Source organism: Silurus aristotelis, assembly GCF_946808225.1.
Source record: "Silurus aristotelis genome assembly, chromosome: 4".
Taxonomy (NCBI): Eukaryota; Metazoa; Chordata; class Actinopteri; order Siluriformes; family Siluridae; genus Silurus; species Silurus aristotelis.
In genome coordinates this window covers 596,289-740,467 of record NC_139577.1, presented here as the reverse complement: position 1 = coordinate 740,467, position 144,179 = coordinate 596,289, and the positions used below count along the sequence as shown (strand labels likewise).

The following is a 144,179-nucleotide window of genomic DNA, read 5'->3' as shown; positions in this document are numbered from 1 at the left end:
GGCATGGATGCTCCAGGACCTTTTCAGGAGAAGGCTGGGAGGAGACCATAAGCCCTTCTCAGCTTTACTCACAGTTCTCACCCTCTGGTCTCGATGAATAATTAACACATGGTTTAACATAATCAGCACAGAAAGCCATTTTATATCTAAACCACTTTGTAATGAATGTAGATGTTCTAAAACCAGAGAATTCTATTGATTAACTTAATATTAAACAAACATAAAACATCTACAGGTCACATTTTCTTTCTCCTCCAGTTCTCCATAACTGAGACTTCGACCAGTCTTCTGTCAGGTCATTAAAAACCTATAGAAATCGATTGGCCACAGCTGCAGACTCGTCCTTAATGATGATTAACTGGCGGATTGATAGACTTTATAAAACTAAGTTTAAGACTGGATGTTTTTTTTTTTTTTTTCTGGACTGGTAAGACTGATTTATTCGTTTTTGCTGTAGAGAAATGAGGCGATAGATCTGAACTTCAGTATTCATTTCCAGATTTTAATTTTTTTAAATAATTTTTTATTTCATTTTCATCTTTGTGTTAAACAACCTCATAGACAGCTTCTTCTATGGCACGTCATACAAATATCAAAAACAGAAATAATTCATCAAGTTGGATTTCTGATCAAAAGTTCAGATCCCAGCACCACTTAGCTGCCATTCCTGGGCCCCTAAGCAAAGCCATTAACCTTCAGCTGCTCTGTAAACTTCTTTTGTTCCAACTTTGTACTGCAGCTTCTTTTATTATCTTTGTTTGTAGTATTGTTTGTTTTGAACAGAGGGTCTACTCCTCAGGCTCCTCTATTAGGAGCAGAAATGTGTGTTAGGATCTAGAAATTGACTTGAACAATCTAAAACTTTTCTATTTGTTCTCCCTGATAAAGTATTTTTTTGAGTTGGCAGTTTGGGGTCTTTATCTTACCGTATGATGAAGTTCCTTTTGTTCCTGCTGCTATCACAAATTACTTCATTAAGGGTTAGTGAACCGTTTCCACACAGAACCATGCAGGCCAAGCAAGCATTAATGTCACTGTGCCTGACTGATGAGCTTGTGTTTTGGATCATGAACATATCCTTTCCCTCTCCACACTTTGGACTTTCTTTACCTTGGACTTTGGACCTTTACTTCATATTGTTTTGTTGTTGTTGTTGTTGTTTTTTTTGCTTTTTTTGTGAATTATGAGAAAAATCTGGCCATTTGATTCTTACTGCAATGAGTAATTTTCATCTCATGGTATAGTCTCTATTTTTCTGCTACTGAAGTGATATTTTTCCCTCTGCTCTGTGGAGGTCGTGGTGATTTTAGTCTGTGATCAACTGCTATTGGTTTTTTTTGGCCAGTTTGTTACATGCCTGATTATTAGTACACCATTGGTTTCTTTCTTTTAATAATGTAAAACATTATTACAAAATAAAAAGCAGTACTGATAAATAAATATGACTATATTCATAAATATTAAGGAAAATAAGACATGTTCAAACTACAACAAAATGTAACACTTCAAATTATTAAAACCATCCAAAATGAATAAAAACATTTTCAAATAAACAGCACGGGGCATCAGTGAGTCGCCTCTAGAGGCCGCTCTATATGTATAGCGCGACCCGGAAAAAGTATCTGTATAGATTTGCTATGATATGATATGATATGATATGATATGAAATGGTCCATCAATATGGTATGAAGTATCGGTGCTGCTATAATCTGCAAAACCAATTAATCGTTCCACCTCTTTGTATAAGGATTACCAGGAGATAAAATCTATGGTCTTCTGTTCATGTTTTGGTTCTCAAACCCAAATCAGACTTCGGCATATATAAAAAGGATCGGCCTTACCCTAATATAGAACATTTTTTATCTCAATAAAACACTCAGGCTTCTTCAACTAATCCTGATAATTAACATATCGTAGTGCTGTTCCATGTGACTTAATCCACAGCAATCTTCATATTAAAAAAAAATCTATCAAACGCGCTGTAGGCTGTTAGTCTTTTAACAGAAAAACTCACCGGGTGGGAAATAAACATCATGAATATGGAGCCACACATTAACAAAATCCCTCCTCAGTGACTTGAACATTAATATTTAGCATTAACACCGAGATTTATTTTATAAAGAGTTATGATGTTGTATTTTCACTTTGAGCAACAGTTTCCTACGTGACTCACAATGCTGCTCCAAACCCGCTGATAGTGGGGCTGCTGGGATGTAGTGGGATGAAGGGTTGAAGCTCATGCTTTATCTCTGCCTGAAGAGAGGATTTAGCAGCATTTGAGTCATTTAGTCTGTACATCAACCTCCGAAGCTTCAGCTTTCATGCTGTTAATGGCATCAATGCCATCTGCTGACTACCTGAGGCGAGTTTCTAGCGTAACTCTGTCCAACCACGACGTATGATTCCACAGCATTCTCCTGCGCAGCTTTTGCTTCTATTTAATTTTTAGTTAGTATGAAATTGTGTCTCTGCTAAATGGAATGAACAAATGTGATGGTTGGAGTTCTAGAACAAGCTTCTTCTCAGATACTGATGGCTTACGAATTGGGACTTTTGGGTTTCAGTACGAACTGCAGGAACCAGAACTCATTCTTTCAGTTCAGATGTGAGTCTAACTGGTTCAATAAGAAGAAAAATGGGGCGGAGCTATGCAACGAAGAGAATGTAGCACTTTGGAGAGGTTTTATATTCGTTCCGGAAACATAATCCTAATTAATTAGTATGTAATAATTGATGTTGACCTTCTGTAATAAACCTAATGACTGCAATCTCAGCATTTGATTAAATAGAATATAGCAGAAAACGTAATATCAGCTGTTTGAGGTGGACATAATTATGCTCCTGTGCACAAAGCCAGCTTCATGAAGATCTGCTACACATGGGAAAGTTGAAGTGGAAGATCTCCTGCAGTGTGAATGCTGACTGCACCCCAGACCTCCAGGATCAGAATAATCAATATAATAGAGTAATAATTATAATAGTTGTTTTAATACGTTATAGAGCTCAAAAATGAAAGACGACCTGAATCTTAAATCCTTCCCTTTCTCTCTCTCTCTCTCTCTCTCTCTCTCTCTCTCTCTCTCTCTCTCTCTCCCTCCCTCTCCCTCTCTCAGGCAGGTGCTTTGCATTCCGGGGCGAGCGTGGCAATGATGAGCCAGCCATCGAAATGATTAAAGTGTCGCATCTAAAGTGAGCAGGACCCACAAACACACTTTTCTCATCTCTTCTCTCCTTCTTCTCCTCCTCAATCCCTCCTGGATGATTGGGAGATTTGGGTGCCGAAGCCTTCCTCCTCAGAGTTGGCTTGTGATTAATGTCTCTCATTTCACTCTTGACATACACACGGGAGTATTTCAGAAAGCAGGGCGCCCCAGACATGAGTTTAATCAAGTCACAACTGACACCAGGGATGGATTCTTCAACCTACACTCACTGTTTGACATATTTCAATTTGTCACAGAAGGTTTTCCCGCTTCGTTCTGCCTTCAAATAAAACATTCCTGGTCCTTAGTGTTTTCCAGGAATGAAGTGTTTATCCCGTGGGAACTATATCCTACTAGATCCCACTTGATCAATTTCTGCAATAAAGGAGTTCAGACCCGGTTCTTTTGGACCACGCACGGGTACTAATCTAGAGCTGGTGTGGATCTTTAGCTGCTTTGTTAGATTAGATGCCGCCTCAGGATCGGTGCACAATAAACATGGTAGGACGGCGTTTCTGCGCAAGCTTCAGAGTGTTTGTCTTTCCTGAATGTCCTTACTTTATTCAGGAACTTCATCTGGGAAACTTTACAGCTTTGATAGTCTGACTCTGTACACCTGATCTCCATATAGCTCAGACTTAAAAAGAAAAGTTAAATTGTGCTTAAATAAAAAAGAAAATACTGCGAGAGGAGTTTAATCTGTAAATAAAATCAAAACCTCTCGATTGTCTGCTCACGTTGCTTTTATTCATTTTGAAATTGACAAACAAAAAGAGTCCAAAAAAAACTCAAAAAGATCTCAAGAACAATTGAAATATGTGATATTTTGAAAGTTATTTTATTATTTGCTTTTGATTTTCAGATTTTCAGAAAATAACAAATGAATGCAAAAGACCTTAAAGTCTACAACATTGTATTTATTATTCTGCTTTTAGCTTATTTGATATTACAGCTTTTTATAAATACAAGCGATCTTGTTTGACCCGAGTCCCCAGAAGGATAGGGAAATCTGACATTTTGACTGTCAACAATGAGTTGAACAAATAAATTAATCGATTAAATAGAGCTGAAAATGTTGCTTATGGTGAGATTAGGGGAAATACATGGTCTTGTCATTAGGTCCCCATAAACATTGCATATAGTGTTTATATAAATGTCCTCACAAAGCAGTGTGTGATTTGTTTTTACATTTAATCATATGTTAAATGCATGAAACTGTATGTGTGTGGTGTGTGTGTGTGTGTGTGTGTGTGTGTGTGTGTGTAGGCAGTATCTGGTGGTTGTGTTTAGAGACAAACCCCTGGAACTCTGGGACGTGCGAACCGGAACCTTGCTGCGCGAGATGGCCAAGAACTTCCCCGTAGTTACTGCTCTGGTAATGTGTGTGTGTGTGTGTGTGTGTGTGTGTGTGTGTGTGTGTGTGTGTGTGTGTGTGTGTGTGTGTGTGTGTGCACCCTCTTCTTATTATCAGTTGAGGAATCTGTCTGGAAACCTGGCTTCGCTCAGCAAAGACTCAGACTTCATTATCTGGCAGGAAAACTCATAAAGAGCATTTTTTTTTTTGGTGTATTTGTGATGAGCTCATGGTGCAGAAGCCAGTAAACAGTGTAAGCTCTCGAGTGAATTCCAGTAAATAAGCAGCACAATGAGGTTAATAATTAATGCTTCTCTCCAGATTACAGCCTGCTGTTTATTAGCATTTCGATCGCACCCTCTGGGTAGATATCTGCACCCCTTTCCTTTAATGATCAGGACCTGAGTTATAACCTACTGCTGCTCACAGGTTCTGTGTGTGTGTGTGTGTGTGTGTGTGTGTGTGTGTGTGTGTGTGTGTGTGTGTGTGTGTGTGTGTGTGTAATGCACACCATTAATGCACAACAGAAGGTCCTCACAAGTCGAGCCTATGTGTGTGTTTGTGTTTAGGAGTGGTCTCCATCGCACAACCTCAAAAGTCTGAAGAAGAAGCAGATGGCGGCGCGAGAGGCCATGGCCAGACAGACCACGCTGTCGGATGCCGAGCAGACCAGTGTGGAGTCCTCTGCCATCAGGTCAGAGGTCAAAGATCATCCTGTGACCCGACGATAACCCAAACACGCGATCTTGTCACATCTCTTCTTCACTGCCTGCGAGCAGAACCCTCGATAAACTCCAGCCATGTGCTCGATTAAACAAAAAGACCCAGAATGCTTTGGGACTTTAGAATTGATTCTGTTTTTTGGGACATCTTCACTGTTGTGTTCTAGATTTTACATATAAGACTTGGAGAAACACTGTTTCTTAATCTTCTCTAGAGCAAGTTGTTCTCCAGTCAATTTGCAGGTGCACGAGAACTGTTCGGTTTAAGCCACGCCTACTTTTTGTCATTTGGAAAACTTTAAAGAAATTCTTTGCGTTTTTATGTCATTGCTGCATTTTATGTCGTTGTACATTAATGAGCAGTTAATTGGTATACATGACTAATTCCGTCATGCTAATCAGTATTTTTGATTCTTTCTGGAAGTCTAACGGTCGGATCTTTTGCAGTCTGTTGCAGGATGCCGAGAGCAAGGCTGAGACCAGTCAGGGCATCTCGGCCCGCGAGCACTTCGTGTTCACAGACGTAGACGGCCAGGTCTTCCACATCACTGTAGAGGGGAACACTGTGAAGGAAGGAGCGCGCATCCCTCCTGATGTAAGTGACGCCAATTTACCGAGCTGAACTCGAGTTACTCAAGTGTTACAGCTGGAATAAGTAAAAATTACGAAACATGACATAAAATCCTAATACCTAATATACATTTGTGTTTATTGCTTTAGTTTTTAATGAAATTTAAAAACTGTCTTTCTCAAAATGTTAATGAATTTGAAACTCTGCCTCATGTAGAGTTGGTTGGGTTTGTGTTGTCGTGGCAAATTGAACACAAAATGAAGTTCAACACCAAAGTTAGACAATCGGGGAGAATCCGAGGTTGTTATGTGAAAGATTCGAGCTTTAATTCAGCAGAAAACAAATTCTGATAATATGATACAAACTAAAGCAACAAAATCAAAGATCAAAGTGAATCTAGTAGAAGGTGGGCTCAGGGTGGGCAGTGTGGACTGGGTGGGCCGGGTGTGCAGTGTGGACTGGGTGGGCAGTGTGGACCGGGTGGGCAGTGTGGACCGGGTGTGCAGTGTGGGCCGGGTGGGCAGTGTGGGCCGGGTGGGCAGTGTGGGCCGGGTGTGCAGTGTGGGCCGGGTGTGCAGTGTGGACTGGGTGTGCAGTGTGGGCTGGGTGGGCAGTGTGGGCTGGGTGGGCAGTGTGGACTGGGTGGGCAGTGTGGGCTGGGTGGGCAGTGTGGGCTGGGTGTGCAGTGTGGGCTGGGTGTGCAGTGTGGGCTGGGTGGGCAGTGTGGGCTGGGTGGGCAGTGTGGGCTGGGTGTGCAGTGTGGGCTGGGTGTGCAGTGTGGGCTGGGTGTGCAGTGTGGGCTGGGTGGGGCTGGGTGGGCAGTGTGGGCTGGGTGGGCAGTGTGGGCTGGGTGTGCAGTGTGGGCTGGGTGTGCAGTGTGGGCTGGGTGGGCAGTGTGGGCTGGGTGGGCAGTGTGGGCTGGGTGTGCAGTGTGGGCTGGGTGTGCAGTGTGGGCTGGGTGGGCAGTGTGGGCTGGGTGGGGTTGTTCTACAAAAAGCTCTCTTGAAGAATCTGGATATAAAATTGCTGATGAACCTTCAGCATAGAATAAATCAATGGCTTCACTCAAAAGTTCATACGGGCGTTTGTGTTTTTCAAAAGCAAGCAGAGAGCAAAAGGAAATAGGAGTCAGACACACGTTTTCTTCTTCTTTTATACCGTGTACAAAATCTCCAGACACTCATTAGAGAATCTCCACATGCTAATAAGTTGGAGAGAAATTCTTGACTCTTGAGTAAAAAAGTCTCTCGAGTGAATCTTTTTTAATTCACTTTAATAGTTTTTATCTCACAAACACTGAACAGGCTGCTGGATCTCACCAGCATTTCTGCACATACGGTTTACTGTAAAGCGCAGCAGCTTTAGTGCTCTTAGTGTGTTCTCCATCTCATCAGCAGCCCGTGGCTTTAGATTAAACACCTCTTCCATCATACGGCGCCATTCATCAGTGTGTGATTTTTTTTATTTTCAGGTGCAACAGATCAGTTGTTTTCCGAGGTGTTGCTGATTTATAAGGTGGTGTTCCCTGAACATGTCTGAGAAACCGAGAAACGAGTTCTCACCAGAGTATCGTTTTCTGATCTTCACTTTTTTTTTCTAATTCTGAACACGAACACAGGCGATCGACCTCTCGGACCTCAGACTTACCAAGACTGACTGCGATCTTTACTCCAGCAGTTTCACACAAATTCACACCTTAAGCGGTGTAGTGATCGTAAATTAGTGCACCCTGTACAGACAGATTATATGGAGATTTTTTATTCTGTATTTTGTAAATATTACAGTGTGGAGCTGCAGCTATCCTTATTTTAGTAATCACATATTCTACAGATTATTTTGTCGATTAATACATTTTCATATAATGTACTTTTTTTTTTTTACTGAAATTGCAATCTGTAAAAACTAAACCCATTTCAGCGCATTTCAATGCCGTATTACATCAAAATACAAATAGAAATCAAAAATCATAAATGAAAATACAAAAATATATGGGACTATCGCCCCATTTTTTATTCTGCAGCATTTCTGTGTCCAGAGCGCTCTAGAGTTTAGCGTGTGGCGCGTCATTTATAATGGTCCGTGGGGAAACACAGTGCTCGGTGTGGAGTTACATGGTCTAAACGAAGCATTTTTGTATTAAAATTACTCGAGTTACACGAGCAATCGTTTCAGCCCTACGACAGTCACCAGACAAACAGCTTTACTAGCTGCTCAGAGAATAGAAATCGTATCTGTTCAATCCTTATCCATTGTCTACACTCTAAATTCGAATGAAGTGACTAGAAAAAAATAATCGCAGTTGATTTTCATGCCTTATAGATGTTGCGTGATTAATAAGTGGTCAACATTTTGATCACCCACCAAAGACTGAACGAATAGCGTGAATGGTTGCCAGATAAATCAATAATCCACAGCCACCAAGATCTTATTTCTAGCAAGTAATCAGAATGGAAATGATTGAAGGTTTGCACATAAGGCGAGTGTGAGGACAGTGTCTATGATGCACAGGGACATGTTTATTGAAAGACATATTTGAGAAGGAAAAGGGAAAAATATCAAATATGGTTTGCACATTAGAAATACAAGGCACAAGGACAAAAGTTTTGATTCTTCCCCAAAAATGTGTTTAGATGCAGGAGCATGAAGTTTTCCCTTCACATGAACTAGGAGACCTAAACCTGTTTCAGCATGACAAGGCACCTGTGCACAAAGCCATCTCCATGAAGATCTCCTGCTAACCCTAACCCCAGGTCTCCTTACCTCACCTACAATCAGTACCTGACTTTACTAAAACCCTTGTGGCTGAAATCTCTACAAACACACACAGGAGTGCAGTACACACTGCAGTCAGCGTTCACATTCATCATAGGGTTGAACATGGTTCATTACTGTGCAATATATTAAAAAAACAGTGCACATCTCCATCGTTTCATCGGTTTATAAAGAAGAGTAAAAACAGTCCCGGCAGCAGATGTGACTGCGGCGTTTAACGACACTTGGCGCACGATGATGAGCACATCAGAGGCAGTGGAGGAAAATTGTGTTGCTCTTTTCATCTTAAGGAAAAAAAACTAAGGCAATAAACAAAGAAACGGAAGCCCACCTCTGTGCACCTTGGGATTTTTTTGCCTTCTGAAAGAATTAATGATGTACCAAGTGTCACATCAGACCTCCTACTTAGACGCCTTTTCCATGCTTTAGTTCTTGGCTTTAAACATCACAGGTTGCAGTTTATGGATGGATGTGAATAGAAACGATACACATGACATCCAGGTGTAGATTATACACTCGAGATCAGCCGCAATATTAAAACCACCTGCCGAATCCAAAAGAGAGAAGGTGCGCTGTGGAATCTGACGTTTGGCAGCAGATCCTTTAAATCGTGTAACTTGTGAGGTTGGGTCTCCATGGTCTCCATAATTCGGATTTGTTTGTCCAAAACGTCACACAAACATTTGTTCGGATTGACAGCTACAAAATTTTGGAGGCTGAGTCTTCAAACCATTCAGGAACCATTTCGTTTTTTGTTTTGTCCTACAGAAAGAGGCCACTGGTCCTATGGATTAATGTTACCATGAAGGGGTGTAACATCAACCTTTAGTCCTTTTTTTTCCAGCCGTAATTTGGTCCTTTTCAAAGTCTCCTGAACTTTTGTTGATTGACCTGATTGACTTCACCTTCAGTAGTTCTGGCTGATGGCTTTATATTTTTCTGACGCCTCTCTGCTGTATGCTGTAGGGGAGTATGGGCAGCATCGCCTGCATCGCGTGGAAGGGAGACACGCTGGTGTTGGGAGATGTGGACGGAAACCTGAATTTCTGGGATCTGAAAGCTCGTCTGTCTCGGTAGGAGAGTTTTTACCTTTATTGGGTTTATTTTTTTTTGTCCATATTATGCACTATAGCATCATGGTCTAGTTATAGATAAAGGACATGATGGACATGCAAAATCTTTATTAATGTTTTAAATCTCTTAGGGGTATTCCCACACACCGTGGATGGGTCAAGAAGATCCGTTTTGCTCCTGGAAAGGGCAACCAAAAGCTCCTGGTGATGTACACTGATGGAGCTGAGGTGTGGGACACCAAAGAGGTGAGCTTCAGTTCTCTTTCCTTCCTGCGGAACCCGACAGCAAGTATTATTTTTTTATTTTCTGACAATATTTTTTAATGATTTTTCTTCGGATGTTCAGGACGTTGAGCAACACGACAAAAATATTACACAAACTTTTGCCTATTTGGGAGGGTGAGGGAGCCTAAGATGGCTGGAGGGTGAGGGTTCAAACTGTTAAATATGAAGAAAGTTCCTATGAGCAAACAATAAACTGCTGTTTGTTTTATTCCCTCTTCGTGTTCTGGATCCCCTGAAAGCTTTTCAGAAGATATTTGTACATTTTTTCGTCTATTTCAGCTTGTTAGAGTTTGGCTGTTGTTAGTGCCTGAAGAGCCTGAAGGTCCAAGTGTTGCTAATGAATGGTAAAGCAGCCTCTTTTAGTATTATATAAACTTCCTGTTAAGTCTGAGAGCCTGCAGGTGGAAAAGAACTTAAATCGTGTGAGTTTAGCAGATTGTTGGTTTGTACAGGAAATGAACCCCCATTTTAACTGATTCGGTGAAAACTGCATCCAATCTGCGTTTGCCGTATCTGTAAAGATCTCTAGCCTTCAAAAAGCCTTCAGCAAACTGAACTTCAGGTCACTTATATTACATTTCAGGTCAATTTCACAAATGAATCACTAAAGTGCAAATCAGTGGTGATGGTGGTGAGGAAAAACCTCACCCTCCTGTGTGCCACATGAGGTTCTTCCCCAAACTGTTACCACAAAGTTGAAGACACACAATTGTAAATGACTTCTTTAGATGTCTTGGAAACCCAGACCAGTTCCAAGACAAGGTGCACAAATCCAGCTGCATGAAGATCTGATTTCCTTGGGCTGGAAGATGTGGAAGATCCCATTCTTTAAACCCTATTGAACACTTTTGGGATAATTGTGGATGCTGACTGCACTCCAGGAACCTCCTCACTTTCTCACCCACATCACTACCTGAGTTTACGAACACACATGTATCTCAATGAGCACAAAGCTCCAGAAATATTTAGTGGAACATCTTACCAGAAGAGTGGAGCTTATTATAACAGCAAATAGAGACTCTGTGTGAATGTGATGTGCACAAAACACAATCATATATTTAGGTGTCGAAACATTTTTTGTCCTTGTAGTGTCTGTGCTGAACATGGTTACAATCAAAACTAAAACCAGCAGTGAAAACTTTTATAAAAAAGAGTAAATAAAGTGTTTTTTTTTTTAATCTTTTAAAACTGTATTTTTTTTTGGCTGCGACTGTGGAGTTACTCTCTAGAGGACAGTGGCAGGCTGTCAGTGTCCACACACACACACACACACACACACACACACACACACACACACACACACACACACACACACACACACACACACACACACATCTCCAGGTAGACAGTGGAAACACATCACTGCTCTCTTGACAATGTGGCTTCATGGAAACAACACACACACACACACACACACACACACACACACACACACCAGCCTTTGCACTGAATTTTTCAGCAGGATGTCACAGTGTACTCATATTTACCAGCTAATATTTCAGTTAAAAACTATTCATTTGGTTGCACATTTTTTTGATTGATTTTTAATGGGAAATATTTTAATGTATTAAATATTAAACATATTAATGTTTTTTTTTAACCTTAATAATGATGTAATAATGATTTTATCCACATTAAATTACAGCTTGTTTGCCTCTGATGATGTTTGATTAAATCACCAGAAATAAACCAAACTCAACTCTGTAGCATTCGGGTCAATATCGGTCAGGACCTGAATTTCGCTTTTGGTTTCCTGCAGGTGCAGATGGTGAGCAGTATCAGAGCGGGACGCAACGTCAGCTACCGTATCCTAGACATCGATTGGTGTACATCAGATAAGGTGGTTCTGGCCTCAGATGATGGTTGCGTCCGAGTTTTGGAGATGGCCATGAAGTCTGCAAGCTATAGGATGGATGAGCAAGACCTAACAGGTGTGTGTGTGTGTGTGTGTGTGTGTGTTTCTAAGGTTTTCAGAAGAATAAACTTCTGCTTTTCCAATGAACCAGCAACGTCTTTCTTTATGCCGTTTAATTTATGCCACTTCAGGTCAAATCAGCCGATCATGCAGCATCTACACGATGTATAACTCCTATTTGGAGTTATTTAGAAAGATGTTAAAGTCTTCCAGGTGTGCTTTCAGGTTCCTGATGTGGTTCCCTGCTTTTGAGGTTTAACCACCCCAGGGTTTTGTGCATTCTGAGATGCTTTTCAGCTCACCACAGTTCTCACAATGGATATACGAGTTACCGCAGTTTAACCCTGTCAATCTGGTCTTTCTCTATCCGTTCTTCATGGACAGGACGTGTCTGATCTCTATCCGTTCTTCATGGACAGGACGTGTCTGATCTCTATCCGTTCTTCATGGACAGGACGTGTCTGATCTCTATCCGTTCTTCATGAACAGGACGTGTCTGATCTCTATCCGTTCTTCATGGACAGGACGTGTCTGATCTCTATCCGTTCTTCATGAACAAGTCGTGTCTGATCTCTATCCGTTCTTCATGAACAGGACGTGTCTGATCTCTATCCGTTCTTCATGAACAGGACGTGTCTGATCTCTATCCGTTCTTCATGAACAGGACGTGTCTGATCTCTATCCGTTCTTCATGAACAAGACGTGTCTAATCTCTATCCGTTCTTCGTGAACACGACGTGTCTGATCTAAATCTGTTCTTCATGGACAGGACGTGTCTGATCTCTATCCGTTCTTCATGAACAAGACGTGTCTGATCTCTATCCGTTCTTCATGAACAAGACGTGTCTAATCTCTATCCGTTCTTCGTGAACACGACGTGTCTGATCTCTATCCGTTCTTCATGGACAGGACGTGTCTGATCTCTATCCTTCTTCATGAACAAGACGTGTCTGATCTCTATCCGTTCTTCATAAACAAGACGTGTCTGATCTCTATCCGTTCTTCATGAACAAGTCGTGTCTGATCTCTATCCGTTCTTCATGAACAGGACGTGTCTGATCTCTATCCGTTCTTCATGGACAGGACGTGTCTGATCTCTATCCGTTCTTCATGGACAGGACGTGTCTGATCTCTATCCGTTCTTCATGAACAAGACGAGTCTGATCTCTATCCGTTCTTCATGAACAAGACGTGTCTAATCTCTATCCGTTCTTCGTGAACACGACGTGTCTGATCTCAATCTGTTCTTCATGAACAAGACGTGTCTGATCTCTATCTGTTCTTCGTGAACACGACGTGTCTGATCTCAATCTGTTCTTCATGGACAGGATGTGTCTGATCTCTATCCGTTCTTCGTGAACAAGACGTGTCTGATCTCTATCCGTTCTTCATGAAGAAGACGTGTCTGATCTTAATCTGTTCTTCATGGACAGGACGTGTCTGATCTCTATCCGTTCTTCATGAACAGGATGTGTCTGATCTCCTGAGGTGGATAGTAATGAATGACATTTACTCATGTTACTGTCACTTTTTTATGTACTTTTAGTTTTTTAAATGTCATTTTACTTTTACTTAAGTATGTTTTGTTTGAAGTGTTGTACTTTACTATATAAAAAAGTAAATAAATAAATAAATAAAAATTAATCGAAATTTGAGCCATTTGAACTAAAACTAAAAATTTTTGCGGAAGTGCAGAACTGACGTTAGACTCAAGTCCAGGGACTGTAGTGTTTTTTTTTAATTGCACTTATATTTGGAAAGGTGTTCCTTCAATTAAAAACAACTCATTTGAGATTTATATCTGCTTCTTCTTTTTGAACTTCACTTGTACTTCAGTAAAAATTCATTGCAGTAACAGTAATTTTACTTGAGGTGAATATTTTATTACTCTTTCCACACTATTACACTGAGTGAGTGTGTGTCAGATTTGGAGTAAAACATGTAGAAGCGATTATGACTTTTGCTTAGTTCTATTTTATCTGCGTCGTTTTCGTCTGGTGCTTATTTACTTTCCGTCTCTCTGCGTCGATCCTGTAGAAGGTCGTGCACAGGAGACGGCGCCGCCGTGTGACAGATCTGGAACGAAGAGTGGGAGAATATTTCAGTCAGGATGTGCCATGATCATAGACTTTGATCCAAACACACTGTAATAAAATCAAATGGAGCTTCAAGCAAGTGTTAGTGGCGTGCGCACTCACGTGTTTTGAGATTTATTTCATTATATTTGTAAAAGCACAAACGTGTTATACACTCTGTTTAATGGCAGCGAATGGCAGCGTCCACGCCATTACACCTCGCTACAATCTCAAAACAGTTTCATGGCACTTGACGCATAATAATAATAATAATAATAATAATAATAATAATAATAATGTGATTTTTTTTTCCCCCAATCGATCAGATCCAGTGTGGTGTCCGTACCTGCTGCTCCCGCGTGCCGCTCTCACCCTAAAGGCGTTCCTCCTGCTGCAGCCCTGGTCTGGAACCTTCACCATGGACATCACTCAAGTGTGCGTGTTTCAACCTGATTAAACTGCACTTCATTACGCGAAGAGAAGTTGAATCTCAGGAAGTATTTTTAGACTGGTGATGTAAAAGCATCTCCACAGCTGCTGTTCCACAGAGTTGTGTGCAGTGTAATCATGGAGGTCACACAAAGTCCTGCAGATGTAGGTTGAGTCCATGTTGTTATTTCAGTTTGTAAAGTGGTGTGTGTGTGTGTGTGTGTGTGTGTGTGTGTGTGTGTGTGTGTGTGTGTGTGTGTGTGTGTGTGTGTGTAGGAAGGATGGAGGTAGTAGACACCTCAGGATCAGAGGGTATTGTATTGTATTGTACTCATGTACGCCTCCGGGTATCTCCTGTGCTGCAGATGAGGTCAGAAGTTTGTAATCGCTTTGCAGAATTCCACAAAACACAATAATGAATAAACACAATGCAGCAGTTTAAATCATTTACATGCGCCATATTCTTCTATAGTACATCTGCTGATACCTGAAAGATCAACAGCTGCTTTTATATTTTTGTGACAGTCCTGAATACAAACTGCCCATTTATCTTCTGAGTAGTTCTTCAGGAACTGGTTATTTTTCGCTTTCTCCAAATCTGATCTCTTTATAATGTAGAGTCTTCAGGACCAACTGAGAGACTCGTACACAACTATTACACACTATTTATTCATTGTTTTTCCTTTTGATGTTGATTTTCCCTTCAGAAGCTCTATGAAATATTTACATCATTTCCAGAAGGCAAAATAAAAACAGCTCACACTGACCATTTTGTTCAAAAGTTTACACCCCCTTAATGAATCCACAGTGTAATCATATAGTGACTATGGGAAAGGAGAATTGAATAGAAATGCAGAATATGAAATAGAAAACCAATTAATGGTCCATTTCTGGAGAATGTATTATTTTTTCAAGAAGAAAATGATCAGTTTATCTGCACACAACACACGAGAGATTTTTGAGCATCTACAGATAACGCTATCAGCTACAAGAGCTCATACACCTCCAGGTCTGGATAATGTTTCTGAAAATAAACATGATTTAGAGAAAGAGAGAAAAGAATTAAAGAAAGAAATAAAAGGAAGAAAGAAACTAGGAAAGAACAAAGAAAAAAAGAAAGAGCGTAGCCAATTTTGCTTCTTTGGTTCCCATCAATTGAACTCAAACATAAATATAACAATGGATGATGGTGGGCTGTGGATTCATCACTGTAGCAAAATAAAATCATGGACCACCTGCGTTTGCTTCACGGAACCCAATTTGAGGCAAAGAGCTCAAAAGGAACCCTGAATGTTTTGGTCCACATGGGAGGTTGAACTTGAAAAGAAACTACGAACTCACAGTGTGTGTCTGAACTTTTTATTTTTATTTCAGTGACTACCAAGAGAAGGATGAAATCAAAGGCTTGGTGCAAGAACAGCTGAACTCCTTGTCCAAGTGAGTAATGAGTTATAAGCAGCCATGGGGGAAAAAACAGGAGCTATTAACAAATCAGAGCTCGTTGGGGTTTTTTTCTTTGCTTCAGCACCTCTGCAATTTCAAATCATCCCTTTTTCCTTCTGCCTTCACACTCGCTCCTGTACTGAAGCAGGGAAATAATATAGACTTCAAAGGGAGATATGACAGCTGAGCAAACGCCTGTTTTTTCCTTTTCTGGGCAGGTTTAGTACCAGGCAGGTGTGTGTGTGTGTGTGTGTGTGTGTGTGTGTGTGTGTGTGTGTGTGTGTGTGTGTGTGTGTGTGTGTGTGTGTGTGTGTGTGTGTGTGTGTGTGTGTGTGTGTGTGTGTGTGTGTGTGTGTGTGTGTGTGTGTGTGTGTGTTTAATTACTGTTTCTAAACCTGCTAAAATTCACTGTATTCTACTTTCCTGGCAGTGACACCAAAAACGTTCTCCAGGACCCAGAGCTCAATCTGCTCCAACGCTGCCTCCTAGTGTCCCGGTGAGTGTGTGTGTGTGTGTGTGTGTGTGTGTGTGTGTGTGTGTGTGTGTGTGTGTGTGTGTGTGTGTGTGTGTGTGTGTGTGTGTGTATTGTTCCTCATCCATATTGGCAAATGGTATATAAAAGCCAAATTTTGTCAATCCTTCCAGCTCAGGTTAGATTTTTATTACCAAATGCATGTATGTGAATATAACAAGCACAGCGAGGATGAGACCGGATCGCGTCCCTTCTCAGTGCAGATGAGCGTAATCGCTCTGCCGTCCAAAGATTTTCTATAGAGGTTAGAGGGAGTTTCTCAATCCATTCTCTCACCTTATCTCTATTCATGATGCTCAGTTAGTGCTTTGGAGATGCACAGTGGTGCAGGAAGTATTGCCACTAATCCACCATATAGTTCCACATGGTCCCAGGTTCAACTGTAAAAGCTTGTACTTGAGATGAGGATTAATATCCAGAAATAGGTTCAGTGATCTTCTATTTGGTGAACTGTATTCTATAAAAAAGGAGACTGGATAAATTTGACTCCGTTTAAGATATTTTCACTTTGTTTTACGGTCCTGTGGTCACCTTTTCACCATCTAGAGTCTTTTCTGGTGAAGAAATGTGGTGGTCCAGGTAGAGACTCTCATTCCTCCTATTCATCCTCTAAAACACCCCAGAGGAGACCTTGAGCCTTCACTGCTCACCCTACTGATGTTACACGTGCAGTATCTCAGTGGGTAAGATGTAAGACTTCAAGTTAGAAGGTTATGAGTTCAAATCCCATCACCAACAAACTGCTCAGTTGTATTAAGAAGGTAATTGTAAGTAGTTCAGGATACGGGCATCTGCCAAAAGCCAGAAAAGTAAATGTTTGTGTGTTTTCTGGAATTGAGAGATGTTCCACAAGATTTGTGGAGATTCCTTCATCCACAAGGGTGTTAGTAAAGTCAGGTACTGATGTAGGTGAGGGTGCAGTCAGCATTTACATCCCAAAGGTGTTCAGTAGATCTTCATGGAGCTGGCTTAGTGCACAGGAGCAGTGTCATTCTGGAACAGGTTTGTGCATCTCCAGCATGGTGTCCCACAGTGGGACACAATTTAGGTGTCCCACTAGTTTAGTGCACAGAGAGTATTTTTATATATATATATTATATATGGACAAAAGTATTGGGACACCTGACTTTCCTAAATGCGGTGAAACTCAAGGAAAAGCATCTTTAGGCTGATTTTATGTAAAAAAAAAAAAAAACAAAAGAAAAGAAAAACAAAAGAAAACACAGTTTAAAAGATCCTCTATTGACAACTCAACCCCGTTCCATCAGGCTGTTTGGTGATGAGTCAGACCTGCAGTTTTGGAACGTAGCGGCGCATTACATCAAGTCTTTCGCCCAGGCACGACAGCTGAGCGTGCCCACACCTGACGGGCAAACACAGCCAGAAAGCTCCCTGAGTACCAACCAGTGCCATCTGGACATCTGCCATGATATCCTGTGTGAAAGCTCCTTCTTTCAGGTACAACACACACATACACACACACACACACACACACACACAGTAAGAAGAACCTATCGGAGGAAGACTGTATTTCATGCTATTTATAAATAAATGGCAGAAGAAATTATGTGATTAGATACCGATAGTGGTAGAGGTTTCCTCCATCACTGTTGCTTCTGGATTCTCTGGACCCTTATCTTAGCTCCTTTTCTTTACGTATTTTTTTATTTTTTTTTAATTCCCAAATGTTAAAAAATAGCAGCAGTTTCAACTTATTAATATTCCACAGAGGCAAGTGGAAGAAAAGCTGCATATTCTTTGCTGACTTGCTTCATTTAGCTTGTAGACAGCGAATGATTTATTCTTCTCAATCTTGTCCCAGGTCCTGTTCATTCACCTGAAAAACACACCATTTGTTTTGTGCTGGCTTTGTGCTCTTTTTTTTTTTTCTCCCCTGTCGTTTACAGTATAACTGCTTAACTGACAAACGATGGCACTTCCGCCTGATTCATTTCCACCCTAATTACCACGGCACAGGCATCCCCATATTGATCAGTTCTTCCTTCCGTTGTCTTCACCATCGATCCAGGTCTGATGTAACGGCCAAAAAACTGCCATCCCGTCTATACGATTGGCAAAACAGTGTCATTATTATAATAGAAAGCAGCTTCTGGGAGCCATTTGTTTGGATGTTATTGTTAAATGTGTATATGCTCTGCTACTTGATTCTAACACTTCTATCAGGTGCCTGCTTAATGACTGACCAGATCTCAGTGTGGAAAAAGTTCAGGATCAAATGCATCATTTCTAAATAGATCTTGGAAAGAGTTAGTATGCTAAAGAAATCAATCATATAACAGCGTTGTCAAAATATTGCATTATGTGAAAAGTTAATTAAATTGGAAAGACTTGCTGAGGAATTAGATTACTGATCTTTGACATGATAAATTCCTGAGCCTGCAAAACTCATAATGAGACTCTTTATTGCTCAGAAGTTTTCACCATACTATATTGTAGTATCCAGATTACAGTGAACTAAACACATGTAAACATATACATTATATAATCATTATTTTCATCTATTTTATGAACATCTGACCACAAGAGTGTGATGTACTTTTTTTTTTTTTCCCAATCCGTAATACACTTCTATTAGATGTGCTTTTTGAACATCCTCTTCCACATTTAGTCCCATTTGCTGTTATAATGAGCTCCATTCTTCTGGGAAGATTTTGTGGAGATTTCGTTCAGCTACATGGGTGCCAGTAAAGTCAGGTACTGATGTAGGTGAGAAGGTTCCTGGGGTGTAGTCAGTGTGAAAAATTCATCCTAAAGGTGTTCAATAGGGTTTAGAGCTTGAGATATCTTTCACTCCATTCCATGAAAACCTTCTCTCCATGCAGCTGTATTTGTGGCACAATTGCATGCCTCCATCATCGTGGGAACAGATTGAGAAAGAAGGTCAGGTGTCTCAATACTTTTCTCAACTAATATAAACTTATTGCCTGTAAAAATGAAATTGTAAATGAGGTGGCCAATGGGGCTTCAGTACATGGTTGCCATGGCCACTCCCCAGCTCCTCCCCCGAAGCCAAACCATAATAAAGTTCTCAAACTTTGATAGAACTTAAGAGAAAGGCCGAAGGGGTGGTTATTTTTGGGTCTCTTACAGTTAACGGCTTTTTTAAATACGCCGCCGTTTCGTTTGTCAGAATTAAATATCGAATTTTATGTCTTCATTCGTGGCCTTCTTTATTTTTTAGGCTTTAATTCCAGTAATATAATCATCTTGGTTTCACAACACGTCCTCCCACATTCCCTACATCTTATACAAGTCGATCAATTCAGGGTTTAATTTAGTGTGTTTTCTTGTGCATAAATTTACACACCCTTTGGGCTACATATTGGATTTGTTAGAAATATAATCGTGATATTGTAATACTTATGTATATGTAATTATATGTCAAATATTAGAAGACACTTCGATCTTATTGGTTTATGTGATTCGTATTCAGAGGAAAAACCAGGAGAGAAATCATGTTTATATGATGAGACACAGTTTGTAGAGGATAAGGTCGAACGCCAGCGATGCATTTGCTCATGGACTGAATGTGAGCACTTATCTCTAAAATAAATCATAACTTCTCCAATCGTGCTTTCAAGCTAAATCCTTTTCCCGCTAACCCGAGTCTCAAAAGGATTCATTATAGTAATGGTCTGATGTTCCATCCAGTCTGTCAGGTTTATCGTTTCCTTTTCATTTGCACATTTTTAGTGTAGTGCAGTTGTGGTCAGTCCAGGAGCAGGACAGTTTACCACATTTCAACCTGCTTTAAAGCCAAAAAAAAACGGAAGATATTATAGCGAGTATCATGAAGTCGCCTTGAAAAATATTTAATTTAAAGGAAATATAAATTGCAGGATTGTTATTTTATTTATCAAAACTTTTAAGCGCACTATAAATTACTCCACTGCTACTCTACTTCAGTACACACACTATTTATACCAGCACTAATAAGGTGCTTTTGTGTGCTTTAAAATATTCTCCCTGTCTTTCTGTGAACTTTTTGTCCCTTTATTGCTTCCCCCCCCCCGTTCTGTTCATTACACCTTAATTGGCTGTAGGGCTACCGGGTAGCGGATTGGGGTTTTTTGGTTTTTGTTTCAGTAGCAGGAATAGAAATGTACCTCCAGAGATGTGCATCAGCACTGAGGTCATGTATACTAATGACTGATCTTTATTTTAAACAGATTCTTTCCTTTTTAACAAGGAGAACTCCATGGCCAGTGTTAAACAGGGCTGAACTTTTCAACGATTTCTGCTACTTTTTTCACTTGTGCCACTGGTTTTATGGTAAAAGCTCTACAGCAGTGCCGTACCACATTATATTATTAAACCACTGAATTGGAATCACAAGTTTTCCCAGATGTTTCTCGGAGTTTATCAGTTGAAGCTGATGCTCGAGTCTTTAATATATAATTTTTTTTCTTTTATTACAGAGATTCCAGTTAGAAAGAGTTCATCTGCAGGAGGTGAAGAGGTCCAGCTATGAACACACCAAAAAATGTGCAGATCAGCTACTTCTTCTGGGACAGGTTTCTTCATACTACATCACACCATCAGATCACTACAGCAGTGTGGAGTTACATTTATGCCAGGAGAATTATGTAACTGTTCATGAAAACTGTATACAAGAAAATGAAAGCATAAAGTATACTTTATACTACAAAGTGTACTGTTTACGCTTCAAAACCTTTTCATGAATGTGCTACACGTTTATGTTCACCATTCTGGAACGAAGCTCTGGGTAAAGATATATAAACGAATCAATAAATCAATTAGTTTATTAATAAAGGAATAAATAAAGTGATGAGTAAATTGATTAATGCAGGAATTAATGAGTGGAATTAATAATCTTATCATTTATTAATTTTTTTTTAGTTTATGGAAATAATAAATAAACTCGTTAAGGAACGAATTTGTGATTTTAAATAATCAATCAATTAAATAATTAATTAGTTTATTGAGTGAGAATTAATTAATAAATGAGTGAATTTCCACTGCAAACACTTTGAACACCATCCAACATTCGCTGAAGTCTTTACTTCCAGAGACTGTTGTTCCACTAATTAATAGCCAATGAGAATAAAACATTATTAAGCCCCGCCCACCACAACACGTTTTTGTGCTATAATGACTGAAAACCTTTTATAACACGTTTATAATCCACGTTGCCAATTAAACAGCTTCACGACTTCGTGACTTGGTATATGTCTGATGCTTGGTGTAATTGAGAAAAAACAAAACCATGGTCCATCAGAAGCCTTGCATCCTGCTGCCTCGTGGATTCTGACAGTATATTTGACGTTTATCCGAGTTGTTCCTTCTGCCCGAGCAGCTGAGGAGAAGGAATAACGTCCTGTACTGCTTTTCATTTGACAGACCTGTTCATCTGCGTACCTCATTCTCTCCCTCATTATCCCCCTCACACACACTCACACACTCTCTCTCACACACACACACACACACACACACACACACACTCACACACCTTGCAGACGATCTCATTTACAATCCCTCCACAACATGGTGTCTAAAGATGAAAGGACACGTTAGTAATTAAAGTCTTTTGCGCACGGATGAACTAAAAATGTGTTTTCTCATACGTTTCTTTGACATTATAATCGAGTGTCAGGAAGCGGAACATGGAAGTGATTCGTATTTTCATTGATAGTGTTTGAATTGTTTATTGTGCAGTTTGTGAAGTAGCGAAAAAAGTTGCTAAACAACAAATCTCTTGTTTTTGCTACAAACCAAATGATTTTCCGTTGCCTTGCTTTCTTCAGACGGACCGCGCGGTGCAGCTGCTGCTGGAGACGAGTGCCGAGAACCCGAGCTACTACTGCGACTCGCTTAAAGCCTGCTTAGTGACAACTATTCCTTCCTCTGGACCTTCTCAGAGCACCATTAAACTGGTAGCCACCAATATGATCGCCAGCGGAAAGCTAGCAGGTACACTGTCTGCTTTTTCATCGGATTGGAGGCTGAAGGTGATTGGACAGCGAGGAGTGATGATGTGTGGTTCAGAAGAAAACATTTGCCTATTAAATCGGATAAATGTTTTATTGTTAAAGGATTTAATGGCGTTACATTACCATAGGCTTCTTGGATTGAAGAAAAGGGTTAGAGGTTGCAACCAAATATGTGGATATGATCATTTTTTATACATTATTCATCTAAAAAGTTAGAAACGAGGTTCATAACTACAATGTGCTCAGGACCACAGGTCACACCTCAACAATGATGGAACTGTAATGAATGGATTTCAGTGTTGAGGATGAGGATCTCTTTTCCAGTCCTTCCTCATTACATCTCAGAGAGTTTTTTCTTCACCACAGTCGCCACTCATACATTTGGGACTTATACATTCTTTTAAAATTAATAAATACGGATTGAATCGAATCGAATTTGAAAGAAGGCTCGGTCTTTACATGGTACGACTCTGCGAGGAGCAGTAACACACAGAATTAATCAAGAACTAACACAGGATAGGTGAACACAATCACACAATGAACCAGTGACAGGAACTAAACTGGAACAGGTATCCGATCCAACACAGCCACCAGGTGTCCCTTGATATGGGACAGAAGGTGCGAGTATGGAAAATGCCCGAGGAACCCCTCTCGCATTTTGATTAATTTCACAGTGTACAGAATTCCTGTAAACGAAAGTGGGTGTGGCCACAGGAATTTAATTCATTAGTGTAATTCTTCTCCTGAACTCGTTAAGTAATTACCAATTCGTCCACACGAATGTGTCTGTATGATAGATATCTGAGCAGGTTCAGGTCTTTATTTGCTTCTTTACATCACAACTAAAAACCAACATGTGGTGAATATAAAGTGTAAGACATGTTCATTTCATTCATTCACACATTTCCCTGACAATCTGTGCACTCTGGAAATGAGCTGCCTTTCATAGTGTGTGTGTTTAGCATCATTCCAGACCTGACATTGCTCACACACACACACACACACACACACACATATATATTTTTGTCAAGAAGAGTTGTTATTGGTAATTGATTATGCTATTGTACTATTTCCCTCTGTCTCTCTCGCTCTGTCTCTGTTCAGAGGGCGTGCAGTTGCTGTGTTTGATTGACAAGGCAGCAGACGCCTGTCGTTATCTGCAGACATACGGAAAGTGGAACCGCGCCGCCTGGCTGGCAAAGGTATTCCCTACGGGCCGTACCAAATAAAGTCTTTTTGTAGCAGAAACGTGCAAAAAGGAGGCAAGTCGAATGGGTTTGTTGATAATTGTATACTGTGGTATAAATAGAACACATACAGACTGTCAGAATGCATTCGGATCTCTGGCACACACAAACACAGTGCCAGCCTTCGAGCCAGAAAACACACACTGCATACCAATGCACTGTTAATTTTATCATCACGCGTGCCTCGGGCTCTGACCTGCTGCTACCCATCACGCTGCCAAAGTGTTGCGAAGTTCCTGGCTGCAGAATTCTTGCTGATAATCAGTAGTTTTACCGTCTAATGGGATTAATTTTTTTACCAAAAGTATGTGGACACCCATTCATAAGATGTGCTTTTTTTGAGAATCCCATTCCACAGTAATTCTCCTTTTGCTCTTATAATAATCTGCTGCACTCTTTTGGGAAGATGTTCTACTAGATATTGTGGAGATTTGTGCTCATTTAGCCATACGTGTGTTCACATTCATCCTAGTGGTTTGTAATGGGGTTCAGAGCCTCTCTACGAGGAGATAAATAAATAATGTTTCCTGCAGTGCATCAAATGATTTGATTATTTTATCTAATTTAAATCCATACATTGAGAATTGAATGGATATTTTAAAGCATAAATAAATCCTGGAGTAGCACTGATTCCTCGCTATCACCAGACCACAAACCCCTTAATCTCTCACTCTCTTCTCTCTGTTCATCAGGTGCGTCTGAACCCGACCGAAGCCTCAGACGTGCTGAAACGCTGGGCCGAGTACCTCTGCTCTCCTCAGGTCAATCAGAAGTCCAAAGCGATCCTGGTGCTTCTCTCACTGGGCTGCTTCCAGAAAGTGGGCGAGATGCTCCACAGGTCCGCAGTACATTTGTATTTACGTTAGACGCGTGTAGCTACACTCGAGACCTACGTGTCCATACCTCCAGAAGTGCAGGAGTCGACAAGAGACGAATCGAGTGCAGTCAAGCTGATAAAAACATGTTTATAAGTGCAGGAAATAAGAGTAGGTGTTGTAATAACCTGCAACAGTGTCAAGCTGTGTCAGGTAACAGCAAACCACTACCAACCATAGACAGCAGAGACGGAGACAGCAGAGACTGAGACAGCAGAGACGGAGACAGAAGAGATTGCGGAGACCAGAAACCTATACTAATGATATTCACAATGACCTTGACAGTTTGTTTTGGCCTTAACTATAAAGAAGGTTTAGTTTGACGTTTATGTTGCTGATGCTTTTGTCCAAAGCAGCTTCTCTTTACAATGCAGTTGAGAGTTGAAGATTTTGCTCTTAAACAGCAGCTACATTGGAGATGCTGAGATTCACCGTAACCACTAACACTCACTGTTTATTCAGCAGTTCAGTGCTGTATGTTTATATACTCTGCATGCTTCTGTATATATTGTACATTTTTTATTTACAGTTTAAAATTAAGCTCAGCAGTTACACATTAATGCTTATTTATTGTGTAGGAATATTATAGTAATTAAATATTTACAATTCTTATTTAGTATATAGTTATGTATAAATGGGATTTTGTGGGTTTCGGGTTTTTTCCCCCCAAAAGTTGAACATAGCAATTTTATTAAACCTACAATATGTATACAATTACTTTACATTATATATATATATTTTGTTTGTTTGTTTGTTTGTTTTTTCTTTTTTATAAAAACTTTTTTTTTTTTTTTTATAGTTTAACCGAGCAATTACGCTTTTTTATTTATTTGTTTGTTTATTGTACAAATTGTATTTATTTATTTATTTTGGGGGGTTTCACATCATTTTATTTATTAATTAATTTTTTATTTAGATTCTAAATTCTAACTATGCGTCTGTCTCCCTTCCTCATGTTCCCCTGGTCAGTATGAGGTATATGGACCGAGCGGCGCTCTTCATCGAAGCCTGTCTGAAATACGAAGTGATGGAAGCAAACGACACGACTAATATCCTTCTACACAAACGCCACTGATACAAACATCAACTCTAAGTGTCGTGTAATAACAGTTCCAGCTGCAGACTGTAATCATGAAACCCATAAGAAAACCTTAACACAGAACTCATGAACCATTTTTTTTTTCCTTTTTCCACATCAGTCTGTCATTAAAATCCCGTCTATTGTGTGCGAGCGACAACATGCAGTTAAACCTTTGTGTTTGTTTGCTTTTGCGTTGCGGTTATTCTCCTCCTGAATCACTGCTTGTTAATGAAAGAGTTAATTATAGAATCATTTTAAAAGCTTTATGTTCTGCAGCTCGGTGATTATGAAGTGTTTAAGGTGTTTGTTAAATTGCTCAATTGAGTGTTTCTTTCATTTTTTTTTCTTTTTTTTTGAAAAAAAGAGAAGAATGAAGATGTTCGTGTCCCATCATATTCACACCCTGATGTTTCCTTAACACATTGCCTGTTTACATAAACTTATAGGGGCGGCGTTTTCCTCCTACGCCAGCCTTCTCCACTCGGTGGGACTGCGAGAGGGAGCTGCTCTGTGGGCCTCGAAGGCTGGAGGAGCCGGAGAGGAGCTTTTGGAGGAGCTGTTCAAGAACAAAGGATCCGGCTCTGATCTCACAGCCGGCATTGAGGAGAAGAAGATCAGCCCAGGCGTCACTGAATCACTTTAAAGTAGAGAGAGGGAGAAAAGGAGTTCGGGTTTAGTGTATAAATGTGTGTGTGTGTGTGTGTGTGTGTGTGTGTGTGTGTGTGTGTGTGTGCGTGCGCGTGTGAGAAAGCTTGCACTTTGGTGTTCTTTGTTCTCTTTCCATTAAGTGCTCATGTTGCTCTCAACCTCGTCTCTGAAAAAAAGCATCGTAATCAGTAACTTGCACTTTTTATTTTTTGACCAAACAATTCACTTGAATGGAACAATAAATAAATGGGGTATAAATGATATAAATAAAGTTTGATTTATGTTTGTGGGAATAAAGTTAATTGATGAACTGGTTGATGATGTAAAATAAAAGATAAAACAACTTTAAAAAAAAAAAAAAAAGGGGTGCATTATTCAGTGTTTCCATCAAAAGCAAATGTTTCCATTTATCACTTAGTTTCTAGCAGTTATTAAGACTGAAAATGTACAAATGATTCGCAGTGTTTAGTGTTTTTTTTGTAGGACCACTGACACTACATTAGTTTAGTTTTGTTTATATGTGTTTGTGTATTGAGGAAGAGCAGCTGAGCTTCTTTTAGCATGTAACAAAACGCTTTCATTCCACAGACAAAACCATAAAGATGCGAGAGCACAGAGCGACTCCACAGCACTGAATACAACTTCAACTCTCGTGGTTTTTTTTTTGTTTAATTGCAGCAGGTTGTCTGTCTAATCATGAGCACAATAAGAAACTGTTCATCAATCATTAATGCTGCTCCCAGAGCCACACTGTTCCAGAAAAAAAAAATCACTTCCTGATTTGGGAATTCCGCCGCCTCGTGGTGTTTAGAAGACGCTTCCCTAAAGAGAGATGAATGAAGAAATGTTGGGTTTTATTTGTATTTTTTTATATATAAGAAGAGATGTATGGAATACAGAACGAAAGATTTAAGCATTTAGAATCAGTTCTAGAGCTACTGAATATAGAAAAGTCGAGGATTAAATGGCGGAAAAAGTAAAGAAAGAATAAAATAAAAAAATAATTGAAAAAGGAAACTCGACATGAACATGAGAACTGTGTGATTTGGGATTTTGTCAATGCTGTATCTGTGTTTTATCTGTGTAATATCTGTATTTGTGCGATTTTTTTCCCCCAAATAGTTTTTCTGGGTTGTTCTGTGAATAAACACATCCCTGTGCTGTTCTTCATACGTGATCCAGAAACATTCATTCCTGCCTGCTTTTTAATTTGTTTTTTTCAAAGCAAATATAACGACTGATTATTGTAATATTTGATGTAGAATAATCCTGAATTTGTGGTGTTTCCTGGTAAACAGTGGCATGTGGTTTCACTATGATTTTGTGTACATGTCTGTATAGGAAATGCAATAAAAGTCTATAAGGTTTAATTGTGTCTGCTTTATTTCATCCCGGACATGTTCCGTTTATTCTGTGATATCGTTATACTGCATCTCTATGTGATGTTCTTCTTTTTTTGAGTCTCCTACCTCTTTATTAAACTCTGTGCACCGTCACGAACCTGTATTATTCTTAATATGATGATGTGGTCATCAGAGGTGGCAAAAGTACACACATCCTTTACTTCAGTAGAAGTACAGATCCTCATGGTTTAAAATACTCGGGTAAAAGTTGAAGTACTGATTATACTTTTTTACTCAAGTGAAAGTAAAGAAGTTTTGGCTCAGACATGTACTTAAGTAAAAAGTAGTTATTACTTCTACCTGTTTTAGCTGTTAACTGGACCTCACATCATGATAGATAGATAGATAGATAGATAGATAGATAGATAGATAGATAGATAGATAGATAGATAGATAGATAGATAGATAGATAGATAGATCAATGGATGGATGGATGGATGGATGGATGGATGGAGATATATAGATGGATGGATAGATGGATGGATGGATGGATGGATGGATGGATATAGATAGATAGATGGATGGATGGATGTGATAGCATAGTGGGTTAATGTCAGGGTCACCATGAGGAGTTTGAGAGTTTGATTCCTGCTCGAGCTGGTGGTTGCTGTGTTGGTAAATAAAACTTCTGGACCTTGTCCACTCTGAAAACATTTCAATTCTGTGTTGGATTGATTTCCTGGTCTTTAATAAAAGATAACCCCACAAAAAAAAAAGCACTTCTGTGGTCGCTCAGTGGATTAAGGCTTGTGCCTGAACATGGTCCTTAATATAGTCCACGCTGGTGATAAGGTTTCAAAGCCGGTCCTACATGCCTTCTTTCTTACTGCGCTGCCATGAAACAAAGTATGAACCCTCCAAAAAGCACACATGCTGTTCAGCAGCGGTCGCTCAGTGGTTTAGGCTTGTGCCTCATCTAAACATGCATCCATACAGTCTGATCTCTTCCATGGTTCAGTGGGTTAAGGCTGGTACCTCGCTGATGGTGAGGATCAGGGTTTGAATCCTGCTAGTTACGATGTCGGTTATGTTCCTGCTTCCTAAATCTTTCTTTAGCTTTATATTCTTGTGTTGATGGTTTAAAGGTAGATAGACCTGCTCTAAACAAGCTTCCTGGCCTGTCTTCTCTGATGGGTTAGTGGGTTAAATCACGTGTCGTGCTTTTGGTGGGGTTCAGGGTTCGAATCCTGCTTTCTGCCTGCGAGTCACGATCAGGATTCACTTCCTACATTTTCCTTTAGCGATATATTTTAGTTTTTAATGGGTTGAAAAGAAAGATAGACCTGCTCTAAACAAGCTTCCCAGCCTGTCCTCAGCGATGGTTCAGTGGGTTAATGTTGGTGTCTCTGGTGGTGGGGATCAGGGTTCGAATCCTGCTATTTTCCTGCTATTTACAATGTGGGTTCAACTTGTGCTACTTACATCTGTATTCGCTTCCTACATCTTTCTTTAGCGTTAAATTCTTGTGTTGATGGTTTGAAAAGAAAGATAGACCTGCTCTAATCAAGCTTCCCATCCTGTTTTTTCCTGATGGCTTAGTGGGTTAAGGCTGGTACTTTGCTAATGTTGGTGGTCAGGGTTCAAACCTGGCTTTCTGTCTGCTAGTCATGAGGTAGGTTCAATTCCTGATTCCTACGTCTTCATATTCTTGTTTTGATGGGTTAAAAAGAAAAATAGATCTGCTCTAAACAAGCTTCACAGCTTGTCCTTCCTGACGATTCAGTGGGTTAATGCTGGTGCCTCGCCAATGGTGTGAATCAGGGTTCGATTTCTGCATTGTCCCTGCTAGTCACGATATGGGTTTGCTTCCTAAGTCTGTCTTTAGCTTTATATTATTGTGTTGATGGTTAAAAAGAAAAGATAGACCTGCTCTAAACAATCGACACAGCTTGTTCTTCCAGACAGTTCAGTGGGTTAAGACTGGTAGTTTGCTGTTGGTGGGGTTCAGGGTTCGAATCCTGCTTTCTGTGTTTCTTTCTGGTCTGAATTTCTTGCTTTGACGCATGAAACGAAGGATAAACCCCCCAAAAAAAGAAGGTGAGTTGTGGGACTTGATGGCTTTGTGGTAAAAGCCTTGCCTCTGGGCTCAGAGGCTGCTGGTTCAAATCTGGCTTGTCCCCACACTGGCTAAATTGTGTGGAAATTAGTGTGTGGTGAGCAATGGAGTGGGTGACTGTGCACAAAGGCTGTGAAGACCTGCTGGGTTCAGCCTCAGAAAAATTGAGAGTAATAGTTTTGCATTTAGGGGGAGGAGAAAAAGGTTTTAATAAATTTTTCCCCAGGAGCCTATGTTCATACTTTTTTGGATGTTTTTGCTTCATAACCCCCTGTTTTCAGCTTCTCAGATGCCAGGGGGGCACACGCCTGAATATTGCCCCCCTGGTTTAGGATACGCCCTCTGAAACCGTCCACAACCGACCTTCCACGCAGCCATTTCTGACACCTTCATCACTATGGTCACTGGAACCTTCCACACTCTTAACTTTGAGTCCTGGCTGGGGTTTGAACCAGCAACCTCTCAACCCAGAGGTAAAGCTCTTCCAATTGAGCCACAGGATCTCCTGCAAAAACCTGATTTTTAGGACCTTTTTTGGTTCTTTTATAAAACTTTTTAAACAATTTAAAGGAAAGCTAAGGGGTAGGAATTGAACCGGGTGAGTCAGATAGCAGAGACCACATCACTAACCACTACACTACCAGAGGGGTGACAAACAAGGCTTTGCTTATTGGACTCTTGGTTTTTCTATAGTTAAGAGACCACTGTTTATTTCTTAGATCATGATAGTAGAGGGTCAAAACTTCTCCTTCCTGTACAGTCTCTCAGTTACTCGAAGTCTATGAAAAGTGACTCAGGTACAAGAACCACATCTCCAACACCTGCACCACTGATATACCATGATTTACCAGCAACCAATTTTAATGACCTTTTATTGTTCTGTTTTTAAAAACTTCTTATAATGTTCAATATGAAACTAGAGGTAAGAATCGAACCAGGAAAGTCTTTCATCATAGATCACTAATGGCATTACTTCAAAACTCAAAACTTTGTTAGACATGTAAAGAAGCAGGAAAGACAGAGACAAAGACAAAGAGACACAGACACGGCTTTAGAAAGTGAGAAACAAATAGAGAGACAGCAAGAGAGAGACATATACAGTGAGACAGAGACATTTACTAAAAGAGACACAGAGACAATTAGATAGAGAAAATTGAGAGACAAAGATAGCGAGTTATAGCCACTTCCTGTTGGAAGTGTTTATCCCGAGCGACTCTTAATGATCTCATTTACTAAATGAGCAGTAGTGAGTTAAGTGCTTGCTCAGGTGCCCAAAACTGGCAGCTTGGAGGTGTTAAACATGTATCATATTTACAGCATGTGATATGTATGTAAGCATATGTACAGTGATTAAATAGAAAGGCTGTATCAGTGCAGAGACGTGTGGACATCACTAAGAGCCTTTGCTATGTTTCCACACGGACAGTTAATGAGGTGATACCGGAGAAACTGCACCTCTTCAAGTCAAGTCAGGAAGCTTTTATATATAAAATTATAGACATTTTACAGATTTGAATGATGAATTGTTTTTATCTGTACGATCAATAAAGACAGTAATTTAAGTTTGTGTTGCCATTATGAGGGAAAAACCCACAAAACGCCACCCAGAGGGTAAATTGTGTAAAACATGGCGGATTTGGTGTTTGAACTAAACTAAAACTTGAACTAAAACTAAAATTTAGTGCCGTTAAAAATAATTTTAATTTTGACAGCCAAATATACATATACATACATACATATATATATATATATATATATATATATATATATATATATATATATATATATATATATATATATATATATATATATATATATAAAAATACAAAACTAATTAAAAATGTTGTTACCTAATGAATGTATCCAGGCTGAAGATCCACATATATCCAATATATCATGTTCTCATCACTGACTCCCTCTGTCTCATCCACATTAACCCCAAACTTCTTACTGCCTTCTGCCTGCTGATTCTTATCTCCATAAACTAGTCTACATCTGTGGTGAGTGAGGGTCAGGACTTTATACACCAGCGGAGTGAAAAAGACGCGCAGTAACAGGAAATCAGTTGTTCGGCTGAAATCAGCGCGCAGTGAAAATAAAAAATATATTTCACCAAATCAATGAATTAAAACTAAAGTAAGAGCCGGTTTTGAAAATGTAAGAAGTAAAAAGTGCAGATATTTGTGTAAAAATGTAATGAGTAAAAATAAATAGTGGAGTAAAAAACTGATACCAGAAAAATCTACTGAAGTACAATAACGAAGGATTTGTACTCCGCTAATTCCCTCCTCTGGTGATCATGCAGAATTAATAATCAATAAATTCTACACACAAGAGAAACACGAAGAGAAAATCCAATTACAAATCAGATCCATGTCTCTAAGACTCCAGGAGACTTTCCTGATGTCTTACATCACTGTAATCCCTGGATACTAATATGCTTTTTTTTTTTTTTTTTTGCAGTTACAGTTTTCTTACATTATCAACGTTTTATCTACACTACATGGAAAAACTATTGGCACACGATACTTTTCCAGTCACGTGGTACAAACCACAACGTTGGAGGCACACAATGGTATATGTCTTTTCCCTTTATTGAACCACGAGACACAAAACTGGGAACAACCTCTAAGTAGAGTACAGGATATTATTAAAAGCACATACTGATCTTATGCTAAAGTGTCCGCAGACTTTTGACCACATTGAGTGTATATAATCACACAGGTTACTGTCCTTAACATGTTGAGGATTTCTAATATGATAAAAAAAAAATCATACATAAAACGCCTTCATTTTAGCTAAACTGAAGAATTGACAATGTTCCAACTCTGGAGTTTTATTTTGGTGTAATTTTCCTCATCAGTCACAATTACAGCTTTCAGATTGTGTGAAACACGAAGGTTGATGAGTCTGTAAGTGTAGTTGTTGCTCTGACCACTAGAGGTCAGTAGCATTAAACTGTCCTGACTTGAAAAACATGAACCTGCTGTCTGATTTTGTGTAGCTGTTCTTATGTTTATTCAATAATAATTATTATGATTATTGTTATTATTATTGTTGTTGTTTTATTATTAATAATAAAAAAATATATATATTAATAATAACAATAATAATAATTATTATTGTTATTGTTGTTGTTTTAATATCATTATTGTTATTGTTGTTTTTATTATTATTATGATTGTTGTTGCTGCTGCCATCAATTTTATTGCCACTGTTGAAGTTATTATGTGCATTTTTTCCCACTTGCTCTTTTTTGGATCTCTGAAAAAATAAATAAATGCAAAGTTGAAAACCAGCCATTGTTGCATGACTTATTCCAACTAATAAAATCATTTAAAGGAAAACCAAGTAAAAAAAAAAAAAGACAATTTAATAACATAAATATTACCATAAGATAAATATTGCATAAATATCTTTACAGATAAAGGAAAACTCCAGCACAGGCTGTGGTGCGTCTCGAAGTATAAAACTGGTCATTTTGTTCAAATCTTTCAATAATCAGTTTCTCTACTCATTAAAACACAATATAACTAAAAAAAACTGTATGAAAACAAGAATCTATATTTAAAATAATGAGTAAAAGCATCATGAAAAGCTTTAGTTTAGTTCTATAAAGTGCTTCATGTTGATTGTCAGTATGACACTTTTCATGTCCTTCAAACTCAATGACTTCCTAAGAAGATGTTTTATTAGACACTCTGTATTCCCAAGAACAACAAACAAGGCATTTACCATGTGTGTGTGTGTGTGTGTGTGTGTGTGTGTGTGTGTGTGTGTGTGTGTGTGTGTGTGTGTGTGTGTGTGTGTGTGTGTGTGTGTGTGTGTGTGTGTGCAGGTTCTGTCTGGTGCTCTGTATATCTCTATCAACAGAGAAATAATAAAAGAATCCTCCTGCTCCACAGTCCAGCTGCTCGAGAGTGTTTGCTGATTATACGGCATGTCATGGTATTTGCCCTTCACCATGTGAACAGCGAGGGCAACAGGTTTCCTCCCATCTGTAACATGTTCATTTCTCAAAAACAACCACCTCATGACAGACACGCTAAATATCACGTGATAAAAGCCTGAAGGCCACGGCAGAAGGTTGAGATGCTGGATCAGAAAAGTATTCCAGGAACAAGTTCTACACCCTCAATAGTCACATTCACACACTTTCAGACTGAAGGGACAGTGAGGGTGTAGAACTTGTTCCATGTGTGTGATTGTGGTTAGTAAAGCCAAGAGACTCACATGCATGTTTCTGATGTGAAAGGAAACCAGAGAATCCTGAGGGAGAAAGGTGATTTCTCAGAATTTAAGGTGATTGTAAACATAGCTGTGAAGCTTGAGTACCCTCTGGTGGCCAGAGACGGGAATGACAAATACACAACTTGTGCGCTATGTATAAAATTTTATTGTATAAAATAACATTAAAATGTATGCTGTAAAGCAATTTTTAAGGAAAAATACAGAGAAAATAAACGTATAAATAAACATTGCCTTTTCTTTTTAATCTACGGTGGCCGAGAAGTGCAAAACACATTAACAAATCCGAAAACAAATTAACAAATCCGAAAACAAATCAACAAATCCGAAAACACGACAGAATTCAGACAAACCGGAATGGGTAGGTAGTTTGTGAATGGAAACTTACAGATCATTGGACGAGACACCTGTCACTCACCTGTATATCTTGACTGACTGGTGTCTTGTCCGATGATCTGTAAGTTTATTTGATGATACAAAATGATACAAAAGTTCATTTGTTTTCGGACTTGTTAATGTGTTTTGCACTTCTCGGCCACCGTATTAATCTGATGAAAATGAAGTTATATTATGTACGCGAAGGCTTGAGTCTGGATCCTACCAAGGTTTCCTCCTCATATCGTCTCAGGAAGTTTTTTTCACTCACCACCATCATCTCTGACTCTTTTATTACCGATAAACTTCTGGGAACTAATTTATTAATTTTACATTATTATTGTGATTTTTTTTTATTCTATTTATTTCTGTAAAGCTGCTTTGTGATGAGGAAAGTTTTACAAACATCCAGTTTCTGTTTCTACCTCTTTAGAAACAGTCAAGATGTTCACCAGTGATAAAACTACAGGTGTACAAATGTTATAAACATCACGAACAGGATGCGTGTTTATGCTCTGTACATATTTACAGAGTAGATCTGCACTCTGAACCTGTCATGTGGATAAAAGACAAATGCCACCAGACACCTAACATGCTTTTATTGATAATGCCACTGCTCCACTCCATCCCTCCATCTTCTCCCGCTGCTCCACTCCATCCCTCCATCTTCTCCCGCTGCTCCACTGATCCCTCCATCATCTACCACCGCTCCACTGATCCTTCCATCCTCTACCACTGCTCCCTCCATCATCTACCACCGCTCTACTGATCCCTCCATCCTCTACCACTGCTCCCCTTATCCTCTACCACTGCTCCACTCATCTCTCCATCCACTACCACTGCTCCACTGATCCCTCCATCCTCTACCACCGCTCTACTGATCCCTCCATCCTCTACCACTGCTCCACTCATCTCTCCATCCACTACCACTGCTCCACTGATCCCTCCATCCTCTACCACTGCTCCACTGATCCCTCTATCCTCTACCACTGCTCCACTGATCCCTCCATCCTCTACCACTGCTCCACTGATCCCTCCATCCTCTACCACTGATCCACTGATCCCTCCATCCTCTACCACTGCTCCACTGATCCCTCCATCCTCTACCACTGCTCCACTAATCCCTCCATCCACTACCACTGCTCCACTGATCCCTCCATCCACTACCACTGCTCCACTGATCCCTCCATCCTCTACCACTGCTCCACTGATCCCTCCATCCTCTACCACTGCTCCACTAATCCCTCCATCCTCTACCACTGCTCCACTGATCCCTCCATCCTCTACCACTGATCCACTGATCCCTCCATCCTCTACCACTGCTCCACTGATCCCTCCATCCTCTACCACTGCTCCACAGATCTCTCCATCCTCTACCACTGCTCCACTGATCTCTCCATCCTCTACCACTGCTCCACAGATCTCTCCATCCTCTACCACTGCTCCACTGATCTCTCCATCCTCTACCACTGCTCCACTGATCCCTCAATGTACAAGACATGTTTTTTTAGACTGATTGTATTATTAAAGCTTGTGTCCTAATGAACTGATATCAGAACATATTTATTGATCGATATTCTAAAATTAGCTTAAGCACATAGTTCAGTATATGGAAGCATATCATTTTTTTCTATGAAGCGCGTTTATTCCCACTTCGTTATCTTAACCAAATAGTTACTGTAAGTATTGTAGCCGGAAAGGGCATTTTGTGAAGGAGTTTCAGTGTTCAGTGTGTGATGCAGCCACTGTTCCTGCTGACTGTAAAAGAGAGATCAGCTATTGGGTGGTGGTGGTGGTGGTGGTGGTGGTGGGGGGGGGATATGTGTGTGGGAGTCAATATTTGCTATTCTCAGGTGTGCCACTGCTGGGAACATGTGTATCAAGAGAAGAAAACATTGTTTGACATTAAGAGCAGCCAAGCCTCAGCATTTATTAACAAAATACATCAAATAAAGCGATGCAGGTCACAGTGTTTTACTGTAAACATGCTGTTTGGCAGAGACTTTGTTATTAAAAACCTAAAACTGTCTCTGATTGTGTTTTTAGCTGCTGCAGGTTTTCAAATCCTCATCCTTTATCTTGCATCACTCTGTAATCGATGATTGATTAATTCTTCTTTTCTATTTATCTATATTTTTGCTGCTGTTGTTGTTTCATATCCAGAAGAAATGTTCCTGGTCTTGCCGTAGTGTTTCAGCATCTTTGTCTTAGTCTTTAGATCTTTCTGGAAATTGGTACATAATAATCAGTTAGGATTAGATTAAATAACTTTTTTTATGAATTGAATTGAATATTTATTTAATGTTTATTAATGACTGAAATTAGACTATTTTAAGGGCTACCAGAATTCCTACTGACCATCACTCTCTCAGTTATACCTTCATAAACAGAACCCTACAGTAGATACAGTATGCCCTCTCATGGACTCTCTCAACCCCGCCCTCTCAATAATGACCACCCCCCTCATCCCCGCCCTCTCAATAATGCCCACCCCCCTCATCCCCGCCATCTTAATAATGCCCACCCTCTCAATAATGCCCACCCTCTCAATAATGCACCCCCCCCCTCATCCCCGCCCTCTCAATAATGCCCACCCTCTCAACCCCGCCCTCTCAATAATGCCCACCCTCTCATCCCGGCCCTCTCAATAATGCCCACCCTCTAAATAATGCCCACCCTCTCAACCCCGCCTCCTCAATAATGCCCACCCTCTCAATAATGCCCACCCTCTCAATAATGCACACACTCTCAATAATGCACACACTCTCAATAATGCCCACCCTCTCATCCCCGCCCTCTCAATAATGCCCACCCCATCATCCCGGCCCTCTCAATAATTCACCCCGCCCTCTCAATAATGCCCACCCTCTCAATAATGCCCACCCTCTCAACCTCACCCTCTCAATAACGCCCACCCTCTCAACCTCGCCCTCTCAATAATGCCCACCCTCTCAACCTTACCCTCTCAATAATGCCCACCCTCTCAATAATGCACCCCCCCCCTCATCCCCGCCCTCTCAATAATGCCCACCCTCTCAATAACGCCCACCCTCTCAACCTCACCCTCTCAATAACGCCCACCCTCTCAACCTCACCCTCTCAATAATGCCCACCCTCTCAATAATGTACCCCCCCCTCATCCCCGCCCTCTCAATAATGCCCACCCTCTCATCCCGCCCTCTTAATAATTCCCTCTTTCTCAATATAAAAACCTTTGTTTCTAAATCTACCTACAAAATGCATTAACGTACAATTAAATTAAATAGTACAAATAATATTAAGACACAATTATATGAATAAACCTACAGTGTTTTTGAAAAGAATGCAGGTGCACAGGAGCAAAACCAGACGCATTCTAAATCAATGATGCATTATTATATTATTATATTATTATACTTTATTACACTATTACACTATTACACTAAGCAACTTGACAGTAAAACAATAGTCGTTTCTGTACAAAACAAAATCAAGTTCAGCAACTGACATCGTGGGCATTTTCTCTAATTATCAACCTACTTACATCTTAACTCTCACCTAACTTGTTGTTTTAACTATTATATCTCACCTGACGAGCAGGTTGAGCAACAGCAGAGTGACAGCTTCATTAGGAACTCATTTGCCTCAGGGTTCTGACCTCATCCCCTCAGCACCTGGGCTGTGTGAAGCCTGCCACTGCACCACTGGGTTCAAGTTCAGTCTTGGAGAAGTGAGATTCCACACATTCAGCCCTGAGGGCTTTCCCGAAATTTCTCTTCGATCCCCTGACTGGAAAACTCAATGGCAAGATATTCGCTCATAACTTTCCGGGGCGTAATGGCTGTATAGCTAATGGCCAGGATTAGATTTCATTATGTACAAATGTGTAATGCTGCTTGTTTCTAGTCACAGTGAGCAGGTCAGGGACTGGCAGCTTTAAAACCACAAGAGTAACGAGGAAGGAGAGGCGCAATTCAAGACTCGTAAATACCACACTGAGTCAGTCCATTTTTATAAAGAATTCAGGAAGAGTGTATCAGTAGGTCAAAAGTTCACTGTCTTTACATCTTATATACACACATTTATCTACCAAACCTAAGGACATTATCCTCAGACCCTCTGCCCAGTGTTGCTCTCACCGGCCTCCAGAAGCTCATGTTTTAGCTACAAGACCATCAGAGATGTTGTGTTTGAAGGTGTGGTGTCCTGCTAAGGTTCGCAGATCTTCCTCGGATGTTGACGAATCAGCGTACGAGTGTTGGGGAGGTTATTGCAACATTCTGTGCTCAGTTCCCTCCGTCAGGTTCAGAAGGTTTGACAGAAGATTACAGCTCTTACAGTGTGTGCATGGGGGAGGCATGTTTTTATATCCTGGTGGGGGAACAAAAATTCCCACAGGGATAGGAATATCTGAGCACATCGCTGGTGCCCATGTTGAGAACTGCTGCTCCAGCTTTCTCTTAAAAACTAAAATAACCAAAAGGTTACTGAGGTTAAGGTTTGAGGGTGGACTGATTATCTGCATGAATAGACATAATGAAAGTATATTTAAAAAAATAATATTTTATAAATAATAACGCATTATTTTTGTTGGATTTATTTGTACATTTAGCAACAAATGTATTTATTTATTTATTTATTTATTTATTTATTTATTTATTTATTTATAATTCGATTCAATTTCATTGTTATTTTTGTAGAGCTTTTAATAATGAACCTCAAAGCAGTTTACAGAAATAAATAGATTTATTACAAAATTAAACAAAGTTTATAGTATAAAATTCAATAGTTATTAAAAAGTTATTTATATTTATTATTATTTACAAATTACTGATATTAATAATTGATGTTTACATTTTTTTATTACTTTTTTTTGAATATTTAATTTTTTTTAATGAATTTACTATTAATAATTATAAATCACATTATAATTAAAATATAATTGTAAACAATGTATGATTTTTATTTTTAATTTAATTTTATACTAATAATAAGAGGATGTATTATTATAAATATTATTATTATTATTATTATTATTATTATTATTATTATTATTATTATTATTATTATTATTATTATTATTACCTCTAAATCTTTTAAAAAATGATTAGACCTTCGACCTCCAAACTGTGAATGACTGATAAATGGGAATGACTTTAAGGTGGTCAGTCTTCTATCTGGGGAACACATGAAACTTGTTGATCCTTTTTTGCCTCCCAACTTCAGTTTGACAATCCAGACCCAGATGTGACCTTCACCTTGATGGCAGATTGACCAAGCACTGTGTAAAAGCTGCTCTGAACACTTACAGACCTCTGTACAGCAGTGCTGAGAAACCCTGACAAAATGATTTAACAGTTCTGTAAGCGGAGAAAGAAGGACTTAAAGACGCTTTGCAAGAAAACCTACCACCATACTTATTGGTGTATCAATGCAAAAGTCACTAATAAGGACCTCTAAAAGGAAATGACCAGTCGATCCCGTGCACTTCGTACATTTGTGACACACTTGTGACTCGTTTGGTGAATAACAGCCACCGAGAGACTCCATCAAGCCCGTTTCCTGTTATTACTTACACTAAAAAGCACAAGGAACAGGAGACAGGAGCAAAATGAAAAGGCAGAAAGGAAAAAAAAAATCACCTAAAGCCGCAGTAATGCACACCAGCCCTCAGTAACATACTCAAAATAATTCCAATAATTGTCCTGCAAAATCCATCTGAGAGACTAATAGCAGCAGTGACTACTGAAACTCAAACATCTCGACTCGTATCTAAAGCAGGTCCAAAGACACAAAATACAGAAGTGAGGAAAATCTATAAATCGAGAAGGAGCATGTGTATGATGAGCATTAATACGGATCATTGTTTAAGTCCCATAACATTAACATTAACGTAAACTAGGAGATCCAAACATTCTGTTCCAGTATGACAAGTCCTCTGTGCACAAAGCATGCTCATTAAATATCAGGTTCACATGGTCTGGAGTGGAAGATCTTGAGTGAACTGGTACACTGACTGCACCCCAGGCCGCCTCACCTCACCTACATCAGTACCTGACTTTTATTTCTTCTCTGATGACATGAGTGCATTCCAAGATGACAATCTTTGGATAAATCCTGGATGATGACATTCATCAACACAAGGTCTTGGTGAGAAATTAATGCAACTGGACAGAAATAAACGTTGTGATGTTGCATTGCTTCCTGAAAGGATATGAGCATAAATACATGAAATAAAATCACCCATACATTCGCTTTCGTATCATTTACACATCCGTACATTTGAATAGCAGCTATGAATCTCCTGAAGCTCATAATGAAGAAACAAAAAGAGTCTCAGAGCTTCAATGCTTTACCTCTAAAACAATGTGCTTCCTGTGACTGGAACATCCTGCATCACATCTCTGTTCCGTGTCTTCTCACTGGAGATGAAGACCATTCACACCAGCAGACAGTGTACAGGAGAGGGTTTTCCTCATCCACCGTCGTGAGAGATTTATCAGCTTCCTCTTCCTCTTTACAACAAATTTAGTTCATCCACCTCCAAACTTGGATTATCTTCTATCTCCTCTGGTTTTTGTCTTTTTTGTGTGCTCTCTTTTTTTGGCAAGGCATCTTCAGGAAATCTGTGTGGTGCACTCCTGAGAGGGGTATTAAACACCTATCTGCCAGAGTTCAGCATTTCTGACAAGTGCTGATAAAACACCATGCAGAATCAAACAATTAGATAGTGTATAAAGAAATGGACATGAGACAGGGTCGCTCACAGATCCAACACCACTGAGCTCAATGAGATTCAGTTCCAAAGAATCTGTGCAGAACTTCATGTCTATGTAGGTGGAAAGTCTACACTGAAGATCTTCAGTACGTTTAAGTGTAAAGTATTCGCACAATGGTTGTATTTATGGTCTGGTCTACAATTAAATAAAGTGTAATTGCTAAACATTATTAGTATTTTCATTCTATCGCTATGACTTGCCATGTCTGGGTTTTTTTATGTTAGAAAATAGAATTTTTTTGAATCCCGTCTCTGCCTTGTGTGTGAAGAGTTTGCATGTTCTCCCTGTGGTTTAATGGTTCCCCTGTAGATACTCGGACTTCCTCCTCCAGTCCAACAACATGCACCGGCATCCAGGCCAGTTCACCTCGTGACCCTGTGTAGGATAAGCAAAATAGTAAATAGATGAATGGGGATAAAATGGCATTGTGAGCATATGCGTGATGTTAGGAGTTGGTTATTGGATTAGTGTGTCCAATAGTTAGGGCAGAAATTCCCAAACTTGGGGTCGTAACCTCATGCGGGGTCACTTGATTTTCAAAACGCAGTTAGGAGAGAAACTCACAATGTCCTGTTATTAAAAAAAATAACACATTACATCCAATAGATTTGCAACAATCTCGAGTAAAGAAACAACAGAAATAATGTTAAATGCAAACAAATATATCTTTACAACTAAACTCCCATCTTTTGAAACGCTATGTGAAGAACTGCAAGCTCATCCAATCAGTGCAGGGAAAATTCCAGTATTATTAAAAGATGCCGAGCTGTTAAAACAGTCCTGAATTATGAAGCTGGACACATTTTAAAAGGTCTGAGTTTGGGATCTAAATGATGGAGTGTGTGTTTGTGTGTGTAAGATGTTCAGTTCATGAGATGTTTTTATTTTAAGAGAATTTATTAGCAGGTTGAATCTTATAGACCGACCCCCAGTTCAATCCGATTCAATTCATCTATATTTACAATTATCTTATTTATACAACCGAGCACTTGAAGGTTAAGGGCCTCACTCAAGGGCCCAAAATCCAGCATGTTACTCACTTGAACAGTGGAAATAGTCTCAAAGTGGATATTGATAAATTTGTAAACAAGACAGAAATTATAGTGACAACAGAAAAACTGGAACCAGACTCAAAACAGGTTCCTCATAAGAACCCATTTAGACCCTAATACACAGATACTTCTACTACTACACTATAACACTTACTGCTTTCAGTGTACACTTTACAAACGATAGATTAAGACTAACCCTGACCCAAACCCTGGCCTGGATAAAGCAGTTACTAAAATTAACTTAGAGTTAATAAGTGCTGAGTACTTCCTTTTCCTCCTAAAGGAAGTTCAAGGAGTTAAAACAGGAAGCACTGGACATTGTACCTACAATTATCATTTTCCCATTTACTAAAACCCATAATAATTGGCACTTGCTTAGCCACATGCGTAGCCCGAGTCCCATGAAGCCTCAGACGTCAAAACGTGTACCTCTTTTACGGAACAACATTTTTTTCAGAATGAAGTTCAGCATCTGGCTTCCTAACTGAACCCAGGACACATTGACCTCACAGAAACGTCCTCCTGTGGAAACATTAGCAGCTTTTATTTGTTTATTTGTACAAATTTGTAAATTTGTATATTTGCACCAGATTTCCTCCGTGTCCTCCGCATTCTCACTTGGCAGCTGGAATGAAAGCTAGAAAGCGATTTCCGTGTACGCTAACCGAATCACATTGTTGTTTTTGTTGACAAAGGAAGAAACCGGAACGAGAGAAAGGAGAAGGAGAAGGAGGAGTGCAGGGTCAAAAGGGATCGTTAAGCTGCTCGATAAATCACTAAGACGTGGCTCAAATACTAATTACCTCCTATTTCACTTGACTGATAACGATTTTTGTTTTACAAACAGCACGTACAGTAAATGCTCGACTCCCGACCGGAACCCTTGAGTTTTGATAAAAGGCCATGCGTGTGTAAATACACCTAGAAGCCTTTTGGCAAATGGCTGTGAGCGGTAATGGCTTCCAGAAGGCTTAGAACCAGCAGCAGGGTATTTTTAAAAGAGAGAGAGAGAGAGAGAGAGAGAGAGAGAGAGAGAGAGAGAGAGAGAGAGAGAGAGAGAGAGAGAGAAGAAAAAAATACTTATATTCTCTTTTTATGGCCTGTAAATCTCCTTGGTTGCCAGATATGTAAATGACAAAGACAAAACAGACACAGTGAAACTGTGGGAAAAGGAACATGCATAAAAGAAAATGATCCCATCCAGTAAACATTAGTAGAAGATCCAAAATATGCAATCGGAGCCTATCGATTACAGCAGGCAAAATCAGAAGACGGCGTTGTAGCTGTGATCAGTCAGATCTAAGACATTCCGTACGTGACGCAAATGTCTGTGCCTTTACGTTTTTGTTCACACGTTGTCAGCGATCACGCTACGTTATGCCCAAAGCCTTTAGAGAACAGTTCTGCTTGTTGTGGAGAACAGCAGTGTGTGTGCCACTTCCTGTGCCGCTGTGACCTGCTGCTCTGTTTCCAAACACAGCTCCACTGGGATGTGGCACGTTAATGAGGGTCAGCTGAAGCTCCAGCGTGAAGAGGCATTGAAGGGTTAAGCCGCAGTCTCATGGCGAGCGGAGCTCGCTGACCTCTTTGATCTCGAGGGGCCCTTCAGCAAGTCCACAGAAATCTGTGCGCTGCCTCGCAAAGCCACATAATCTTTTTTAGGGCTCAGCTTTGCATTCCTCCGATTGTTTTTTTTTTGGGAAGGAGGCAAGGGTGGGGTGGGGGTGTTGGGTGGGGGGTTTGAACGAGGGATCTCACCCCACCACTCGATTGGGGAAGTGAGGGGGAGTTACATAATGGAAAACAGCCTCCCTTGCTGAGCTCTTATTCACGTCCACTTCTGCTTGGGCTTTTATTTATTAATTTATTTTCTTGCGTGTCCTACAGAACTCGACCCATGAGAACTCAAACCACAAGAGAACTCGACCCACAAGAGAACTCGAAGCACAAGAGAACTCAAAGGACAAGAGAACTCGACCCACAGGAGAACTCGACCGACAAGACGCCGTCCTACTTGATTGAGAGAGTGGAGGGATTAAGTCACTGTCGAAAGAAAGAAAAAGTCGCATATGCAGCAATAAAAAAACAACATATATTTGTGTTTGTCTAATTATTATTGATATTATTATTATTAGGGTGGAAACACACAAGGTGCTTGTTATCTATTGCTACAAGGTGATTTGTTTTGAGATAAATGGTGTAACTGGTGCAATTCTGACTGCGTGCATTTCCACGTCTACGATTTCATCATGCAGCAAGTTGGAACAAAGAGCAAATGTGAAACTGTGCATGAAACTGTGCAAATCGGCCACGGAGACGTTTAACATGACATACAGCGATGCAGGAAATAGTTGTTCCAGGTGTTTCGAGGGACTGTTTTGAAGGTAATGTGTATAAACATAGCAAGATTGGGCTCGAAACCTTTTTTGATACCATCTCGTATTAAACATTTCTTGCTCTTGTTCTGCTTTTTGTTCTTCTTGAATAAGGAGTCTGTTTTATTATTATTATTATTATTATTATTATTATTATTATTATTATTCAAAGAAAAATTGGAACAACTCAATTTAGATACAAAGAAAATCCTCCAAACAGAAATGTACTTTGTTATTTATTTTGAAGGGGAAAAAGGAGATAAAAATAAACTTGCTTAAAAATAAAGACACCCCTGAAAACCATTGCTAACCAGATGACAGCACAAGTTTCTGTCAAGATCAGTTTTTTAACCGTCAGTTTTGATCATATAACCAAAGCAGTGCAAATTATGTTTTTTACAGCATAAATGAAGCAATTATAGAATTTTTCCTTTGCGACAGTGGTGCAATTCACTCATCTGTCTATTCATACACTTTTTAAAAAAAATGTTTTTAGGGAGGGTTTACTGTTTCGAGGCATCTACTTTATCACAATTTCACACACACACACACACACACACACACACACACACACACACACACACACACACACACACACACACACACACACACACACACACACACACACACACCACTAACTATAACACCTGCTATCTCTTCTGCCTCTCAATCTCTCCCTTCTTTCTTTGCTCATTCCCTTCCTGAGAAACTCTCCAGAATCTAAGAAGAATGCTCTGCTGCACTGTCGGCCTTTTTGTCGTCCTTCTTTCCTTCTTCTTCACGTTTTTTTTTTTTTGTGCCTCACCCCCCTCACCGTCCGTTCTTTTGTCCAGCCGTGTTTGCTGTAGCTGTGTAAATGGTGCTGCGCTGAAGGGGGCCACACCAGACCCCTGATAAAGTGGGCATTAGGCAGCTGTGAGGCCCCAGAGAGCTCAAACATGACGCCACTGAGTAAACCGTGCACGGATCTTTATCACAAGACCCTGAAACTGCCTTCGCCGCCTGTTTTGTGCTTTGTTTAGTTTTTTTGTTAGGTTTTTTTTTTTTTTTTACTCAGAATTTCAAGGACTTTCTGGATGGAAGAGGAGCGACACAAGGAACAAATGTGTAAATTTAAAGTTTATTGTTTCATCGTTTCATCAATGCACTCTTTCATGTGAATATAGAAATATATATATATATATATATATATATATATATATATATATATATATATATATATATATATATATATATATATATTTAAATGCATTTTATAACTAGTTTCATCCCAGAACTCCTCTCAGCACCACCTAGTGGTGGAATGTGTTCTTTGTAATATTTAATTTTTTACCATAATTTTGAGCCTCTAAAACACGGCCTGGTATTTGCGTTAGTAAAGTAACTAATCGTCCTATTTAAATAAATAAGTAAAGATATCTATTATGGGAAACCCCTCAAGTCACTGCGATATCTGTTATATTTTGCAGTGTCAAAAACAACAACAAAACAGATTTCTTCCATCTGCATTGCTTCAGACTTTAGTGTGTTTTTATACTAATAAGTTGACACATTAGTGACATGTGACAGTCATGTGAAGGGGCAGTCACTGATGGAAATCATAATCCAGGGCCATAAATCCTGACAATGTGTGATGATTATTCTCTTTTATACAAGGAAAAATCCAAAATAATCTTGAAACTTTAAATAAATCAGTGTTCCTACTTACATTACTCAGGGAAACTGGTTATTATTAACACATTTTTTAAAATAGCACATGTAATGCGTTCATTTTTCTCAATAAAAATAAAAGTATTTGACATCATTTAATCATCCAGGATTATTATAGTATCATTAAATGCCACTAAAAGATCATTTAGTTCATGCAATGATGAACGCAGCCCAGTTTTCTCTTCCTGTGCAGATATGGGGGTGAATACTGAGGGCCTCGGGGGCCCAGTGAGTTATAGTGGGAAGCGAGAAGTGTAAACACATCTAAACAACTGTCAGTCGGGTTCCTGTGCTTTACTACGGTCTGCTGGAGTACAGCACTATTGTACATATGGCACCGTTACCACGGCAATGACACCAGGCTCTGGATCCCGTCGCAGCTCAATAGAGCGTAATGGACTTCGTCCTCACCGAACCCCCCAAACCCCCTAAAACACCCCAAAACACCTCAAAAGTATCATTTTATAGGTATTCCTTCTTCAATACCAAAAATCTATACGAAATTATTATGGCATGAAACATCATCCTCTGTCCCTGTATACGGTCTTCTACAACATGGATAGCTGGTGCATACATGTGGAAAAAAGATCAAAGACCATAAATTCATTTAAATTAGAATTGTTCAAATAATTGTTTCTTTGATGGAAAATGTTTCCTTTTGGCTTTGCATTAACTCCTTCTTATTACTGGCCTTTGCTGTTTCACTAACGTGCATCACACTATTGCAATTTAGACGAATAAAATAAAGTTTATAAACTGACTGCCCCCAGATTAATGTTTGCATCACTCTTCAGTATCAGTGCAAATGCTGGAAACACCAAGTTTTGCCGGATTGAAGTCTTTTTAGAGAGCAGAACTGAGACTGATTGTCATCTCGAGAATTCTTGAGCGTGTCTGACAGCCTTAAAAAAACGAGTTATCTCTGTCTTGTACACACAGCAAGGAACAAGGAATCTCAGTTGGTCCTTTCATTGCACAGTGTTTTGCGAAACGTGTAATTAGACGTGTCAGCGGTGCTGTGATATCGGCAGTCTGGGATCCAGATTAAATTGTTTTCACGTCTCCATTTAAAAGCGAACGTTGCAAAACCCTCAGTGCTCCGAGAGCAGAGGCATTAGAATGAGAAGTGAATAAACATTGATTGTGAATGCAAACAAATCCGAGAGCTTTCAGGACACACACACACACACACACACACACACACACACACACACACACACACACACACACACACACACACACACACACACAGCCAAAACAAACACACCTTTATTTCGACCTACAGTGAATAGATTAAGGACATAAATATTGTCCGAGTAAAGTTGTTCAATAGTAAGTTAATAAATGAGACTCTGCAGGTGAGCTTTTCCACACAGAAAGTTCTTTTTATCTACAGAAGAATGCAAAAAATCCTGGTCATCTGATCCCCCAAAACACACTCCCATGAAGGAAAGAGATAGTGATAATTATTTGGCATGAACTGTTTCTCTCAAGCTGTCAAAACACATTTACATCAGTGTGCTGGAATGGCAAGGATTTTTCTGGGACTGTGGCTTCTGCTGACACGTCCTGAAGAACCGATAATGTCTGCTTTATTTCATTCCACCTGTTGTTATTATTATTATTATTGATAAATAAAGTCAAATTTTGTTGTGAACCTGAACAGAGCATTGGCTTTTATATTTAATTCTTTGGATGCAGCATGAAATTTTCCCTTCACTTGAACTAGGAGACCCAAACCTGCTCCAGCATGACGATGTCTCCTTGCACAAAGCAGCTCCATGAAGATCTGCTTTACATGGTGTAAAGTGGAAGATCTCCTGCTTTAGAGCTCCAACCATATTAACACCGTTGGGATGAATTTGCGAAAACCACAAACCGAAATCTTACGCTTGAAAACTCATTAAAGAAAGACTTTAATACGGGTGTAAATGTTTGCAGTGCAACGTTATGGAGTCGTGAGGACTTTAGGACTTACAGTTGTTACTTATACACTGTAAATATGTAGAAGTGATTGAACAAAAGTCGATGGACTGCTTTAGAAAACTAACCTGCAAATGTTTTAGGGACTCGTATAAGTACGTGTTCCACATATTAGACATTTTATAAATAATGTAAACTTTGGGCTTCTGTAAATTTGTACCACTTGAAACTATGTTGGTTTTTACAGACCCTTTTTACAGGCTAAATCGAGGAAATACAATATGACCAAAATGAAGAATTAGAAATTATTCAATATTTCAGCTTCCAAACACACAGAACACAGAGGTCTTGTGGTTTCTCATTCCACTTTTACCCTCTTCTGGTTCCCCATCATGCCTCACACTTTCCTTGGAAAACTTCTTATTTGACGTGATGTCATTTATATACAGTGTTTTAAGCCTACAAGTGTGTGTGTGTGTGTGTGTGTGTGTGTGTGCGTGCCAGTGACCTGTAGGCCATCCTTGCACAGTGAGTCCTTTGTGTATGCTCTGGGTTTATAACACCTCTCACTTTTGCGTGCACACACACACACACACACACACACACACACACACACACACACACACACACACACACACACACACACACACACACACACACACACACACACACACACACACACACACACACACACACACACACCAGCTCCTTCCCTCTCTCCTTTCTGTTTCAGCACACCACCTTCCATCACTCTTGAACGCACACATCAAAACCAGAGGTCTGCTTTTTTTCCTTTTTTTATTGGACGCCAGACTCAGTCAGATTTTCCACCAAAATGAAAATGTCATGCTTTCGAGGCACCGCTGCATGGTAGCGCTTTGCAGTGTTACCCATAATTCACATGCTCTGTTTTGTGCTTTTCATTACAACCAGCTTTTTTGACATTTATTGTGGAGGCGTGTTTGTCATAGCGGACAGAAAGTCTTGCTGCCAGAGCTGCAAGTTCTCAGGAGACACTCGATACCTGTTTTTACAGACGTCCTTCATGCCATTTTTATTTCTTCTTCATCTTCTTATGAGCACATGTGGACTTCCACCGTATTCACCCTTTTTTAGTACAATGTTTTAAACTAGTCTTTCTATCAATATTTCCTGATTGTCCACGAATGCCAGGTCGAGCATTTTTTTAATGACTTTTTTCCGGTTGGTTTGAGGCATCGGATTGCCGTTCCATTTGTTTTAATTTTTCACAAAAAAGCTTGGACATTTATTCATTCTAGTGTGGCCATGAATCTCATTTTATATACAGCACTGGATCCTCTACATCTCAAACTTCTCTGTTTTTTTGTCATCATGTTCTAAGGCTTTCAAGACAAACATTTGGCGTATAAAGAGTCACTATTCGTGTCGTTATTATATAAATACCAAATCACCCAGTTCAGTCCAGCTTTCAAGAAACGTTACGCCAATAAGGTTGTAGCTAGATCTAAAAAAACTTATCTTGATGGAGTATTTTTAATGTTTCTATATAATTATCATGTATAAGCCCTCTACTATTACTACTGCTGCTTCTGCCTGATAAACTACAAAATCATATCAGACACATAAAAACCTAATGTTTATTTATAATTATTGCCTTAAATCATATTTAGTAATGCTCCTAATACCGGCCTGCATCAACCCTGCCAAAACAAAATGTTTGCCATGTGGTGTGCTCATGAGACACATCTGCTTTTACACCTGACGTATTTGAATATCTCCTCAGGTTTCATGGACTCCTGTACTCTATCTTTTTACTGAAGTATGACCAGCTGTTCTATACGGGTGCTTTCCAAACGCACATGTTTCAAAAAGACAGTTTGAGCTCTGAAACCCAAACACACCTTCCTGCAGGCCTCAGACCCAACGTGATGCTTCCACAGGACGGACACTCCTTTATTAATGGATAAAATCACATAGAACACAGAAAAATACAATTAGATTAGATTAATGCCAAAGCACAATTCGTCTTGCTCCAATTGTTTGCCAATACTGCATGCTGATGATGTTCTATACAACTAACATTTTTATACTCCCAAACCACTTGATGATGTTCTATGCACTAGTGCAAGCTGATGATGTTCTATGCACTAGTGCAAGCTGATGATGTTCTATGCACTAGTGCAAGCTGATGATGTTCTATGCACTAGTGCAAGCTGATTATGTTCTATGCACTAGTGCAAGCTGATTATGTTCTATGCAGTAGTGCAAGCTGATGATGTTCTATGCACTAGTGCAAGCTGATTATGTTCTATGCACTAGTGCAAGCTAATGATGTTCTATGCACTAGTGCAAGCTGATGATGTTCTATGCACTAGTGCAAGCTGATTATGTTCTATGCAGTAGTGCAAGCTGATGATGTTCTATGCACTAGTGCAAGCTGATTATGTTCTATGCACTAGTGCAAGCTAATGATGTTCTATGCACTAGTGCATGCTGATGATGCTGATGATGTTCTATGCACTAGTGCAAGCTGATTATGTTCTATGCACTAGCGCATGCTGATGATGCTGATGATGTTACATGCACTAGTGCAAGCTGATGATGTTCTATGCACTAGGGCATGCTGATGATGCTGATGATGTTCCATGCACTAGTGCAAGCTGATGATGTTCTATGCACTAGTGCAAGCTGATTATGTTCTATGCAGTAGTGCAAGCTAATGATGTTCTATGCACTAGTGCAAGCTGATTATGTTCTATGCAGTAGTGCAAGCTAATGATGTTCTATGCACTAGTGCATGCTGATGATGCTGATGATGTTCTATGCACTAGTGCATGCTGATGATGTTCTATGCACTAGCGCATGCTGATGATGCTGATGATGTTCCATGCACTAGTGCAAGCTGATGATGTTCTATGCACTAGGGCATGCTGATGATGTTCTATGCACTAGTGCAAGCTGATGATGTTCTATGCACTAGTGCAAGCTGATGATGTTCTATGCACTAGTGCAAGCTGATTATGTTCTATGCAGTAGTGCAAGCTAATGATGTTCTATGCACTAGTGCATGCTGATGATGCTGATGATGTTCTATGCACTAGTGCAAGCTGATGATGTTCTATGCACTAGCACATGCTGATGATGCTGATGATGTTCTATGCACTAGTGCATGCTGATGATGTTCTATGCACTAGTGCATGTAATGCACTATACTTCAAGTGTATGCATTTCTATACAACTAACGCATGCTGATATTCTATGCAATAATGCATGCTAATGATGTTCAATACTATTAATATTTCCATACTACTAATACATGCTGATGACATTCTATACTACTAGCATGCTAATTGAAGTTTTTTTTATACTAACGTGTCACAGCCGATATTTCAAGATGTGACACCATCACTATCATCATCATCATCATAGTGTCTAGATACGTCAAACCCAAGTTTATTAGATTCATGTTGTTCACGTTTTTTTGTAGACACACCACATACCCCACCTACATTCACTTCCACCCCCACATTCAAACCACCTGATATGCAACCCTTAATCATGATCTATTTGGACTGATCTGGTGACTAATACACCTTAGGGAAAGGGAAAGAAATGAGCAGGTCCTCTTCTGGCTCTGTGTCAAAATAATTATTAGAAGAAACTCCTGTTAGAGAAAGAGTTTGCAGCCATTATAGTTGGATGTTGAAGCATTTTATTGCTGCATTTCCTCATTAAAAAGAGGGTCTGGTGCTGTCCTTGGGTTGTTTACTCATTTAATATCCACCCCAACATCATGTATTACAGTTCTAGTGTATACGTGTGTACTATATGTCGATATGATTGAGCAGGAGCATTGTATATTAATAACGAATAGAGAGTGTGTGGAGGCTGGGGCGGTGTAGGAGATCATGTGTGGGCATATTGCGTACATGTATTCAAACAGAAAGAAAGAAAAAGAAAGAAAGAGTGAAGAAAGATTTATTGTGCTCCTCCTTTAAGTCAATATGGGTTTTGGGTTACATCAGTGGGGCTGCCCAGATTTATGTTTAATAAGCTTCAGGTGGTTGGGGGAAAGTGGAGGGAATGTGGTGGGGGGAATGAGAGCACTGTCAGAGTTCTTGGCCGCGCTTCAATTTACACGGCAATGCCACGTCTGGAGCAACAGAGCTACCTTTGTCCATAACACACGCCTGCTGTGAGCTGAGCTCTGGCTGACAGCAACCAGATTTAAGGGCTAATAAATAGGCAATAATCAAACTCAGGATGGAATGTTTATAAGAAGTATGCAAAAGACAGACAGACTGACAGGGCAGTTATTTTTGGGTGGGTGGTGGTGGAGTGGAGGGTATTTTTTATAATATTATTCTGTCTCTTTCTCTTGCTCTCTCACACACACACACACACACACACACACACACACACACACACACACACACACACACACACACACACACACACACACACACACACACACACACTCTCTCTCGCGCGCTCTCTCTCTCTCTCTCTCTCTCTCTCTCTCTCTCTCTCTCTCTCTCTCTCTCTCTCTCTCTCTCTCTCTCTCTCTCTCTCTCTCTCTCTCTCTCTCTCTCTCTCTCTCTCATTTGATTTTGAGCCTTTGTGTTGTTGTTCTTGCTTTCTTGTTTTCACACTTTCTCTCTCTCCCTCTCTGTTTCCCCTGAACTTTTATTTTGCGGCCTGTTGACTGACAGAAAGCCTCCTGCCCAGGTAGCAAAGAGAACAATGCCCCCTCTGTGTGAAGGAAACAGGCAGGGTGGGGACCGAGCGAGGGAGCGAGGGAGGGAGGGAGGAAACCCTTGGGCTGAAGGAGGAGAGCACGTATGAGCTCATGGAGAGCGAGGGCAGGCTAGAACGAATCCGATCGCATTGGGTGGAACGATGAAAGCGGTGTAGCACAGCGTGCTGTAAACAATACAGTGTGAGGGCTGATACACACTCGGACATTCACAAGTTCACTCGAGTATAAACAGCAGTGCTGACGAAAGAAATGTGTACTTTGTAGAGAAACTGTATAGGTTTGTATGAGAAATTCTAAAAACCAAACATCTCAAATTAAACTTTGTTTCTTTATCGAATACAAACTTAAGTGCAGCCTATAAATAATCCAGGCTGCAACTGCGGTGTTTCCAAAAACTCTTAAATCCTTCAGCATGCAAAATGCTTCCTGAGATGAAACCAGTCATATTCTATTCCAATCCATTTTTTTTTATCAGTTATCCTTCAAATCAAACCTCAGTTTGAAGAATGCCAAAGTCTAAAACTAATGAGAACAAAAACACACATGAATGCTGAGATAGGAAACTCTATACGAGTATAACAGTATCGCCCGGAGTGGTTTCTCCGTCTTCCTTTCACTCGTCCTGTCACGAATCTTTCTCGTTTTCTTACTCTTACTGCTTTCCCACAGCGTGTCACCATGTGTAGGCAACACTTACCTCGATCCACTGTGTCTGTACTATCATTCCCACCATCATCTCATCCTCCATTGACCACAGTGTTATAAATAGCACAAGTGAATTCATAAAAACTCAAAACCATTTAATAAAGATCTCAATGTCTAAAAGAGATCACTGGAGTCATTTCAGCCTGTACTTTTTTTTCTGGGATGATGAAAAGTTTAATGCAAATCTGTGTGCCATTATAGAGAGTTTGAGATGAGACATATATGTGTATATACTGTATATATATAAATTATCAGACATCTTTGGATGCAGTAGCATGCAATTTTTACTACACTTGAATTAGAAGACCCAAACCAGCTCCTGTGCAAAAAAAAGCTCCATGAAGATCTGCTTTACATGCTTTAGATAAAAAAATATATATATAGATATATGCTATAGATCTCCAACACTATTGAACACCTTTAGGATGAATGTGAACGCTGACTGCACCCCAGGAACCTTCTCACCTTCTCACCTACATCAGTCCCTGACTTTACTTACACACTTCTAGCTGAATGAATCTCTACAGAATCTAGTGGAACATCTTTCCAGAGGTGTGAAGCTCATTATAACAGCAAATAGGGACTAAATGTTGAATGTGATGTTCAAATAGCACATAATTTTATGATCAGGTTTCCACGAACGTTTGTCCATTAAACACCTTTTGTTTTCACCACTGTTTTTTTGCATGCACGCTTTCTGCAGCTGGTTTTGTCCAAAGCAACGCACATTTAAAGCACACAATTCAGACATAATGCTGAGCAGTTGAGGGTTAAAAGGCTTTGCTTAATGGCCCTGCAGAGGCTCACAGGGATTTTGAGTCATAACCTTTCTGACCGCTAGCGATGAACCTTAACCGCTGAGCCAGCACTGCTGTGAGGTTCATTTGAGAAGATCTCACTAAAAACACACTGAGTAAGATAAGAACTGATAAAAGTCTTTAGCATTTCAATTAATCCTGTGTCAAGAAGTGGCTGCGGTTTTCTGGGTTATTGTGAGACATTTATAAAGGGTACTTAGTGATTCCTATTTATTCATCAAGCTCACACTCAGAGTCCAAACAAAAGCTCAATTTTCCCAAAGGGCTCCTGGAGTAGATTACCTTCATCAGGGGAGCATTCAGTGATGCCTGCACTGTCATCTATTACACTATTATATACTTTTCCCTACACATACATACTGTAGTTACCTTTAAGACACATTATTCTATTTTTATTCTCAAAAAAAAGGCAAGAATGAAATCCAATTCGTGATCCATTCTGTCAGATCAAAACCCGGCTGAAAATCTGCACTGCAACTCGATGCTTTCAATACAGCCCTGATCTCTTTACAGGTGTGAACACTAATTCGCTTATTTCTCACCTGCTAACACGGGGATTACATTCACCAATCTATTCTCCTCAACAACCTGCTTTTAAGCCTCTGTGTGTGAAGTTACAGCACTGCTTCACTCATTACATGTACGGAGGTACTGTTAAGGCAGGTCATGGAGTTTTACATGAAATTTACCTGAAAATACGTGTGTAACACAGTTCCATCGGTGCCGTGCTTCAGGGCTGAATTTGGCTGTGACCAGAAAAAGTTTTAATGTGCCTCAAAATTATGTGAACTGGCAGTAATGTCAGCATGAATTCCTCAACCACAGCTACATCACTCGAGTTCAGAATTAAAGACAGGACAGGACGTTCGTATCTTAATTAAATCCACCGTCATTCAAACCAGATTGAGTGAATAAATGCAGTTCTGCAATATTTACATTTGTAAACCTTCTTTGTCCTGTGAGCTTCACATCTATCTGTTTATTTATGCCGCTGCATAAAAACCAAATCAGATCATGCTCTCTGTCCAAAACACGTTATGTTCGTATTGGTGTTCAATTCCATCTCTGATAAGAACAACCTACATGTCTGACATTTTTCTACATTATTCACGAGATTATTTACCCAGATCATTAATTACTTCATCCATCTGAGGATGATTTGCCTTTTGAATCTGGTCCCTCTCAAGATTTCTTCATCATAACATCTTAGGGAATATTTCCCTCACGTACAGGGACTCATTTATGATGTCGAAATGTTTATTTTTGTCATTATTTATTTCTGTAAAGCTGCCTGATGTCCATTTAACTGAATTGAAATGGTTTCCAGGTTGCAGGAGATAGAAGCAGAGAATAATCGATGTACAGGCTTCAATAAAATCTCGTGCCATCATTTCAAAGACACTCTTTCTTGATAATTGGTTCCCGTTGATTTGTGAGGACTCTAAAAGTGTTTTTAAACACTTGACATTAATGTTGATCTTGGCATGATGCTTATTAACACAAACACACACACACACACACACACACACACACACACACACACACACACTATGGAAAGAAAGGAAGTGCATAAGCCTGCTTCTACAATTTTCCATCACACTTGAAGCACTGCCATGAAGTCCCCTCTTTTACACCTTGTGTATATTATATACAAATCAATCAGAGTGCCTTGGCTAACATTAAGCAGGTCTAATTCACCCGCTTTGTGAGGACACCAACCATAGCTTCATGCTGTCTCCTGTTTCCGTTGTGTTTTGGGGACAAATCTGTTCTGCGACAGAAACCAGGGACATGATTCTCTGTAGCCAATTCTATACACAGTATGAAAGGTTTAGGGATATGCAAGTGTGACATTTCTGTCTTAATTTCATCCTGCTTAATAGTCATGTCCTTCCACCTGCGAGTCATAAACACGCCGATCACGTATACCAACATTTTTACAATAAGAAAAATACACAACAAGAAATAAACAGGTCAGAATTTCGATGTCTTTAGTTCGTGTTGGAGTGTTTGTGCATGTCCATGCCTGGACTTGTAATTCTGACGCGTTATGAATGGATTACTCCGGGCTATGAGGAGGAGCTGTATTCTTCATCTTTTGTAAGCTATACTATAACATTTTCCACCAGTGCATTGAACAAATGAACAAACCATACATTTGACTGAATAAAGGGCTGCGCAAGACCTTTGTGACAGCTTCGTTTAGAGACATGCAACCAAAGACCAGCATTATGTGTGTGGTTTGGGATCCATCCCAAATATCAGTCTTATCTTCAGAAATGATCGAGGAATGGCTTTCAAAGCACATACATTCCCTCGCGAAGTCATTTAGGAAAGAATAGAGTAACTATATGAAAAGTCTCATTGGGTATTTTTAGATGTTGTGTAATTGTGCTAATGTTTATTTCTCATAAAGCACCAAAATGTGTGACAAAAACTTTCAGCCTGAACTATTGTCTTTTCATACCTGGACAAGTAACTAAGGAAGATCAGAAAAAGAAACAATTTTAATTACTTTAAGGAGCAGGTCACTGTTTAGACACACCCATGGTTTAACCATATGTGGTATGTAGATATCACCTGAGGAACTAAATCATGGGTTGAACTGTTAATACAATGATTTGTCTCTAGAAGGAATATCCCATCGTAGGTGTACTTCTCACAGCCAGAGTTTCCAGGGATAGGTTTTCTATGCAAGATCATCACACCAAAACCAATATTGATTTAAATATAAATATTAGGAAGATAAGAAGCTACACTGTAATGACAAATATTTGTCGACACCTGACCCAAAGGATTTTAGAAGATCCCATTTGACATTTAGTCCCCCTTCGCTGTTTTAATAACCTCCTCTCTTCTGGGAAGATTTTCAACTAGTTTTTGTGGAGATTTGTGGAGATTCATTCAGCCACAAGGGTGTTAGTAAAGTCAGGTACAGATGTAGGTGAGGTGAAGAAGCCTGGGGTGCAGTCAGCATAGACATTCATCCCAATAGTGTTGGAGTTATTTAGTAGGAGATCTTCCACTCCGACTGTGCACAGGGGCATTGGCATGCAGGAACAGGTTTGGGTCACTTAGTTCAAGTGAAGAGGAAATTTAAGTGTCTCTATCTTTGTTTCCACATTAAAAAGCCGTCTTCTGGATTCTACTTTTACTGAAAACAAACGTATTCAATCCACATCATCTGAGTTTATCATCTGCTGCTTTAATCAGTCCCATATTTGCAGTTATCGTGGATTAAGAGTGACATGAATAAATGTGGAAGATTAGTACCTAGTGGAGAAACCTAGACAGAGCAGACAGACTGATTAAGATGGGAGAGAAAGGGATGTTCTATCATTTGTCACAGCGGGGGGAAACTCGAGCCCCCTGGCCGCCCATAGGGGTTGGGGACTTATCATTGCTCACTGAAAAATAGGCACGAGTGCCCCTGGCTGCCTGAGGTGGGAGAAATGTGATCTCTCCATAAGTCTCATTCATCAGTCTTCTGCTCTCCTGCACTTGCCTTCCTGTGGAGGATTTCTCGCTGACAGTTCTTCTAACATTTTGCCTTAATGAGTAGGCTTTCATTTAAACCTTCACTGGATTTTATGGTTTTGTGTTGATGACAATTCTATAAGCTCCACTGGATCCAGACTTACACTCCCAACTCTCTGAACCTTCCAACTTTATGAATAATTCATAGCAGTTACTGAATAATGTGCTTTTTTATTATCATCCCAATGGAATTTAAAGTTGAGGCCAGAATTTGGCATACACCTCGGGTTATAGGTATACAATTGTATTTTTTTCACACATTTAATTTCACTTTTGGAAAGTCAATCAGGGTGTCTGCGTTTATATTATATTGGAGACACATTGGTTTTTAGCTTTAATTAACTATCTTAGAATTTCAGTAGCTCACATGTGCACCTACAAGTCGACTGTCTCTCCAAACAATTTCCAGACTTTCTGACTTTCAGACACTCCTCATTCGATAATCGGCATCATGAGGAGCTACTGAACAAAGTGACATCTAAGGTTTAATACAGAACTTTAACACAGAACATTAATACTGGAAAATGTTGTTTGATCCTAAGAAGCATATAAAAATATTTGGTAAATTGAGTTTAAATTTGATCTCCTCTGTCTTAAACATTGCTGCCAAGCATTTGGCACCAGGTGTGTAGAAGTTTGCCAAAAAACTGCCTCATTTTGATTAGTTCTTGAAACTTAAAATGAGCCCACACTGTATTTTAATTGACTTAGAGTCTTCTAGGGTTACATGCATTTCAAAATCTCTGCTTTGTTGAGGTCATACTTAGTACAGTAATATAAAGGCTATGTACATGTACATGTATATGTTGTGTGTGCGTGTGTATGTATGTATGTATATATAAAACTAAACCCTCCGCTAGAGTTATTTTCCAGGCCTCATAGTCATGTGCATGTTTGTCATCACAAAATCATTGAGCCAGATCCTGTACTTATCCACTGACCTCTATGTGTAATAGAAACCAAGCAAAAAAAAAACCCAGGAAAGATCCACAGTGAAGGTAGAAACTAAAAAAAACCTGACAAATGATCCATTTCAGGTTCCTTCTTTAACAGCAGTGGATCCTGTAGATATGATTTCATTCGGGGGTTTTGCACATCAAATGTAATGTACACATCATAAGGATGTTATTAAATTAAATAAAGCTTTTGTGTGGAAATGTGTTAGTTTTCAATCTGCTGATAAACCACTCAATGTACCAATAACAACACTGGTCTGGTCCTGGTATCTTCAAACGGTACAACACACAACATCCTTCATCAAAGTGAGATAAGGTGCATTATTTAATTCACTAACAATGTTAATGTTTTACAGATTTGATTCTTAACTTACAAGTAATTCGATTAGTCAAAAAGCTGCAAGGGGGTTTGAGAGAGAATTCATTTTACGAATGCTCCAGTCCTCCAAAAAATGCAGACACCTTCATCCAATTATCATAAATATCTACACACCCGATCAGTGAAGGGGACAATGGTATTGCTTAAGGGTCCAGGAGCAGCAGCTTGGTGGTGCTGGGATTTGAACTCATGACCTTTTTGATCAGGAGTTAACCACCGAGTTACCATTTCCCATTTTAGCTTTTGGATGTATGTGCTATGTTTGAGTGGTTTAATCCTTTTTGTTTTCCAGACAAGACGTTCTAGGACAGCGCGTCCTCCCTCAAGCAGAGACGCGAGCCCAACTTTACTGCACAAACAAAAAAGTTGCTATGATCATCAACCGCTAAAGAACACAGAGTCTCCTGAATGTTCAAGCACCAAGACGAAGTTCAGAGCAAATCTACTCTGTGGGTCTGACTCAATCGAATCAAATCAAAGCCATACTGTCACGGTCTAGGAAGAAATTTCAGTGTCTAATCAAGGACTACATCCTGAGCTACAGTTTGACATCGAGAGGTGAATATGATCGCAGTGCATCAGTACTTTGGTGTCTGAACCTTGGCGTTTGGAGCTGAAAACACTTCAGGATGTCTGCAGAGTTTACTGAGAAAGACCTTCCCTGTTCCTGCTGTGATCTTCCTTGTATTTTATGCCCTGTTGCATTATAGAAGAAAAATATTATCTCTTAATTATTTGATTTTCTATTAATGTTCAGCATGTTCACACTTCACCAGATGTACCATTATTTTTAGCTTTAACTCTTCCTATTCTAACTGTTCACCGAACAGTTCACAGTACAACGACTATCCGAAGGGCTTGTATACCTTCTGGGTGTGATGTTAGAGTGTGGTGTTTGACATGATGGCCATTCCAATGTCTAACATTTCTCTGTTTTTACATGTCAAGGAATGCATTGAGATCCACCTGGGACTTTCCAGTTTCAGCCTGGATCCCTGTTGAATACTTTATTACTTCTTCTAACACTTCTTCCACATCAAATCCCTAATGTTTATGTGTTAAGTGGAAAATATGACATATTTAAAAACTCGTTATGGATCGATAATGTCATCGATTTGTGCGACGTACTAATGCTGACATTGTGTATTATCCTTATATCAGTGTAGTATTAACCAGACAGATCTAAGTGTGTACAGACTTCCCAAACGTATCCTCAATCCAACTCATTTTAGGGTTCAGACTGAGATTTAAACTGATGCTTTACTGATATTGATATACTGATATACTGATGATTCAAATCACCCGCATGTAATTCACACCTCTATGATCAGCATGTTTTACAGATTAGACGTGTCTGATGTAGCCGGAATAATCATTAAAAAGGACAATGAAAAGTCTTTTTATTGCATGTATTTGTGTCTACAATAATGTATTGCTTATACAGGTTAACAGTTGTGATGATCATATATCTATAATATGCAAAGGCAGTTATTCGAGTGCTTATTACAAGATAATATCTGGTTTATGAATTTATCATGTGTTTGAAGGATGTAGGCTATTTTTTTTTTTATTAACTCAAAACATTCTTTAATGCATTTGATGAATCAGATATTTTTTGACTTGTTTTTGTTAATGCTTTTTATCCATTGTTTATACTTTCATCATGTAAAATAAGATATAATCAGTTCTCCAGATTGAGTGTCTGATAAAAAAATATATATATATATATTGAAAGGAATTTTGTGAAATCTGAATACAGCACATCTTGTGGATTTTTTTTAGCTTTTTAGAAGGGTTCTATTTAAAATCCCTGCTTCACGGTTCTACTCTGAGAAAATAAAAAATGAATCGAGTGAAGATCATTGGATTATACAATGCTACAATGCGTACAGTTTAATTTAGGCATGTGGTTTCTTATTGATGAAGGCATTAGATTCAAAGGTCATGAGTTGAAATCCCAGCCACACCGAGAGGCCCTCCTGGGCCCCTGAGCACGGCATTGGACCTGATAGTTACTCAGTTGTATAAATGAAAAAAAAGCAAATTGCTCTGAAAAAAGGCATCTGTAAAATACCTTAAATGTAAATGATTTGTAAGATTCCAAATTGTATATTAGAACCACTCCCTAAGATAGCATGAGGAGTTGAGAGGAACCAGAAAGGGTGAGAGCAGAAACACATCCTCTTCTGGATGACACCGGATGGTGGGATTATAAATCATTATCGTACAGAGAAAAGGCAAACTGTACTCAGCGTGTTGAAAAGATACAGCGTGCTCTTTGCCTGAACTAGCTCGTGAATTCATGTGCCTCCTTGCTGTTTGAGAACATTCAACCGCTTAGATTTTCCCATCATGCCTGGACACGGCCTCATCCTGCACCGCCCCCAATCACTACCCCCTGGCGATGCTCAACATCTCGCACCGCTGTCTGTTCCAGCACGTCTGAAATCGGTGCCACAAAGAAGCGCTACCTGAAATGTAAACACTCCCAGCGACGCTTAAGCGCCTCAAATAACACCTTCACAAAGACTCGTTATTCTTAATTTAGCAGCTCTGAGCACTGGGTCAGGACAATGTTCTACGGATTAGGAACAATGAGAAACCACCATCGAGCTCTAATCATGGTTATGTGTCCTGACAGGGCCAGACCCCACACAAGAATCACAGTGGAGGTGTGCAGGGTTATTCCGGTGTTATAAGAGCAGGGTGTGAAAAGGTACTGATGGCAGGTGTGGGATTTTTACCGCTAGTCTTTCATACTTTTAAGTTTTGCCCTGCAGGCTACACGCGTGTTTGTGATGAGTCACGTGCTGTTTCTGTACAAATCTGAGCTTATTTATACTTCTGTAGACAAGGCAAAGAAAATGATTTTAGCTTTAGTTGGGGGGGGGGGGTTAAATTAAAGTTTCAACACTAGTTCTGTAACATGCCAATAGATGGCAGCACAATGCTGCTCGCACAGTCACAGGAAGCACCAACTTTCATAAGTCAGTGTGCCAATAGACATTGTCCTGTGTACATCTTGAGCTGTGCATATGGTGCTGTTCTGACTATGTGCGTTACCACGTCTGCTATTCTGACCACTCTGTCTCCGAGCTCCTCACACGTGAGATTCTCGCCAGAAACAACATGATCTCACTTCCGCACACACCCTACTCGCTAGATTTGGCTCCCCCGGACTTTACCCTTTCGTGGAGATGAAGATGCAGCTCAAAGGTTTCCTTTTTTACACATATTGATCTCTTCCAAAAGAAGACTTTAGGACACGTTTCATAAGTAGCAGGAACACTGGGGGCGCTGTATTGCTGTACAATGAGACTATTTCTGAGGTGATCGTGTGGAAACGTAGATAAATAAAGCACTTTCTTGTAAACAGAGCAAATCTGCAAACTTTTTGATACCACTTTGTAGGACAACAACTACGAAGAGTTAAAGAAAATTTTTTCATTTACAGCATTTGGAAGATGCCCTTAATCATAACGACTTGCATGCAGTTGAAGGTCAAGGGGCCTTACTCAAGGGCCCTCAGGAGCAGCTGATGATACTGGGATGTGAGCTCTCAACATTCAGATCAGAAGTCCACAACATCTTGACCACTGAACTTACACTTCAATAAATACAATTGTCTGCTCTATAAACAGCAGTCTAGTAGACTGAAAAGTAACAGATCCTGCAGCTCTACTTTACTTCTGACCCTCCTTCAACATAACCTGACCTTCTTTCAGGAGCTACAAAGAGTCTAATAGTCCCAAAATCATAAGCATTTTTTGTCGATCTGTTTCGAGTCATTATTATTGTTGTAAATGGCCACATAACCTCCATCCTCCTCGTCTCATCTGAACCTCTGACATTTATGCTCGATATGAAAAACTGTGTTCCAGAAAGATGTCCTGTTGCAGAAGAGAAACTCTTCCATGTTTTTTTAAAAGACAAACTTTGTCTCCATTAATGAAGTGTGTGTGTGTGTGTGTGTGGCATGTTTCCCCATCTTAATTGTTTAACTTCTAGTGTTTATATGCAAATGATTGAGCGCGCAGGACAATAGCGTCCTTACAAGCCAAATATTTCAAAACAGATCATTATGTTTATTATAGAGCAGGAAGTGAAAAGTACATGTTAATCCTCCGAAGACCAAAACAATTATACACTCTTAGAAAGGGTTCAGATGGGGTTTCTCAAGAGTGCTTTGGGTCATTAGGGGGCTTAGCTTCCTAAACAGGGTTCAGCTTTTCCTGAAGTGGATCTAGTGGGTTACAGGAAAATTGTCATGAGTTTGTACACTTCTCAATTGCAAACGTACTGGGTCAAAAAGCTCCTGCCACGCTGAATACGTTTACACTACCACTGAAGGATCTCCAATCCGACCTCATAGCCGTGCATTGCATTAAAGCGTATTAAGCCTCACTTTCCCTCACCTCGTTTTATCTCTCGGAGCTTCATTCTCTTATAGCTGTATCCCAAATCCACAAATATTCGCAATAACCAGAGAGAACATCTGATTCACATCTCACAAAGCGCTCGAATAATGGAAGAAAGACCCCGTTGTAATCAATTTTATTATTAATGTTTGACTTTCGAATCCACAGCTTGACCTCTCAACACCCCCTGGACCCTCGTTCCCCAGACTCCAGCTCAGCCAAACTTGTTTGTTTTCTCACCTGCAGGATAGAAAAGCCTATTCGAGACCTTTAATCCAGATGCAGCCCCGTCTGCCCTGCCCTTAACATGTCATTCTTCTTTTGGTCTAAGAAAACACACGCCTCAGGGTAGCAAGCACTTACAGTAAGAGTAAGGTCAATGTCTGGACAGATACTTAACTACTAGATACTTTTAGAAAATACATTTGGTTTTTATTTTAGGCTGGAAAAAGGTCTTGATTTGGATTAAATTGAACTTTTTTTTGTTTGGTTTCAACCCCTTTTATGCTTAATAGTGAGTGGCTTCTCTGGCTTTCGGCTTTAGATACAGTTCTGCTGAATTTGATTGATCGCAGGCAACTGAATAAATTGTGCTGCTTTCATCTGTCAAAAATGATACTTCTGCTTTTTTTCCCCCAACGTTTATGGAAACCAAAAGTGGATGAAGTACATTATTTTTGTAAAAGGATGAAAAGTGAAAGTAGTGATGTATGAGAACTCTCAGGGAATAATGGATGCGGTTCAGTTTTCCATTCTCCTGCACATCAGAAGGCTTTCTATAGTTACACACAGTGAGAGAATCCATAGTACACACACACACACACACACACACACACACAGATCCATAATTACTACATCCAGTCACTAGTGAAAATGCTTCTATTTTGCATTTCTTTTTAAAAAGGAAAAAAAAGAAGAAAGAAAAGAGATTTATACTCCCCTTTACAGCACAGTGAGAATCTTCACATTGCCCAGTAAACTGCGGTCAGAGTGCAGAGTCTGCCATGATACAGCACCCTGCACCACAAAGGGCCTTGCACAAGGGCCCCAAGAGTGGCAGCTTGGCCATAGCGGAGCTTGAAACCCAGACCTTCTGATCAGCACCACAGAGTCTTAACCACTGCTCTACCACTTCCACCAGAAAGAACATGAATTGAGTGAAGTGTAGAATCGCAGTATTACTGTGACTCGCGCCGGGCAGACTCCACAAGCATGTTCACAATCCTGATGGTGTGTGTTAGATTCAATTCTCTGGGGTGTTACCTGAACACAAGCTTCACTGGAGGAGGTACTTCTCACTGGCTGAAGGTGAAAGTGGATGCAGCCTTTTATCATCCATATGCTGTTTTAAAAAAAAAAAAAATCCAAGAAACATGAACACTGGTCTTGATGGTCTTGAAAAGCTTGATGATGAGATGTTCAGGAACCAGGACTTAATTATAAGGTTTGATTGGGGTTAAGACAGGACAGCTGTGAGTGCACTGTGACCTGTAAGAAAGTCATGTGACGTGCAGGGACTCATGGGTAATGTAGTCGAGTCCGTGATACATGAACGATTTAAACTTTTTTGCATGAACATGAAGTCAATAGAAAATGTTCGCTCGTGTTCTGTAATAGAAATAGAATAAAAAAAACGTTTTTGTATATTTTCAGTTTCAGAATGTGGCCTGTGTATGGACAGCGCTGTCCTACATGCAGATTATCGCAATATAAATTGTTATTCTGATGTAACGTTTGTCGTATGAATACACATAAGTAAAACAATTCATGTAATTAATATCAATACATATAGTGAAATATGTACAGAAATTCAGCTATGACTTATTCACAGAGTCCCAATTTTCCCATAAAGAGCTTTTTTACACACTTCTTTGCCAGACTCAGGACAAAAACCAACAACGTAGCTGGTAATATTTACGACATTAAACCATGATGACACTTATGAAGCGTTACACAAGTCTGTTTTTGCTTTGACAGCAGTTTGGACAAATCACTTGGAAATTTGGAAATCTCTTAATGTAAGCTGTTCCCTGTGTGTATATGTGATCCCCATACACATATACACAAACAGTCCCAGTCTCCATCCTCTCACCCTGACCCATGGTGTGTGTGTGTGTGTGTGTGTGTGTGTGTGTGTGTGTGTGTGTGTGTGTGTGTGTGTGTGTGTGTGTGTGTGTGTGTGTGTGTGAATTATAAACCCTCTACACAAATTCTCGCTGACTAATACACCTGTGGTTACCGAAATAAGAAAGAAAACACAGAAGCTTTGCAGCGTTTCAAGATTATAAATATGTAGTGGTGATTTATAGGTTTTTTGGGGTTGTTTTTTTTTTTTTTTTTGCTTGCATTTAAATTGGGTATAATTTCATGCAGCAGTCATTACAGTGAGATGCTTTTCTATAGGGTTCAGAGAGCGGAGAATCTGATAGTCAGTTTTAGGGTTCATGCTGAGTGCTGTGCCATTTCCTGCAATTAAGCAGCTGTTAGAGCTGAAGATAGGAAGAGATACGCACTGGACACGGTGTAGACCAAACCCTCATATTTATTATTGTAACAATTTTCGTTTTCATTCAGGAAAATGAAGCCACCTTGTGGGTATTCATTTCATTTCAGTTTTATTTGTTGAGTGCATTTAACAATGAACATTGTCCCAAAGCAGCTTTACAGAGATGAAGTTGCAATGTTGAAGTATAACTTCTCTAAGTCTGTTCCTAATGAGCAAGCCAGGGGTGACGTGGTATGAGGTAGAGACCGTGAGATTTAAAAGGGAACCCATCTTTATTTTGATCAAATGTTCAATTATTACAGTTCCATCATTGTTGAGGTGTTCAGTGATGAACACTTGAATGCAAAACGGTTCATGCAAACTGTGGTCCTGAGCCCATTGTAGAAGACCATTCATATTAATTACAGTCTAAATCCATCCTGAAAGTTCTTGAGTTGCTCAGTAACTGTTGATGTGGAACCACAGATTGAGCTCTACTCTAGGAGAACTCCATTCAAGGGTAGGACTTCAGGATATATCAAATGGGGAAGGGTTTCCTCATGGTTCTTCAGTTTTCTCCAACCTCAACAAAACATTCCATATAGTGGATTGGTCTGAGCATCATGCTTTAGCATTTGTACAGAATAATCATGACTTCCTAAAGATGATTGAATGAAGTTCACTAAAACTTTACAGTATATTATATAACACTATTATAATTTTCAACAAGAGATCGAGACGAATCCTTTTATTCAACTGTTTGAAGTCTCTGTTCATATTCTCTCCTTCAAAGATTCAGAAAATGATGTCTATTTAAACTACAGACGTGAAAACAGATCAGGTTTATATAACAGTTCTGACACCTCATTCATCACACTGATGGAGAGGATTAGATCATTACCACGACTGAGGGTTCACTCTGTGGTGGTTTTTTTGTTGTTGTTGCTGATCCCTGCTCTTAAATTTGTTGGAACACGAATCTGAATTTCCATGAACGTTAATAAGAAGGGTTTTAATGCACACATCAGAGAATGAGATCTTGTCTTCTTTAATTGTAGGTTTTTTATCACTCCTTTTATCACAACACTTATAGACAAATACTGGTTTTTGGACATTAGCTTTCTATTACATTAGCGAGATAAACGGTCGACCCAAAAATCTCATTACTGTAAAATCCGATTTAAGACAAGAATCAGTTTCCTACGTCACACAGCAGAGAACGATAATGTACTTCATGTCAGGGATTTGAAAGCCATTTTAACCCTTTAATTTCACTTTTCCGCTCATACTACCAGGACACAAAGTGGGGTTTTTTGTGTGTTTATGTCCAAATAAAATAAATTATATATTTATATTTATAATTATATATTTTTAGTGTTTATTTCATGAAAAATAATGGTAAGACACTACATAACTCCAAAAAGCGCATTTTGCAGCTGAGCAATAAAAATAATAACGGTAGTAGTTGGAGTAATAATAAAAAATTTATAATAATAATAAATATATAACAAATGAAATTCAAATTTGATCCGATGGTGGCGCTAAAGTGTTTGAAGCACTTAGCCTAAATTTGGTCCGATTATTTATTAAGTTTCTCTGAATCATTGTGCCAAATTTGACCTTTTTATCAGATGGAAACTGGTTATTATTTTACTACTGAAAAATAAAACAACAAAAAAAGTCTCAACCTTTATATTATAGTCTATATTTTAGGTTAATCTAATAATATTTTTTATAGGCTTTATTACTAGTGCACAAGTCATTTTACTTATAAACCAAATGAGTGAGTCAAATACATCGATGTATTAATTCTAATCAATATGGAAATATTATGAATATATCCCTGTTAATTCTGTTAGGTAAAGATCTTAACTAGAGAGGGTTTGGGTTAGGGTTTATAGTTTCCTTGCTACAGTCAGCACTGGCTCACTCATTAGAGAGAAACTTACAATTATAACTAACAAACTTATACATTCTTAACTTATACATTCTTTTATTTATATATATTTATAAATATACATAACTTTATAACCTCTTCATCTCTGTAAAGCTGCTTAGAGACAATGTCCATTGTTAAAAACTCTACAAATAAAACTAAATTATTGAATTGAACTAAAATGTATAATATAAATATATATATATATATATATATATATATATATATATATATATATATATATATATATATATATATATATATATATTTTATCAAAGGAAATTGTGGCTTTTTCAATATAATCATTTTCGGACCTCCCTTAATCTCAAGCACAATCGATTTCTGAAGGGCATTGGGGTCAGAGCTTTCATTTAAGTTAACTAGATAAATATTGTGCTGACCCCTGAGCATACTTCATTACTCAGCTGCACCGGGGGTTGGTGGTCGCTTAAAATGGTCTGATTGTACCAGGCACTCCAAGGTGACACTGGACCTTATTGTCCCATACGAGTTACTATCAGATAGTATGGAACATTGATCAACCCTTCACCTCAGCTCTGAATTCTCCCAGTCAAGGCTTGAGCTTATTTGGTAATTTAAGACCTGCGAGCAAATAGTAGAAAGCCTCTGGGGGTCAGGAAGCTCACAGGAATATCACTGAGAGTTGATCAGGTGGTGTATTTGTTTGAAAGGCTGTAAAAGAAAAGTGGGGGCAATCAAGAACCAAGTGCGTAATGTGATAGCATGGACTTTATTGCGTTCTATGGGTGTAGTTCTTCATAGTTTTTTTAACATCACACCAATAGTATATTTCTCTATATTTTATTATGAAAATCAAAGCCTTCTGTTTAAAGGTTCCACATAAAAACTTAATATAGAAAGAAGGCAAATGAAAGGATCAAGGTTATACAGCTAATAGCTAGTTTGCGTGGCGCGTTTCATGGCTCTGCTGTAATCACAATTCTGACTAGTCTATTGTATAACAGCAGCATTGAGAGCAGTGAAGGTCAACATTCAAATCACAGGTTCATATTAATGCACTTTCTAATATATTACTGTTGTTATAGTAACAGTTCATACTCAGGGTCTTGTATAGTAGATGTTTCATATAATCTAAAGCTAAAAGACAAAGTCAGTTGGGATTATTTACTCAGAAGTCCTTTATTCAAACGTATGTTGCTTCAGGTCCTTGGCGCAACACAAGATCATTACATTTGCAGCATTAGAGAGATGACCTCATACAGAACAACACATTCATAGAATACAGTTAAAATATTGTTTTTGTAATAATCCACATTGTAATTATAAATGGCTATGACATTTTTTACATTGTGTTTATAAACACATGGTTTATCTCAGCCAATGTCATCCCACCATAGGTTTTTATTTTCTGAATAGGTTTTTAGTTTTTCCATTCAATGTACAGAAAATGTTATATCACGTTACATTCATTTATTCATTCTTCATCTTCAGTTACTGATTCATCCTGTTTATACTGGTGATGGATTCAGGAACCTATTCATGTAGCACTGGGCAGAATGGGAAGTGCTAATACTATTGATATAGTGTATACAGATAGAAGTTTAAGGAACCAAGGACCATGAATATATAAAATAACACCAGCACCATACTGGCATGGTACTGTGAGCTAGGAGTAGACTGAAAAACCCGGAGGAACCCAGCAAATCTTCAAATCAAGCCAGAGATCTTGGAGCTGTGAGGCAGGAAGCGATCATGCCACCTTCATAGCAAGTCAGAAACCCATCCCTATACAGCAACATAATGTTTGAGGAAAACAAAACGAAACTAAACAGTTGTTGAGCTTCTCCTCGACACGTCCTTTTCAAAAATCCGAATTGTTTACAGTCGGCGGACAGTTTTTTTCTTAACAATCGTCGCTGAAGTGGTTTTATTTCTCATCTGTAGAGCTGTAAACATTTATACACATGCCATTATACAAATCCAAATTCCATTAGAGGAATAAACAGAAATATACGTATTCTTTTAAGCAAGCGTATCTGTAAATTAAACAAAAGTTATCTGGGAGAGAAAAGGGTTCAACCAAACGGCACCATCTGGTCCACGCTCTGCGGTGAAGAATGAATGAAGTTCTGTCTTTGCATCATAGTGTTTTATTTTTCCCACACCATCCACAAATGCAGCACACACACAACTCTTGACTAAACAAAATGAAGTGGGGTTTAGACAATAATAAAGAGGGAATAAAGAAATCTTGAAGGATGGGAAAGTTGCAAATTCAGAGGAAAACTTTCCCACTTTCAAATGGATCACATTATCTAAATCTCACTGTTATGACAGAGAACCGATAGATAGATAGACAGACACATGGGCAGGCAGGGATAAGATTACGGTTAATGGTGTGTCCTGGATGTCAGCTATCAGTGCTGAAAAGAGTGAATCAGATTTCCACATTTGCTGATCCACAAATCAGGATGAAAGTGCAGTATAGGACAAACACACTGCTCTCACTCACAACATTCTACCCCAAACAGCAGAAACATAAAAAACAAATTTTCCATCATTTGAATACATGATCCGGCATTCATCCGGCCCACATTCCACCATGGTTTCCTCCTCAGATCCAGAATGCGCTGGTGTGTGGAGGAAGCAGGAGCATTAGACCCTATTATCTGGTTCCGGTGGCTTTGTGGCACCACAATGTCTACATGGAATGGGCTGAGGAGGCCACAGAAGATACTATCGATGAAATACGGCCACTCTGTTGCTAATTGTCCCATAAACCCACACCATTGGAGGCCAGGGTTTATTGGGGTTGGCAAGGGGTGATATTTTGCCCACTATACAAATAGCTGTAATTATGGCTAAGAGGCTGCTTATGAGAATTTCCTGATCATTAGACGTGTGTAATAAGCAGTTTTAAATATAAATAGAGAGAGAGGGTTGATGATTGATTGACACATGAGGAGATAAACAGCTCTTATATATAATTAAAACTGTGTGTAAAAAGTGTAAAAAGCTGTAATGTTTTTTTTTAAGCCCATGATTTAGTCACAGCTAATGACTAGGATTTTAGTAGACACAAATCAAATATCTTACAATGTTGATCTGCCATATACCTGCCCATATGCACCTCCTGATAAAAAGATCATGTTGAAGATACTGGTTACTCGTGGACTCTTTGAATGCCAGCAGCTCTGTAACTTATGACATCACAATTCTGACCCATTCAAATGATGTTATTAGTCTTATTCAGATTTGTTACTGAAAACAGGACCTGAAATTCCTGAGCCGCTACTGATGTTGGTGAGTTAAAGGTGGCAGTCTGATGATTAAACACTTCGACTGTGACATCACACCCGCAGGTATTTCAGAAAATGCTATAAAAACAGATGAGCTCCGTTAGAGGCTGGAGACTTCAGACACATGTGTGAAATGCGATTGGAGAGTTGCCAGATCTGTTTTTTTGTGTGTGTGTTTGTTCTCATTAATTTGTCACCATCTGCATTTTAAATGGAAGGTAAACCCTGTTTAATTTGGCCATGGGGATGTAGGGAAAAATATTCGCTCTTTAAAAGCAAACACATATTTCACACTTCCTACCCCAAAGCTGGAGAAAAAACAAACATCCTTTACCATCAATCTATTTTCCAAATCTCAAGTCTCTCTCTCTCTCTCTCTCTCTCTCTCTCTCTCTCTCCCTCTCTCTCTCTCTCTCCACACCAATACACAAAGTCTTTATATGCTTATTCCTGTCAGTTTTTTGTTTAGATATTGTTTTTGACTACTTAAAAGTTGAGGAACATCTCTAGAAAAAGAAACATGTTTTGCATGTTTTCAGTATATAGTGAGAGTAAATACTACTCATGTGCACACAAAAACGGTCTACACCCCACAATATGGCTTACATCTCTCTCCTCACACCTCTGTTTTACAACATCAGCCTCCAATTTATTTGCTATTTTGGATGGGAGGAATACCCATAAACTCCAAACTGATTCCTGTTGAGGTCAGGAATTCTTCAGTTTCTGCTTATTTCCATAATGAAGAAGAAACAGCTTGTTTATGCCAACCTTCATTAGGCCTGGTTCAATTTTAGCAGTGACCATCAGAGAAAATATCTTCCCGCTCTCTTGATACTGATATGTGGTGGCATAAAAGGTTTTGAGATTAATGGTGTAACTGGTGCTAGTCTGCGATTTCATCATGGACCAGAAGTTAGAACAAAAAGCAAACGTGAAATTCTGCGTGAAACTGGGCAAATCAAACGGTGATGCTGCAAAGTGTCGTTCAAGAGCAGAAGAAAATCACTGGAAGACGACGAGAGATCAGGAAGACCTTCAATGAGCTCCACCCCATGAAAATTTCGATATTGTTTGGTGACTCGTGCATGATGATCATCGGAGAACAAGCCACACGATCTCACTTCCGACCTCACCCTACTCTCCAGATTCGGCTCCTGGGGACTTTGTCCTCTTAGATAATACCTTAGACATTTTTATTGAGTTCCTGGTTTTGTCAGTCGTGTCTATGTGTTTGTGTTCAGAATAAAACTGGCGGTGTTTTTGCAAATTTAGCAAAAAGTCAGTTTGTTGCTTTTGTCATGCTGTGATAGTGAAATGCCCCAACATTGCATTCCATAAAACACTCCTCTGCTCTGATGTGCTTATCAGCGTCAGGAAGCGAGACAGGCACTGCAACCGCAGAGAAGGTGGGAGTATACACACAGAATTATCGCTTATCAGTAGCCTGGAAACACTGTGTCTGGACTGTAACAGTAAAGTTTAAATGATTTACTGCAGATTAAGTGATAGAAAGATGAATGTCACTAAATCATTATGAGTTATTTTGCACAAAATAAAAAAAAAATGCTGAGATGCTAAGATAAAGTAGGTTTTTAGTAGCTGGATGTCGTCTTTGTGTCTTTTCCTTTATTAATGTGGCTTTAATTGGCATCAATATCTTTTCGCATGATCGAAAAGGCCAAGAATATACACCTGAATATACAAGAGCTGGTTAGATGTGTTTCATTAAGCAATCTGAAATGTGTCATCATGATGTGCATTGGCAAGACTTCGAGAAGCACAAGAAATTTAAAGGTAAAATATATTTAGAATGTAAAAATGAAAAAAATAAAATAAAATCAATTATGAAATGAAGATAGAGATGTGCATGAAACTTTTCCAAAACAGAAGCACACGATGCTGTTGCCTGGAAAAGAATTGCTCCTGACCTGAGGATAGGATTATATGAAGAATATGAGTTTGAAAAGAGGGAAAAGAAGAAATTAGTGTGAGATTGTGGCAGATCGATCTGTCTGAGATACATTGCATCATGCTAAAGGGAGAAAATGTAACCCTGACCAGACCTTTGCTCAACAAAGAAAAGCGCCAACCAGAAAGGAAAAGGAAAGATAACCCAATATAAGACAATATTTCATCCAATCAAATAAAATCACCTAATATCTGGCTACTACTTTTTCATCAAAGATGAGCAGGTTTGAGTATCTCAGAAACTGCTGATCTTCTGAAACAATCACAAACACACTGCGACATTTTAAATCTTCACTACTGTCAACTTTTCCATCATGTACATACCCATCACTCTGTCGGATCCTTGAAGATATATATATTATAGTAAATCATAACTATATTTTATATTATTTTCAGATCTTACATGTTATACTTTATAGTTATACTTTTATTTATACTTTATATGTTTATTCGTTTGATTTTTTGATATCCTATTTCTATTTACATGTTGAACAGTCGTAAAAAAAAACCCATTTCACTACGTCGTACTCTGTATGAATATATAATAATATTTGATTTGATTCGAGATTTTTACACACGACAGTCTTTATTTACACAGTAAACAGTTCTTTGGCTGAAAATGTCAGATTGTTTTGAGCAGCCATGAAGAATAAAGTATCTCAGCATGAACAAAACATCAGACCTTGAGGTGGATGAGCAAAAAAGAGCAGAACCTGATGTGGTCCTCTGTATTTGTAGCTCATCCACCTCAAGGGTGGATGTCTGAAACATTATACGAGGTTTTAATCATTTAACAAGGTCTCTCTTATGAACCGTTCAACCTCCAGACCATCAAAACACAAAATATAGTTTTTGTTATTGTTTTTTGATTCTTTTATGGAAACTTTAGAGTCTATTGTATCCTGAGCTCTGGTTACTGACTATGCAGACAGGTTTCCTCCAGGTTCTTATTACACCTTCCAAAAACATGGTGGATGGTTGAGTAGATGCACATAAGTGTGTGAACCAACCCTGTGACCAATCGGCATCCGATCCATCCAGGCTGCATTCCTGCCTCAGGCTCAGTGTTCCTGGGAAAAGCTCTCGATCCTCTACAGTGCAAATTAGTATTTCACAGTCACTGAAGATTAACAAATGAATGAATGAACTAATTAGTTAATTAATTAATTAATGAACTGAAAGAATCATGCTCTGTAAACCTATGGTATACAATCCACCACATTAATACCTCAGTGTTTGATTGAGGTGTGTACAGGTTTCACAATTTTACAATTTAAAACAGTGTTTTTGCAGCCATGTATGGATTTATGTCCTGTACATTATTTATTGTTCAGATGATATGTTTGGAGATTTTGGAGCATTTTACCTGTAGCTCAAGCTGATTTCGGTGCTTGAATCCATAGATATTAAATGATTGATGATGTGGCTTTTGATTTAAAACACTGTAACAGATTTCTTTTGTAATTACAGACCCCTTTATCTAAGCTTCACGAACCCCACTTTGAGAACCACTACAATAAAACTAATATGATGATCGATAATTATGCTGTTCTGCAGAACCCATTGTTTCACGGTGTTTTCCATTTACACACATTATTACTACCAGACACGCGATTATTCCTTTGTGTGTCCAAGGCTACACGACTGGCTCGAGGAGAAACCGAGGACTTTTCACTACGCAGCAGGTGTTAAGCTTCAGCTATCAACCGAGTGCTCGTGTTTATAGTGTTGCACTATGTAAGTCTTAAGAGTGGAGATTATGTCATTTGCTGGCCTGAATTGGGAGGGTGAGCACTTCAGTAAACAATGAAGTGATGAAGTGTCCTCCAACACCACTGACATACAACTTGGACAGATGAAAGATTTCCATATGTTTTAACACCTCTGTGATATTGTACAAATTGTTTTTTCAATTTTTTTAATTTTTCAGAAATGCTTTGTGGTTTTACATTGGTTTTATTTGGAATTATGAAATTCTTCAAAGTCTAAAAGTCAAGCCGTATTTATTCTTTATTCTTATAATTGCTCCTAATAGTTACTAATAATACAGAATATAATTGTTGAGTTTTATAAGCACTTTTCCTTGTATTTTCCTCTGTTTTATATAACAGAGTTGGTCTTTGGATGTGTTTTTGTGTCTCTGGGATACCTCTAATGATATATCATTTGCTTGGTTTGGGCTGGGGAGCTACTTGGTGATGGATCAGTGGCCAGGGGGCTTCATGAAAGATCTTCACTATACAGCCACAGAGCAGAGCGAACCGATGGATGTGAAAACAGTCTGATTTGCATGCACACTTTGTCAATGCTCAATGCTAACATTAAAACTCATGGAGACCCTCTTCACTTCTCTCTAGTCTCTGTACATGTTTGAACCAGGCAGCTGGAAACAGTGAACGGATATCATTTTACTAGTCACGACTTAAACTCTTCAGAAAGAACACAAAGACGGCAGAAACGAGGAAAAGCTCTGCCGCCATTTTATTTACCTTTCTTAACTGTAGAACGGTTTGAAACAGTACTGCTGTTGACGTTGCGTAAACACTGTGCAGCAGTACAGCGCTGCATAAACAACATAAATCACTTCTGACTACTTTCATTCATCCAACACAAACTTTGGCGTCATTTGACTTCTGTAACCCCTCCCTCAAAATAAAGAATCCGCTCCAACTCCTCTTGGCACATGCCACCATTTTAATGCTTTATTGTTGACAGTGGGAATCAGGAGAAAGCTAGGTGAACACCACAGACCACCAATATGTGCGCCTTCACCACATCGTGCCAATGAGACACTGGCCTTCTGCCTAGAAGCTCAAATGCTGACAGGCCTGAACCTCCTTCAGCCTGGAGACCAACACAAAGCACCTTTTCAGAGCGAATTCTCTTTCTATGACTCTTTCCCTCCTCCACGTCGCCTTGGTCCAGTCACCTCCCAGAGTTTGGAGGCGAATGTTTGCAAATACGGCGCAGGATTTCCATTACAGGTTTTTCAAAACATGTTGTCAAGACAGAGCAGGTGAACTAGGAAAAAGCTTTCACCTTTCATGTGTGCGTCTTTGGAATTTATTCATCAAACGTAATTTTATTTTTTTTACTTGGAATAGTAAATTTACATCAGCGTTCTCTCTTATGGATTAGGGTATAAGACTTTAAGCTCTAATGATGACAGTTTGTATTAGTCATTTTCCCCTTTGGGCTCATAATAAGGTCATTGATATCATTGACATCATTTATGAAAAGTCCTACCATAGAGTCGTTCTCCAGACTCGGTTAAAGTTATTCACTTGTTTGTGTTGCCAGTTATTTCCCTTGAGTTTTAGTTCATTCCATTGGTAAAACTGAGCAAAACCAAGAACTGAAAAGCGCCAGAATTTAGTTATTGAGTATAACATCATTATAACAATGTAGGAATCAAACAAGAACCCCAGTGGTTGACGGCATCATCAATTTATTTAAGTACCAGGGATTTTCTAGTATAAGTCAACGATAATGACCTCAAACATCCACCCAAATCAGCACAAAACTGTTTACTGGGTCACACACTCTGTTTTGTAACCAGTCCCAATTTTATTCTAGAATGAAGGGTCTTTTTTTGAAAGTTTTATGACATTTTGTGTGATTTTCTGGTATGGAAATGCTTCGAGGCTCAGAGCAGGTCACTGGGGAAGGTGGGAAAAATATCAAGTAAATTGTTAGGGGTAAAGTTACGAAGCACGGAGTATATATAAAGAATGAGTACTGAATAAAGCTAAAAAATGTGACATTGTTAAATGTCTTTGTGATAAATGCTATGAATGTACTTTCCCCCACAGGGATAAATAAATAAACTGAACTGAACTGAACTGAGACTAAAAAGAGAAGGTGAAGTCGATATGCACAAAAAAATATCATAAATGTTCTGCATGGATGAATGTCCAGAAATGGAGGAATGCATAGATGAATGCCGCTCATTTCCAAACGATGTTGGGCAAACTAATTTAAGACAGCACTAAAATGTGAAGTGAGATTAAATAAAAATAAAACTAAGAAACACCAATCTGAAAGATGAACAAACACAAGATTTCTCATTGTCTTTTGTAGCCTGGTTTAAAGTTGCGGGAGAATCGTAGTGTTTTTTAATTATACTGTAGTCTTACAACAAGCACAGGCATGCAGACTGCACATTAATTACCTACACAACAGACAACTGTTTGTAGAAAAGGAACACAGAAGGTCTGATAAAAAACCCCACAATGGTGTATTTTGTGTGAGCGTCAGAACTTTTAATATATTTTTAGCACATGTGGAGGATGTAAACTACATCTTCGAGTCCGAAGTTTGCGTGTTGTCCGAATATGTTTATAGAACCTCGACCCATATCTTACACAAACATCTTTCCGAAAAGATTTCGAGTTTTCCGGGTTTGAATATTATATATCTCTAGTTATTTATCTCTAGTTAAAGTTTATGCTAAGCAAATAATAATGACGTAACAGCCCCAGAAGGTTAATGCGAAATGCACCTTGGGCCTTTATTGACTCTGAAAATACTGCATGAGTTATGAGGAAAAATGTAGCCGAGAGATCTACGTCCCAGAGGAGCAGCTCTTCTGCACAGATTCAATTAGAGATCGTTTAAAACCCGGTGCGTATTTACTACTAGTTTTATTGGCGGAGGATGTCATGGCAGTAACCCTGAGTCTGTTAAAGCTCTTATTTTTATATTAGATATGTGTCCTTGTATGTTTTACACCTTGACGTGGTGCTGGAAATCGCAGCGAATCCTATCGTTCTGCGTTCGTGAGGCTCTGCACAATTACATGGATGAATGGCTTTGAATTGAAGAGCCCACGTGTGGTGTATGGGGTCAGGTTGTTCATGGTGGCCTGTATTACTGATTAACTATTAACTTTAAAATGGCCAACACCATCCCTCTCAGATCCTGATCCCAGCCAGGTCTGACTGCTGTTGACATTCCAGAGTGAAAAAAAAGCGAGAGAGAAAGAGCTAAAAGTGCTGTGCAAACACTCCATCTCTCCCTAGCAGAAGATGGTTCAGACCAAGGTAAAGTCGAAAGGATTTTATGGACAGTTGGATGAAAAGGTGTGAAGGTGCTCAGTCTAAAACCAGATACGTTACGATATATAATACTGCATGCATGAGCGTATCACGTGTATGTTTACCTTTTGATTCATGCAGTTATACAAACAAGCAGTCATGTTGGAGCAGCACAATGTGTACAATCATGCAGATGAAGGTCAATCATTTCTTTACAGTTATGGGATGTGAACTTACATTTGTCCCATATTTTAGAAAATCTCTGGATTTTCCTCAAACAACAGGCTCTGGAGTATAAACAGAGTGGTGCGGAAAACAAAAAACATCCAACGAGTAGCAGGGAAACATCTTGTTGATGATCAGAGGAGAAACAGTCAGGCTGGTTTCAGCTAACAGGTCAAAAAGCCAAAGCAGAAAATCCTTTAAAAACCCAACCTGATCAAATATTGCAATATTGCCTGAGCTCCAACAGCAGAAGACCACACTGGTTTCCCCTGCTGTCAGCCAGGAACAGGAATCTACACCTGGACAGGATTTCACATCCAAACTTGCAATTGAAGCATAACTGCTTTCGAATCCAGTTTTCACCAGGCTGTGATGTACGTTTGCTTCAGTAAATGTTGCTCCCGGACAACCGACAGAGAAACTGCTTTAATCTCACTCAATGCGTAATACTAGGATCAGTGTCTGAAGACTTATGAAGGCTCATTTCTGTAATTGTAGGTTTTGTGCTCCTTTCTTCTTCCCAGGAGAAGACAAAGAGCGGGACATTGTCAGGTTCTCCAGCATGACGTGAGAAGACATGTCTAAAAAGTGGGTGGGGACCAAAAGGCATTTTTTTTTTAGATTAAGCTGCAAAATGGCAGCAAAATCAAAAACAGCAAAACGGAGGTGCGGTAAAAAAAATAATGCAGATGATTCCTCCAACTTACTTCTACTACAGCTACTATCACTACTACTACAACTACTTTCACTACAACTACCACTTTTACTACTAATACTACCAATACTACTAATATTAATAATAATAAACAATAATAAAACAAATAATGAACAATATGAATATCCTAATTTCTGTTACTTCTACAACCATTACAACTATTACTGAGAAATACCAGTTATTACTGCTACTAAAACTGCGATTATGAATCACACGCTTTATTTTTACTACGTAAACATAAAGCGTACAAACACTGTTCAAATGGAAAAGAGTAAACTTTGAACCGTGTAGAAATCTGTAGCATTCAATTCCAATGATAAACTGTTTAAACTGAAGCAGAAAGTTCAGAAACGAGTTTTATGAAAAGTAAAAATGTGTTGGCGCGAAAAAATAACAAAAGAAAGTCACTTTTCGGGTTTTTTTTTACTTTAATTTTGCAAATCTATCAGGAACACTTGTCGAGAACATCATCATCTCAGCTGTCAGGTAGATAATGTAAAGAAACTGTAATACTTTTTTGCGCACAAACACGTGCGTATGTGTGTGTGTGTGTGTGTGTGTGTGTGTGTGTGTGTGTGTGTGTGTGTGTGTGTGTGTGTATGTGTGTGTGTATGTGTGTGTGTGTGTGTGTGTAGGTGTGTTTTAATGATTCCAAAAAACTATGTTGTACCTGCTAATCGATCAACCAAAGCCTAACATTATGTGTTTCTGCAAAACAACAACAAATATCCTGAATTGATCACATTCAAACGCAAAATTCTTGGCACAGAGTAAAATTAGCTGGTTAAAAACAAGATCCTCTACAAAAAAAAAAAAAAAAAAAAAAAAAAAAAAAGGGATTAGCTGGCTATAAAAATGTACGTTATTTTATATTTAACTTAACATTCACATTTGTGTATATAAAAACCATTGGAAGCATTAATGTGCTGAGTACCCACTACAACGAAAGTCATTCTTTGTACCATTGCGTCAATGAAATCTCTTTAAGTTTTTAACTCTTTAATTTAAGTTAAAAAAAAAACAAAAAAAAACATTCATTATGAATAATTTCTTCTGCTGTAATTCATTCATATTTTCATTCTTTTCTCTTTTTTTTTGTATAATTTTACAAAATAAATTAACATGCGATCTCTTTCCCTGAAAGCCAATGCTGTGTCAGCAAGTGTGTGTGTGTGTGTGTGTGTGTGTGTGTGTGTGTGTGTGTGTGTGTGTGTGTGTGTGTGTGAACATATGCTGGGAATGCTGTCGAATAGAAAAAAAAACCAATACATCATGTAAAAAAAAAAAAAAAAAAAAAAATCCAAGATATTTGTCCACTTGACAAAAGTGAACAGGAAAAAAGAGGAATTATTCAGGAGTCCATACAAAAAATAATTCACTGTAAATATAATATTTATATATAAATTTGTATATTTTACACATTTTTAATATATTTACAAATATACCCAAAATTATATACCATGTAATTTTTTATCCTTTAAGAATAACTGCATGGGCTTTAATTTTGATAACTGCGTTATCAATATAAAAACGGAATGTAAAAAGAAAAGATCTTTCGAAAAATAGAGCGTACGCAGTGTTTTTATTTTCTTTTATGTCCTTTTATGTGCTAGTTGGAGTTTTCCTTTTTTTTTTTTACAAGTTTCCTGTTTTTCCGTTTTAGTCTCCTGCTCGTATTTGACGTGGTCCTTTTCCTTTTTTTGTTCCTCTCTCAGTAACGGAGAGAATTCGAGTAAAATGCCGAGCTGCAAAATGGAAATCACTGGCCAGAGCGCTGAAGAACGTCGAGAACACACAGCTGAATGAAAAAAAAACAAAAAAACAAAACATTCAGAGCGAGGACCCCCTGAGGAACGACAGTCTTTCAGTCAAAATAACGAGTTTTGAAGGGTCCTCGATCTCTGTTTAAGAGCTTGGTCATGTATTTTAATCACTAGTTCATGGTAAAGGACAGCAGCATCGCCGGGAATCCCTGCATCATGTGCTCCGGAAGTCCAGCAGGAGCAGCGAGGGAAGGAAAGTCAAGGAAGACAAGAGTTTGAGGAGTTGTGGATTTGCTTCCAGGAAGCCTCATGTTTTGATGCCACCGTTGATGTGCTGGTATTTCGGAAGGCACGGCTCGTCTGGTAAAGGCTCGTGAGAAAACACCGAGTCGTCTCCGGATGAGCAGGAGCTGCGAGTGTCTGGGAAACACGGCGAGTACTGTTCTGTTGGAGTGCACAGGTCAATGTATTCCTACAGGAAACACAGCAAGACTTTAAAATCCACACATAATGCAAAAGAACTTCCCATGAACACGTCTTTATTCTGACTATAATGCAAGCGGCTCGCTGTTTATTTCCATCATCACACCAAAACAAATGATGTTTCATTCAATGCAGTTTATTATGAACCAAAGCGACACACTGACACGGATTTCTGTAGGTTAATAAGATCATTCGCAAAAACAATCTTTTTTGTAAATGACCTTTTATTTGCCGTCGAAACCAAAAAGAGCGAATAGTTTCGCCTCAGACTTCGTTTTATCTGCCGTGTGTTTACGACTAAACCGTCCAGTAAAATTTACTACACGCTAAAGTATTTCAAAGATCTTTCACATATACTTCTTTTTTTTTTTTTTTTTGTAGGAAAGAGTGAGCTTTTCCCCCTCTAGTTAACTCAAACCATTTCCCTCTTTTTTTTTTGTGGCTTCTACAGAAATTCTTTCAGGCGAAGGAAGAGGTTTTGGTGTCTGGAGCGTTTGGTTTGGACTCCCCCACTTCAACGCAAGGCGGCTCACGTTACTAAAGACCTTCACATCTGTGAGCAGTTTGAGAGGTTTGGAGTTGAGAGAGTTAGACAGGGGAGGAAGAGATGGAAGGAGGGAGCAGGAGAAAGAAAGAACACGCAAAAGCCACTTATTGCATTAAAAAAAAAAAAAAAAAAAACATGGAGAGAGGCAGGGGTTGTTGGCGCTCATTCGCAGATCCAAATCCTGCTAAACCTACAAGTCCTGACAGATTTCCACCCTGCGCCGTGCCACATTTGGGCTTGCGGAGATGTCGGATGACAGCTAGGGGATGGAAAGAATCGGTGCTGGCACTTGGTTTGGGAGATTTGTGGCCAGGACTTAATCGATCTCAGCGCAGGGGTTGAGGCCGGGAGCAAATCAGGGCTCGTGTAACTCTTGACCCTGAGCTCTGCTGTAAAAATCATTGTAGGATTTCTTCCCCTCTCTCAATCTCTCTCTCTCTTTTATTGTCTCTGTCTCTTGTTTCCCTCCCCGATCCCTGATTCTTGCTCAATCTTGCAGGCTGAAGCCAGGAAAAGACTTCTGATAGACCGATAAATTCCAGGACTGCAGGAAGACGTGTGAGCAGCTCACATGTACAGAATACGTGTTGTGTATTTCCGTGTGTGTGTGTGTGTGTGTGTGTGTGTGTGTGTGTCCATCCGCCTCACCTCTTGGCTCGCCAGCGTGAGAATGCGGTCCAAATCCTCCACCAGCTGCTTGAACGTGGGCCTGTGTGAAGAGATCGCGTGCCAACAGTCTTTCATCATCATGTACCTGTAAACCAGAGAACAGTGTGAGAGAGCAACAGCTGATATCACACCCTGACATCCCACAACAACCAGACCCAAAACCGTGACGCGTTACACGATCCAACAGAAACTCCACAATACAGGGAGAATAGAGTAACTACTGAGTAACTACTGAGTGCCGCTAAGATTTTTTTTTAACGGCATTACTAATAAAACAATTATTTTTATTCCGAATTTCTCTCCGAAGGTCGTAGAGACGCAAACAGAGTCGTGATCATGTGTCACTCGCTATGCGGTGACGATTAACGCTGCGTGTTGAAAAGCAGGAATTAGATCCAAATACGGAAAAGAAATGTAATCTGCCTGAGAAATGTTTTATAACGTCGTCGAGGATAATACGCTGGCAGAAAACAAAGGGCTGAGTCTCGAACATCAAACCGAGCACAAACCACTGGAGAACACCGGAGAACACCCGATGGAAACACGACGGCAAATCGCAAGCCTGTTTAGACTCCAAAAATGTCATTCACTAGCTAAATTTGAATAAAAACCATGCAGCTTACTAGTGGAGTAACACAAGAACACTAGCTGTATCTGTATGTGGGCGTGGCCTAAACCTAAAAGCTTTTCCTTTCCTTTTAACTACCACTTTATCTTAATCTAATATATTATATCTTATTTTATATTTATAGTTCTTTTTACTTAATGTGTTTTCTGAGCAGTCGATCAGGTTTAAATTTTTTTCTTTAAACACTGGGACCAATAATCCATAGAATATTAACCAGAGATTAAACTTTCAGCCAACATTGTATCTCTCTGAATTTAAGCTCTAATAGTTCCTCAGCCTCAACTGCATCACTCCGGTACGGTTTCGAACCAGAAATGTGCGATTGTCATCCCTGCTAGTGCATTTACTCATAAAATCCATTTCTACAACATGATTTTATTAAAGTTTAAAGTCCACTTTGTCGTGCAGGACATGGACTCACAGATCGTTGGTGCAGTTGGCTGGTTTGTCCATGCGATGTCCCTCCTTTAGGAGTTTGAAGAGCTCTTCCACAGGAATTCCGGGATACGGTGAGCCACCCAATGTGAAGATCTCCCACATCAGCACCCCGAACGACCATCTAAAAACACGGCAAATTCACACAAACAACGTTGTGTATATTTACACTGTTAACAAACAATATATCATACACACCTAAAATCTGGACTACTGTCAGTATCTATATCATTTATATATTTATAAAAATAAAAACAGAAAGGGGTGTGTGTATTTTAAAGTATATAATATATACAGTATTGTTTTTATCCCTATTTTTATACATATAAATGTATTATACTTCTTATACTTTATATTTTATTTTATATTTATTTTTATTTACATGTTGGACAGTCATAAAAAACATTTGACTACATGTGGTACTCTGTATGGATGTGTTGATTTATAACAGCAGATTTTATTACAAAGAAATCACAATGAATCAACTTAAATAAGAAACAAAAACTGCTCGAGACGCAGATACTGAGCTTTTCATTCACACTGAGGAACTGCACATTTTTACAGCATCATTATACAGTACTAACAAAGCAAAGACTGTAGAAGACTTAAATGAAGCCTTTCTCCTGGGGGTTCCAGCCCATGAGACCATGCCTGAAGCAAGTGGACACCGGCCTCAAGGGGACTAAAAGCTGGCCTTTGTCCTTGTTGGACGGCCACAATGACACACACTGTTCAAGCCAAAACAAACATCAGTTTAGACCCACAGGAAACAAACCGCTGTAAGGCAGGAAGAACAGATCTGTCTTACATCATCTTGGGATATAAAGGACGACTTAAATAGAAATATTGAGATCTAGATAATGCCATGATCACGAAATGTTTGTTCTTGTTCCAAAAAAAAAGAACAACAGTGATTTGGGAACTTTAACCAAGTTAAAGAAAAAGCTCTGATCCGATGTATAGAACTACCTGGGAAAACGTGCATCATCAGTAATTCTACCAAAAAACACCTTACACATACACAAGTGCCTTTCATATGACCTTCACCACACAGGCAGAGTTTTGTCCCCGGCTTTTCTCCCCATCACCCGACCGCTTCTTCACCTCCTGCCCGCTTTGTTTGTCTTCTCTTTTATCACACGGTGTATCTTTTCACACATCTGGCGATCCATCAGCATCACTTTGTAAGCTCGAGGGCAACCTCACCGTGATCAATCAGCCGAACACGGCGCAGACGAACTCGCTCCAAAAGGTCACGAAAACCTTTTTTTTTTTTTTTTTGGACCGTCGTGTGGATTCAGGTGCTAACGAGGCAAGATTTTTTCCCCCAGAATTAATAATCAACAGCAGTCGAAAAAAACAATACACACACACACACACACACACACCAATTCCAGCAACCTCAGCAGGTTTCCTAACCAACGACTCATCAAACAGCGAGTTTGTTTTTCTTTGTTCTTCTCATTTATGCAATAAAACAGTCTGATGTCATGTCCCTGTTATCCTGCTCAGGCCAAAAAGACGGCCAATTAGAGAGCGCGATCACGCCTAATTAGTAATGCGAGCAACATAAAAGCTGTTAACAAGGACTGAGATTCCTCTCTAATCTGCATTGATTGACCAAGACACACACACACACACACACACACACACACACACACACACACACACATTTTACTCTGCTGCACATAATAATCCATTAAACCCAAGTTCACGGTCCAGTGAATATGAATGTCAGAGCAAACTCCAAACACCAGCCCACACACTTCAGCCATCACACTAACGTGCAGACGTGCACTTTTTCTCCTCCTCTGGACACGTCACGCTCTTTTAATGTCCATATGCTATCTGTGCCTGAGATCCAAACCCTTTTAATCACACGGCTCATTCGAAGGAGAAGAAAAGAAAGTGTTCAATCAGCAGGATTATATCATTCTTTGAACAACAACAACGAAAAAAAAAAAACGTTTGGATGTGTGTAAAGCGATGGAATGAGAGAAGGGAGGAAGGGGTTACTTTACTTCCGTAAGGTCCTCGGTGAGGTGAGAGCTCGGCCTGTCTGAGGAGCTTTGAAGCCGGCCAGATTAGTAACACAGCATTGGCCTCAACTCGAGCGTAAAATCTTTTTTGGTTTCTTTTTTTTTTTTGCGCCACAGCACTGGCCCTCAATACTCTCCTTCATTCTCCCAATAAAAACACTTTGAATTTTCACTCTCCTTTTCTCTCTTTCAGAATGTAAAACGTGTACAAAACAAAAAGTTCTTCTTCCTCTCAGGTGAAACTCTTTGGTTCAGGTTTCAGGATTATGTATATTTCCGATTCATCTACCTGTGAAGTTCGTTCCTCGCAACAAATCGTTTTAAAAAGTGCAGTGTTTATAACGTTGTATTAAATTCGCTACTTACACATCGCTCTGGTGTGTGTACACGCGGTCGAAAAGCGCCTCGGGAGCCATCCACTTCACCGGCAAGCGACCCTGCGAACAAACACACACACACACACACACACACACACACACACACACACACACACACAAAGCTTTATGGACAAGAGGTCAAAACGAGTGACACGAGGCATTCCCGGCCGAAACGTCCCCCCAGGGTTGTTTCTTTTTTCTAACAAAAAACAACAGCGAGATCTTCCTGCTCTCACTCATTAAGCAGGAATTTGATTCCACCCCGAGCAGGAAGGTCTATAAAGGTGCGAGGATTCCTAACAAGCGTTCACAAAGGGCTTCACAGATTCACATTCACACCCAGTAGCTCTGAAGAGGAGAACTGAAACCTAAAGTGGCTCATTTGAAGTTCTTGTCTCAAGTGGATGAATAAAGTGATCTCTCTCTCTACTCATCTATAATGCCAAAAAGGATATTTTTTCAGTTTCTCAGGATGCCTGCCAACCAGACAGTGTGGAACCGGTCTAACACAAAACGCATCCATCAGTCATTATTATTCCTTAAGCCTCATGATTATAGATCGTCTAAAACAAATCTCACAGGCCAAACATCGGAACTGGTGAAAATGTCTGGTTATGATTTTTAACACAAATAAAGGAGTTTTTACTGCGACTAACAATTTAACAATTATATCAATTAAATCCTTTATAATTACTTTACAAATAAAATCGGAGAGGTTTGTGAGCAACGTTGTAAACAGCACTGAGACACCGAGTGTTAGTGAAGTGGTGGGAAAAAACCCCAGCAGGAAAAGCTAGACTAATGTGTTTAGGTTTATGGCTAATGCACAAATTCCCCCCCCTCGCTTTCTCATAGCCTGTTTAGACAACAGAGCTCCGTGAAAAAAAACGAGCGAGAGATCGAGAGAGAGAGAAAGAGAGAGAGAAAGAGACGTGGAGATTGAACAAGTGAAGAACACTAGAGTCACTTCACGTGCTCGCTGCCTGGGAATCTGCGAATCCTGCCAAGTCCGAGAATGAGAATATGAGTTCAAGCGTAAGGAGAAGATGCGCAATAACAGAAAGAAAGGTGTTCTACTAAAGAGGGATGAATTTTCATGTTGCTTTTGAAGTGTAGATTCGAGTTCGATTGAAAAAGGATGTGAAAAAAAGAAGTGGAAAAACTCACGTTGGTGGTCTTTTTATAGTAATCGATGTTGTGGACGTCTCTGGCCAAACCGAAGTCTGCGATCTTCATCACGTTGCTCTCGGTGACCAACACGTTTCTGGCAGCTAGGTCTCGGTGTATGCACTGACATGGAGAGGTAGTGGGAGAGGGAGGGGAAAAAAGAAACATGATGATGATGATGATGAAGAAATAAAATATTTTCTTCTTGTACTGCATATATAAATCCTGCAGATCAGGATACTTCAGGAGACGCCACAGTGATGTAGTTCATCATCTTATAACCTTGTTGCCAGTTATTACAGATATAGTTTTAATTTTATGTTAATTATCAGTGTGTGATTGAGCGCATACGTGAGTGTGTGCATTTATTAAACCCATCTACCTTCTGCGAGGCGAGGTACTCCATGCCACGAGCCACCTGATAAGTGCAGGAGACCAGATCTTTAAAGGTAAGAGGTTCTTCAGAAACACGAGCGATGTCGTATGAGTACTCCATCCCCGGGGGTCTTCTGGCCCTCAGGAACTCCCTTAGGTTCCCTTTGGATGCGTATTCCACTATGACGTACAGAGGACCTGAGGAATGGAAGCATGTTCTGTGTTAAAGCCATCGGCTGCACGAGTGTTGCAGGAAAGACGTGGGAAGTTTTCCTGACTTGCGGCTCACCGTCTTGCGTACACGCTCCCAGCAAGTTGATGATGTTTTTATGCCGGCCAATCATCTTCATCATCTCCATCTCTGACACCAGGTCTGAGAGGTCCTTTTCTGTCGCGTCGTCTGGAAAAAATTGAAATGCAGCTTCTTGAATTTTTTTTTTTTTTTTTTTGGGATTTTTCGGATTTTTTCGGAAGTCATCGGATAGAACTGAGAAACTATGTACATAGAGTACTATGGATTTTAAAAGGTTTATTAATTCTAGACACATTTTTTGAGCTGTTAAAGGAAGTGATATCGGTTTAATCGTCCTAAATAGTGAAACACTATTTATTACTTTTAGAAATATCCAGAACAGCCTGGACACCATGAAGGTTCACTTCAGCAGTATCGGATTACACCGAGTGACGTGCTACACGGACGCTCTTTCACTACCTCTGAAATTAAAACGGCTTCGTCCGATTCGGAGTAATTACCTTCAGGACAGTCGGCTTTTCATTATCGTGCCTCTGATCGGCACGGCGCGGACCCATGGCAGGAATTCCTCTCCTACATTTCTCACTCGTTTACCTTTCGTTTACATTTTCTGACTTGTTTCAAGCATTTCGGATCAGAACTCTTTAAAGTAGCTTTGAAAGTTCATGATCATATTAACAGCACATTGTTGTTATATTATTATTATTAACTCATTTAAATGCATGCTGTGTGTGTGAACTGAACTGTTTGTGTGTGTGAACTGAGTGTGTGTGTGAACTGAGTGTGTGTGTGAACTGAGTGTCTCTGTTGTTGTTGTTGTTTTTTTGTTTCAATAAGAAATCAATAAAACTATCATTTGTATAAATATTGGTTTGAAGGATGTTGTAAGTGATCGATTTCCAAAAGGTAAAGTTTAAGGAGGTTTCTTTGTTGTAGACAGTTTTCTATTCAACGGGTCACAGGGTCAACCCAAACATCCCCCCAACCCCACACCCAACACCCAACACCCTTCCCAACTCAAGTGTGTGTGTGCAGGTGAAAAGACAAGCTGCTACAGCTTCCTGAGACAGAGAAAGAGACAGAGAGAGACAGAGAGAGAGAGAGAGAGAGAGAGAGAGAGAGAGAGAGAGAGAGAGAGAGAGAGAGAGAGCGAGAGAGAGAGGCAGAGAAAGAAAGAGAGAGAGAGAAAGAGCGAGAGAGAGAAAGACAGAGGCAGAGAAAGAGAGAGAGCGAGAGAGAAAGACAGAGGCAGACCTTAGAATCATTCAGCACCAGCAAATAACCTTTAAGTGGCCTCTTTCTCCTCTCGGCCCCCAGACCATCCGCTTTAAACTCGTCGTCTTTCCTTCACTCTCACTCTTTCTAAGCCTTTCTACCCGTCTTAATGAACAAACCCTATTTTTCTAAATCAAATTATTGGAATTGCTTCTGTTGTTTTCCCACATGGAAACGTGGAGGTACCGAGCAGGCGCAGGTTTAATCATGACCCAAGTGTATGAAGGACAAAGTCACAGCTCCCAGAAGCTGCCTGGTGTCAGTGACTGTATCTTCAACACAATTTTGCGTTCTATGGCATCATTACTAATTTTCTGCTTTTGTAACACCTGGAAGCCCCACCCCCAAAAATGTATAGAGCTAATAAACCTAATAAATCTCCATTCACGGTGACTTTCTTACATCACATAATGTTCTCATGTTCATATCAGGTGATTAAGTTCACAGTTACCTTTCAACATCTTGACTGCTACAGTTAAGGCTTCTTTGGGTTTGTCCTTATCGATGCCCAGAGCTTCTGCCATCACCACCTGGCCGAAACAGCCTTCCCCGAGCGGCTTGCCCAGCGTCAGCCTGCAGGAAAGTGCAAGATCTTTTAGAGCTGCAAGATCAACGCATGGAGCTTCAGCTTAGTAAAATGCATTCAGTTCTATCACAACCAAGTGGAAAAATCAAAGAGGAAACCAGTCAAACCAAGAACACTTATGTTTATGGCCTACTGATACCAAATAAAAAAAGTCTAAACTAAAACCTGAGAGCAACTGGTGTGTGTGTGTGTGTGTGTGTGTGTGTGTGTGTGTGTGTGTGTGTGTGTGTGTGTGTGTGTGTGTGTGTGTGTATGCAGTACTATCATGCTATAATAGTGTTTACCCGATTCACAGAAAAGTGTTAAGTGGGTTCCTTTTATCATCGGTGGCAAAGCATACGTTTGACATTATCCACAAAGAAAGCGTAAAAAGCGTGAGAGCAAGAAATCTCACGTTACAGCTCTCCAAGGTGAGCGACAACGTTTTCGTAGTGATCCGAATTTTCTCTCCGAGCACAATGAAATCTCAGAGTTAATCTTGTTGGGATTTTATACAGCTTGAAGACCACTTCATTTCAATCTCACTGCCGCCTTGACTTTACGACCTCATACCACTCTTACACCCCCTCCACCCTCAGCCCTTCTAGTTGAGGTTTTTTGATTGACAGGTGCTTGCTCCGCCTCCGCCTCCCTGTGTAAACACTGTGTAACACAATCGCCCTTCTGTGCCTCTCAGAGGCCGCCTGTGTCTGGCCCGAGTCTGCCCCACATAATCAATGTTATGTTTTACAGATAATCAATGTTTTTTTTTTTTTTTCCCCTGACCATGCTAAATGTTAACATTCCACACTGGCACCATGATCCAGACAGAGAAAAACAAAAGACTATGTAAAGTCGCATTACACAGAGCGGCATAACGGATTTTAATAAACATTTTGGATTAACTTTCAACCTTTTCTGTCCACTAGGGGAGCACAAAGTTTTCCTCAAAGTGCATAAGCGAAACACCGTTAATCATGCTGCGTAGTGACTACTGTCCTGTTTTTTCCTTCCATCAACTCTTAAAGACTTTCAATAAAAAATTATGTTACGCTCTCGCTTTTCTCTTCATCACTGACAACTGAACTTACAGCTGCTTCTCTTCATGCAGCTACTTAATCTAATTGCACAGATCGAGACTGGCATGAGCTACACATTTTTCTATGGCTAATCAAAGCTAATCAGGAGGAGAGACAAAGCAGTGATATCTAAAAGCCAAGTATATGTATATATATATATATATATATAGAAAGAATGTCGGCCGGTCAGTGAATAACAGGGTGATAACAGATGCAGTGTTGAATTGTATCGTAAATGATTAATAGTTCTGTACAGCAACATTACTCAAATTAAATCGTTAGGGCTAGACAGTCCGATGAGGTAGTCCCATTATGGCGTAACTCGTGTGAAGTTGCTGATCGCGCCAACAGCCTGCCTCGATCTGACTCAGTGTATAAACAAAGATATGTTGCCTAGCAGCAGATACACGAGTCTTATTGTATGAACACAAGCATGGACTCGACACACTCGTGCTAGACTAACACACAGACTGCTCACTTGTCTCTGGAGAATTCCCAGCGTGGATCTTCGGGGAGCTCGTACTCGGGAATGATGTGCTCGTGATCAGAGCTCCTGCGTGTCGTGATTCTCACCAGCGGCGTGCTGGAGCTCATGGAGGAGCTCGAGTCGGCCGAAACCTGCATGGAAAAAAAGAAATGGCTGATCACCTGAGCCTTGGGCAATGAGCAGAACACGTAGAACCCCTGTTTAAGTGTCTGAGTGTGTGCGTTTTATTGACTCAATTTAATGCTGTTTTATTTATACTGCTGAATGATGCTGCATGCTGAAATACTGTCATCAGTCTGAATATTTTATTTTTATTAGTAGTAGACGTATGTGTCTGATAGCGTGTTTAGCTTTCTGAGCAATTACTCTTTCCGTGTTGGCCATCGCAACACTGTTCTAACGTCCATGATAGAGGAATACCTTACCTTTACCCACCATCCAGGCTGGAGGTCTTCACCAAGGGAACCTCTGACCTGACATGAGGTTCCCTTCATTCCCTTAATGTTCATTTCCAAATATTCCATTATGTACAAATAATTACAATTTCATTACCATTTTCTTTTTAATATCTACTATAACGAAAAAGTTCTACTATAACCGGATACATTTCTATCAGAACTCAAATGGATCTACTAGAAAGAAAAAAGTTCTACTAGCAAAATAAAATAAAATAAAAAACCCTCTCCTTTAAATAAAAAAACTTCTACTAGAACCAGAAAAAGTTCCACAAGAACTCAAAAAAGGTTCTACTAGAAGAAGACAAAGTTCTACTAGGACTAAATAAAAAAGTTCTAGTATTAGAGTTGCTGTATTGTGAATAATCATCTCTTCCCAATTTAAAGTTTTAAATGATTCCAAATGCTTAAAACGTACATCTACATAACGTTGAGCACTAAAATATACGTTCACGTGTCAGTGTGTTGCTGTGTAGTAGGGGTTTTGGAACTCTTTATCTACTTTCTGTTACCTGGCGGCGCAGTGGGATCTGCTTGGTGAGCTTGTGCACAGCAGGTTGGCCTCCGAAATCAGGCTTCTTGATAGAAGTGCGCATTCGGCAGACGATCACGATCACCACCATGCAGGTGATGAGGAACACGCCGATGCAGTAGATAGCGATCTCGACGTAGTCCGGAGGATATTCTGGCTCGGCAATGCTCCTGTCAGCTGAAGCAGGGTTTTAGAGACATTTACAGAATCAGAACTGAGAAGCTCAATGTGTAATTCGCTCCATCTTAATCTAAACACACATCCTGCACTCTTTCCTGATGTGTAACAGAGTTCCTGCAGCACGGCTTAGCCAAGCATTAGACATGCTGATCATGATCATCAGCCATCATAACACATTCAAGGCACCAGACACACAATGGGTTGGCTCTAATAATTGATCTTTCTCAGATGTACAGAGAAAGAGATTAGTGTCTCCAGATTCCAAGATTGAAAAAATTCAACAGCAATTATTAGAGCCTGAGGAAAACATCACACATGCACATTTGAAACCCACTGGTCAAGCATGCAATCAGAAAAGTTAGTAAAAATGAATGGCTGGAGAGAGAGAGGGAGTCACTCTGGCCTTAAAATCTGGCCTTATTGAATCCCAAGTGTCTCCCAGTCTTCTCCAACCACTTCTTTCATACACAAAATAAAACCCTGAGAAGAAGAACAAACGGAGAAGCTGTTGTAGAGGAGTGTATACCTGGAAGAACCGTCAACCAAGCAGAGTGAAAGGAGATCCCAATAGAGTTACCCGCCAAGCACGTATATTCACCAGCATCCTGGAAAGTAACGTTGGGCAAGAAGAGGACCTCAATCTCTTTATCCGTAGTGTTTACACCTGCCGTCTGAGAGAAAGAAGGAGAAGAAGGACAGAGGAACCAAAAGGGAAGCCAAAGAGAGAGGGGAAACAATGAGGAGGGAGGGGGGTTTGATCGAGAGAAAAGAGGACGAGAAAGGAATGAAAAAAAAAAAATGAAACCCATAATACCAAGAAAAGAGCAGAACTGGGAAGTTTTTTGTTACAAATAATAATAATAAAAATACATCATCTACTCATGATCATTGTCGTAGATGAACCTGGAGTTAGATAGGGATATACTCGAAAGATGCACCACAAAAAAAGTGACCCTTTTGTCCAGAGAGAAGATAAAGAAGGAGAAGGGGTAGAAAAAGTATGGTCCAACAATAAACAGGTGGCTCAGAAGTCCTTCAGAAAACATGCAGCCAACAAGGAGAACCATGGAGAACAAGCCAAAAATTTCTAACTGATAAAAGAAAAGCAGAACATTAAGAAGTAGGATGAAGAGTCTCTTGTTTCCATGGCCTCTTGTAGGACAGTTAGGATCACCTGTCTCAAAAATAACACAAAGCACACTCCAAGGAAAGGTCCCGGGATCACCACGCACCACGAGGAGACCAAAAAAAGTAACAAATCAACCCAAAACACCAGAAGGGAACGTCGGGAAGGAGGATAAAACTCGCAGAGGCTGTTCTTTTTACCTGGTAGGACAGTGAGCCAACCTGACTGGTTGACCCGCCCAATGTAATTGGAGACGTGGCACGTGTATTCACCCGCATCATCCATAGAAACGTTGCGCAGAATGAGCACCTCCACGTCGGTGCTGTTTATGCCTGAGCTCTAGTGGATACCACGACAGGCCAAAGTGGCAGTAGCACGGGGTGAAAAAACACATACAGCAGCCTGTTAAAACCTCGTTTTCTTTAATGATACGTGTGGATACGGGGGAGAAGAGGGAGGAGGTTCCCACCACCAGGACAAAAAAATCTTTTGCAGATACCTGTTTATATTATAATGTAACGTTGATTGAGAAAAAAAACAAAGCCTCGTTTGTTTCCTTTAAAAATAAGTAGCCACCAGGCATCGGATGTAATGTGTTCTGCACCAGATCCAAGCTGTGATCATTTAACAAGACGTACCTTGAGGACCCGGACGTATGGGTCTCCGTTAGGAGCGTAGTGGCTTCCGTTCTTCGTGATGTGATGGAGCCACTGGATGTGCGGCTGGGCGTCGCTGTACACCTTACACACAAAGCGAACCTCTTCTCCCACGTGCACCGTGGCGTTAGCAGGCAGACCTGCCTGGAGAATGGGCCGGTGTGGAGAACGTTCTGACAGAAACATGGGAGATAAATGATCATGTAATTTACTATAACAATACCATTAAGAATGAAAAATTGTATCCGTTTTACTTCTGCGGTTCAATCCGAGAGATTCGCGCTAAAAACAGAAAGCCGATTGACTGTTGCATGTTGGTCTCATTTGCATTCGTAACACAACAAAGGGCAATTTCATTGAGCATCAGAGGCAGCGTTACATGGATATCAGAAAATTAAGACCTGTTTAAAAAGATTTAAGACCTAAAACATTTTTGATTTTTCTAAGAGCCGGAAATTTGACTTTTTTTTACTTTTTAATACCCCACAGAAACCCTGCATTAGAAACTGCAGTTGTGTAAAACACCCGCTGCAAGAAAGGTGTAAATAAATGTTCCATGGCTCAAAGCCGTTCCTGGCACAGGTCCTGTTCTGATATCAGCAAGCTGTTAAGATTCTTCTGCACAAAAACAAAAAAAACCACAACTTTATCTCTGGTGATAAGGGCAAAACAAAAACCAGCGCCTGGAGAGGAAAAGAAAAGGACATTGATGCTGTACTGTGTGTGTGTGTGTGTGTGTGTGTGTGTGTGTGTGTGTGTGTGTGTGTGTGTGTGTGTGTGTGTGTGTGTGGCATCCACACGGCAGTAGGAGAAAACCTCTAAGGTGGAGCTCCACTGCGTTCCCGCTCAATCCTTCCTGCCACGCTGCTCATAAAGCACTTTTTCTGCACTCTGTAATGCAGTGCAACTTTTTGAAAAACATCTCCAATCTCTTTCGTTTTCTTGTCTTCCCTTCATTTTTAGTGAACGCTCGGCCTGAGAGCATTAATCTGTCGCTGTGTTTAATGTGTGTGTTCAGTGGTTTGGGGGAGAAGCGGATAATTCTAGAATTGAGCTTTGTGAAGAAGCAGTGAAGACAGAAGAAAAGCCAACAAAAGAGTGTAAAAAGAGAGGGAAAGAAGGAGAGAAAGAAAAAAAAGTAAAGAGGGGGGGATGGGGGTCAGAGAAGGGAAAGGCTAAAGGGCTCTCAGCAGATGGGGAGTGAAAAGAAAGATGAGGTTAAACAGAGAATGAGGAGGGAGGAGGGAATTGTGGGGGGTCGAGAACACTTTTTTTTATTGCTCATCTGTTGGTGTTTCAGACTCACTCGCCTTTTTTCACTTGACGGGAAACAAAAGAAACAAATCTGACCTGCAAACGGCTGGAACCCAATCAACGCTTGCATTTTTATACCGCTTAATTTCATAGTCACGAGTAAACCAGAAACTGTGGTTCCCCTGAATCTCTCTTCGGTTCACAAACGCTGACGCTCACACACTCGCTCACACTAATTACATCTTTGTATGTAAACGAGGAGACGAAAATCTTCGGCTTTTTCCAACATACGGTGGAATTTGATGCTCCACCCAAGGCACCGAAAACGAAAACGACGAGTGTGTATTAGCCGTCTGGAGGAAAAAAAGGCTGCAGTGTGCAACAGAACAATTTTCTCAACACAGCCTGCGTTCACGATCGCTCTAAAAAACGTAGCCCTAAAGACAGTAAAAAAAAACGGCTCATTTTTACTCGAGTACCCACTCACCCACAAATCACCGTCTATCAATGATCTTTATTCAAGCATGCGCAGGCCGGCCCAGTGTGTCCAAGCGAGACCACTGAACTCTGATTAACCCGTGAAGTTTGGCCCTGAGCAGGGTTGGAAAGCGGTCAGCGCCATTGGACCAGAGATTTTCAGAGACGGGGCGGATGAAGCCGAATGGCACAAATCTTCGTCACTGTGTCCTGCGTGTCTGTAGGTTATGAAGAAAATCTTGATGTGGAGGTATAAAAGTTTAAATGGACTTGTGAGATCTGTATTTCTTGACCTAAATCACGCAAAGTATTCGAAATCTAGAACTTCAGAAAGTTCTACAGTTCTGCTTTCATAACCATGTCAATAACAAATAAGGATGTTCTCTGAGCTTGAGAATGATTCCATCTGAATCGAGGGAAACGTTTAGCAGTAGTGAGGTCAGACTCTTGGACCTTTATGTATAGAGTGGGAATACACAAACAGTAGGTGGGATTGCTTATAGAGGATGATGCAGTGAGCTTGCACTCTGGCAGGAGGCCATTATAAACAGATATAATTAGGCTGCTTTGGTTACATTTGAGAAGCTCCAGTACTTTGGACTCAGCCTGGCTTTGATGTTCCAGCCAGTTCAGGCTCTTACATCACTCGCTACGAGTCAAATTCCACCAAAAACACTCTCTTTCTGTGTGTGTGTGTGTGTGTGTGTGTGTGTGTGTGTGTGTGTGTGTGTGTGTGTGTGTGTGTCTCCTCCTCTCTGTCTTTCTTCTTTTATTATCGATGCACAGTGCAAAATCGCCAGGGAGTTCCACTTTGTCAGGGTCGAACCGACTCCTACTGTACTTCTTAATGGATTTGGATTCAAGCAACCTCTTTAAAACCAAAGCGAACATCAGGGAATTAATAGTGGGCTGTTCTGTGACCTCTAACTGATATTCTGTCTCTCTTCCTGGTCACTCACTCGTTGATTGCTCACACTGCTCTTCTTGCTGTCCATCCTTTTCTGGAAATGTTTTCGAGGACAAGCTGGAGATCGGTCAAAAATAAATACATTTACAGTCGGCCAGTAAAACAGCCGCAATGCGGTTTGAAAGGCTGCTCCTTTATGTCTCTGAATAGGGACTTGTTACTCGTCTCAGCTTTGGATTGCCAGTGTATGGTACTGGTATGGACACTGCTCTATAAAAACACTCTGGAGGTTTTGGAAAAAATACAGGCCAGACCTCAAACACAGAGGAAATTCTTCAGTGAGCTTGTTTATCCCTTGAATTCTGTCTGGGTCAAATGGATTTTTTTTTTCTTTTCAACATGGTGAATATTCATATTGTTTAACAAAATTAAAACCACAATGCCATTCAACAACCCACTCAAACAATAGCATATATCAGTAAAAGCACTCGGGAGTCCAATGTTTGCTAATTACTTCTACAAAGGATTTCTCACTCATATGACTTTGAGCTTAAGAAAAGGGGATCTTCCTCTTTTGTTTTACAAGCTATCCCATATGTCTGAGAATGTTAGCCTCCTAGTAAATACTGCAAACTGCACTAGCGATGTCTCGCCGTGATAGACAGCAGACGCCCACTAATTACTCAAAATAATAACAAAAAAAAAAAACCAGCATCAACCACAAATACAAAAAAAGTACAGGAGTTGTTTTATGTTACAGCCAAAGATTTGCCCATTCAAACATCACACACACAATCACTCACTTGCTTACACACACACACACACACACACACACACACACACACACACATTTCTCAACCTCTGTATTTAGCAATCGGCACCGATGTAACAACATTCTCCCTTCTGTGAGATGCAGCCCACCTGCACCTGCCTGACCCACACTGTTACACATACAATCAAGCCATGTGCACCTGTATAATAAACCTCGGAAAGAGGAACACACAAACGCTCAGACACACACATTTGTACTCACCAACTACATCCAGGGTATAGGTGTGGTTAATCGAGCCATATTTGTTCTCCACTACGCAGGTGTAGTTGCCTTTATCAGAAGGAACCACACTCTCCATGATCAAAGTCCAGTGCTGGTGTCGGACCTGCACAAAAAAAAAACAGAATCAGGACTGAGTTCTAACTACTGAATAATCGATACTTGGAGTCAGTACTAATTTCATACAGAGTTCATGCTCCTGTTATACAAGATGTTAAGTAGTGTTTTTGTTTTCTCCCAGTATCTTTTAAATCAAGAAAAATGTATCTACATTTTTATCTAAAAAATACAATTCCCAGTTTATTCCCACTAATTCCTGTCCATTCCCATAGAAAGTTTCCAGTCTTTAAAATTCCAGTACTCAGAGTGCTGAACTCAATCAGGATTAACTCTATTATACCAATACCAGAAACTTCATGTGTTTTTTTAAGGACATGAATTCCATGGAAAAATTAAGATTCCTAACATTATTATTATTATTATTATTATTGAAACTGCAAAAGGGAGCAAATTAATGGGGAAAGTGTGTGTGGGGGGTGTAGACACTCTGAGCCTGCCTGTGAGGTGATCTTTCCAGCCAAGAGCATCATGGGAAAAGCAATAGCAGCGTACTGACAGACAGCTCAGAGCGTGAACCCCCACCTCAGGAATGCGACTCTCGTGACTACAGACCACTGCTCTAAATCCAACCTGCATCCCGTTCGCTCTTTTCCTGCTCTCGCTTTCGGTGCTTCACTAAAGTTTATCCTGTCCTTCCAAAACCCTAATCAAAGAACGTTCTCGATATCAAAAAGACTCCACAATCGTCTATACCGAAGGATTCCTCTAAAAAGGTATTTGTGCGGCTCAGCTAAAGGAACATCAAACATCTTGCTAAAAACTCCATCTTGTGCTATTCGGGATTTCCCTCACTGAGGTCGTTTCAAAGGCGAATCAATAAAAGACATATTGAAACCTTTAATTGCACGACGCTGTAAAGTTTTACTACGACGCATTACAGCAACACATTCTGAAAATATTCATATGTATAAAACTTGTCATTCTGATTCAAAGCAGTTTCGTGGAGGTTTTGTTTTTTTCTGTAATGCTGTGAAAACTTCAGAGCAAAATCCCCGCAAGCACAAACGATCGCTGGTTGAGGTGCAGCGGCCAACAAAGAGTTCCAGTTAAATCTATTAAACATTAACTGAAGGGGTCGAGTCGGGGCCAGACACCAGAACGCTGCTTGGGACTGTTTGTTAATACCAGTGACCTCACCTTGGGTATACTCAGAGGAATGTTTAGTCAGAACTTAAATTAAATGGAAACAAATAACACTCACTAACATTTCAACGCTGATTTCTTATCAACGTTTCTGATTTCACAACCTTTTTAAATTATGTTTGTGAGGCTTGTGCTTTGGAATAGTGACAAAAATGTAAACAGTTTTTTTTTTTTTGTACTAGTAGAAGCACGGAAAAACTCTTACCCTGTAGCCACCCATGCGGTCTTCTGGCTTGAACGGTCTGCCGTTTTTGAGCCAGTGTAGTGTCGGGTTTGGGTTTCCCACCGCTGCACATCGGAATTTCACCGTGTTGGCTGCCGGTACAGCGTGGAGCCTTTTCTCCATCTTTTCTGGCGAGGTCCAGCGCGGTGCCCCTAAAGACCAAAAAAAAAAAAGGTGTTAACGATCGCCCGCTAGCATCGCTCACTGACAAATCATTTTATAAAAGGATGCGTTTCACGTAGACATCCAATGCAAGACCAAATGTCTTTTAGTTTGCAGTTCCTCTGGTAGACATTTTAGATTTTATTATTTAAGATGGATTCTATCCATTGTTGATAAATTACAGCACAGATTAGCATCCAGTTTATCATACATTTTTGCCAACGATCTTTAAAAGTGCCAGAACACATGATGCACTCAGCTCCATTTTGTTTGCTCCAATTAGCTCAGCAGAAGCACCAGAGACCAGAAGCCAAAGCCAAGGGGGACAAGAAGGCAAGTCCCAAACTGTTATTCACACTCCAGGATCAGCTTAACAACACAGCCCATTGTAGCGAACGTCACCGTGCAATTCACACCAAGCGCCTTAAATAAAGCCATATTTGCTTTCCCTCTAGAACACAATATACAGAGAAAGAAGAGAACAAAAATACCCGGAGGAAATGGAGAGTGTAAGAAATTCGAGGCGGGCCAAGAAGAACGAGACCATCCAGTCTGATTTCCTTCACTTTTCTTTATTCAGCTCATTATAACTGTGGCTCCTGTTTGGAGTATAGATGGTGAGGGGGTTAGTCGGGACTAACAGGGAACGTTTTGGGAAGGACATGTGGTTTTGATGAAATTCAGCGTCCACATTCCTTTCAGGGACCCCATCAGGACTTGAAACCAAACACTGGAATAAACTTCACATATTCCTCGCTTCTACTTCAAAATTCTGGATTCACTTTAGTCACCTTTTTTTTGCCTCCTTCTCTGGAGTCATATTCTCTCAAGAACCCAAGAGTGGTTTTTTTCCCTCTGAAGGGAGAAACAGGAAGATCTCACAGAGCAGTGAGATGTTTCTCAAACCATTAAGTTTAAAACATGAATAATAGCACTGTTACATAGCAGCACCCTTGCCTCCTATAAAACGCTCCTAATTACTACATTTCTCCATATATGGTTGATCTCCAGTCGATTTTTGGTGTGTGTCTGAACCGGAAAGTTTCAGCATAACTTGATAGCAAACATGTAAACAGAGGTCTTCCTTGTAGCATGAAGGCATGCAAATTGGTTTTCCTTCACTCTCACTCTCTGTCTGATGATAAAGAGATCTTTCTCCTCTCTGCATGCAATCCCATTTGTGCTTCCTTCATCAAGTTCTCATCAGCACTGCAGGATTCTCCCGTTCTCACCTCATTTTTGTCTTTTTTTCCTTTTAACCCTCTGACCCTCCTGACCTGTCTGAACAACAGGACACCTGGTATCTTTCTGTCAGTATCTCCCTTGGACTGGCTCTCGTTTCTTAGTGGTCAAAGATGAACAAGATGTACAGGATGACCCTTGGGCAAGAAGGGTGGTAGGATTGCATTCCCATGGCCCCTGCCCAGACATGCTACATTTCAAAGCAGCTGCCCTCCCAAACCCCAGAGAAAGCTTCCCACTAAACCCATCCTCTAATCCAGCACTGGGGTTTGTTCTTCACTTTACCAACCTGTCAGACAACAGATTAAAAAAAAGCTTTGGAGACCTCACAGATCTCACCACCGTTGCTCACGCTTCACAAGAAAAAACCGGAAAAGTCTGCAAAAAAGCTTTTTGCTCCGGGTTGTCTGCTCCAATACATCCAAAGTGGCCAAACACACAAAAAAAAAAGAAGCATGATGTTGAAAGAGGAAGAAGATATGCTAGCGTGTAGTGTGTTGCTGAGGCCCACTCTGCGAAGAAAGAGTTCTTAGTGGTTCGGCTAGGCACGCTTCCAAACCATTGAGCCCAAAAACTGCCTCAAGCACACTGTTAAACACCGCCAAACTTCCCCCATCCTCCTGCAATCCCCCCTGCCCCATTCACTACCACTTCCATCCTCCGCCAAAGGCCAGATCAACACAGCGCACACAGACAAGTACTGGTCCTGATCCAAACCAGAGCTCGCTAGTTAAAAACCTTATAGCTTCATTCCTTCTTTCTTTCTTTCCCACCCTCCTTCTCTTTTTATTTTTTTCTTAATCAGTGAAAGACGGCAAACTTGCGTGGTGCCAGAACAGATTCTACTTGTTTTTCTCTGTCACCGAACCCAATCAATATTCTCTCCTTGTTTTTTTAGCCTTAAAGCAACATTTACAAGTTTCAGCATTGCAACGACAAAACTCTAACAGATCAAACCGTATTTTTTTATTTCTCCTGCTTCCGATCCCGTACACAATATACATCAAGGCAGACCACACCAGCTCGTAACTTTCTATATGCGCTCTTTAAACCATGCCTGATTCAAAACACATCTCTGTTCAGGTAAATAAGCAGACCAGACGAGTGGTCTCTCTCTCTCTCTCTCTCTCTCTCTCTCTCTCTCTCTTCCTCTCTAATGGACAGGTTTGACTTACGGGCGCCTCTCGACCGAGCTACCTGAGTAAAAACGAGTATGAGAAAGGAGAAAAGAAGAGCGGAGCAATGCCAGGAATGTGTCTGCGATGACATTGCACAGAGCTCTATACAAGTCTAAAAAGCTTGGTGACAATCACTTGACAAGCAAAACCGCACTGAAACGCTCTTCTCTCAACAGACCCACCATGCTTTAGAGGCAACAAAAATGATGAATTTGTGACTAAGATGACAAAAAATACCTCGTAGGAAAATAACCAGAGTTCTATTAGGAGAGAAAATCTGCCTGGAAATAAAAAGGACAATTTTAAATATACACTACAACAATGTGTATTATAAACAGACGATTCATGATTTTGTTTATCCAGCAGTTTCACTGTAAAATCCCAACATGGAACAACACTGAGAGGAGACACAGTGCAGGACTCCTAACGCCGTTTAAGGTTACAGGTTTTACTTAAAACCTTCCACCACCTTCCTCAGAAGCTTCTAGTCAACGCTGATTTACCCTCTGCCCCAAAACTAACTTCTAGTCAAATAATATTCTAGACACCAGTGCTGAGTAAATGCCCCCACGCTGATTTTTTCAGATACTCACGCATCTGTTCGGTGTCTGCCCCGACATCATCTGACCGCTCAGCGTCGTCCTGATCGTCACCGGATGAGATGGTATCTGCAAGAGCACCGGCAAAACTGTAACCTTCCTGCTTTCACTCCGTCTTTCATAGCTCTATATACATGCAATACTTCTACAGCTACTTAAATCAAGACACAATTTGGGAATGTAAGCATTAGCATGATTGTTTCTACTGATCAACTACTGCAACCTAAAAAACAAACAAAAAAAGGGGTGTTTGAATGCTATTTATATTGCAGATGTAATGTTTAGTCTAGAGAGGAAAGTCCAGAAATAGCTAAAGACAACAAACAATAACGTTAGCATTCCCGTGTTGGAAACGAACCACTCCACCCTTTCATCACTCGCAATCATCAACATCCGACACCACAACATCCAAACTCCGAAATACAAGAATGTGTCTAAAGCCCAGCTTTTCAAACAAAGACGTTTTATGTACGTTTTATTGTTTCAAAAAATCGTGTCACTTCTCCTTGACACTAAATGGAGGTTTGGACTGGCCAAAAAGATAAACACACACTGAATCCTACACAAAATCGCGTCGCCATTTTTAAGTCATATTTCCCGAATCGGGCTCGTAGATGGGCGGTGAAGGTTCTCATTCGGGCGTGGCGTCTCACCTGTGACATTAACAATGAAGCAAATGGGATCAGTGGCCTTAGTGCCCATGGCCTGGCATGCGTACAGGCCCGAGTCGGTTGGTGCGGCATGGCGGATGTGCAGCTGCTCACGCTCAATGAGCGTACGGTTGTCCGGTATAAGCGACGTGCCGTCTTTGGTCCACACGATGGCAGCTGCCTCGGGCAGCGGGCAGTTGAGCTTCACAATGTCTCCTGGGTGCACTGAGCACACGGTGGCCTTTGTGCTCTCGGAAATGATGGGAGGCTCTGCAGAGCAAGGGCAGGGAAGGGACGAGCGAGAGAAGAGAAAGCGGTGAGACAGGGTGCATAGGTAAAGTCCGAGTGACAGAACAGAGAAAACATGAGAGCGAAAGCATGAGAGAACACCATAATGACCCAGCAATGGCTTTTTAAATTATTTGTGTGAAAGATAGAAGCAAAAAAAGAATAAAAATGAAAGCTCACCCATCAGTGCTTTATAAATTGAATCGATTTTCCAAGCACAGGACAAAGTCTACAACTAACTCAATTTTTTAAATCAATAAACCAAACACTGCTTTGTTCACAGGAAAGTCTCAAAAAAGAGGCAAAGAATGTGAACACTGACTGCCTCACCACAGGCCTCCTCACCTTCTCACCTACATCACTACCTGACTTTACTAACACCTGTATAGTGTGTATATTTACACAAAGAGATGGACTGTGTGAGCAGCTGCAGTAGCATTAATGATTTTTGCAAAAGTTTATTCCTCTACAATTAAAACTGTCCTTCGTTTTTTTCCCTCTTGTCTGTTTCACTCAGGCCCCAAATGTAGTCCATAATACAATGTATTCATGTGACCAATTATGTGCAATTTCTGCTTGTAGAGTCAAAAAAAAAAAAAAAGACAGGAAATCAGATTGTCCTCCAACATCTGTTCTTCATTTAAAGTCTGCATAAGACAAACACAAAAAAAATCTATAATAACAGCTTATAACGGTTCTGCTATCCATCACAGCCATTAATGCAGCATTCAGGAAACACAGAAATGCAACAAACTTTTTTCCCATCGTGTCTACAGCGCAAAACAAAAGACAGGAAATTAAAGCAAATGCGTTTTGAGCAAGAAAGGTGTGTTTTATAGATGATATATATATATATATATATATATATATATATATATATATATATATATATATATATATATATATATATATATATATATATAAATAAATGTGTGTGTATGTGTGTGTGTGTGTGTGTGTGTGTGTGTGTGTGTGTGTGTGTGTGTGTGTGTGTGTATGTGTGTGTGTGATTGTATATATATGTGTTTCTGCCCAACACAGAAATATTTTGTAGTAAATGAGAATATAATCCTGCAGCAGAGGCAAAAAAAAGCATGGAAGAACTTGCCAGAAAGTTTGAGTTTGATGAGAGAGTGCAATAATTAAAGTGCAGCAGCATTCCCAGGCTTCCCTGTACACCGCTTTCCTTCAGCACATTCCTGCACTATTATACTAGCCATAACTGCTTTCACAGAAAAAGAGTGGAAAGCCGGATCACTTCACACACAGGGCTAAAAGGGGGCCCGGGAGCATGCATGACAATCCCAACCTTCCAGCCATAATTGCCCTACACAGGTACAGTCGCTTTATTGTTCCTTTTTTTTGCCCCCCCTTTGCTTTCCTTTATTCTGGAAATAATTAAGTCCTTCTTTTTTTTTTTTTTACTGCACGGTCATGTGGCAGTTGATTGATGGGAACTGTATTCAGCGCCTTATGTTTCCGGAGGCCTGTGTATGGTGAGCAGTTAGTGAACTGTTATTCGCTGTGTGCTTCCTTCTATTGTGCGATCAAAGCCTAATCTGGAAAAAGAAGAGTGCGGCGTGAGTACACATCGTCTGTTCCAACCTGAGACTCATTATTCCAGGATTCAATAGTCTAGTCACACGTCACACGTCACACGTGAACCTTGAAGACATTAATTCAGGTGAGAGAGGAAGCCTCTTCCATGTGCCTTGAGACTTTTTGAATATTCGGATCGATGTAAAAAAGCTTGAAAACAGACGAATGCCTTTAAATGTCTAGTAAGTAATAGAGAGGAGTTAAAGGGAGGAATTATCACAGGTATAATCACATGAAATAATAAAAGGAAGGCAGAAAAGCGACGCAGGTGAGACGAGCTCTGGGCAAAAGACTTCTGAAAATATTTACTGGGTTTATCATTGAGAAAGAACCAACGATAAAAATAAACGTGCTGGAATAAAAAAATCGAGCCTCGTGTCTGCTTCCTGTTTTCAGGTCATCACATCTGTTCAATGCCATCAACACCTCCTCTTATCCTTCTCTCACCTCTCACCCCTGCCCTGGTGACCCCATGACCCTGACCCGCATCCAGCCTGGACCCCCTGCCATCCTCTGATTTTCTGGTTCTTCATGGGAAAAACACAAGTAAACGTCCATACCTTTAAACAGACCCTCGTTTAATACCAAACCTGAACTGCGGTCAAAAAAAAATCCCATTCTCACAGGAAGTTCAAAAGAAAAAATGTGCACAACAGCAAGTCGGTACAAATCAGTCCGACAGGTGGAACGAAAAGTTTGCTTTCACGCAGCTTGGTTTCTGATTTGCACCTCTAAAGCGGCACATCACTGACGCTTCCCCCAGACAAGGTCCGTCATCCAATTCTCACATCGACCTCCACCACTAGGCACCAGGATGCACGTGTTATGATTGAGAATCGAGTGAATGTGACACGTTCGGGGGAAGCAGAGTGGTGAAATCAGCATCGGATAACACCTCATGCCGTATTCCTCAAATTCATTCCCACATCACTGATAACAAAATCGTAAACCGTCAATATACGAGAGCGGTTAAACACACACACATACACACACACACACACACACACACACACACACACACCGTCCCATCCGCCTCCAGTTCCTGTTTCCAGTCTCCTCCTTCCTCATTTTCTCACCCTTTCTTTTTTCTCAAACAGGCCACTGAAAACTTTTCTCTCCCCCTTCCATCCTGACTTCTTTATTCTGATCTTTTCAAATTCTAATTTTTGGCGGCTTTATCGTCATGACAATGCGCACACAACCAAAGGGCACAAATCTCTCAGGGGCGTCCACAGCAACCGGCTTCCAGACCATAATCTCGGGCGTCTTATAAGCTGTTTTTTTCCCATTTATATAATCAAATATATATAACAAATTTTCCCATTTATATAATCATTTGCTAAATTGTGAGAAATATTTGGAAAAATTGCTGGTTTTTTTTTCTCAACAGCGCAAAACTTTCCGTCTTACACATTATTAAAGCCTTCAACTTCTGGTGATAGCTCCTCCACAACATCTGCCAGTTGTGCCCAGAAAACACGGGCAACACATTTAATGGAGCCAGGTGTCTCACTCATACACACACACACACACACACACACAAATCCACAGAATTAACTCAGTAATTCCAAATACAACTCGAGGATCAACACGCCACCAGACAACAACGTTCACTAATATCATCCTCGTCCACGGCTACCAAACTGCAGCTGTCCAGTGTTTTCAGTGGTTCGGTTCCAGAGCGTGCGTTCACGTTCACGTTCACCAGAGTTCACATAAGAAATTGGAACGTGAGCAGATTTTTTTAAAAGAGAATCCAAAGTGTAAGAATGAAATGGTGTTTGGGAATAACACACCACCAGTTCCTGCAACAGGACCTTCAGTGATAATCTCTTATCATGTGATACTCAGGGTTTCTTGCTCACTCTTCTCCTTAAAGCCGAGAAGCTCAGAAGACTTCTGACTCAACTTCTGGTGATTTAAATCAGAAAAAGGAAATAAATCCAGATCTAAACCTGCCAGCAACAGATTATAGCAAACATTTTTAAAACCAAATAAAATATTTTTATAAAATGTACAAATGATATGATCTAATGATCTTTAAATTCTTCTCTCGATTCCTTTGTGAAAGCCGAAGCGGTAATCAGAGTCTCTCATTACATCTCCATGCACTCCCCCTACACGTGCACTGGTGTTACAGGTTCTGAGCTTTCTAGCAGGAACATTCAGGTTCCACAGGGGGGAGGAGTTAAATACAGACCTGCAGGGGTAAAATGCGGAGGATGGGAAGAAGAAGGGGGAGGTTTGTAGATCTGAAGGATTTCCAACCCAGAATTTATACCAAATGGTTGACTTTGTCTTCTTCTGTCTGAGCCGATAATTCATTCAGACGCAGCAAAACAACTCTGGTCCCTGTATTTGTATTAAATTGATCACCAAATCCAAGGTGTTGATTTCAACCAAATCTTTTCACGCCATGGTTTTGGCAATGGTGCTGGCAATCAGGAGAACCAGGACACTGAGATGAAGAGGGAGAAACTTTGATCCTGATGTACTTCAGACCTTGTTAGGTGTGTGCGTTTTAGCTATTTTCATATTCCCACACTTCAACACTGAGCTCTTCTTCTTCTCCTTCTTCAACGACTAACACATGACACGGATTATTCACCATAAACCTCAAAGTTTGAAAAAAAAAAAATGACAGTAAGAAAAAGAAAGAAAGAAACTTGAAGAGGAAACAGCTTGAGAGCAGCAGGCAATCCTGACACACAACTTAAATGAATCTGACGAGCCTCTACTACTACACTCTCAGCAGAAAATGCAAAGCAGGAGCACATCTGAATATGTGAAGAAGGCAGTGCCAATACATGATCTCCCAGGGAAACTCCACTGGACGTAGCCAGAGGGAGGGAAGGGTTCTTCCGAGACCTGTTACTAGACTAGTAGTTTTTCTTTCCATGCTGTGTGTGTGTATATATATATATGTGTGTGTGTGTGTGTGTGTGTGTGTGTGTGTGTGTGTGTGTGTGTGTGTGTGTGTGTGTGTGTGTGTGTGTGTGTGATCGACTAACCCAGTCCTTAACTATTCACATGAAACTCACAGACATTGTGTAAAGATTTTTTTACGTGTACATGCAATTACACACTAAACTGCATTTTTTCCACTTGGGTTCAAATTTTTTTATACTCCTTTTAAACTCCTTGAGGATTATGGGTGAGTGTTGAAGGAGAACTGAGCAGCTTGTAGGAAAAGCCTCCACAGCACATGATCTTTCTTAGTGGATATTTTAGCTTCATCATACGACCCACCTCACATCACAGGGGAAAGAAGTGCTGAGAAATTACAGACTGAATTTTTATAGCACTTAGTGCAAAGAACAGTGAGGTTAGTTCTGGTGCGAGGGGCGGGGTTTCTTACAATGTCTTTGTCAGACCTCCTTATAATTAACACTGTAATTAAAGCGCTGGAATTCACTTAACCAACACAACAGCTATAATCACACCTATAATCACCTGCTGGGAAATACGTGTTGGAGCGAATGAACTCTTGACAGCGGTTCTTGTTACCGATCCTTCAGTCTTCAGTCTCAGACAAACAATATTGTGCTTTGAGGAAGGTAAGAATATATATTCTTGTCTCAACATTACTCCCTTCTGAGATCAAACATGCTTTATTTTTCTCCCAAACAAACTATGAGCTGCGAGCATGCATGCCAGCTAGCAGGAGCGTGTGTGGTCCACGGCTCCAAACGTCATTAAATTTAGTGCAACGCTGGGAAAGAAAATAAGACAAGAAAAGACAAACACATCACAAGTGGAGCCTCAGAGAAGAAAAAAACAAACAAACCACAAGCTGTTCTGAAAACAAGTCCCAGGTATTTCGGCTAATTGAAAAGCCAGACAGGTCGAATCTGGTTGAAAGGGAATGGTGTCAAACCGCAGAAGTCACACCGCTCTCAGTTTGAGCTGACCGAAGTAAAGAATGGAAATATATCGGGTTTTTTTTTAATTAAACCGTCTGAAAGCTCTTCCGGCAGAACCAAAAATCTCACCACAATTTCCAACAAAATCAGTCCTGGTCCACAAATGAGACGTTCTCACAGCAAGTGTTGCTTCACTGCACATTCCATATAAATGAAACTAACCTGACATGAGAACAGAGTTGGTCGAGTCCAAACCTGGTGTGTTGAGAACTTTCCCTTCTTTGCCATGTTCATAAAGCCATTGGAGTCACTACTGAAATCTGTCTTTTCAGACGTCTGGCTGTACTCACCGTCAGCAATCGTGGCCTCCTCCTCTTCGCTGGGAACGATGGGCGGCCGAGCCCGGACAGCCGATGCCAGACTCACGAGCAGAAGCAGAACCGTGAGCCATGGCCAGGTGGGCATGGCGTCAGTGGCGGACACACCTCCCCATCCTCCTTTCCTCCACCTCCCCCTGGACACTGATCCCATCTGATGACCTCCACCCAACCATGAACTGCAGACGGCTGCTCATGAACTGAAGCTCACTGGAAGGATCCGATCACCTGCAGGAAAACAAGAGGCAGAATCAGAACCGTGATTGCTGCAGTAACTATTTATGAGACCTGTTCTCGGATCAGGCTGAGCGTTTTACAATTCATTTATGCTTTACATGTTCATCACTAAAACGTGTCAGCAACAATTGGAGGTGTGTGTATGTACAAGTCCCATGTAGCTAAATGCTGTCAAACAAGCTGCACCACACACACACACACACACACACACACACACACACACACACACACACACACACACACAAAACACACATACCAGAGTACTCATTCTATAGAGCACTAATCTCCCTTCTGTTTTATAGTCACACACCTTGCACAAAACAGTAAGATGCTTTTATTTGTTTGTTAGAAAATGATGGCAGTAAACAACAACAACAACAACAACAACAACAACAACAACAACAACAACAACAAATAAAACGCTGTAGTACAGCACTATTCATGACACACCGCTGGTAGGTTCATACACGTGGCCTGAAAGGGAGTATTTCTTTCTCTCTCCTTTGAAAGTGAGATCCGCGGGGACGCGCAACAGCTGCGGTTCTCGAACGCGCGCGCACGCGTCCAGCTGCGCGTCATTTATTAGATGTTTACTCTCAGGCTTTTTACTGCGCAGTCGGGGCAAATGTGGCGATCTGCCCCCCAGAAAAATCTCAAAGGGTGTTAGATCATGTGGAATCGGGCAGTTAGAGGAAGAAGCAGCTTGCGTTCAAACTACACAAAACCACAGCTACTCAAAAGTTCATCCAAATCCAAGTAAAAAAAAGTCATGCAATTCTCTCTCTCTCTCTCTCTCTCTCTCTCTCTCTCTCTCTCCAACACACACACATCAGTCGTGTTTGTAAATAATTACACTCTCAAAGAAAACCCCGTCACCTTAACGCACTTATCGGCAGCATGTTAATGACGACAATTGATTTTTGTTGTTTTTTTGCATACAATGGAGTGAAGCAGTCTCGAGCTCACAGACCATCAACAGCGCTGCTTTCACATTCTAATCACTTTACATTTGCACAATAAAATCTCACTGAATGCGCTCAAGAGATTTACGAGTCTTCCTCCATGCACACAATCAGCGAGAGCATGCATTCATCTCCAGCTTTCTCTCATGATCGCTGCACTTCAGACCTCTAGAACCAGGACCATTTATTCATTTGATTTCATTACATAAACAATATAACAGTCAATTCCAACGTGAAGAACAAGCAGCGAACGAAACTGTAACCGAGTTTATATTATTTTTGTAAATATGTTTTGTTTTTTTGTTTTTTAAATAAACCCGCAAATAAAAAAAACCTACACCTTCACTATTTTATTCCATCAAGCACTTTTTGAATGGCGGGTTTATTTTTGTTTAGCAGTTCAACACTCACACACACACACACACACTAATTAAATCCAAATGCGCGCTCTGAGTTTCCCAACACACCAGTTTTCTCCTAAAGGACAGTGAAGTCTTTCACATGCTCAATATTAACATATTCTACTAAATTAAACCTGCACCAGGCTTCTAAAACCACACACACACACACACACACACACACACACACACACACACACACAAACAGTGTCAAGAGTTGAATAAAAAAATTTAATCAAACGCAACTTTCAAACTCACTCTCTCTCTCCGTCTCTTTTCTATTTGTATAAATCACACACACACACACACACACACACACACACACACACACACACACACACACACAGATTGGACACTCACTCCTGCGGCCCGGGTCGCTGATCTTCTTAATCCGCATGAACGAGTGAAACAAACGACTTCTCTTTTTTTTTTTCACTTTTTCTTCCAAACTTCTCGAAAAAAGTTCACTACTCCAAATTCCACAAGTCGTCAAAAAGCAGATAAATAAATAAACAAAACAAACAAAAAAAGTGGAAGAACCAATCAGTGATCCTTCTCGGAGAGCAGAAGCGCCAGATGGGAGCGTCGCAACAAAACTCCTCAGGAATTTTTGTTTTTTTAAATAATTTATTTATGATTGTTTTTATTATCCGTCCAAATAGTTTTGCAGAAAGCAGAGCGATGCGGCGTCTTTCCTCTCCTTTAGAGTCATTCAGGTTCTTGCCCGATGTAAGATCCTCCTGGACTTCTTAGATGGTCCGCAAACTGCGCTCGTCCAGGATCAGCTAAGAAGAAGAAGAAGAACTCCTTTGAAAACGTGCGGAAAGTTAAAGCAGCGCGCGCACGCACAGTAAACACGCATTACACGCTCGCACGAGGAGATCAGTCCGGTCACTGAGCGCCAAAGCTCTTCTCAGTCTCCGAGGACCTCAGGCTTCTTCTCATACGCTTTTGTCAGGCTTTTTTTCCTCCTCCTTCCTCTTACGCGCTTTCTCTCTCTCTCTCTCTCTCTCTCTCTCTCTCTCTCTCTCTCTCTCTCTCTCCCTGAAGAAATGTCACTCCCCCACCCGCTCTCTGAAACCTGACACGTTTCCTGACTGGAGCTTGTGGCCTCCAGTGCGCCAATGAAAAACCTCAGAGAAGTCCAGCACCCCTCAGCAGTGCTCCTACAGAGTCCATCAGCCAGAGCAGGCGTGATGGAGAGTCAGAGTGCAGTGGTGGAGCTCAGAGAACTGAGTGGAGCAGAAGCCAGACTGGAAACTCTGCCCGACCTCCTCTCCATTCCACCTCTCCTCCTCCTGCAAGCCCCCCTGGCATCCTGAGTTTCAATCTCATTAGACCACCGCCGCCTAGTGGTGACATGTATTACACATCCAATTAGTGATTTCCTCCTGCTCATTTGCATATTGGGTTGGAGTTTCCCACAAGGACAAATACGCTTTTAAAAAAGATCTATTCAAGGCTTGTTGTTGTTGTTGTTGTTGATGATATTTTTTTGTCTTAATTCTGTTTTACCTTCAAAACTTCAAAAGAGCACAGAGAAAGAAAAAAAAAAAAGAAAAGAAAGAAAGAAAAGAATCTTCCCAAAACATCTGGATATTTAGAGCATCCATTGTGACTTCAACATTTTTATTATTATTATTATTATTATTATTATTATTATTATTATTATTATTATTATTATTATTATTATTATTATTATTATTTAAGTGCTGCACCAACACTGATTAGATTTCACTTACTGTAACACTGGTGTGGTAAAATATTTCTGGATGCTCTTGTTTTAAGAAATCTGATGCTAGAATAATTTCTGATGACAAATGATCAGAGCAAACAAAACTCTGATTGGAGTGGGTAAACACTTCTTCCCTTTCACTCACAGCGACACTAGCCAATCACAAGCGTTTGTGGGTTCGAGCAGACAAAAGAGATCCAATAGTGCTTTCTCCAGAGTTCCTTTAAGGAAGCACATGGTAGCTCCATCCCTGCCATCTGAGAGACTTCATATCAAATTCAGTTCAAATCAGTTTTATTTGCATCGCGTTTTTAACATTGTCCCAAAGCAGCTTCACGGAGATAATGAGGTTATGAAATTGGAATGTTTAGTGCCTATTAGTTTGTTCCTTATAAGATTATACCTATACAAATAAAATTTGATTTGATTATACGATTAAAGGAGAAGAGTTAGCTAGCGAGTGGGAACTGGTGAGACACAATGAACTTGAGCGGGTGAAATAACAACATTTTCTTCTTTGCAATAAAAATCTAGGTCAAGATTTCAGGAGAATTCTGAATGTTACACCGCATCTATAACATTCTCATGTAGATTTAAACTCTTTTTGAACTTTCCCTACAATTTCCTACATTTCCCACAATGCAATGGCAGAAAATGGCAGGGCGTGACATCATAAAGAGTTTGAAGAGTTTTTTCCACTACCTTTTGCTTAGTTGTCCTGAGTGACCATTATTACTTTTCCATTATAATGAGATTCATGTAGCGTGTAATGTGTCAGCTGGATAACGTCAGTAAATTTCTCATAACGTTGATCAGTGTCAATGTTATGGATGTACCCAAGTTCTCTGTATGTATATTAACAGATCTAAATCCAATACTGCTATCAACTTCTCTGAAACGTGAGACAACATTGTTCACCATGTGAGCAGCCACGTTGATACGAAGTCACCCGAGAAACGTGAAAGGAACAGGTATGCGAGTTAGAGGTTGGGTGCTTCAGTAGCTTTTCCCAGTTGTAGATGAGGAATTACAAGTAACTTCACTTCATCTAGAGATACAGTCTGTGGAAAAACACCACTATATTGTATATGTTGCTTTTTCTTTGTACCTTTCAGATATAAATGATTGAACACTACGTGTTCGCTTGCACCAGTGCACTACTGATAGTTACTGCATTATTCTTAAATGAACATGTGCATGATATGGAATGCCAACCACAGCAAGTCTTTCTCCTAAAACAGACCAAAACTGTGAGTGTGAACTTATTTTATATCACAAAGTCGCAATATGGAGCAGCACGATTGCAATGGAGTGTCTGTATTCCGCAAAGTGTTCATGAGCCTTCACCTTTCAGAGGAAGAGGACATCTCAGTAAAACATCAGAAAAACAGAGATGCCTCCAACCATGCAATACGTTCATCCCTTTTCCTTCACCAAGCCGTCTCCTCCATCGGTTAAAGCTTCTTTAAGGATCCATTTTCCCTCCCCCATCAGTGACCCCCCTTCCAAAGGGGAGGGAGAACCATCTAATATGCTTTCACCTCTGCTGTTTCTCCAGTTCTCCCCCTCTCGAAGAAAGACTGGCTGCTTGCCTCTTTTTCCGCTAAGAAAGGAAACGTCCTCTTTCACTCGGAACAGGCCGGCTAATAAGGCTGTTAAAGAAAATGCAAGAGTGCTCTGTCAATGGAGCTGTCTATCTGTGTTTTCTCAGTCTTTCTTTCTTTCTCACCCGCTTTTTTCCCCCCTTTATCCCCCTCTATTTTCTCACCCTTGCTTGCTCAGTAAGACCATCTGAGGCTCCCTAGAAAAGGTGACAGTTCGGGTTGGAATTGGAAAGCAGGCAGAGTGAATAGAGGGGAGTCACAGGTTTAGAGGAGAGCAATAAGAAAGAGATGGGTCCTTTTTTTTGTCCCCCATCGCCTGTCCAAACCTGATTTACGCAGCACTCATGCTAGTTTTCTCAGAGTTGGACAGGACGGAAGTTCTGCAGGGGGGCCATGAAGACATGCAGAGAAGAGAACAGAGCCAGGTCACATCTCTTTCAAAGGACTATTGTCGTCCTCACTCGTTCTTCTCTTCTCTCATTTTCTTTTCGTAAAGGAGTCTTTCTTTAAAAACAAGTCTAAAGGATGAGAAATGTGACAATTATTTTTAGTAACGTGTGAGTATATTATCACGTGAGTTAATCCTATGTCTGCTTTTTCACCACATTTTCGATGTGTTTTTCTGGAGTAAAGGTGAACTAGTGTAGGTTCAGTAATCACTGTGGAACTATAGACGAAATATGTTCTGTCTTCAAACTGTTATAAAAATCGCAGCAAAATGTTTGATGTGATAAATGTGGGAAATTCATTTATATCATAACAAATCAAATCATCACGTATCTTGTACAGTTTGTTTAGTGATCAGAACAGCCTGTATGACCCTCATAACCACCTGCTATTCACTGTAAAGAAATGAACACAAAACATTTGAGCACATCTGTCATTTTTATCCAATTTATTTATTAACATTACAATTCCTTAATAATTTACGTAACGTATTCACGCAATACAATACAATATTCCATAATACAATCTATCTAGCTCTATAAGAGAAGCTCTCACACGTCACATGAAGTGTAAAAGTTTTGCTCAAAGTACCCAAACATGCAAATTTGGATTTGCTCGGAGCAAATGACTTTCATAACCAGTGAAGCTCCACTGAACTCTCTCTCTCTAATTTGGCATATTTGCAATCAGTTATTTATTTATTTAATTAATTATTTAATTGAAAATTAATTAAATAACTGAATTAAATTGTAGTCAGAAATGTAGTGTAATTTTTAAAAAAAATCTGAGATATTGCTAGGAAATTTAGCTCCTAGCTAGCATAACCTCCTAGCTAGCATAACCTAGCTAGCAAAAGCACCTTTTCAGCTGTTGGTGACTCTCAAAAGTACAGAAATAAAAAAACACTATACACTTATCTTATACTATACAGGACAATACAGATTAGATAAGATTATGTATTACCAAATAAATCAGTCACTGATGCTCATATTCTTAATCTATTTTTACAATTTCTTACAGGTAAAATTTGATATATTCTTTTTGTGAAAGAATGAATTCTGCATTCAATGTTTTACTTTTTTTATTGTAATGTTTACAATGTTCGGAAATGAAAATTATATCGTTGTTTACAATATTTGATCTGGTGAAAAAAAATTTTTTTTCACTATTTAAAGAATACAATAAAAAAAAAAAATAAATAAAAAACACTGCTGCCTGTAAATTACTGTAAAATTACAAGCTAAATATTGACAGTGCAGTATATCATCATGTACAGTGTAGCGAACAGTAACTACTGTAACTGGGAAAAAAAAAATCTGTGGGATTAAAAATAAAAAAATAAATAATGATATAAATATGAATATAAATAAATTATACGATAAAATATAGAATTTATTTTTAATTATATAATTCATATAAAATAAAATGATATATATATATTTTTCATTTATTATTAATTAAATAAATAAATGATAATTTGCAAGACTTTTCTTTTTACTAACTATTAGTTTTTAACAAAGGCTGATTTATTTGCAGGGTATTATTTCATTCCCACTGAAGTGACTGAGGGAGGCCCAAAACCAGAACACCATTTGTCTTCAGTCTGTCTCCTGACAGGACTTTTGATTTATAGCTGCCATTTGTTAAGTCGGTTATACAGTAAAAACAACACCTCCTGAAGTGCTGATCAAATCCTGTTTATTTTAGAGGTTAGTGACAAAATACAAGAATTTATTTCAGCTTCCCGGTAAAATATTTCTGAAACCAAATTCAGGAAACGGCAGAATGGAGACAGTTCCTAATGCACACGAAGGGTTTTCTCTCCAGGGTATTAAGGGGGTATTAAGGGTGCGTACGGGTGGCAGAACAAACCGAGGAAACTGTGGTGAAATGAACTATCCCATTGATAGAATGGGCCTTGTTAAGGGAAGTGGTATTTTCCAATTTTTTACTGGTAGCATTAGTGGTTGAGAAGGTTCCAATCGAGTATTCTACTGCATGTGGTTCATTTTACCACTTTGAAAAGAAAAAGACTGTGGAAACGTTTTTCAGAGATGGGTTTTGAATACATTTATTTTAAAAGAAAGTTTGGAAAAACATTAAATCCTGTTATAGTCTCACAAATGCATTTGTATGTTATAATACAGATACATAATAAAGTACAATGTTGTAGCTGAAAAACAACTAGTATGTGTAAACATGTGTAAGTAATGTACATGTATAATAAGATAAAATACACTATATGAAAAAAGAAGTATTGGGACATCAGACTTTTCCAGCCATAAGTGTTTTTTCTCCAAACTGTTAACACAAAGTCGGAGACACACAATTGTATCCGACATCTTTGGATGCAGAAGCATGATTTTTTTTCTTCACTCGACCTAGGAGACCCAAACCTGTTCCAGCATGGTAATGTGTCTGTGCACAAAGCCAACTCCATGAAGATCTGCTTTCCATGAGCTGGAATGGAAGATCTCCTGCTATAGAGCGCTGACCTAAATTAGTCTAATAAAATAAATGGAATTTAATAGAAACTGTAATGGTGTATGTAGGGTATCTACTGGTAATTTGTTCTATTGTTCTATTAAAATGTTATGTCTAGTGGGACCATTAGGATGTCATTAAGCATCCAGATTCCAGACAAAACATAATGGAAACAAAAATAAAGAAATACACATGTATGAAAAACAAATGTCATAACTGCATTAATTTAAAACGAATTGTTAAACATGTTCTTGCATAAGTTTATTGTGGGTCGCTTTGGACTTTACCACTTACCCACTGAAGCTTTCCTACTTAATAAAAGCATTTTTTCCCCATTCCCATAAGCACAAGTGAACCATTGTGCTACTAAGCAATGCTTTATTTCACTGTAGAAATATAAGAACGCTTTGTTTAGCTAAAATATGGACACGTCTTTCTTGCCTTGGCAGTGAACGTGACTCTTTGGCATTAAAGCTGAAAATTGCTGCCAACTATGTCACACGCCCACCTTCTGTTGTGCTCGAAACATCAGGTACTAATGTTACAATATGATTCTGATGATTGACCTTCTGATGAGGCCTGTAGAAGGAAGTACTAGAGGTAGGACGTTTCCGGTAGGCAAGTTATGTATGACCCTGCGATTTCAAAATTATGAAAAAAGAAGTAAAAATTCAATGTTGAAATAATTTTCTTCAATATTTTGACGCTTGTGGCAAAAAAATGCTACAAAGGAATGTCAAATGTTTGTAAGGCCATGGGTGAAAAGACTATTAAGCATATAATAGGAAACTGGAGCCATACAGTGACATGATCAGGGTGTTATTGTAGGGCTGGAAAGACCAGTGCTTCTGCTTTGTTTTTGGTCAGTAAACCTGTTAACTGTACAACACATTTAAGGCAAGTCACATAAAACAAACGAAGCATGTTAACAGATCAGGATGAGTTCCTGGAATTTTACGCTTTATGGTTCGAAAGTATTTGTTACAAGATACAAAATCAAGTTTATTTTAAGTTTATGCGCTTTTCACAATGAACATTGCTTTAAAACAGATTTACAGAATGTGTATTCATAAAGACATAAAAAAAAAAAATAATAAAAAAAAACTCCCAAGAAACCAAAAAAAAAAAACAATAGGAAATCTGAGAATTTTTAATGGATGACATTTTTATAACTGGAATTGTATTGGGTTTAATGGAAACTGTAACGGTGCATGTAGCATCTCTCTACTGGTATCACATGTCCAGTATCTACATCAGTAGAGAGCATTAGGATGTCATCAAGCATCCAGATTAAAAACTGTATTTCTTTAACATCTTGATGTTAAAACCTGACTTTTGCAACAATCATTCGTAGCTAATAGCATTCTTTATTTTTGATCCGTCTAAATTTCCGACTTCCTGAATCTCCCAAGGGATTCTTGTCTGTTAACAGATTTTTGCCAGGTTATAATTAAAACATCAGAAGCGGATAAGTCACATCCTGTGCCGAATACGAAACAAATGTGAACTGGTTTGTGTGTGTGTGTGTGTGTGTGTGTGTGTGTGTGTGTGTGTGTGTGTGTACAACACACATGCCTCAGGCTCTAATATGAACCATAAAGGGATTGTGGACGTACTGTATGTTGTGAGGAAGTGGAGGCAGTGTTTCAGTGCTATTTTCAGCCACAGTCGATGAGATAGAGTTTTACTCTTACAGAACCAAAAAGTGTTCCGTTATATAATAAATATCATAAATATCATAATATTTTATACAGCAATATATAAATATATCGATCATGTACAGTATATTATAATCGATCTATGCATCATTGTTAGTAAGAATCATGTTATAATAATGGGTACAAGTGTGTTGTGGAAAACATAGTCCCAGTCCATAATCCTGAAAATAATCGTTTTTATTATAACTCCGTCCAAACAAATGAAGCAGAATTCAGTCTACAAGTGCTATAGTTTGTTTACAAACCGAAAGACAATGACGCTAAGGCCAGGTTTTTCTCAGTACAACGACACATACAGGTAAAAACCTAATATTCCAGCACATACCACATGTAGTATTCACTAGTAATCAGGAACCTGGTGCTATTTGAGGCGTGACCAAAGATTCAGGCCAATGAGTCATTGTGACTTAAACAAGCCATAAATGTCAACTGAGAATGATTGGTTTTGTAATGAAGATGTTTTTAACTTCATTGGTTCTTCCAGCGTCATGAACACTCCCCAGACTCCCTTTCTTGAGTACTTCACAGGTATGAGGCGGGGGTGCGGGGGTGTGGGGGTGTGGTTGCCACCATTGTCATTAAATGTTTGAGCCCCAGGCGTCAAAACTGCTCGAAATATTTTTTACTTCGAAGGATGTAAACAAAGTGATGGATTTTTTTTTTTAGACCTCGACAAGAAGATAAACTTAAAAATGTAAAGATAGTGTATTAAATTTAGAGAGATTTGGACAATATTATGATAGATAGATAGATAGATAGATAGATAGATAGATAGATAGATAGATAGATAGATAGATAGATAGATAGATAGATAGATAGATAGATAGATAGATAGATAGATAGATAGATAGATTCAAATTTACACTATATGTACAATGTGCAAAAGTTAAACACAGTGAATTTAGTGATGGTATACACATATATGTTTGGTGTGAATTTACAGTTATATACACTTATAATTAAACAGAAATAAAAGAGAAAAACACTGATTTTTGTATAATTAAATTGGACAGTGCAGGCAGCGTTCATGCATATAGACTGGATGTCAGACCATAAAAATACAGCAGTCATGTCAATTCAAGTGGGTTTTTATAGATGTTCCTTTATACAGTTTATAAATGTCATCTCTCCTGGACCCTGACAGCACACAGGACCACAGGAAAGGAAAGTGCAAGAGAGACGAGTAGAAACAACGGTTTTTACAGAAAAGGAATATATAGAGCACAGGTTTTTCTATTGAGGAAATGACTGAAGAGTTTATCAGCAGTAAGAATAACAGGAAGATGAGCTTTAGAACTATAAAGTGTCTGCTGCAGCTCTGTAAAGTGCAGGTGTGCAGTGTTTTTCAGTCACACTGGGTTTGGTGTTTGAGGAGCTCAGGTGAGATTTGGAAGGCAGCAGGGTGTTGAGTAATCTGACTGCCTCGGGGAAGAAACTGTTGTGGAGTCTGTTGGTGGCACGATGATTCTTTACTGTTTACCAGATGACATGAAGTTTAATTCGTATATTTGTATAAACCTTTTATTAGTGGACATGGTTACAGAATTAAATAGATTTAGATTTTGCTACATTCATGAATTGGTCTCTATAAGTGAGCGATCAAGTGGTGACGGGGGTGAGGGAAAAACTCCTTGAGATGATATGAGGATAAAACCTTAAGAGGAACCAGACTCAAAAGGGATTCCATTCTTATCTGGGTGACAACAAATATCTATTCGTTATCACTGATGGACACTAAAGTCAAAAAGTATTCGTCACAATTACAGATGTGCTCTGTGTACATCTGTTATTTTAATCATCCATGAATAAAAGATTTGATGTGGAATTTGTCATCTAAGTGGTGAGACTGGTTTCATTTGATTGTTCACTTGACTAAAAGACACAGTGGTTTGTGAAATTGATGAACAGTGAGAGATCGGTGAGTAATAAATGTAATACGACAACACGGAAAATTACACATTTCTCCACAAGATTTCTCCAATGTGCTTCACTCACCATTGCCCGCATAGATATGATGAAACAAATAGGGAAAACAGTGTTTATCAATATTCACACATCAATATTGGTTCTGGTTAATAGCTGGAGTATGTGAGGGATGTGCTGATTGTGCTGTGTTGAATGAGTCAGACATTAGTGCTGACAGTGTGGACCCACGTGTCTGTTTTATCACCAACAAAGTTAAACATTTTCCAGCAAAGTTGTTTCCTATTTTTTTTACATTTCCAAAATAATACACTGAACATGTTTGAGCACTAATTTAAAACAAATCACACTTCATTTTACTCTACAGGAGCCCAGTAATGTGGCATAACACACACACACACACACACACACACACACACACACACACACACACACACACACACACACACACCTCTTACTGTATACATCTTTTCCCAACAAGAAGCATTAACAGAATTCTCAGTGCAAACTTCTAAAACTCTCTTATGCTCTACTTCGCCTTCAACAGCCCCAACAATTGGGGGGAACAAACTGAAATCTCCACATCACCTCTAAAACGTTCCTCTCCATCTCCGGCTTCAGCAGCTACATATGCAAGGACTGTTTAATGGAATTCAAAGGCCTGTATGAGAACATCAGCACTCCAGAGACACATTTTCACTTTTTTTTTTTCTCTTTAACGTCTGAGGTGAATCAGGCAGGGACGAGACGACTCGCTTGGAGAGAGACAGAGAGAGACAGAGAGAGAGAGAGAGAGAGAGAGAGAGAGAGAGAGAGAGAGAGAGAGAGAGAGAGAGAGAGCTGGTATATGTCTATTACATGAGCAGGAGGATCACAACACATCTGAGAAATGTTATATGGGAGAAGTGAACGTGTTGTCAGGCCACCCGGTTTCACACGAATCAGTGAGACTCTGAAACTGCTTTGATCAAAGAAAGTTGTTTTATTGTTCCACATTTTAAACCCGATGACTTTGATCATGCTGCATAAAAAAAGACAAAGAAAATAGTTTGATGTAATTTAAATGACAGTGTTCAACTTCTAATATTTTAATGTACTTGTACACACAAAAGTCTTATTTTTAAATCATCAGAACGGCCCAGAATGACTACAATGGTATTATTATAGAGCAATAGTTCTATTCTGTTACTCTTCATCTCCGAACACAAGTGGATGCCAGGATTACAGCTTTAAATGGAATTGGTCCATAAACAATATTAAAGAAACAATGTTCGGTTAACTACACAAACCTCTGCTTGGAAGGTACGCTGTGATGTGTAACGCATTAATATGATTTCTCCACAGGTTCTGGCTCGCATCATTTGCACCAAATAGTTTCCTTCAAATCTGTAAAAATGGAAGATACTTTTAGTTTGATTGAATCTCTGGCATTGAATTTGCACCAAAAAAATTAATTTCCAACTTATCACATGTCAAAATCACACACACACACACACACACACACACACACACACACACACACACACACACACACACACACACACACACACACACACACAGGAAACCTCGAAGCACGAGAAGAACATGCAAACTCCGTGCTAAAGCTTTAAATCATGGAGGTCAATAAATGTACCGTGTTACTGATATAAATACAGTTATATATTACAGCATGAGAGTTGCACATCAATCTGTTTAAAAGGTCTGTATAAAGGTTTTATGAATGAAGGTTTTGACTGAATTCATTTTACTGACAATACCTCCATAGAAAAAGACTATTCTCCAGGTGATTGGTTGTTACTGAGAGTCTGTAACTGTGCAGCTGAGAGTTTTGAGACGATACGAGCCGATCGTTTAAGGTTAAATATGCAGAATGAAGTAGGTAAAGTTCTCCTGTAGACGTCTTGTTTGTCTTTGTGTCCTGTTGTGTATCATGAGTAAGATATTGAAAGCAGACATGCTTGTCAAAGATGTTATTGTAAAAATAAAAGGAATGTTTGGATACAGCGTGCTTCAAGAAAGAATAAAAAAAGAAAGTCAACACTAAATGAGATGATTACCACTGAGGAGAGAAAGAAAAGAAATCTACACGTGTATTACTTCAGTGTCACCTGAGTGTTTACACGTCTGTATTTACAATCAAGTCCCAGTTAAATAAGACAGAAGTGCCAAAATTTTAAGTGTGTTTGTGTGTGTGTGTGTGTGTTTGTGTGTGTGTGTGTGTGTGTGTGTGTGTGTGTGTGTGTGTGTGTGTGTGTGTGTGTGTGTGTGTGTGTGTGTGTGTGTGATTTCTCTCTGTAACAAGAAAGAAATGGGGTTAAATGTTTTGACCGTGACTGAAACTATAAAGCTTTACAAGGAGAAGAAATGTGGTTGAGAAGGTGTAACCCGAGCTCAGTGACCTTGACCCAAGGTGGCCTAGACTGTTTCTGCACTTCATCTCCTCGTTACTCACACAGTTGGAGCATCTCACCGAGGAGCCACAAGCCTGAAGTTAATTTATAGCCGGTTATGAAAAATTGGATTTTGTTACATGTTCTAGTCACCTCTCAGGATAAATAATGTATAATTGTGTGTCGAGACTCGAAAACATCACTTTAGTTCATTAGTGTTTTCTGTTTCTATTGTTATGAATCATTTTCATTACATTCGTGTAAAGTACATTTCAAATACTATCATCAGGTACCTGTATTAATGTATTAATTACTGTAATGTATTACAGATTCCCTCTACCCAGACCAGCCTGACACAGACACACACACACACACACACACACACACACACACACACACACACACACACACACCAACTATACTGAAGGTTATAATTAAAATAAATAAAGAATAGAGTGGAATAGAGGAAAAACTCCAGACTTTTTATGTCTGGAATCGCAGGCACCTTTTTAAAAAACTCCTTATAACCTGAAGAATACTTCACAAACCTTCTCATAATAATGTCTGTTAGCTGAAAATAAACAAGTTCAGACTCCTCGAGGATAAAACATCCCAGAAATCTGAACAGAGAAACTCCAGCTTTTTACCTTCAGGAGTTCAATATAGTAGGTTAGAAAGGATTAGAATAAATGATCAACATGGTCCTGCTGTTTAGTGAAATCAATAAGAGCTCTTGGTAATATCTTATTATTTTTTTGTGTGTGTCTGTACAGAAATCATTCATTTATTCATTTATTAATTAATAAGTCACTGCACTTGCTTATCCCTTGGTGCAAATACTCTCACTCATACTTTAAAAACTTCCAAGGTACCCAATTTCACATTTCTGGGAGGTTGGAGGAAACCAGAGAACCCAGAGGAAACCCTTTGAAGCTCACAATCAAAGCTTAAAGTGGAGAAGCAATAAGACGGCTATCATGCTGCACCACTACGCTGCCTTTCTGGAAATAAAAAATAAGAGAATGTAAAAAATCCAAACTACTCCAGCCAACCACAGAGACGCACATTTTTCTCTGAAGCACTGACAGATGTGTAAGATGTCAGGAACAACTCACTTCAATTGACCAGGAGAGGCGACGTGCTCACAAGGGATTTCTCCACATGTGTTCACTCCATATAATATCTGGTAACCTGGACTTGTTACCACTGCTAACAAAAGGCGCCTAAGTGAGTCGACTGGCATGTTGCGACACGCGAACGAGAGAGAGAGAGAGAGAGAGAGAGAGAGAGAGAGAGAGGGAGGGAAAAAAGAAGTCTGACAGATTAAGTCCTGTAGCTTCATCCTGCACTTTACACTCTGCCTGCCATGTTACATTCTTACACAATTATTACGTCTTTCTTTTGGGTCATTTTTTATTATTTTAATGTTTTACTACACCACAGTCACTGAACATGTCTTATAACTTCATCAGTGAAATTATTTTAAGTTTTTAGATCTAAAAAACAAATCGTCTTAAAAACATCTGTCATTAAAGTATAAACACAGAGAAGTGATGGGTGTTTTTAGAAGGAAGGTGGAACCACACAGCACACACACATTCATCAGTTATTACCTGCCAAACTTGTTGGACTAATAGAAGACAATCCTTTGAAGAGTCTGTTGACTCACGAGCTGTGGACTCTTCAACTCTTCGTATTGTCAGCGATAAAGTGGAAGTGGAAGCTCAGTGGTGCAGAGATCAGACTTCTAATCACAAAACTACCAAGCTTTCACTGCTGGAACCTTGGACAAGTCTCTCAACCTTCAACTACTAAATTATATAAACCGATCAGGTATAACATTATGGCATTATGACATATGGCATATCTAGAAATCTGGATCAGAGCATCTCCAAAACTGCAGCTCTTGTGAGATGTTTCTGGTCTGCAGTGGTCAGAATCTATCAAAAGCTCTCCAAGGAAGGAACAGTGGTGAACCGGCGGCCGAGGCTCATTGATGCACGTGGGGAGCGAAGGCTGGTCCGTGTGGTTCCGATCCAACAGACGAGCTTCTGTAGCTCAAACTGCTGAAGAACTTCATGCTGTTAATTATCAGCAAAAGATTATTCCTGATTGGCGTAAATGAGATAAATGTAAATAGTGCTGGATTTGTGCATCTGTGAAATGACGTAAATGTTAAGTGAACTTTTATCCAGAGCACAGAAGAGCCAGTTCATCACTAGGTCCAGGATTAACAGTACCTCCTGAAATTAATGATATAAACAACGATATAATCCAGATAAGTGCTAGGTGAAGAGTTAAGACACCTTCTTATCTTTTAATCCTAAAATAATTCTATCAAAAGTGAAAGTTTGTTTGCAGTCAATTAATGTGAATAAAAAATGATGTCCTACAGGTAAGAAAATAGAAAAATAAAGCTGATGGAGACGAACGTTGATGAAAGAGATAAATCTGAAAACACAGACCTATTAATCATACATGAATTGATTTAACAGATTTTCTGACATATGGTCTGATTGACCTGAGGAATGTGGATGAAGTGGATTTCGATTGTTCCACAAACCTCCATGTCTTCATTTGGAGAATAATTCACACAATAATGCAGGAATGTTCATATTTGTGCTATCAGAAGTGTGAGTCTTGGTTATGAACAATGGAGGCACAGTGGATTTGGCATGTTCTCTACGTGTCTATGAATGAGTGTGTGAATGAGAGAGTGTGTGTGTTTCTCTACAATGTATAATGGAGGGATATCCCATCCAGGGTGCATTCCCACCTCACACCCAGTCCAGTGTTCCTGGGATAGACTTCAGATCCACCATGACTTGAACTGAAGGTGAACCTGTAATGGAGGAAATGGACTGGGACTGGAAGGTTGTGAGTTCCCAGCACCACTAATCTGCCACTGCTGGCTGCTTGAGCAGGACCTTCAATTGCTTAAGTGTATAAATGAGATAGCTGTCAGTCTTTCTGGATAACAGCATCTGCCAAATACCCTAAATGCAGACGTATAAATGATTTACTATAATATACTTTCTTTCGGCTTCTCCCGTTAGGGGGCGCCACAGCGGATCCTCCACACGTTTGATTTTGGCACGTTTTTTACGCTGGATGCCCTTCCTAACGCAACCCTCCCCAATTTATCCGGGCTTGGGACCGGCACTGAGAGTGGCTGGGGATGGTTCCCTGACCAGGGATCGAACCCGGGTCGCAGCGGTGAGAGCGCTGCATCTTAACCACTAGACCACCAGGGGACCTAAATGATTTACTATAATAACTGTGAATAAATAATTGCACCTCCTCACCATTCTGACGTTTGTGTTTGAATAATATAATTAAGACCTCTAGAAAGACAGACAAAATACCAGTGCTTGATATTAATTTCACAGATTCTGTGTCTGTTTACATACAAAAAATATAAAGAAACGGATGGTGCTTTGTGCAAGTGTAATCCAATAACCAGACATTTTTCTCTTTATTGAAAATCATTACAAACAGACATTCTGGGGCCATGTGAGCAAGAACTTCTCCTCTGGGAATCCATGCCCTTAGACCTCCTCTAATAAAGGCAGAACCCCATATCTATAAATCTCTAGTAATGCCGTTTGCTCGTAATATTTCACCCGAGCATTCACAACACAACACAACACAACACAAAACAACACAACACATATGAAGTCTTATGAGGCTTATTAGAGTATTCTGAAATAATGCTAATGATTACAATGGATTGAAAAAAAAAGGGTTTAATGTTTAAAGAAAACCATTTGTTTCTCGTGCACATTGTCCCGTACAAAGGTCTTCGAATGGCGCAGGGGAAAACGCAGGCTAATATCATCACCATGTCGCAAATTCTCTTAAATATTAAACCCCAGCAAATGAACAGGTTCAGTGAGTTCTGAAGTGTTTAACGCATTATGTTTTTATACCAATTAAGTGTGTTAAACGCGTCATACGTGTGATGAGGTAATGAGAGCTAAAGAGCTCAGTAATGAAGCCTGGCACGTGTACACACACACCCATAGATGCACGCAAACACATACACACACATACACACACACACACACACACACACACACACACACACACACACACACACACACACACACACACACACACTTTTTTTTCCATTTTCACAGCATGTGCCAATGTGCCAAAATAATTTAGTGACATCACACAACTGGCCACAACAGTGATTCACCATCAGCATACCAAAGTGTGTGTGTGTGTGTGTGTGTGTGTGTGTGTGTGTGTGTGTGTGTGTGCACCATCACACCCGCATTTCCTTGCTAAACATCACATCCCTGATTTATTCCCCTTTCACTGTGACAATAAGCTTCACTCTTCTGGAAAGGCTTCCACTCAGTTTTGTGGTGTGCCTGTGAGGACTTGCACATTTACTCACAGGAGCATTAGTGAGTTCCAGAACTGAAGCTGTGTGAGGAGGCCTCCTAAAAGAAGGAAAGCCATAAATTAAAGGAGGTGTGAAAGTTTAGCCTGCTCCTCCCTCGCTCCTTATTTTACACAGCAAACTGTGTTTGTTTAAGGCCCAGTTCGTCACGCTACAATTTGCGAAAGCATCCTGTTTGTTTTCCATTAGAGCAAAGATATGAAACAATAAAGTGGTTCCTGGGAGCCACGATAGTTCTCGCAGTGTTTAGGTAACTGTTAGGAACAAAGTGCATTGGCTGAAGATTAGGTGTTCAAATGGCCAAGCACTTTCATCATCACGCAGCATGTATCTGTGTACACGGTACACATCGAGCAGGACAAGTAAACCGTAAACCGTCAGGCAGGAACGATAAAAAGCCAGTAACCTCTAAACTAGAGGACACATGTTTTGTGTGTGTGTGTGTGTGTGTGTGTGTGTGTGTGTGTGTGTGTGTGTGTGTGTGTGTGTGTGTGTGTGTGTGTGTATGCGTGTTGTTCCATCTGTGTGCCGGTTTGGTTGGTCAGTAGGTGGAGAGCCCCTGCAGTTTGTAGGTCTGTTAGTATTTTTTGGGCCATGTGTGTGTGTGTGTGTGTGTGTGTGTGTGTGTGTGTGTGTGTGTGTGTGTGTGTGTGTGTGTGTGTGTGTAGGGAGGGTATGTAGGGGCAGGTCCTGGCGAGACCACCAAGCCGTGACCAAGCAGGCTGTCACCCCTGTCCGCCTTCACAGAGCTCTGATCTCCCACAAAGAAAACAAAAAAAAACACAAACAAACCAAAAAAAACTCCCATGTTGTCATTACCACCAATTTACTCTCAGCAGCTTTTACGCTGTAGCAGCGACTTCTAGCTTTTATTTACAGCCGAGAGAAAAAGCAGAATCGACGTGATGCGTGTAACAAACCAAATCTCAAAAAGGCAGTGAATGTTAAAGAAAACTAAAAAGAAAAAAAAAAATACCTTTGAACCTTTTTTTTTTTTTTAAAGTCTCATCTTTTATCTATTCATAAGTCATTGTATTTTGTATCCTAGCAAAAGGAAATATAGTAAATATTTTAATTAGGTGACTGTTAAAGTCTTTTATTTTTAATTATATATAAAAAAAAAAATTTTTAGTTTGGCCAATATTTCTGCCTGTTAGTATTTTCAGGTATAAATCAGTTCAAATGGCTTCATTTAATAATCTTATAATTAATTCATCTTATATTTGGTATTTCATAATTCACTAAATCTCAAATCATTATATGGTCAAAATTTTGTGGACACCTGACCATAAGTTTGCTAGTTTTAAACCACATTTTTTCCACCACATTTAGTCTTCTCGGAAGATGTTCCACTAGATTTTGTGGGATTCATTCAGCCACAGGGGTGTGAGTAAAGTCAGGAGAAGGTGAGGAGATTCCTAAGTTGCAGTCAGTGTGAAACATTCATCCCAAAGGTGTTCAATAGGATTGGAGATGTATAGCAGGAGATCTTCCACCATATCCAACCCATGAAAAGCAGATCTTCAGGGGTCATGCTGAAACAGGTTTGGGTCTCCTAGACATCCAAAAAACGCCCTGTACAATTGTGTGCCTTTAACTTTGTAGTAACAATATTTCTTTATGTCCATAATATTCAAGATATTTCCACTCGCTAAGATCACATTCATCGATATGGAAATTCAGGAATCATGTCTGTGATGACCTTCTCATAGTTAGTGATCCATGTGTGTCTGAATATGGATAAGCAGCTGGACTGTTGTTTTGACTTTGAGGATGAGCAAGCATGGAGTTCCAGGAAGCCATGAACTCCATCTAATTAGAGAAAGCATGTTGAGATAAATTCAGTAAAAGATTCTGATGTTCTGGCTGTTTCCTATACTAATGGCAGATTTTGGTTTCCAGTAATTAATATGACTGTTTAGGCAGCAAAACACATGCGAGATGCGAGTTTTACTGAACTTTAGCATTGTTTCTGAGAGCATAAGAAGCTTTTACATACAAATATGCCATAACAGTTTTCCATGTGAGATTCACATGTACATAATAATGTATTAATATTCATTGTTTTGTTCTGCTTACAGAACTCCATGCACTGGTAAACAAAGTGCCAAAAGTCCATTCAAGATGAGTTTTATCCAAAATGTTTTGCCTACCAAAAGAAACCACCTTACTAAGATCATATCTACATAGGAATGATGGGCTTTCTCTCATTCTACAGACATTAGGGTCCTTTTTGGGCGAATTATTCCCCTAAATCCCTATTAAAACTGTCTTGGCTACAGAGCCGAGGGGGGAAATGAGAGCGAGGATCCGGGTGAGGAGCGTCTGTAAGGAGTTTAGCTTGGTCGGATTAGACCTGGAGAACTGTGTGAGGATACAATAAAGTCAAAGATCCGGGAGTCGAAAAATAAAGCATCTAACCGACAGCCTGAATTTCCCAGCTTCAAAGGACACGTCTCTTAATCAATTGTGAGGAGGCGTGACCAGACGAGCTATTGATAGTCTGTAAACACGAGCAAATCTTCCACTACCACTGCAAGCTGCAAGACATTTGACATTGTGTGTACTGACAAGAAGGTGGAAAAGCTCCAGAAACTGACCTGCTGCTGGCAAACTGTAAAATGTAACCTGTGTCCTGATAAATGAGCTAAACGTTTAGATAATCAACTGCAGGAAAATGGGCTGGATGTTAATGCAAGGCCTGATAAGACTCTTTATTACCAGCAGCAGGGCTTCTCCAGCTGCTCAGAGATAAAACCCCGTCCCATGGAGCCAGAACCCATTCGCCAGTCGCAACGTTACGAAATTTGTACACAGATGACCAATTGTTCATATACAATTTTTTTTTTTTTTATTGCACAAGCGCACATGTTGCCGTTTCTAAATTCCCACACAAAAAAATCCAGCTTGCCTGAACTCACAGGATGCTTTCGGCCAGTTCTTTACGTTCTTTTAACTGTGGACTCCATTTCACACCTCCACAAATATCTGGCTCACAGATTAGTGACACCAGGGTCCCAAACTAAAACCTACCATGAATAGGAGCTTCACCAGCCTGGGAGACTCTGCCTGCTTAATCTGCTAATGTATTCTCAGGGTCAGGAGGTTCCCCCCTGCCTCCAATCAATGCACGGGATTTACACAGCTTTCCCCTGGAATGTGCCCCGTCCACAGTTCTCTTTACGCTGAACCTCTGTTTGTCCAATTTTCCACAGGATTTCACCACCAAATGGAGAATAATGGAGAGTGGAAGCCCAGAAAAGCCACCTATCAAACATTTAAATCGTCATTTATCACTGTCCAGGCCTGGAAAAGATATATATATATATATTGATATGAATGCAGTAAGAAGGCTGCATTTTTAACAGCAATCCTGTAACGTGAACAGTGATTATTTCATCTGTAAAATAAAATGGAGCTCATATGAAAACTGAGATCGAAGTAAACGAGGATCTGTTTTGTTTCGCAGATACAAAGTATCATTACAGTATCATTTACAACAATACTATTAAAGTCACATACTTTTGTTTTTATTGCGTTTCTTGTTAAATTGTGTTGGTGCAGAGGTGCAATCGTGCTGCGATTCCAAGAAACCTGTCGTTTCTAATTTCTGTTATGGAACTGTGTTGGGCTTTACGCAGTATATAGAGAGGAAATAATACATGAATAACATTTAATATAAGAATAAAAGAAATAAAAAAAAACGATTTGTTTTTTTTACGTAATCTCATCCCTGCTGAAATAAAAACCGACCAATAGAAACCATCATAGAATCATAATGGTTTAAATGGGAAATGTAATGTGTGGCTCTGTGGTCTCTACTGGTAATTTGTTATATGTCTTATGCCATTAAAGACCAATAGAACATCTTCGACTGACATGTTGCAATTTACTGGACACAAACAGGAAAACAGTTTGAATAGTTAACAGCTGTTGGTGTTTAATGGTATTTGTAGTGAAAACCAATAGAATTTCTGTAATGAGTTTTTCTTTTTTTTTCAGTGATTCTTGGATCATGAGCTGAGTAAACCTTCTCAAATAAATAAGAAGGAAAGTAGGAATAATCAGAGGAGGACAGTTGAGCCCAGACAAACTCACACACTGGGCCAGACATGAAACGAATCCCAGCAGAGGATCGAACTCGGGGACACAAACAGAGACAAAAGTTAAAAACATCATCAGTTATCCAGGCTAGTCATAATTCATTTTTATGAATGAAATAAAATTAAATAAATAATGAGGAGAAAGACAATGTATACGTGTTTATACTACAGATATACTGTGTGTAATATAAGAACAGAACCAAAGAAGCAGCCTGAGATTTCAGTAGATTTCATGCAGAATTCACAGAAATGTTATTTGTTTTACCTGAACCATTCCTGAAGTCGGACATGTTGCAGATAATTAAAAATTTCTAGGGAAATTGAGGGGAAGGTTTTTATCATTTCTAATAAAAAGAATTATAAGATGCTATTTCAAACATGTATTTCTCATCAAATTGCAACTACTTTGAGACATCAATCAGACATTGGGAGATTCTGTTGTCGCTTTCATTGTTGTGCAAAAAAATAAGATACAAAGTTGGATTGCAAACTAACCCAGCTCTCAGTTCCTATTTCCACCTGTCAGTGGATCGCCAGCTTTCTGACAGATAGGCAACAGCTAGTGAGACTGGCGAAATTCATGTCAATCAGCCGTACTGTCAGCACTGGTGCCCCCCAGGGGTGTGTTCTCTCCCCGCTGCTCTTCTCGATTTTGCGTGTCATCCTTGCGCAGGGGCCATGCTAATCTTTTCTGTATCGTTCCAATTTTAGTATATGTGCCCTGTTCACCAATGACTGCATCTCTACAAACCCTCTGTCAAGCTCCTGAAGTTTGCAGACGGCACTACAGTCATTGGCCTGATTAACAACGGTGATGAATCTGAATTTAGAAGCGAGGTTCATCAGCCGGCTGTGTGGTGCAGTCATAACATGAACAGCACTGTGGCAGCAGTGGAGTCATTCAGGTTCCACCATCTCTCAGGGCCTGAAGTGGAACAATCACATCACATCAGTCGCTCCAACAGAGGATGTACTTCCTTCGCCAACTGAAAAGTTCAACCTGCCACAGGAGCTGCTCACACAGTTCTACTCAACCATCATGGAGTCTGTTCTGTGCACTTCAATAACCATCTGGTTTGGGCTCAGCTACACAGTCAGACAATAAAAAACTACAGAGGTCCAGGAAAAGATTGAGCGTTTAAACAACTATAATCAAACTACTATCGATAAACCAGTCCTATAAATAAGCAGCACTAATTTGTGAAAGCTACAAAAGAATATGAATCACATCAGACTGAAACTACAAAAGCGTTAGTTTAATAAGTGATCGCTTCTGGATTGAGTTCCAGACTTTTAGCTTTAAAATCAAATCTGCCACAATGACAGTAACACAAGTCAGGGTTCAATTCCACATGAACTGCATTATAATAGTCATCATATTTCAATAATTCCGTCGTGATAGTTCATTAACTATGATTTTAACACCAAAGTCCTTTGTGTTTCGTTACATTCCCTCCATCAGAATGCTAATGCGTTTTTGTTCTCATTGCAGCGCTGCTACATGAGCTGCCAATCAAGTCCATCTCCGTACATGCGCTGTGTGAGAGAGAGACAATGCAGAATCCACAGGAAGGCTGAGACAAACAACGGGATTCCTACACATCGACTCCCCTCTCCCCAGCACTTATTATTATCATCATCAACATCATCATCTCTCTGACTGATGTGCTAGTAATCTGCCGGATCTGAGACATAAAAACTTCCTCCCACCACTGCAGCCTTGTCCAAACCCTCATCTTCCCACCTCACTGATTCCCACGCTTCTTCTGCCTGTCACTGAGACCAAGTGACAGGCGATTAATAAAACACCACAGCGCACCTCAGATCATCATCACAATGACGTGAGGAGTTGACAGTGGACAAAGGATTATTGTTTTTTTTGCCTGGTGTCCTATAGTGTGTAGGAATTTTGGTGGGGGAGAAAAAAAAATTCAACATGATCATTGAATAAATGCTGCGTAACATAAGATTCCTGAGTTGCCATGACAGGAATATTTCAGTTTTTTAGTCAGTAGAATATTGTTGAGAAATGTATGCACATATATCAGTTCAGATACATCAGGTCACCCTTTAGGCAGGAGAGAAGTACAGTTTTTTAGATAGTAACCAATCAGACGAAAGAACATGTTCAGCTTACAAGCAGGACTTCAAGCGCTCACTATAACAGTGAGAGAAAATAGATATGAGAGACAGAGCTGATTTACAGAACAGATTGTTCTCTTCTGGACCTGTTCTGGATCTGTTAGCTTCCAGAATCATTTTCTCCTAAAACAGTACATTCTGTAACAATGGCTAAGCAGATCAATGAGCATGAGAAGGATTTGACTGCAATGTGCAGAACACCCACATTCACATACATGGTCTTTAAGACACATGAGTGTTCAAATCTTTACATAGATTTCCATATGGATTTAATGGAACAACTAAAATTTTCCAGAGGCACACTCCTCATAATAAAATGGCAAAAAAATAAAGCTTTAAATGGAACAAATGCACTCTGAGAGATTCTGTAACACCATTGGAAAACAACAATAATGCTAGTCAACAAGAACGGTGTGATTTAAATGCTAGAGCTCATTAACAGAAAATCTGAACCATGTGTGAACAACAATCAGTGGAGAGCAGTGGCTGATGGGAAATGTAGTCTTCTGGTGCTGAATTCAGCCAAACCCTGACACTTTTACTGAAATCAACCATTTAAAGGCAATGCTAGAAACACACAAATTATATATATATATATATATATATATATATATATATATATATATATATATATATATATATATATATATATATATATATATATATACACACATATATACACATATATACATATACATGTACATATATATAGTGTTCTTGTGTGCAAAAATGAAATCATATTAATTAGATTGATGTAAAAATTCAGCTCTTTTCAACTCCTCCAAGAAAAACAAAACCAATCTCATAAGTTACTTTATCTATTTGTTTCATCTCGAGCCAATGATGTTCTGGTATGACTATTAACATTTTATATTATTATTTAGCCATTTTCCCCAGGGGTTTCTGTATATACACTTTAGAAAAAAGAAAAGAGGGTGTGTGTCTTGTGTAAAAAGTCACTGACTCACTAAATGAGATTTCGCAGTGTTTACAGTTATCCTTATCCGTACATGACATTTCTCACCAGTGTGGCCAACACAAACGACAGCGCTGGGCACTCTGCCTGTTTTTTCAGTTCATTCTCTTGTGTGCCAGGACGAGACAACAAAACTAGACGGTCAACTGGCTTGTCTGGCCCAATACGCTAGTGAAAAGGAAGAATGCACCATGTTAAATGTGCTTTCTGATGAGATTGGACAGTTGAATGGAGCCAAACTGGGGCCACAAGGCCTTTGGCACGCGGAGGCTGAGGCTGTCCACTGTTGTGAAAAGCTTTTGGCTGTGGGAGGGTAGAAACAATAGGTCTGCCAGCCACAAAGTCACAGGCATGGGCGTTTTATGAAGTATAAGTGGATTTAAGGAGTGGCTTTAAGCTTAAAGCAAGGCCTTGTAGCGTTCCATGAGCATCAATATGAGCCACATCTCATAATACCTCTTTTATTAATTCCAATATCCTTCAATTGTTCATTTCAGCATTCATCCTTTTCCACTTTTAAATATCAAGGATGTTACTTTCCAGAAAATATGTGCAACTAAATCATCAAGTCAGGCGAGTTTTCTATATTTAATAAAAAAGGCACAGAGGGTTGCAGCTTTTTCCCCTTTATTCATTACGGGTGTATTTTTATGAAATCAAAAGGTTTAGCAAGACCGCGAGACACGGCGAGGCGGTGGAAAGACATAGCAGTGATGGATGCAGGACGTCTGGACTCTCTCCAACGGGGATCACTCCATCACTGCACACCTCCATTAAGTGATAGAAGAGAAGGCTTAAGAGAGGCTGACAGGAGATGAGCTAATCTCTTCTGCTAACAGCTGGTACCAGCTCAAGGGAAAAAACTTTGAACACAAGGTTTGGGGAGTGGTGGCTTCTGTACTGCATTATTCAGCATCTGAATCTGGTTTGGGAGAAAAATAATTTGGTATCAGGAGATTTCATATTTCATTTTCAAGGTCATTATCAAGCTAAAGATGTTGGAATAAACCAAACGATGAGACATTTTACAATGATTTAGTGTTGATAAACGTATTTAAAGTGAGAAAATGAGTAACGTGTGCCCAAGTTCTACAACTTTTTTGGATAAAAGGGTTGAATTTAAAACCATAAAGAGTTTATTTGAAGTTAGTACCCCACCAACATAGTGTTTTATTGCACACTTCTTCAAAATAAATAAATAGAAAACTTTCTGATAGAAAAACACACTAGTTTTATTTATTTGCTCAATAAAAAAGGTTACCAAGTAGAATCATCTGGCAGCTTTTATTTTTATCTTGGATAACTTGGTACTTGAGACAGTTTAGACTGAGGGCTGAGAGGTCAAGGGTTAAGTGTCTCACTCGAGCATCAGCAGTGTTCCACTTACAGTCTTTGGATCACCAACACAGAACATTAACAACTGAGCTACATGTGCTACATGCTACTGTACGAGCTCTACAATACAAATGCAATGATAAGCTTGTCTCAATAGTTTTTGACTAATATAAAGTAAATAGTGAACTCTTTAAAGATAATCCTATGGCCAGTCTCCCTGCAATGGTTCCTTATAGGACCTGGTGCTTTTAAAAACCCATAACTATCCAAAGAACCCTATTAATTAAACTGTTAGTGCATTTGTTTTACATAAATCACATTCCTGACTATGTTTCTTACCAGTAGTTTGGAGTATGATGACATTAGGTTCTGGAGGGAAGGCAGGCATGCTGGAGCTACTGGAGGAGGGTTAACTTTGAGATTTATGACCCTCTGTGAAGCCTAATCCGTACAGATCTGAGCATGTATGTAAGTATGTGCGACTCGGGTACAACCGTACCCATGTGTTTCTGATCGAGGGAGAAGGGTCAGTCCGTTCTGGCTGGGTCTCGAAATGCGGTTTTCGTCTATTTGATCGTTTTTTTCCCCCAACGACATGTTTACTCGACAGTAAATCTAAAAGTCTGCAGGCCTTCATCATACTCCAAAGCAGGAGGGAAATCCTGAGGGGGGAAAATGCACAGTATATATACAATTATCATATAAAGAAACCAGAATCAAAACACAGCATCGCCCTCAGCTATGTGCATCAAAGTTTGAGTTCATTTGTTCGTAGCGTTGGCAGCGGGCGCCAGTGGTGTTACATTGGACCCTGATTTTGGCGTTTCGGAGAAGCGTTTTTCTATCGCGCACCCAGAAAACGTCCCCCTTCGGCATCGTGGGCTGTTTCTTTTAGGTCTCGTAAATGAATCCTAATCGCCTTTTAATCGCCTTTGAGTTCTGGATACAAATGGAAAAAGAGAAGGAAAAATGGGGGAGAGGGATGGAGAGGGAGAGAGAGAAAGAGAGAGAGGCGTCAGGGACTTTTTTTTCCCTCCCTCCTTCACTCAGAATTCCTGGGTAATGGCTGGGCTGTAACCATACTGCACCGCTCGCCGCCAAGTGAAACATCGGCCCCTGCCAGTTTCTCTCTGTTTATTTCTCTCCATTTTTCATCCTTTGCTTTTTTCCCTCCTTTAATGACACACACACACACACACACACACACACACACACACACACACACGCACACAAAAAAGTCATATACAGAATCTGCATTTAATTTGTATGGCAGGCCACCGTGTCTTTTTTCCCCCTCTTCCCTCTCCCTTTTCACTTTGTTCGACTCGTACTGTTTTTTCGTGCATTCAGCAAATATTTAGGCCAAGGCAAGGATTTGTGGCTGAGGTTTTCTATTACTCAAAGAGGAGAATATTTTCTGAGAAAGCTCGCCTGCCAGCAAAAGATTTTTCTGCTAGGACTAACACTGACCTCTTTAAATTAGCTTTAAATGGGCACACGAAAGAGAAAGGTTTGCTGGGAAAGTGAGACAATTATTTTTGGTAGTTTTGGCGTCTCTGTGTAGCTCTTTGGTCGTGAAAACCTGGCCGGAGAAATAACGCCTTATAAAAGGAGAAGTTTGAACGTTTTAGTGTTATTATGCATTGAAATTGATTTTGTGCAAGAAAAAAAATCTGAGGTCCATCGAGGCATATCTGAACATTATTTACAAAAGAACGGCTAACAGTACAGAGCAGAGTGTTTGTTGAGCTTGGCAGGTCTGTCACGCGAGGCTTTGCTTTGGAAAACACAGCGAGTGAGCTGCTGGAAGGCTTCTTAAGTCATCTCACTCACGCACTCAAAAGCAAGACTCATCCCCACATAATCTGGTCCTTGAAGTTCCGATGTGCTGCTTTCTAAAAAGAAAAAAGCAGATGCTGGGGAAGTGGAATGCAAGCCCCAAAGCGGAAAAGGGGTTTGGGATCAATCCACTCTAATTTTTAGGTCTGAACCCACAGCACATCATAAAGTGAGACGATTGTACTGAGAGAACTGGGGGTTTGGTCATGATTACGAGATGCCATGGTTTAGACCCCACTATGGTGAATGTGAATATAATGGGAGTGTAGTTTCTCACATGATTTAAGATCTCTTTGATGAACAGGGTTTTGGAGTGAGAAAAATGCTTCAGGCAGGATTGAATGTCATTTAATCCACTATGCAGCACTCAAATCAGCACATTTCACTGATGAGGTCTCTTTTACAAAGTGCTGGTTTACTCGATATTAGAAGCAACAGTATAAAAGAAAATTAAAAAGAAATCCTCTGTATTGCATTTGTACTGTTTGTACTTTTGAACAAACATTGTACATTGTACATATCCCATATTACATTTTCAGACAGACAGACAGACAGACAGACAGACAGACAGACAGACAGATAGATAGATAGATAGATAGATAGATAGATAGATAGATAGATAGATAGATAGATAGATAGATAGATAGATAGATAGATAGATAGATAGATAGATAAAACATTATTGTTATTGCATAGTACAAGTACACAGCAACAAAATGCAGTTTAGCATCTACTAGAATCTACCAGCAATTATGCAAATTGACAAGTGCAAATAAATATGCAAATATATGTACACAAGAATAAATGTACACACACACACACACACACACACATTATATATATATATATATATATATATATATATATATATATATATATATATATATATATATATGTGGAGAGAGAGAGAGAGAGAGAGAGAGAGAGAGAGAGAGAGAGAGAGAGAGAGAGAGAATCCCACATTTTCTACACATATGGCGCACATCCCACTAATATCACTTCTTAACCTTTGTTCATACATATTTATTTATATTTATTTTTTGTCTACTTGTTCACCAGTTCATACACATTTCTCACTGCCCAGAGCCTTTAGGTTTATTTGCTAAACAATTTTCCACTTATATATTACATTCTGTCCATATATTTAAATATTTATTTGCGCTTGTTGATTTGCACATCTATCTATCTATCTATCTATCTATCTATCTATCTATCTATCTATCTATCTATCTATCTATCTATCTATCTATCCATCCATCCATCCATCCATCCATCCATCCATCCATCCATCCATCCATCCATCCATCCATCCATCCATCCAAACCAAGAAACTAATAAGATGAGAAGTTCAGGATTGAGCCTCTACCCAGACCATGTAATCTACATGTACATACAGGATACAGAGATTCTGGACTGGTGCACTTAATAAAGCCTCATTGTCAGGAGACCATGAATACATTGGCAACATCCTTCATTTCCTGGGAGCCAAAAGAGGACAGAAGTATGAATAAGACGGCAGATAGCACTTTACCGAGTGTGTTACACTGCCATGTGATGCAGCATGAGCAGCAGTTCTTCAAGATTCTCTTGGTTGGCATCATGTGTCTTGTAAGTTAGTAGCTGTTGTATGGAAAAGGATTTGGCAGGCAAATTCTGGAGAAATTGGTGGGAAAATAATAAAACACTAAAGGAATTGAGACTTCACATGTATCTGCCCTGATATTAATAAACTCTCTGTTGTTTAAAGTCCGTCTGGGCTGCAGGTCAGAAATATAACCATAGTGTCCTGTTTACTCATAAACCAAAGCTACTGAAGCAAACAGACCAGACGATCATACGGCACTGGCTTAAGTTTCACATTAGTGATTTCCATTCCCAAGTGTGTGCCAGAAAACCGAAAAAAACAACAACTGTTGGACCCTTTAGCATGATACCACTCAGGTTTATTCCTGGAAATCATCCTGTCTCCGTTTTATTTTCAGTGGTATTTTATTCATTCTTCTTTGTGGTAGATTTTTCTCACGGTTCCACCATAATACAAAACAACTTGTCAATCGAACTCACCCTACACCTCCTGAGTGAAAATATGTCTCACAAAACAAGAAGCTTCAAAGTATTTCATTAAGCCACAGAAGAAGTTCTCAGAACTTCTCCAGGACTTTCCAGAACTCTGTGTTTTTAATTTCCTGGACAGCCAAAAGAAGACGTGGTACATTTTTGACCATATCCATGCAGTCTAAACCCTGAGATCATGATGGACATGGAGGAACCAGGATTCCTCACAGGCACCACTGGTTTCCCAGAGCCTTTCACTGGCATGGTTTAATAGAGCATGACGTCTTTACACAGAAGTAATGCAGATATTTTTTATCAACCGTGCAACATACAAAACCAAGACAAAGAAACACAACACTAAATACCTTGATGATGAAACAAGAACCTGAACTGTGTAAAATAATGACCATGAATGAACTGTGAGATGAGACTTACATACATGTGCTAATTAATAACGAATGGGATTTAAGTGCTAACAGTCATGTGACATGAAACATGGAGATGTTTGTCAATGGTCATAATCCTGTCACCCTGAGAGGAACCAGGCTTTTGATTTAAAATCTTCTTCTGGGTGACTGTGGACCACAGGAAATCCTTACTCATCCATTATTATATACTAGAGTGTATATAGAGAACCTGGCGAGAAAGTGATTCCTGCCCCAATGTGCAGGTCCTGAAAACTGGGATTGGTTAATTGTCTGCAACACCTGGAAAAGCAAACAAATAAATAAACATATTTTCCAGATGTTAAGTGTGTATTTGTGAATGAGGCTTCTGCACCCCAGACATAAAAGTCTAATATATATATATATAATAATTAGGTTTATAATAAAATATCTTAAAATTGTGATCAATAAATTAATTAAAGAAACGATTGTATGGAGTGGAAACATCTCAGAACACCAATTCACCATTCTACAGTCTGGCGTCAGTGGAGTTTAGATCATTAATCCGTTTTTTTCTCCTCTATATAATAACTCACATCAATTGATTCTCTCGTGTGGATCCTGCAACAAAAAGTCACACTGAAAATTAACCCATAACTTTTAAAGAATCAAATCCAAACAAACTGACTCATAATCTCAGTAATATGAAGTTCTTATTATAAACTATTGTTCAGGACTACTTTCCCATGACATGTGAGTCTGGGTGCATAAACATGAGCTGGATTTAGTCGTTAAGTTCTCATAACAAGCGCGATCAGGGAACAATAAGAGCTCCATCGAATAAACATTTAGTAATATTTTTGTCTAGAGTGCTGTTTGGAGTGAATAGAGATTATTTCACTATGACATTACGCTTTAATGTGGTTCAGGGGTCATTTATTTATGATTTCATCAGCACTATGGCTTGAAAAACAAATAAATAAATAACTTTTCTGTAAAAGGTGGTCATGAAAAGTGTCCTAAGGACAAATAAAATGAAAGTATTTAAAAAAAAAGTACTGAAAGTTAATGGAAGTTAGTTTTGTATTTGTGATGTGAAAAGTACCTTTAGTAAAACCGCTTTTCAATACTTTCCTGAAAACATCTCTTTTTGCTCATTTGTTAAGTAAATAAACACTAGATTTTGCTCAGGACGTCATCAGAAGCAGAATCTCCTGTAATTTACTGTTAGCTAGAAGTTGACTAGCTTTTAAAATGTACGTAACAAAAGCAAAAACAAAACCATTCTAAAGAAGTGAAATAGAATCAGTTAATGCAGCAAATAAAGTAAAATAACACATTTGTATGTTTATTCTAAAATACTAAAACATGCAGATATCTATAGAACTAACTGAACTAATAATAATACTTCTGAGGAAGAAACCTTAAGAGGAACCAGCTTCCAAATAAAAATTACGAATAATTGTGTTCTATAACCATGAAATTCATTATGTTATTAACTGTTTACTTGGAATGTAATTGTAGTCCAATGTCATCTGCAAGGGTTTGAAGTGGAATCATCTGCAGTAATCTCATATATCTTTAGGATGTCCATGTGAAGCTGTCCTCCAGAGCTCCACTGCGATACATGCGATGAGAATTCAGCATTATTCATGATTCCTACATGGAAATACATGTAAAATGCACGTCCTAGTCCACGTCCGGTACAGCTCTCATTCCAGGTGTAAAGAAGAGAAGATTTGTCTTAAGAACTTTGAAGATCTAAATAAAGGTGTAAGGAGGAAAGAATAATGATGGAGTTAGAGTGGAGGTATTTTCAGTAAAAGTGAAAAGGATCCTCAGAAAAACTGTGTTTTAGTGCAATTACCATGCGTGAGGAAAAGGTTTTGAAGCAGGCAGAGGTGCGAGATTTGGCCTGTGAACAGATGATTGTTCATTTATTTAATAAAAGTTTTCATGCTCTGCTTGGGCAAGAAATAACATGGCACTATTCAGGACCTAAACAGGGCAGAGGGCACGTGAGCATGCCACACCCTGACAGATAAAATTATAGAAAAGATATTTTAAAAAAGTATAGAAACAAATGCACACAAAGTCACATGGTATAAACACACACATGACATTTGGAGAGTCTGTAGCACATGAATGTTGCTGTGTGTAGCAAATAACAAATGCCAGTTAATGTGTGTGTGTGTGTGTGTGTGTGTGTGTGTGTGTGTGTCTGAAGTGCCTACTTGGCAATAAGTTTGTACAAGACTCAAAAAACATTGAATACAGTAGTGAACATTCCCAGTGACTCGTTCCTACAAAAAAATTACAATAAAAATAAAAATGATGTTTATGGAGGAACTGAAAAATGTTGAGTGGGTAATAATGTTAAAATGAAGTCTTTTTTTTATAGGGTTCTACATCTTGTCCAAGATTTATACTAAGCCAGTTACAATTATTTTACTTGCATTATAGGATCTTTATTTTTTATTGCATCTGTTTTTCATGCTACATAAAAATACTGTAAGAGTAAAATTGGGTCGTCTGAAAACGGAGGCACCCAGAGCAACTCTAGAACAATAGCGGCTTTTGATAACAACAGGCCATTACAGGCCGTTAGTGAGGGGGAAAAACTATTTACTAGACAATTTTACAGCATCGAATGGGGTATGAACAGCGGAAAATGGAGCGAGAGAAAAAAGAGAAGTGAGAAAGAAAGAAAGGGTTTTTAATACTGCACTGTTGTATGTGTGCTGTTCTTCTAAGCTACCGTGACCATGCAAAAAGACAAACATATTAACCAAATCAGACCCAACGACCTCCTGGATCATTTGGCTTCACTGCTGAATGTTAAAACATCACACTGGTGCAGTGCAGCTGCAACCCGGCCTTAGAAATACAGGGAAGGACAACTCAACAACAACAACAACAACAACAACAGCAGCACAAACATCTTATAGAGGAAAGGGGTGAAGATCTAAAGTTTTTAAAATATCCATGTTATGATCTTTTTGTTTTCAAGAGAAAAACAGAAAAATGCATGCGTTCACCTCTGGCTGAGTTTTTAATATGAAAGCTTTTTAGGAGGAGCAGTCATTTTTCTTCACTATAAAAAGGTAAGGGAGGAGAATTCCACTACATCTTTCAACAATGTGAAAAAACTGCTAGAGGGGAATTTTGACGGTGAATTTGATAAGAGTGAGAGATCAGAAAGAAATAATAATAATAATTTTTAAAAGTGCTACCGTTCATATTCATACAAAAGCAATAAAAGGCTTTAGATGTGGCCTGGAGAAAATCCAAAGCACCATTTACCATTTACACCACACCATTTAGAGCTTTAATCCTGATGTGGATATGCATGTGTGTTAGGATAAACAGGATTCTGAGAGATGGACACACACACACACACACACACACACACACACACACACACACACACACACACACACACACACACTTCTGTTTGTCCAAAAAGCATTTATTTGATTGCCCCATTTTATATACTTAGAAATACAAATA

At 39.6% G+C, this 144,179-nt stretch overlaps 2 protein-coding genes across 13 annotated transcripts in view; one reads left to right on the top strand and one right to left on the bottom strand.

Annotated features, from left to right (window-relative positions):
• The window catches only part of wdr11 (WD repeat domain 11), a 62,715-nt gene extending 35,148 nt beyond the window's left edge, over positions 1–27,567 (top strand). For both annotated transcript variants that reach the window (XM_083539107.1, XM_083539106.1), the window contains exons 13-29: positions 3,114–3,189; positions 4,470–4,578; positions 5,127–5,251; positions 5,727–5,874; positions 9,589–9,695; positions 9,827–9,941; positions 11,740–11,911; positions 14,297–14,405; positions 15,774–15,836; positions 16,273–16,338; positions 17,643–17,832; positions 20,814–20,909; positions 22,161–22,326; positions 23,451–23,548; positions 24,286–24,431; positions 25,438–25,520; positions 25,987–27,567. In XM_083539107.1, the coding sequence (XP_083395233.1) occupies positions 3,114–3,189; positions 4,470–4,578; positions 5,127–5,251; positions 5,727–5,874; positions 9,589–9,695; positions 9,827–9,941; positions 11,740–11,911; positions 14,297–14,405; positions 15,774–15,836; positions 16,273–16,338; positions 17,643–17,832; positions 20,814–20,909; positions 22,161–22,326; positions 23,451–23,548; positions 24,286–24,431; positions 25,438–25,520; positions 25,987–26,192 (2,075 nt within the window). In that variant the 3' untranslated portion in view covers positions 26,193–27,567. The remainder of the gene's footprint in view (positions 1–3,113; positions 3,190–4,469; positions 4,579–5,126; positions 5,252–5,726; positions 5,875–9,588; positions 9,696–9,826; positions 9,942–11,739; positions 11,912–14,296; positions 14,406–15,773; positions 15,837–16,272; positions 16,339–17,642; positions 17,833–20,813; positions 20,910–22,160; positions 22,327–23,450; positions 23,549–24,285; positions 24,432–25,437; positions 25,521–25,986) is intronic.
• A 52,895-nt stretch (positions 27,568–80,462) lies between these two features.
• On the bottom strand, positions 80,463–112,384 carry fgfr2 (fibroblast growth factor receptor 2). 11 transcript variants are annotated; one of them, XM_083539130.1, is made up of 18 exons: positions 111,482–112,384; positions 109,498–109,752; positions 103,401–103,667; positions 102,742–102,816; positions 99,549–99,718; positions 98,063–98,186; positions 94,374–94,564; positions 93,936–94,074; positions 92,404–92,606; positions 91,434–91,573; positions 89,763–89,884; positions 88,073–88,183; positions 87,791–87,981; positions 87,409–87,531; positions 86,231–86,301; positions 83,812–83,949; positions 82,742–82,847; positions 80,463–81,535 (listed from the first exon to the last, which is right to left on the bottom strand). In XM_083539130.1, the coding sequence occupies exons 2-18, from the start codon at positions 109,676–109,678 to the stop codon at positions 81,371–81,373; spliced, it is 2,517 nt and encodes an 838-aa protein (XP_083395256.1). In that variant the 5' UTR covers positions 109,679–109,752; positions 111,482–112,384; the 3' UTR covers positions 80,463–81,370. The 11 variants fall into 11 exon arrangements, with proteins under 11 accessions (XP_083395256.1, XP_083395258.1, XP_083395253.1 ...); XM_083539132.1 differs by having other exon boundaries at positions 92,410–92,606; XM_083539127.1 differs by lacking the exon at positions 93,936–94,074 and adding an exon at positions 93,136–93,280.
• Positions 112,385–144,179: the final 31,795 nt, after the last annotated feature.

What these genes read in the sequence shown, in the direction of transcription:
- fgfr2 (XM_083539127.1), bottom strand. Translation starts at nt 109,678, where the DNA reads ATGGGATCAGTGTCCAGGGGGAGGTGGAGGAAAGGAGGATGGGGAGGT. An exon ending in AGCAGTCAAGATGTTGAAAG is followed by an intron (nt 88,184 to 89,762) that starts GTAACTGTGAAC and finishes AATTTTTTCCAG; the next exon opens with ACGACGCGACAGAAAAGGAC. An exon ending in AGTACCTCGCCTCGCAGAAG is followed by an intron (nt 87,532 to 87,790) that starts GTAGATGGGTTT and finishes TCTCCATGTCAG; the next exon opens with TGCATACACCGAGACCTAGC.